This window comes from Spinacia oleracea, chromosome 6, assembly GCF_020520425.1.
Source record: "Spinacia oleracea cultivar Varoflay chromosome 6, BTI_SOV_V1, whole genome shotgun sequence".
Taxonomy (NCBI): Eukaryota; Viridiplantae; Streptophyta; class Magnoliopsida; order Caryophyllales; family Amaranthaceae; genus Spinacia; species Spinacia oleracea.
Genome location: NC_079492.1, coordinates 114,556,045 through 114,700,223, shown reverse-complemented (window position 1 = coordinate 114,700,223; position 144,179 = coordinate 114,556,045). Strand labels below are relative to the sequence as shown.

General features: G+C 36.4%; 7 protein-coding genes and 1 non-coding gene across 8 annotated transcripts; all 8 read right to left on the bottom strand.

Moving 5' to 3' along the window:
- Positions 1–6,231: 6,231 nt before the first annotated feature.
- On the bottom strand, positions 6,232–12,737 carry LOC110791068 (eukaryotic translation initiation factor 2 subunit alpha homolog). Its single transcript, XM_021995829.2, has 7 exons — positions 12,233–12,737; positions 9,400–9,456; positions 9,220–9,306; positions 8,999–9,145; positions 7,750–7,854; positions 6,760–6,858; positions 6,232–6,614 (listed from the first exon to the last, which is right to left on the bottom strand). The coding sequence occupies exons 1-7, from the start codon at positions 12,614–12,616 to the stop codon at positions 6,465–6,467; spliced, it is 1,029 nt and encodes a 342-aa protein (XP_021851521.1). The 5' UTR covers positions 12,617–12,737; the 3' UTR covers positions 6,232–6,464.
- Positions 12,738–12,832: 95 nt separating this feature from the next.
- TRNAS-CGA (transfer RNA serine (anticodon CGA)) lies at positions 12,833–12,914 on the bottom strand. Its single transcript has one exon. It is a non-coding gene; the product is annotated as a tRNA-Ser (tRNA).
- A 22,576-nt stretch (positions 12,915–35,490) lies between these two features.
- LOC110791067 (gamma-interferon-responsive lysosomal thiol protein) lies at positions 35,491–54,283 on the bottom strand. The gene is made up of 5 exons (XM_021995828.2): positions 53,948–54,283; positions 53,765–53,830; positions 37,223–37,363; positions 36,027–36,119; positions 35,491–35,946 (listed from the first exon to the last, which is right to left on the bottom strand). Exons 1-5 carry the CDS (start codon positions 54,203–54,205, stop codon positions 35,743–35,745), a joined length of 762 nt encoding a protein of 253 aa, XP_021851520.1. The 5' UTR covers positions 54,206–54,283; the 3' UTR covers positions 35,491–35,742.
- Positions 54,284–56,519: 2,236 nt separating this feature from the next.
- LOC110780140 (gamma-interferon-responsive lysosomal thiol protein) lies at positions 56,520–58,567 on the bottom strand. The gene is made up of 5 exons (XM_021984564.2): positions 58,118–58,567; positions 57,902–57,967; positions 57,644–57,784; positions 57,056–57,148; positions 56,520–56,928 (listed from the first exon to the last, which is right to left on the bottom strand). The coding sequence occupies exons 1-5, from the start codon at positions 58,430–58,432 to the stop codon at positions 56,794–56,796; spliced, it is 750 nt and encodes a 249-aa protein (XP_021840256.1). The 5' UTR covers positions 58,433–58,567; the 3' UTR covers positions 56,520–56,793.
- Positions 58,568–80,721: 22,154 nt separating this feature from the next.
- On the bottom strand, positions 80,722–82,584 carry LOC110778023 (gamma-interferon-responsive lysosomal thiol protein-like). The gene is made up of 5 exons (XM_021982581.2): positions 82,228–82,584; positions 81,906–81,971; positions 81,600–81,740; positions 81,401–81,493; positions 80,722–81,276 (listed from the first exon to the last, which is right to left on the bottom strand). The coding sequence occupies exons 1-5, from the start codon at positions 82,480–82,482 to the stop codon at positions 81,073–81,075; spliced, it is 759 nt and encodes a 252-aa protein (XP_021838273.1). The 5' UTR covers positions 82,483–82,584; the 3' UTR covers positions 80,722–81,072.
- An 821-nt stretch (positions 82,585–83,405) lies between these two features.
- On the bottom strand, positions 83,406–85,529 carry LOC110778025 (gamma-interferon-responsive lysosomal thiol protein-like). The gene is made up of 5 exons (XM_021982584.2): positions 85,225–85,529; positions 85,076–85,141; positions 84,442–84,582; positions 83,857–83,949; positions 83,406–83,757 (listed from the first exon to the last, which is right to left on the bottom strand). Exons 1-5 carry the CDS (start codon positions 85,477–85,479, stop codon positions 83,578–83,580), a joined length of 735 nt encoding a protein of 244 aa, XP_021838276.1. The 5' UTR covers positions 85,480–85,529; the 3' UTR covers positions 83,406–83,577.
- A 1,053-nt stretch (positions 85,530–86,582) lies between these two features.
- LOC110778026 (cinnamoyl-CoA reductase 2) lies at positions 86,583–91,009 on the bottom strand. Its single transcript, XM_021982585.2, has 6 exons — positions 90,662–91,009; positions 90,382–90,554; positions 90,102–90,287; positions 87,382–87,544; positions 87,017–87,203; positions 86,583–86,908 (listed from the first exon to the last, which is right to left on the bottom strand). Exons 1-6 carry the CDS (start codon positions 90,783–90,785, stop codon positions 86,767–86,769), a joined length of 975 nt encoding a protein of 324 aa, XP_021838277.1. The 5' UTR covers positions 90,786–91,009; the 3' UTR covers positions 86,583–86,766.
- Positions 91,010–102,379: 11,370 nt separating this feature from the next.
- Positions 102,380–107,120, bottom strand: LOC130463717 (cinnamoyl-CoA reductase CAD2). The gene is made up of 6 exons (XM_056832943.1): positions 106,933–107,120; positions 106,670–106,842; positions 106,384–106,569; positions 105,415–105,577; positions 103,039–103,225; positions 102,380–102,757 (listed from the first exon to the last, which is right to left on the bottom strand). The coding sequence occupies exons 1-6, from the start codon at positions 107,054–107,056 to the stop codon at positions 102,613–102,615; spliced, it is 978 nt and encodes a 325-aa protein (XP_056688921.1). The 5' UTR covers positions 107,057–107,120; the 3' UTR covers positions 102,380–102,612.
- Positions 107,121–144,179: the final 37,059 nt, after the last annotated feature.

Sequence of the window (144,179 nt, the reverse complement as noted above, 5' to 3'; positions counted from 1 at the left end):
GTTTGGACTAAATAAAAATGCAGAATATTAGTATACCATTTCAATGGTATACCCAGTATAGATTAAGACTTTCTCAATTTGTTGGTCGTTTTAGAGTACTTCATTTTAAACCAATTAATGGAGTTGGGTAATCAAAATCTACTCGATTATGAGTACAAAACTATATTAAATCAAACATCCATAACACCTACTCCCTCCGTATTTATTTAAGAGATACTCTTGGCCGGGCACGGGTATTAAGAATAAGAATTGAATGAATTAAACTAATAAAACAAGTGGGGTTGGGTAAATATTTTAATAAGTAAAAACAAGTGGGGACCATATCATTTTAGGGGGTGGGGGGTTGGGGTGGGGTATAGATAGATTATTTAATTAGATGGTGGGGTTGATAAGTTACTAAAAATGGCAAGTGTATATCTTAAATAAATACGGCCGGAAAAGACAAGTGTATTTCTTAAATAAATACAGAGGGAGTATTATACTTTTTGTTGTTCAGTCTTTAAAAATTTCTCCATTTTTCGTTTTAATTTTTCCCTGACTCTCTTTCCTAGGCTTTCAAAAAGAAGGAACAAAACTATACGAAGTACTTCAACTCTTAGATAATGACGTACTTAAGAAGTGACTCGAAAGTTGAGCATATTTTAAGTAGTACCGGATTTATTTATTTTTTAGATTTTTTTTAATGTTGACGTAGGATGAAATTTGCATTAACAATAAAATATTATAATAAAAAGAATTTTTTGTCATTTAACACCTTAAAAAAAACTAGTTTTTGTAATTTAACACCTTACTTATTTTTTATTGTTTTTAAACACCTTAAAAAACAAAAAAATTTAGAAATCAACACCACTTGACGATTTTTGTTAGAAAAAACATTAGTTTTTAACTATGCTAAAGTTCCCAAGGCATGATATGGTGGTAAACAACTCCTTCTACCATCAAATTATGCTTTGGAAGCTATAGCATGGTTAAAAATCAACGTTTTTTTCTTATGGAAATCGTTAAGCGGTGTTGATTTATAATTTTTTAGATTATTAAGGTGTTTAAGTATAATAAAGAATAAATAAGGTGTTTAATTACAAAAATAATTTTTTTAAGGTGTTAAATGACAAAAAATCCTAACAAAAACTACACACCACATTCTAAAACAATACCAAGGTCCTTACATACTACTCCCTCCGTCCCTTAATACTTGACTTTTTTTGACTTTTTGCACTATGCACATAATTCACTTTGACCCTATTTTATTTCTAGTATATGAAAATAAATGTTAGTATATAATATATTGTTGGCTTCATCTTAATATGTATTTTCAAAATATTAATATTTTTATAAGTTTTTATAATATGTAGTTAAATAAATTGATGGTCAAAGTTGTGCATCGGCAAGCGTATCCGGTCAAAACAGGTCGAGTATTAAGGGACAGAGGGAGTATTACAGATACAAAATACACATGATTAGACGGGAAAAGGCAAAATGCCTTCTCATTTTTTCCCCTGACTATTGATAACGCCTTATTTACGACACCTACACGGAGATATCGTCCAAAAACCACTTGTATAATTTAAGAGAAACTTTTGTGTAAGACCGCCTTACGGGTAAGACCGCCTTGTTGGCAGCTATGTTGGCAGCCCTGTTGGCACATGTGATGACGTCATGCTGACGTCATCATGTAATATTTTTGGATTTTTTTTTAAAAAAAAAAATTAATTTTTTTTTTTATTTGAATTTTTTTTCCGGATTTTTTTTTTTCAGGCTTAACTAATTGGACTTCATACTTAACTAATTGGATTTCAAACTTAACTAATTGGATTTCAAACTTAACTAATTGGATTTCAGGCTTAAATTTATTTTTTCTGATTATTTTTTTCTTTTTTCGAAAATTAAAATTTTAAAAATATTTTTTTCTGAAAATTAAAATTTTAAATTTTTTTTTTTCAGGCTTAACTAATTGGACTTCATACTTAACTAATTGGATTTCAGGCTTAACTAATTGGATTTCAGGCTTAACTAATTGGATTTCAGGCTTAAATTTTTTTTCCTGAACAAAATATTTTCAATTTTATTTTTTTCGAAAAATAAATATTTTAAATATTTTTTTTCAGGCTTAACTAATTGGACTTCATACTTAACTAATTGGATTTCAAACTTAACTAATTGGAGTTCAGGCTTAATTTTTTTTTCCCTGAAATCAACTAGTGTAAAACATAACTAAAAGTAAGAAAATTATAACTAATTGAATAACAAAAATAGTTAAGGTATAAAAACAAGTAGTTAAACTTATGAGTCGAATAGCTATTATTTTTAAACAAACTTATTTTTAACTAAAACTCAAAACATCTTAACTAATTAGTTGCAATGCTTAACTAATTGATTTCATTACTTAACTAATTGGTTTCGTTGTTTAACTAATTGGTTCAGTGCTTAACTAATTTGTTCTGTTGCATAACTAATTGGTTTCGTTTCTTAACTAATTGAATTCCAAACTTAACTAATTGATTTCAGTGGTTAACTTGATTAGTTCCGGTGCATAACTAATTGCTTCCAATGCTTCACTAATTGGCTTCAGTGCTTCACTAATTGGTTCCATTACATAACTAATTGGTTCTGGTGCTTAACTGATTAGTTTCATTTCTTAACTAATTGGTTCAAATGCTTAACTAATTAGTGTCATTGCTTGACTAATTGGTTCTATTACTTAACTAATTGGTTCCATTACTTAAAATTTTGTACCTTAACTAAAGCACTAGAAATTCGTTGTCTGGAACTCAAAACTACATGACTAATTAAAACTCAAAAAATGTTAACTAAAACCAAGAAAATCGTAACTAAAACTAAAAAATCTTAACCAAAACTCAAACATTAAACAAATTTAGTCTTAACTATATCAAGTTTATTCTTAACTAAAACAAAATTAATCCGAACTAAAACAAATGTAACCATGACTAAAAGGGAATTATTCTTAACTAATATGAAAATTAGTTTAACTAAAAGGAAATTATTCATAACTAAAACAAAATTAACCAAAAAATTTAGTCATTAACTACTAAATATCAAAGAATACACCAGATTACCAAAATTTTAAATGGTTCACTAAATTACAACATGATCGACAAATCAATTCATAAAAACATAGAAAAATAGGAACATGTGCTACTACACCAACTCCAACAAATGCGTCATCTGCTATTGCGTGCACCAACTCCAAGGAAAATGATGTTACAGAGTATCGCAAACTACAGCTGTTTCCCTTCGTCAAATCTCTGCCATTTCCTTCGTCATTAACTCCGGCAAATCTCTGCCATTTTCTTCGTCTTTAACTCCGGCTAACCACTGCCTCCAACTCCGGCGGAAAATAGAAAAATGCAGATCAAAATAATTTTGCACAAACCTTTTTGCGAATAACATTATTGAACAACGCAGGCAACAAACAACCTACCTGATCACCGACTAATCAACCAACCATCGAAAACATTGCGAGAATCGAATCGAGTCCTGTGAGATCTACAAAAGTAATAAAGGAATTCGAAAAATTCAAAAGCCTAATTTCTAAAATCAACAACATTAATCAAAAAGATGAAAATTAAAAAACCTAAAACTAGAAGACGAAGGACAATGTAGGAGAGAGATGAAAGAATTACCTCGTTGTCGATTCATTCTCGATCTCGTCGTCATCGCAGGCAGTTTTAGGCGAGGGAGAGACGGAGAGTATGAAGAGGAGAGAGAAAGAGAACACATAAACCTTAAGCTCCATCTCTCTCCCCCTCAGCCGCCACCACCGTTGATTCCTTTGTTCCATTCTTCTCTCATCTGCGGCGGCTGTTGCGACGAGGCAAATCTCCGGCACCACCTCCATCACGACCACCTCCTCCTAAAACCTAAAACCATTAAAGTAGATCTAATGGAGGCGACAGAGATGAAAGAGCAACCTCTATTATTGCGACGACAACGACGAGGCATGGCGGCGGCGGGGAGGACCGACTGCGGCGAACCAAACTCGCCGCCTCTAATCCCCGCAGCTCTCCTCCTTCCTTTTCTTCCTTCACCGCTATTCTCCTTCATCTCGTGCTACTCGTCTGCCACCGTAATATCTCCGGTGGAAAGTGGAGGAGCTCCGCTTCCTGCTTCGTCATCTCCGTCATCAATTCTGATGAGAGGGTGGCGGTTCAAGGAGAGAGAGAAAGAGAGCTGTGGAGGAGAGAGAAAGGAATCAGGGTTTTGAAAAGAAAATGGGAAGAAAATATGTATTTATATGTTATTTTAAAAATGAAAAAGTTGATGTATCATGCCACATCAGATTTTATGTGGCATATTGTTTGCCATCAAGGCGGTCTTTTTCGTAAGACCGTCTTATTGAAAAGTTTGTAATAATTTAAACGAATAATGCTACAATTATTAAAGTCTAAATATATGGGGTTGTGCATACGAGACCTCGCCATGGAAGATCATCTATTCATCTCAACGATACCATAAGGTGGCTTGTTTGGATATTGAGTTGAGAAGTGGCAACTAATTACGGTAACCTGTAGAGGGAACAAAGAGTAGGGTCTCTTCTTAAGATTAAAGCCTAAAAGAACGGAAGATGGGCCAATCAAATAAGGACTACTCATCAAGTATCATTTTATTGTATTTCATGTGGCCCCTAATGTTTTCCACAATAAGTATATGAATATAGCCGTTCACTATTTATGTGTGGTAAATTTCCATCTCATAGTCGGATACACCATGCCCTAGCCCATAAATTTAAATTTATTCATAATTGTTGTATGAATGTCAGAATGTATGATACAAGTTCAAAATGCATTTTTGTGTTTTTTGTCATGATATAAATTTAAAATGCACAAGACTATAATATGATACAAGTCTAAATGAATAAATCTTTACTTTTTGGTGTTGGCCGGATTTTATGGTGGCCGAAATTTGGTAGTGGTCGGAGTTTATGGTAGGGGCCAAAAATATAGTTGGAAGGTTATAGTGGAAGAAGGCAAACCAATGGAGCGGTGTTAGTAAGCCTAATATAATCAACCATACTAAATTACAAACTCGCATTTCATGACGACATGTAACATGCCACCGGTATTGGACTAAGGGGATTTTAGCTATAAAAGTTTTTTAAGGTGAATTAGAGGTTTATGTTAACAAGTAACAACTCTTTTACCAAATACTTTACCCAAACAACTAATTTAACCAGTTAGTCAAACCAGCTAACAACTGATTGTCAAACAAAACCAAAATGTCTAATACAGGTAGACCTGATCAAATGGCGGGTTGGGTTCGGGTCGGGCTTGGGCATAAAAAATCAGCCCGCTATGTCGGGCCGGTCCGGTCCGGGCCAAGATTCAAGCCAAAATTTTGTGCCCAAACCCGCTATTTTCAGGCCTAAAATACCGGCTTTTCGGACCATTTTCGGGTCAGGGCAAATTTATAACTAAAAAGTGTATTTTTGTGTTTCCCAAACCCGTCCAAAAGAATAAAATTTTCGGGCCGGAAAATTCTACAAAACCCTAAAAAATTCAGGCATGTCGGGCCGGGCCGACGGGTCGGGCTCGTCTTGATCATGTCTAAATACGGGTTAATCTTATTACGGTTACCCCGCATTCCCGAAGCCATCCGTAAGACATAAGGTATTCCGTACAAAACAAAGGACAAGAGTATGCTTTGAATTCTAGTAGCTCGTGAACTTCATGCAAAATCTAACTACTGACATTATGTTTCTCACAAACACCACGTAAAAGTTCAATTCTGAAAATCTTATAAGATCTTGCAGATCATTTCAGGGCCCCTACTCACAGATGATTTCCTATCGACGTTGAAAACTTTATAATGCAAAACAACCGACAAACTCTGTTTTAGCCCTGTTGATATGATAAATGCATTACGGACAAATAAAAGTTTTAAGAGGCAGGCAAATCAAAGCACAGAGAATCGCATACTCTTTTATCATTTGATTTCATCAAGGGACGCCTGCTTTTCTGTAAAACCAAAAAGAATATGCAATCATCCAAAAATATAATGATCCCGGCAACACAAACTACTTGAAATCATCATCATATTCATGGTGAAATACCAATTGACTGTTGGTTCATTGGTGATTGAGGCTGAACTTGGTAAGGAAGACCCGTGTTCGATCCCCCGCAACAACAATTGGGAGGGGAATGGGCTATCCACTCAGAACTCGCCCCGAATCCGGATTAGCCCTAAGGGTGAACCGGATGGTAAACCAAAAAAATATTCATGGTGAAATGCTATCATATACTATAAGTCTGACTATTTTGTAGCATAACAAATAAAGACATTCCAGGGATCTCAAACTACTCGTTGCAAAAAAAAAAAAGCCTTTTTTCTCCGGGCATGTACATTTCTCGACCAATCCAACAATAAATTGCATGCAAAAATTATCAGCAAGAAAAGAGGGAGAAAATATTCTGCCATCAACTTTTTCCCCTCTTCTAGATTCAACCAACCTACTCTTTTATCCCGGCATTATCAATATCGACATCACCCATTCCAGTATCATCGTCCTCTTCACTGTCCTCGTCTGCACCCTTCTCTTCATTTTGTAGACGCATTTTTTCCATGTAATCTCGGAGTACTTTATCATCCCTTTCACTCACCTGCATCCCAAAGCCAATAGTAGCCAATGAAAATATTAACTCTCAAGAGTCTCAACCCTCAGAACAGAGAGTAAGAAGAAACAGGAAAACCCAAAAAACCAAAATGAAAATGAAAAGGAAGGAAGAAGAAATTTTGATTATTTACAGTTCTTGGCTTATCCTTCACCACCAGTTTTCCCTTATGACGTTCGATTTCTTCAATACAAGCATCAATTGCCTTGTGTAGGGTTGAAAGACCTTGTTCCTGCAAGATCACCAAACCATAATTTAGCAGTGTAACTAAAGATTTACAACAAAGAAACACAACACACACTCCATTAACGAGAACTGGTTAATAATTTAAAGTAAATTATAAGAATAATTTCAGAAAAAGGGGTTTTCTACATAGTACCCCTGTAGTTACTTGATTTCTAGGTTGTACCCCTTATAGTTGCAAAAGTTGATCATTTTTATCCTTGCCACCATCCCAATGTCAGTTCCGTTATATTTTTAAAAAATCAAGATTGTTCTATATTAACGTTAGGTTAAAAATAAACATAAGGTTGGTTATAATATAGAAAAATCTTAGTTTGTTTTTGTAAAGCAATGAAAATTTTAAACGTTAGGATTAATAACAAGGATAAGATTGACTATATTTTACAAATACAGGGTACAACGTGGAAGATTTTAAATGCATTGATACAACGTAAAAATCAAAGAAATACAGTGGTAAAATGTAGAAAACCCCAAAAAAGACAAAAGAATCTAAGATCATCAGTTTGCAATGAACTACAAAGGACTGCAAATGTAAGGGTTTGTATGAGAGGTTGCGGAATATGGGAGGGAATGCTAAAGAGGAATAAAGAGGTGACGGTATTTCATATACTCCCTCCTCGTTTTTTTATGTATCCACTTTCCAAAAAGAGGTTTTTTTATGTATCCACAGAAGCATGGACAAGATTTCAGTTAAATTACAACGCGAAACCTATTTGCAGGATAGAATCGGCACAGTAAATGTTAAGAATAACAAGATAAAACAGCATTTGTTAGATGCTCTAACAAAAAGCATCCATAGCTAAGTGTCCACAAGGACATAAAGTCTTCAGAACACAAAACTACAAGATCCAACATATTCTCCCCAAAATGATGAACTAACCTTATCAAGAGTCTGAGTGGTCAGGACATAAAGCGGTGGTGCAACTAGTTTAATTTTCACAGGGCAGTCATCTGTTCCAGCAGCTTCAGCTTTACGCATGGCATCCTGCATGTCATAATATCATCCAAGGAATCTGGGTTAAAGACAAGAACCCCCAAAAAAAATACACGACAACATTAAAAGCCATGAAAGATAACAGAAAGCAGTATGGTCATATAATATTTTGTAATCACTGCCCTCAAAAGCTAAGAAAAAGAAGATTCAATTTATCGAATCCTGGTACCCCCTCCAGCTTCTCAAGTTTTTTTAAAAAAAACCTAATTCCACAGCTCATCAGGCTCCAAATAACAAATAGATTCATTCATTCATTATCATTACCCCATTGCCTCAAAATAACAAATAGATTTATCATAAAATAAAAACGACTTCAAAAGTCTGAGCAGTATACTGTAACAAGTTTCATAAAAAGAAAGGACAACATATGCTTTTTCTAAAACATAAGGGCACATCAACACAAGCTGTTCAACTAGTAATTTTGTACCCTGAAACCAGTGAAACTTAAGTATAAGACTTTGCCAAAAAACAAATTGGCAACAACACGAATACAACATCTAAATACTAATCCGTACTCCATAGTAGCTTTTGAAGTCGCTTGGATCTTCTCTAGTCTTTCTAATAAGTGGTTGGTCACGCCCATTAGTTCTTATATATGCCCTCAAGCAAGTTGACGGAAAGAGTTGACATGAAGACCATAGCAGCTTTCTTTAAAGGATTAATCCTCCTCAATTCTATAGAAGTGGAAGATCTTTAGGTTAGTTCTACTCTTATCTTTTCGGATATAACAAAGTACTTACTTTATTAGACTGAAGTGGAATGTAATTCTCTATTTGAATTTATTTAGAAATTTTTAGTTCTATTTTTTTGTTCTTAATTTCTTCTTTAATCAAGTTAAAAGAGGTAGCCAGGTAGTAACTCTATATACTAAGAAGGGTAGAGGAAGTAGTGAAATAATAACAAAAGCTGAAGATCCTATGAGCTAAGAGATTAAAGCACTGAAAATTCTTCTATATAAAGAAATACGAATATAATATGACATCAAAACTCGTGTAGCTCTATCAAGAGAAACAAGCGAAGTGCAATCTTGAGAGCCTAATACATCTAATACTCCAAGACCTGCATCAAAGTGGTTTTTCACAAACTTGAATATTGTGCCTAAACATCACAAGTTCAATAAAAACCAACAACTCACCTTGATATGAAGCACTCCATCATACTGGAAACATTTCATTTCAATATCAGCACGAATTTTAAGAGGCTGAGGAGTCATCCTTCGTCTAATATTGTTAATCAGAGATTCCTTAATCTCTGGGGTCACAGCAGGGATCACTTTAGTTACCTGCAGTACGTGCATATGAGAGATGAACCAGAAATAGCATCAATGAAAACTGAAACGTGAGTAAATTTGCATACCTCTTGACCATCAGGACCGGTTTCTTTGACTTCATAGGTAAGTGGATCCAAAATTGTGTCAGGGTCATTCACTATTGACTTGAATGCCTATTATCATGAAACACATTTTTGAGTAATTTACCTCAGTACGAAGTAGTAGCAAAGGTGATCATGCAAAAAAGGAGGAACCAAGATACTTACCTCAAAAGCATGTCCAAATTTCCGATACAGAGGCCACCCAATACGTATGTATAGATCCTGCATAGTGAAAATAGGTTTTAGTAAGTCAGCAGGCCCAACATGAAGATATGACCATCATGCCAAAGGCAGAAATTAAAATTTTGTTTTCTGCTCAGTAGAAAGGGACAAAATCACTAGAAACAATACAAGAAAAGAGGTTATGTTAGATCAAGCATAACAACAGAAATATAATCCCAAGACAGATCCCCAATGAATTTGGAAACAAGATGACTCTTGAGCAGGTCAGATATTGAGCACGGACAACATTAAAGGCCCTAGTAAAAGAGACATATCCAGCAATCAGAATTGAAATACTTGTCCAATACATGTAATTCAAGGTTAAGCAGAAAAGATAACCCACATAAACTAAACCCAAGTTTGGGTCCCACTATAAACAACATTATCCTAAAATGTGACAAAATATTCATCTGCAAAAGTATAAGCAACAAATAATCTAATATCACAGTGGTTATGAGTCAGAAGGACATGCCTCCAGCAATCCAAGTGACTAGGGGTGCAAACGAGCCGAGCCGAGCTTTACCCTGTTCATGTTCATGTTCATTTAACTTATGCGAGCTCGAGTCCGAGCCCGAGCTTTTAACCGAGCTCAAAAATATGTTCAAGCTCGGTTCGTTTAAAAGATGTTGTGTTCGCGAACTGTTTGTGAATGGCTCATTTATTAATCGAGCCGAGTTTATAAACGAGCTTTTTTCATGAACAAGCTTTCTTAAACGAGCTTTAGGGTATAACCACTTGAAAATCTAATAAATTATAATCATATCTAATAATAAAGATTTAAGTACATTACTTTATTTGATAAACAAACTAATAATTTAGAAAGAGTCAAAGAGCACTAATTTAGCAATTAAAATTTTGTTTCAAAATATTTTTATTCTATTATAGATTTCAAAATTCAAAAACATGATTTTTATTTATATTTGAAAAACGTATATATGGTAAAATATGATACATAACATAAATAGACGAACTTGTTCACGAACATAAATGAACGAGTTGTTCATGAACATAAATGAACGAGTTATTCATGAACTTAAATGAACGGGCATACCTATTTTCATGTTCAAGCTCGTTTATTAAGCGAGCTTCAAAAGTTGTTCAAGCTCGGCTCGTTTAATAAATGAACGAGCTTTAAACGAGCCTGAGCCCGAGTAGTTTATTGACCGGCTCGGCTCATTTGCACCCCTTCAAGTGACATATGAGCCCAGATATACAAGGTAGGACTTCCCACATTTTCTGATCATCATTATCATTACCCCATTGCCTCAAAGAGGCTCCCGCAAGAAGCGAGGTAAGGGGGGGTCGGACGTACGCAACCTTACCCCTGCAATTGCAGAGAGGTTGTTTCCAATTGACCCAAAAGCGATAGCGGGACAACAACGGGACGACCATCTTCTACTCCATGGAAAGGAAGCGAAGAGGTATTAAGAGCAATTTTGATTTAGTCCATTACATCCTACAGCCAAAAGAACAAATGAATCTTTGGCTCCATCAGAAATGGACACTAATAAAGTCTGATATTGGACTTTAATGAAGTCTAAAAAGATGCCCATTTCTCACTGCTAGGTTCAAAGATAAAACACAAAGTATTACTCTTTGGGCCTAATGAAGTGTAAAAGGCGACATCGCAGTTTGGAACAGATTCTAACACTACGACATGTCAACTACAACTTTCCAGTAGCCCCACAGCCCGTTCAACACCATAAGTAGCACATCGAAATTGATAACAAAACAAAATTTATCCAAAATATTCCGTTTCTCCGAGGTCGATCTGTTTGGATAGGGTTAAGTATGTGATTCCACCTGAACCACCCAAGGCCTCCACTAACTGCTTCTCTAATTGCTGTTTGTATTTAAGAAACCATCTTTTATTTTGAGGGTGTATTTAAAAAGCCATCTAGAGATGAGGTTATGCATAGTAAAGAAATGATAATAAGAAGTTGATTCTTAGTTATATAAATGCAATGATGCATTAGCTTAATACCCTATGGGGCTATGGGACATTACACCGTAGACATATAAACAAACTTCATTATCAACCCCCTATAATTCCCGACTTTTTCCCAACAAAGCATTAGAATAATTTCTTTAAGAATCCACCGGATGAGACAATCATGATTAATTGATTACAAAATCTAATAGGTAGTATAGCAAGAGAATTTCCCAAGACACAAAACTACAGTAATAGAGTAAAAAACCACAGCAAATTTCCAAAACACAAATTGAATACTTAACTCCGGTTACAAAATAAAATGAATCCTCAAACAGCACCGAATCAAGAACAATTAACTATGATAAATGATAAGTATACTGAACCAATGTTTTTTTTTTGACATAGTACTGAACAAATGTTATTGGTGATTGAAGACTCGTTTTTGACACCAATACCTGTCTTAGTATCTGACTCACAAATTTTTGAAAGAAAGGCATCGTTTTGGACCAAATTGAAGGGTCAAGTATCCACACCAACATCCGAGTGTCGGATTACTTCATGCAAATTAAAAGCTATAAGTACGTAAGATTGAACATATGAAATATCAAACATTGACCAAAATTCATCTAACTGGCACAATAATAATTTTCCAATTACCTCAGAATAAAAACAAAAAAACCACCAATCAAAACAAAAAACACAGTAAATTTCTGAATACGCGAATAACAAACTCAAGTTCTTCCACAATTACCTAATTAATATAAATTGACAATAAATCTTCAAATTAAAGCCACAACATAATCAAATTCAATAATAAAAATAACTGAAAAGAGTAAAAATTACCTCCAAATCCATGTTCATAGTCTCAGCAACATGACGCATAATAGAGTGAACAAGCTTACTCTTATTATAACGTTCCTCACACTGTTCAATATCTTCCTCAGAAACCCTACGCTTGCTAAGATCGATGTAACCCTTTTCCTTATCAACCCTAAGAACCATCACGGGTTCCGTTCGGCCCACCCGGATAAGACTGTTGACACTCCGAATCCGACGACGAGAAAGCTCCGAGAAAAGGATCATACCTTCAATGTTGTTGTACTCTAAGAGTGACACATATGCGCCCATGTCTGCGATGTTCTTCACTTGAATCATCACAGCCACGTCTACCTCTGGGTACCTTGATTCGTACATTCTGCATTCTAAATTTGGTCCTCCGGCCGCCATTGATGAGTCCTTGACGTTCGATTTGGAGGAGAGAGAAAGTGCAAAATTTGGGGATTAGGGTTTTTGGATGATTCTTCCGTATAGCAAAAGTGGTGTTTCTGGTTTTATTTTTTTCGGCTGGGTTTTATTTAGATGCCGCGTTCCGCTATCGTGAAGTACTGAAGTTCTGGTCGAACGTCGCCGTTTCATTGTGACCAATTGGTGGTCAAAACAAAACGTCGACAGCAGGATTCGAACCTGCGCAGGCAAAGCCCAACAGATTTCGAGTCTGTCTCCTTAACCACTCGGACATATCGACGCCTTGTTAGAGATTTGTCTTTAAAATTTATATACAAAAAGTCATTTGGTTGGAGAAGGGAAAAGGGAAAGAGAATGAGAAAGTGAATCAAAAATAATGGAATAAAAACTCTTTATTTAAGAATAGTGTTTGGTTTTCCCATTCTTCTTCCCTCTTACTCCCAAGTCCCAACTAGCTGAATAATAATAAATAAACAAATAATAAATTATTACGGAGTATTTATTAGGAAGTATTTATTATTTGTTATTTACTCCCTCCGTTTCTTTTTGTTGTATCCGTTTCCATTTTAAGCGTTTCATATTGTTGTATCCATTTAGAATCTATTCTATTTTTGGACATACATTTTATCCTAAAATACCCTTACATTTCTATCTAATTACCAAAATACCTAAAGATTCTACCCATATTCCCACCTAATTTTCCCCACCCATAATATTTAATTCTTTTCCCTTCCCCATATACCCACTCTCTCACCTCCTTTATCACCCATCATTATCACTCCTCTCTCTTACCTTATTTCTTTATTATTTTCTCACTTCTTTATTTATTATAATCTCTTACACCCAATCATTTCTCTTACACCCAATCATTACACTTATACCCATACAAACTAATATTCCAATTTTCTTAAAAACCACACCAGATTCCAAATGGATACATCAAAAAGAAATGGAGGGAGTATTAAATAGGGGGTCAAGGGAAAGGGAATGGAAATCCCTTGGGTGGTAGGGTATCATTGTAGAGGGATTTGATGGTAAGTGAAAAAGAAAAAAGGGTAAAGTGAATGATAAAAACCACCAAACAAACAATAACAAATGGAATCAAAACCCATCATTCCTTTTCCCGAAGACCCCCAACCAAACACCCCCTAAAAACAATTAAAGCACATCTTATAGGGTTTTGTTTTAAGGAATTCCTAAAGTGTGCAAAAGAGAAAATCTTATCACAGTTCTAATCTGTTTATTCTTTAAGGGTAAAGAAATTTCATTAAAATAAAGTGATTACTCAGCTCCCTCTGTTCTGGAATACTCGAAACGCTTTCCTTATAAGGTCGTCCCAGATTACTTGCAACGTTTCTAAAAATGACAACTTTTATTAATATTATATCAATTTCTCACTTTCCCAATAACCCATCTACATCCCTACTCCCTAAAAAAAAACCTTAAAAAGTTCCACTACCCCCACAACCACCTCCATACCCCTTTAAATGTCGACACACATCTCACTTCCTATATTAAAAAAATATCTCACTATCAACTACTATCTAATTAAATAATAAGTCAATTACAATGCATTAAACTATGTGTCGGTCAAACCGTTTCGAGTATTCCGGGACGGAGGGAGTATATAACATCTATATTTAAAACTTTCACTAAACAAGAACAAGTCTAATATAGAAAAATTTGCCAATTACTACATAGGTATTTAGTGACTTTGCAAATTACTACCTAGCTTGTTTTTTTTTTTTTTTTGACATGACTACCTAGCTTGTTAAAAGTTGTCAATTACTACCTAGGTCTTTAGTTATTGTTGTCGATTACTATCTTGGTTCATATCTCAGCCAATTAGTCACTAATCATATCTTAATCAACCATTTATCATATTTTAATTATTTAATTAATTACAATATCAAAAAAATAAATCATAAACGAATTAAATGAAAATACCAACAATTAAAAAAAACCAAAAAACTAATAATCATCAAACTCCCTAAAATTCGATGCCCTTCCATGGTTAGAGCTTCCCTTCTATTTTTTTCTATTGTTCTTCATCCGAAAACACCAAACTTGCTGCTCTTTTTACATTGATGCTACTCGTCTCTCTCTCCTCTCTTTGTTGGTGTCTATGCTCATCTCTCCTCTCTTCTCTTTAATCTTTGTTGCTTTTCATTTTCGTTTCCAACTCACGAGCACTATAAAATTGGTCGAAGATGATGAAATCAGTCACATTCTCCAAGGAAATTGTTCGACGAAAATAAAGTTGGTTGATTTGATCCCCAAGTTGGGGGTTATCATCTTTCTGGGAGTCTTTTCGTTGAAATAATTTGTTCCTTCCATAGGTGGTTCACTATTTATCATTGATGGCCAACATACCATAGATGCAAACCAGGTGTTCGACAAAATGCTTGAACGATGGTCTCATTGATTGCACCTTCTTTTATAGTTTGTCGTCAATCCGTCTCATATTTGAACTCACTCCGTTGTTTCCCCGTCGTTTTTTTCATTAACCCATCAAAATTGGAACACCCGTTTCGCTCAAAAAGTAAGCATTTGAAGCAGAAAAAGCAGTTGAATCAGTTTTTGTTTGATTTTTCTGGGTTTTGTAGGGTTGTGAAGAAGTGTAGGAATTGGGAAGGTGAAGAAATTTCTTTGTAGCCTGAAGTTTTGGAATTCATGAAAAATTAGAAAGGAAGGTGAAGAAAGTGACCCTGCTTTGGAGCTTGAAGTTTTGGAATTCATGAAAAAAAACCCACCCGTATGCATTCTTTTTTGTTTTTTTTGGTATTTTTGAATTTCTTATTAAATTTCATTTTGGAATTTAATTTTAATTTTTGTATATTTATGTTTTCTGAACTATTTTTCCGAAAATTTATTAAATGAATTTCTGATTCATTTAATCCGATGATCTGTTACATGCCAATGGTGTGACCTTATAGGTTCAGTCAAGAGTAAGCTAGTTGTGAGCCTAATTAGGATTAGAACTCACTGATCGGAAGCATTGCTCCAGTCAGCTGTTCCGGTCACTTGATCTCACTGAATTAATTGTTCGTAATTAATCTGAACCTTGGTATTGGACTAATGCACCTTGGTGAAGGACATATTTCCTTCAGTCATATTATCACACGTAATAGATTATCCATTTAAGATAATAGAAATCTCCTAAAGCTTACCACAAAAATTTTAAAACAAAAAAGGACTTGCTTACTTCAAAATACAAGTTCTCAAACTTATAATTTATACTCCCTCCATTCCTTTTTGTTGTACCCATAAGGAATGTTGAGGGTATTTTAAGAAAACTGAATCTTGGGTTGTATTGGGATATGGGTAATGATTGGGTGTAAGAATAATGATTGTGTGTAAGAAAAAGAATAAAGTAAAGAGAGAGAAAGTATTAAATTAATTGTGGAAAAAGTAGATATTTATTAAAGTATTGAAATAAATCAGCAAATAAATTCAGTCACATGGGGCCATGGGACCCATCTGAGATTACATGGACCAATAAGAAAGCAGCAAACAATGAATCACGTTTTTTTGGCTGGAAATTTTGGCCAAACTGTTGACTTTCACTTTTCCCTCCAAAATTTTCCCAAAATAAAAAAACAGGGGATTACATTTTTCCCTCCAAATTTTTGAGGGGTTGTAAAAGTGAATTCCCTTTATAAATAGGGTCACTTTCTCCCACAAAAGAACAAAATCTGACTAAAACCAAGTTCAATAAATACACCAAAAATTCTTCCTCAATTCAGCATTAAAGAGCAAAAAAACAGGGGACTTAATGGCTTCAGATCAAGAGGATGACGATTTCCTCGGTTTTTCTGATGATGAAGGCGACGGCATTAACTCCGATTCTGACTCGGAGGAAGGTGATGATGCTGCTGACTTGGTACAAGCTTCTCAAAATACTGCTGCTGAATTTGGGGACATTGGGATTAATGAAGATGTACCAAACAGCACTGAATATGTACAGCAAGTACCAGAAGTAGAAGGGGAAGGGCAGCAGCAAACTACCAACTTTCAAGAGGTACCCTTTCTTTTTGATTTGAACTTTCCACCACCATCAGAAAATGCATCACCTCATCATCATCAAACAGCAACACACACAACAGATCATCACAAGCCAAGGACTCCAAGAATAAATAATGAATTGAGGCTAGAAATATTGGTGTTCCTGCTCAATAGAAAGATTCCAGATTCAGAAACTTTGTTGTATGGGGCAATAAGGGATGCAGTCATAGAATATGATTACACCAGAAAAACCATAGGCAAAATATGGGACAAAGCAAAGAAACAGAAGGCAGCAATGAATTCATATATTGTGCAAAGCCAATATCACAGATGTGGAAGGAAAAAGGTTCAAGTCTCCTATGACTCAATTGCAAAAATAGGCATGGGGGACAGAACATGCATCGTAGATCTTGCAAAAATGCTGAATTTGGGACCAACAACAGTATGGAGGCTCATCAAGAGGAAAATTATAAAGCCACACTCAAATCCCTTGCATCCAGGCATTTCAGAAGCATGCAAAATGGCAAGGATAAGGTGGGCAATCAGACTGATAATGGACTACACTATACCACAAGAACCAACATATTACAGCATGTATGACTTCATTCATATTGATGAGAAGTGGTTTTATTTGACTCAAAAAAACCAGAGAGTTTATCTTGCAAACAATGAACCCTATCCACACAGAAGTGCAAGTTCAAGAACCAAGATACCAAAATTCATGTTCATGGCAGCAGTAGCCAGACCAAGGTGGGGTGAAAATGGGGAATGTGAATTTGATGGTAAAATAGGCATATTTCCATTCACAAATGCAATTGCAGCCAAGAGGACATCAAAAAACAGACTCAAGGGGACCATTGAAACAAAGCCAGTGAAGTCTGTAAATCAAATAGAGACAAGGGCAATGATGATCAACAACCTACTTCCAGCAATCAAGGCCAAGTGGCCACCACATGAAGGGGAAAATGTCATCTATATCATTCAAGATAATGCAAAGGCACATATATTGCAAAGTGATCCTGAATGGCAACTACACTACAAACAAGATGGGTTCACTTTTGTGTTGACTCAACAGCCAGCAAACAGTCCAGATTGCAACATCTTGGACTTGGGATTTTTCAGGTCAATACAATCACTTATGCACAAGAAAATGCCTAAAACTGTGGAGGACTTAAGTGGAGCAGTGTATGATTATTTTAATGAGTTGCATCCTAAGACATTGTCTAATGTGTGGATGACATTACAGTTTGTTTCTAATGAGATTCTAAAACACAAAGGCAACAATGATTACCAACTTCCACACAACAAGAAGAAGATTTTAGAAGATGAAGGCAGACTGCCAGAGCAAGTCAAAGCACCTATATGGGCAGTTAATGAATGCATGCAACTCTATGATGAATGGAAAGCAAACCAGTGAAGCAAAGTGAAAACAATTAGATAACTTTTTGTGTTTTGGGGACATGTTTTTAAATTGACAAGTAAAACCAATGTGTCACTTTTGTAAGCTTAAATGCAAGCATAACATGTAGGCAAAACATTTTGTAAGCATATCTTTTGGAAGCATCAATGAATGAATCTCATGTTTAAGTTTAGTAAAGTTTTTTTTCTTCATTCTTATTCACATCAATATAGAGTAATCAAGGCAAGGCAATAAACAAGGCAGCATTGGCAGAAAAAGTACAAGGCACAAGAGGTAAGGCAGCATTGGCAACACTATAAACAAGGCAGCATTGGGTTCTTAAGAACAAGGCAGCATTTGCAATATCACAACTCTAAACACATCGGCTTCAAAATGGAAATAAATAATAATATCACATCATTTTCATATGGAAATTATTCCCATTCTGAAACCGATGCGTCAAAAGATGTAATTTTGACAAAAACAATCAATTCATCATTGATAACACATGGAATATGCCTCACATAAACAAAGAATCATAAATATCTCAGAATGTCCCCAAAAATCATTGAATCAAACCCTTTCCAATTAAACTTAGCTCCTGAAAAACATCATGGATGCTAATGGTGCATGAGTTTGATTGAAAAACAAAGGGTTTGACACTCATAAAATGAAGACTCATCACAGATCACAAGGCATAAGTACAAAAACTTTATCACATCACATCTCTAAACACATCGGCATCCAAATGGAAAGAATGCATATCACATCATTTTCAGATGGAAATTCTTCCCAATTGGATGCCGATGTGCCAAAAGATGTAATGGACAAGGAAACAAGAACAAAGCAGCAAAAACAAGGAAGCAATGAACAAGGCAACATCATTGACTCTCAGTTAAGTTGTTTTACATCATTGACAGATTTGTTTCTAAATGATTTACAACCTCACCACCAATTCACCAAAGGGGATACTAGATCAATCAATGATGTGACATGATCTGTATTCCCTTTGGTGATTGGTGGTGAGGGACATGTTTAGAATCAAATATCTCAGGTTATCAACACATACATCACAGAATATCAACACTAACATCATTGAATATCAGAAACACATTATACATGTTTTGCAATACATGAATTGCCTCTCCTGTCTAACCTGACATAAGATCTCAGAATGTCCCCAAGCATCATTGACACAAACCCTATCCCCTAACACTTAGCTCCGGAAGAGCATCAATGATGCTAATGGTGCACAAGTGTTATTGGAACATTGGGTTTGAGTCTCAGCAAATGAAAGACTCATCACAGATCAAGCATAACAATAACAATCAACAATGCATCAGATCACCATGAACTGATCAAAACATAGGGTTTGAACCTCATCAAATGAAAGACTCATCACAGACCTCCACTGATTCATGGGACATGAAGCATTAAACAGATCATTAACATGTAGGGTTTCATTTCTCAGACATATTGACACACATCATTGATCAAGTAGTTTCAATACTATCATATCTTTAACATTCTTCTGCCGAACGGAATGATTGATATTCACATTCCATTGTGTGAAATGACATTCACTCCGTTCGACAAAAGAAGTTAAAGGACAATTATCAAAACAAAGATCTCAGAATATCAACAATCACATCATTGAAGATCACAAACCTCCTAATATTGATCTCAGAATGTCCCCAAGCATCATTAAAACAACTCCAAACCACAAACACTTAGCGCCCGAGAAATATCATTACTGATACTAATGGCAGCACGAGCATTTGTGGTTAGTTGGACTTGTTCCTCAGCAAAAAAAAGACTCATCATCGATCACAACAAATAAAGGGACATTATTGTATCCTAAAGGGACATGCTTGGACATTAAGCATTCAACACCAGGCCACACTGAGAGGACTGAAATAACCCAAACCCTATCCCCAAATTATGATCATTTCATGCCCTTACTAATCCAAAACATAGTTATACTGATCAAATCTCATACTCACCAAAGCATCATATTTATCATACACAAAACATACCATAAAACAGGGGACATTAAGCCATCAAATTATGTTCATCACACAGACAACATTCCACAAAATTTCATAACCATATGGAAACACCATCATCCAATCATCATTATCAATATCAATTTCATAACATCATTATCTAACATCAACATCCATACAACTAATCACAACATCATCATCCAAACAACAACACCCCTGGCCAACAACAGATCACAGTTGTTGGCATCCACCTTACGACTCCACAGCTAGCCAGCATTCAATAAAATGAAAAAAGGGAGAAAGGAGACAGACTTATCTAAGCATCATCAGACGCTGAAGCCGATTTTTTTCCCTTCCCTCCTTTCTTTGAGGAGGGATAACCAGATGAAAGTTGTCCTGGAGACCCAACAGCATCACCATTCTCATTTTCACACTCTCCAACATACACCAGATCAAATGAATCAGACCCACTTGGTTCCTTGCAATCAACAGGGGACAAACAACATGATTAGTGCCCTCATAAAATAACAGGGGACCATGAATTAAAATCAGATTTAATCAAACAACTCAAAATAAAGTTCCAAATAATTTCAGATCACCATGGTTACCACATGCAATGAGATAAATGAGAGCAAATCACACAATAATTCCATTAAAATCCAACTAATTATCCGAATACATCCAGATCCCATTTTTACCCAAAAAATGTGAAATAATATCCCAAATACATCCAGATCCCATTTTTAACCACATGCAATGGGAAATCAGATCAACAAAACACAGGAATATTCCGATTTTCTTCAAATAATTTCCAAATACCTCCAAATAAAATCAGAACTCAATTTTAACAACATGCAATGAAAAAACAGAGCACAAAATACCCATAGAACTCAATTTTAACAACATGCAATGAGAAAACAGAGCAAAGAATAACATAAAAAGCCCGAATGAATCCAACAGATCTCCAAAAAATTCCCAATCATTTCGAAATAATACCAGATCTGCATTTTTAACACATGCAATGGGAAATCAGACCAACTTATCCAAAAAATAATCCGAGTTTAATGAACAATACTCCAAATAAATCCAACATTTATCAAATCCCACTTTTTTACACATGCAAACAATCATCAAACCATTTTATTAAAACCGACATCAATAACCCTTAAAAAATCGCAAAAAATCAAAAGTAATACCTCATCGGAATCTCCTTCACCGAAAAAACGCAGATCTGAGGGAGTGGGTTTCCGATCGTCATATTTTGACTCAACCTCCTCTCCTGGCTCCACTTCCCTCTTCCGAAACCATTCTTCCAAATAGTTTCGAGTACTCGTATTTTCTTTTTGGGCCAAATACAGATTGTTTTTATATTCGGCGGAGTAGGAATGCTCGTTATTGGGACAGTTGCACTTGGATCCCCAATCACAGTTGGAATCGGGGATTCTTTGACCAGTAGTTCCCACCCCAGAATCACCTCGAGTTCTAGAAAAAGAAGAACCCATAACGTACCAGAAAAACAAAGATCAGCGACGATTAGGGACCAAAAAGGGGACAAAAATAGAGGGGATCTGATCGGAAAATCAATCCGAGTAATTTGTATGAAAGTTTTTCGGCAAAAACGTTTCAGATTTGTGAGATTTGGAGAGGAAAACCCAGATCAGAGGCGGAAAACCTAGGGTTTTCTCAAGAACAGGGGAGGGATTTTAAGAGAGAGAGAGAGTGAAATAAGAGAGAGAGAGAGAGATCCGAAGAGGTGAGAGAGAGAAATCAGAATGAGAGAGAGAGAGATCAGAATGAGAGAGTGAAATCAGAGGGATGAAAGGGATGGGTAATAAAGGGAGGGGGGGTAGGGTTAGGTTAAATAATTAAATAAGGTGGGTGGGGTAAAAGTGGGTGGGAAAGGGTAGAATCTTAGGGTATTTTTTGTAAATATTGGGGAATCTTAGGGTAAATTGGTAAAAAAACTATGGCCAAAAATAGTAAAGATTCAGTAGGGGAACAACAAAAAGAAACGCCAAAAAAGGAAATGGGAACAACAAAAAGGAATGGAGGGAGTACATCATTGTTCTTGAAAAAGCGTACATTACAATATTCATATTCCAAAATAGTTATCCTCGACAAAAAGATAAAGATGCACAAATGTACAATAAAACTTACCGGCATCCCTATGTAAATAATTCTTCCATGGAGCAGCAAAGAAGGCAAATCTGGTGGAGGCCTCCTTGGCCTGTGCTCATTGTAAGAAACTTGAAGGAAATAGTGCCCTTGGTCCAAGTATGCATATAATATTAAGTCTAATAAATGCGGTTCAGTATTAATTAACAAGTTAATAATTCAGTAAGATCAAGTGAGCTGAATGCCTAGCTAGAGGCCGCTTCAGTTCAAGTGGAATTAATTATATTAATCCACAACTTACTCTTGACTGAACCCGTAGGGTCACACAAATAGTACGTAAACGGATCAAGTATTTAATGGCATTAATACTCCATCTATGGATATTCGGAATCGACGGATCTTGGTTTCAGTGGGAGCTGAGATCGTCACAAGCAAGAAATGAATACTCCGGAAACGATGATATTACCGGAAACGGAAATATGGATCGTATCGTAAATATAAATATTATCCAAGTCGTAAATGTTGCCGGAAACGGAAACATGGTACGTATCGGAAAATATTAATGGAAATGGAAATATTGCCGGAATCGGAAATATTGCCGGAAACGGAAATATTGTCAGAATCGGAAATATTATCGGAATCGGAAAATAATTCCGGAAACGGAAATATTAAATATTTGTTCGAAACAGAAATTAATTCCGGAATCGGAAATATTAAATATTGTTCGTATCGGAAATGATTTCCGGAATTGGAAATTTAATCGGAAGCGTATCATACGAATTAGCATCGGACGAGGCTCGCTAGACGAAGGCCCAACACGAAGCCAGGCCATCGCCCAGCAAGCCACACGCATCACCAACACACGCCAAGCCTCGACCAGGCCCAGCGCAAGGCCAGGCCCAGCCAAGGCCTTGGGCGCGCGCGGACACATGCAGCAGCATGGGCCGAGCGCTGTGCGCTCAGCGTGGGCCGCAAGGCCTGCGCGAGTGTGCGGTGCTCGTGCGATGCTCGTGTACGTGCTATACGAATCCTAAAGCTATCAGGATTCGATATATGATTAAATTCCTAATCCTAAAAGGATAAATTAATTAAATAAGAGTTCTACTAGGATTCTAGTTTAATTAATTCGTATCCTAGTAGGATTCCAGTTCCTTTTCCATACCTCTATAAATAGGTGCCTAGGGTCATAATTTATAGATAAAATTGAAGTATTCTAAAGGTAAGATTTTGAAGAAAAATCAGCCATACACTTGCACCTAAATAACCGAAATTCCTAAGCAACCTTAAGGGCGGTTCTAGTTGGTCAAGCTTAAGGCGGATCCGGACGTGCTGTGGACTATCTACGGAGGGACGACACTTGGAGTCCTAAAGAATTGTTCTTGTTCGGTTCGGGCGCAGCTAGGGAGGGCACGCAACAAAGTGTATGCATCTAAACTATGCTAAATGATTATGTGTAAATAATATGCTTTCCTGGCTTTATGGTTTTTCCGCATGATTTATGTTTTGTCATATGAATCATAACCTAACAATGGTATCACGAGCCTCTTATTATTTTCATAATCTAAATTGCATAAACATGGTTAAATTTTACAAATTTGCAAAGAATTAAAAGGGGTGATTAATTTTCGTAATTGTTAATTAATTGCAAATTGCGTTTATTTAATTATATGTACGCAGTTTTTCGGCAGTATCTTCGTTACTCATCCAAATCGAGTGATTTTTGCGTCAATTCCGCATGTAAAAGGCATTCTAAATTTTTGACAAAAATAGCGTTTTTCGGCCGAACCCAGAATTCCCAAATTCGAAGCCTAACTATGACTTTTCGGAGGTTTTAGTTTTTCGAACGCAAAAGTTTGTAAATTTAAGATGTTAAATTAAATATTTGCGATTCTTGTTGATAAATCTTGAATTTTTGATTGACCTACAGTATATGTGTAACAAGTTTGAATGCCTAGCCTTGTTAATTATACAACCTAATTTGTAATTATGATTAATTTGTTGAAATTCGAATAATTTAGAATTAATTTGATTTTCATAATTAATTAATAATTTAATTAGTTATCCATGATTAAAATCCACCATAAAAATTGTTAATTTATGTTAAATTTTTAATTTTTATGACCTAGATTTGAATCCATGTTAATCGGAAATTAATTGATTAATAAATTTTCGATTTTTCGCCCTAAAATTATGAAATTAATATGTTTTTATTAATTTTGAATTAAAAATTTTAAATTTTTATGAAAACGCTCATTAATGTTGCACGCACAAAGCAATGGAAGCTACGTGTTACCCTTAAGGGGTGTTGTATAGTGCGGGCACGCGACGACGAGCAAGGGAGCTCGTCGCCAGTGCGGTACGAATGCAGCGAGCAACATAGCGCATGGCGCGCGCACGAGGCAAGGGAGCCTGTGCGTGTGTGCTGTGTGTTGTGGCGATGGGAGAAGGGCGAAGGCATGGCACGAGGAGAGGCGCGCGCGCGCGCGAGGGCGAGAGCTGGTCGCACAGCGATCGCTGCTCCGCGCACCAACACGCGTGGCCTCGAGGGCTTGCTTGCGCGCGAGCGAGCGAGCACTCCCATCGTGGCTGCTGCGATGCATGCGGGCAAGCAGGCTGCGCGCAAGCGTGGCTTGGCATGCTGCGTTTGCGCGTGGCTGCTGCTGCGATTAGCCATGGGCCAACGATAGGTCGTGCACTCGACGGGGCTTGGGCGCAAGCCCAAGTGCTCGTCATGTTACGATTATCGAGTTTTAAATTTTAATTTGAGATTTTCAGTTCATATAATTTTAATTAATTTTAAAATTAATAATTTAAATTGTTTTTTTGGATTTTAATTTTGAATATTATAATTATTATATATTTTAATTTATTCTAATTATTTTACTAAAATTAAAAACCTTGAATTAATTTAAATTCGACTGAAAATAAATTAAATAAGTGGATTCAATTATAAATTTATATGAGCTTTAAATTTTAATTAAATTTGTATGTTTCCGGTTAGACTAGAAATACATTTTTATGTTTAAAATTAGTAAAGCATATGAATTTATTAGTTTAAGTGGGAGCAATTTTAGTCATAAACTCTTGATTAGGTCTACAAATCCTTTAAGGTTAAACAACTTGATTAGAATTAATAAGGACTGAATAATTGGTAGATTATTGGTGCCCTTAATTAATTGCTGCAAATATTTATGTGATGCATAACGTGTTTTACTAATAATCAGCTATGTGGGCCATTCATGATAGTGAATGGGTGAATGGTATATATTGTATATGTACTGTTTTGCAGGTTATGAAGTGACTAGTATGACCCAAATAGGATAGAAAATATGGTCTGCGTACCATTAATTTGAATGTAATTGGTCTAAAGTACCAAAAAATTTTTTCAATTCAAATATGGTCTGCGTACCATCAAATAGTTGTAATTAGTTTAATTATAGCTTATCCTATTTGAAGAAAATGGCGCCTCCCACGGAGATTTTCAAGACGGACTTTGAAGTTGAAGCTTCAAGATGAAGTCGGGCCATACTAGATCACATTTATCTTATGCATGTTTTAATGTCTTAAATATGCATGAGATCAAAGCTTGATTATGTTGCATGATTAAGGATTTTAGTTCACTTAAAATCTAACCAACATAGTAAGAGCCTTAAGTTCCAAACTTAAAAATTGAGTTAAAAGGTGCCATGCCAAAATATACACTTACTTGGATATCCTTTTCCATCGATCTTAGTAATAGTTTTCCGCCATAGCGAGGTGTTACTTATCGATACTAAAGGGGTAAGGTACACAAATAATTGTGAGTACATGTTAGTTTTGGTGAAACTCAACGATATAAGTAAGGAGTCCTTTTATGTCGTGGCAAAATCGATAGGTTTACCTAATAAGTTCTTAGACGTACCTATCAACCAAGAGTAGTTTCTAGACTATTAGCAAAAGGCTTTTGCTTACCTAAAAGATTTTAGAATTGAGTCTAAATACATAATGTGCTTAATTCTTCAATGGATTTTAGGGTCTTGGAATCATTTTATTCACACCTGCCGTAACACATAACTTGAATAAAATGCTTAATGAACATTGAATTATGCATGTATGCTAGAATTTAAGTTTATTAAGAGAAACTATGAATGGTTATTTATTTGTTTATTCTTTTCAATTGTAGTTTTAATTATGGCAAACAACAATTCATTCAACATTCGATCAATTCTCGAAAAGGAGAAGTTGAGCGGGAAAAACTTCCTTGACTGGCAAAGGAACTTGCAAATAGTTCTTATGCAGGAAGAAAAGGAGTATGTCCTGGAAGAGGCGATGCCCGAAGCCGCAGGCGAAGGGGTCACTCAGGCATCCCTCAATCGTTGGATTGATGTCAACAAGGATGTGAAATGTCTAATGCTTGCAACCATGAGTGCAGATCTACAGAAAACGTTGATCAACTCAGATGCTTTCACGATCATCAGTGAGTTAAAGAACATGTTCCAAGATCTGGCTCGGGTCGAAAGATTCGAGACTCATAGGAAAATTCTAGAGACCAAGCTCAAGAAAGGCGAGCCCGTAAGTCCACATGTTCTCAAAATGATTGGACTCATTGAGAATATGAGTCGGCTGGATCAACAATTCTCTCAGGAAATGGCTGTAGACACCATCCTCCATTCTCTTCATAACGGGTATGATCAGTTCAAACTGAACTACAGTATGAATAGTCTGGACAAAACGCTCACTGAGCTTCACGGTATGATGAAGACCGCTGAAAAGACGCTCAAAAGTGATAAGCAAGATGTGCTTATGGTGCGTGGGGGCAAGTTCAAGAAATCTGGAAAGAAGAGGAATGCTAAGAAAGGTGGCAACAAGGCCAGCCCAACTAAGCAAACTGGCGCCAAATCTGAAAAGAGGAAGGTCAGTCAACCCACTTCTGAATCCCAATGCTTCTACTGCAAAAAGAAGGGGCATTGGAAGAGAGATTGCTTGAAGCTAAAGGAAGATCAGAAGAACGGAACAGTCGTTCCATCTTCAGGTATTTTTGTTATAGACTGTACACTTGTTAATTCAACTTCTTGGGTATTAGATACAGGTTGTGGCTCACACTTATGTTCCAATTCTCAGGGACTAAGAAGAAGTAGAAAGTTAAGCAAGGGTGAAGTCGACCTACGAGTGGGAAATGGAGCACGGATTGCTGCATTAGCTGTAGGAATTTATTATTTGTCGTTGCCCTCTGGGCTAGTTTTGGAACTGGAAGAGTGTTTCCATGTTCCAAGCCTTACTAAAAACATCATTTCTGTTTCTTGCTTAGATGCTAAGGGATTTTCCTTTTTAATAAAAGACAATAGTTGTTCGTTTTATTTTAAAGAGATGTTTTATGGATCTGCTAGATTAGTCAATGGACTTTATTTATTAGATCACGACAAACAAGTTTATAACATAAATACCAAAAAGGCCAAAAAGGATGATTCGGATCTCACCTATCTGTGGCATTGTTGATTAGGCCATATTAACTTGAAACGCATGGAAAGACTTCAAAAGGAAGGAATTCTAGAACCATTTGACTTAGAGGATTATGGTAAGTGCGAATCATGTTTACTTGGCAAAATGACGAAGCAACCTTTCTCTAAAGTTGGAGAAAGAGCAACTGAACTATTGGGTTTAATCCATACAGATGTATGTGGACCAATGAGTACAAATGCTAGTGGTGGTTTCAGCTACTTTATCACTTTCACTGATGACTTCAGTAGATATGGTTATGTCTACCTAATGAAGCATAAGTCTGAATCCGTTGATAAATTCAAGGAATTTCAGAGTGAAGTAGAGAATCAATTAGGCAAGAAGATTAAGGCACTGCGGTCTGATAGAGGCGGTGAATATCTGAGCTATGAATTTGATGACCATCTGAAAGAATGTGGAATTCTATTAGAATTGACTACTCCTGGAACACCACAATGGAACGGTGTGTCGGAATGGAGGAACAAAACCTTGCTAGACATGGTTAGGTCAATGATGGGTCAGGCCGAACTTCCAATAGAATTTTGGGGACATGCACTAAATACAGCTGCACTCACTATAAATAGAGCTCCGTCTAAAGCTGTTGAAAAGACTCCATATGAGTTATGGTTTGGAACGCCTCCAAAAGTATCTTTTCTTAAGATTTGGGGATGTGAAGTATACGTCAAACGATTAATTTCAGACAAACTTCATCCAAAATCTGACAAATGTATCCTTGTGGGCTATCCAAAGGAAACAAAGGGGTATTACTTCTACAATACATCTGAGAACAAGGTGTTTTTTGCTCGAGATAGTATCTTTTTGGAAAAGGATCACATTTCCAAAATGACAAGTGGGAGAAAAGTAGACCTCGAAGAAATTCGAGTTGAACAACAAACTCTAGAGAATGATCAAGATGACATTCAAGATGAAACTCAGAGATCTTTAGAAGTATCTGGTGAAAATCATGGTCAATCTAGAGATGTAACCCCGTGTAGATCGCAGAGATATAGATCTCAACCGGAAAGGTACTTAGGTATTTTGACGAACGAGAGCTATGACGTTCTATTACTTGAAAGTGATGAACTTGCGACTTACAAACAAGCTATGACGAGACCTAGCTCCAAGCAATGGCATGAAGCCATGCAATCTGAATTAGACTCCATGTTTGAAAACCAAGTATGGGATTTGGTCGATTTGCCAGATGGCTACCAAGCCATTGGAAGCAAATGGGTTTTCAAACTGAAAAAGGACAAGGATGGGAAACTTAAAGTTTTCAAAGCTAGATTGGTTGCAAAAGGTTACAGGCAAGTCCACGGTGTGGATTACGATAAAACCTTTTCACCAGTTGCAATGCTAAAGTCTATTCGGATAATGTTAGCAATCGCTGCATATTACGATTACGAAATATGGCAGATGGATGTCAAAACCGCTTTCTTAAACGGCATTTTAACAGAAACTGTGTTTATGACACAGCCTGAGGGTTTTGAGGATCCAAAGAATGCTAAAAGGTATGCAAGCTAAAGAAATAATCTACGGATTGAAGCAGGCATCCAGGAGCTGGAATATACGTTTTGATGAAGCAGTCAGTGACTTTGGTTTCATCAAGAACGCAGACGAATCTTGTGTATACAAGAAGGTCAGTGGGAGAAAAATTGCTTTCCTAGTATTATATGTCGATGACATATTACTTATCGGAAATGACATTCCTATGTTGAACTCTGTCAAGATTTGGCTTGGGAAATGTTTTTCGATGAAGGATCTAGGAGAAGCACAGTACATATTGGGCATCAAGATTTACAGAGATAGATCTAAAAGGATGATTGGACTTAGTCAAAGCACTTATATCAATAAGGTGCTTGATAGGTTCAAGATGGCAGACTCCAAGCGAGGCTACCTACCCATGTCTCATGGAATAACTCTAAGCAAGACTTAGTTCCCAAAAACACTTGATGAGCGTAGACGAATGAATGGGATTCCATATGCATCATTGATTGGTTCAATAATGTATGCTATGATATGTACACGCCCGGATGTTGCGTACGCACTCAGTGATACGAGCAGATACCAGTCAGACCCAGGAGAGGCACATTGGACTGCTGCCAAGAATATTCTGAAGTACCTGAAAAGGCACAAAGATGACTTCCTGGTCTATGGTGGAGATGATGAATTAATTGTTAAAGGCTATACGGATGCAAGTTTCCAAACCGACAAAGATGATTTCAGATCACAGTCTGGGTTTGTCTTCTGCCTCAACGGAGGTGCAGTAAGCTGGAAAAGTGCTAAGCAAAGCACCATTGCGGATTCTACAACTGAAGCGGAGTACATTGCTGCACATGAAGCAGCAAAGGAAGCTATATGGCTAAGGAAGTTCATAGGTGAACTTGGTGTATTCCCCTCCATTAAAGGACCAATAGCCCTGTATTGTGATAATAACGGAGCTATTGCACAGGCAAAGGAGCCTAGACACCACCAAAGAGTCAAGCATGTACTTCGTAGATTTCACCTTCTACGAGAGTTCGTTGAAAGAAAAGAAGTCGAGATAAGCAAGATTGGAACTGATGACAACATATCAGATCCATTGACTAAACCTCTTCCGCAGGCGAAGCACAACTCGCACACTGCAGCTATGGGAATCAAGCATATTGGAGAATGGCTTTGATGTCCTTATTTAATGTTTTAAAGTTTTAGAGTATAATTCTTTGTAAAACATTATTGGTTAATTATTCACAATAAATGAATAGAATTCATTTTTCCATTTAATTTGTGGTTTATTAAATGATGAGTCCCTTCAATTTGACAATATATTCAAGATAGACTGTCAGGACCAGTCCTGTGACTAAGAAATGTCTATCAAGTGAACTTGAATGTCAAAAGTTGAAAATGGTCCCTGGTCGGAGTTTTCTATAAAAATTGGACGCATAGAAAACGTTAGACGACTAGAATGCAAGATGACTAGTAGTTCTGTTTCTTGAACTATGTGGACATGACAATGTCATAATCATTTGCATAGATACTTACTTTGGAAAGACTAGTATCGGACAGACCTATGAAACTTTACTGTAAGAGATGAAAATCTGTCATAAGTAAATTTCATTAATTAGACACTAAATCCTCAATACCTGAGTGATTTGAGATTACTTGTTTGAGAACTGGTTGCTTTGACGTTGACCAACCGTCGCACCGTAAAAGGAGGCTATAAAGGAAACGCTCAGGTAATCACCTATCAAACCAAGTCTAATCTCAAGATCGCAAGATTGGGATTGTCCTCCCATAAATCGGGATGAGATGCTTAAAAGTTGTACAAGGCCACTCGGAGAGCTAGAAACTGTAAAATGCATGGCCGTGCTCGGATGAATCATAGGCTATGATTATCTGTTTATTTGATCAGTTGAACTCTGAAACCGAGAAACACCTCTGGACATAATAAGGATGACAACTCTTACCTTATGTTCAAGAGCAAGCATCGAGCGACAAAGGAATTAGGTAAACTTGTCCCTAAGGACAAGTGGGAGACTGAAGGAAATAGTGCCCTTGGTCCAAGTATGCATATAATATTAAGTCTAATAAATGCGGTTCAGTATTAATTAACAAGTTAATAATTCAGTAAGATCAAGTGAGCTGAATGCCTAGCTAGAGGCCGCTTCAGTTCAAGTGGAATTAATTATATTAATCCACAACTTACACTTGACTGAACCCGTTGGGTCACACAAATAGTACGTAAACGGATCAAGTATTTAATGGCATTAAATACTCCATCTATGGATATTCGGAATCGACGGATCATGGTTTCAGTGGGAGCTGAGATCGTCACAAGCAAGAAATGAATACTCCGGAAACGATGATATTACCGGAAACGGAAATATGGATCGTATCGGAAATATAAATATTATCCAAGTCGTAAATGTTGTCGGAAACGGAAACATGGTACGTATCGGAAAATATTAATGGAAATGGAAATATTGCCGGAATCGGAAATATTGCCGGAAACGGAAATATTGTCAGAATCGGAAATATTATCGGAATCGGAAAATAATTCCGGAAACGGAAATATTAAATATTTGTTCGAAACAGAAATTAATTCCGGAATCGGAAATATTAAATATTGTTCGTATCGGAAATGATTTCCGGAATCGGAAATTTAATCGGAAGCGTATCATACGAATTTGCATCGGACGAGGCTCGCTAGACGAAGGCCCAGCACGAAGCCAGGCCATCGCCCAGCAAGCCACACGCATCACCAACACACGCCAAGCCTCGACCAGGCCCAGCGCAAGGCCAGGCCCAGCCAAGGCCTTGGGCGCGCGCGGACACATGCAGCAGCATGGGCCGAGCGCTGTGCGCTCAGCGTGGGCCGCAAGGCCTGCGCGAGTGTGCGGTGCTCGTGCGATGCTCGTGTACGTGCTATACGAATCCTAAAGCTATCAGGATTCAATATATGATTAAATTCCTAATCCTAAAAGGATAAATTAATTAAATAAGAGTTCTACTAGGATTCTAGTTTAATTAATTCGTATCCTAGTAGGATTCCAGTTCCTTTTCCATACCTCTATAAATAGGTGCCTAGGGTCATAATTTATAGATAAAATTGAAGTATTCTAAAGGTAAGATTTTGAAGAAAAATCAGCCATACACTTGCACCTAAATAACCGAAATTCCTAAGCAACCTTAAGGGCGGTTCTAGTTGGTCAAGCTTAAGGCGGATCCGGACGTGCTGTGGACTATCTACGGAGGGACGACACTTGGAGTCCTAAAGACTTGTTCTTGTTCGGTTCGGGCGCAGCTAGGGAGGGAATTTTTAACATTAAAGATGAGGCCTTTTTAACATTAAAAGGTCTAATATTTGAGATTCAAGACTCCTAATTTCAATATTCAAAGTTCAATATTCAAGTTCTATTTCAAGTTCAATATTCAAGTTCTATTTCAATAACCAAAATCAAAGATGCTTTATGATGAGCAACTCATCTTAAAGTTGAGATTTTTAGAATTGAATTCGTGTCGGGCGCACTTATTATTAAGTAGTCGTTTGGCGTTCAGATCTCAAATGCAATAATACAATTTCAATTCCACGATTTCAATAACGCATTTCAATATCGCACATTTCAATATCGCACCTTTGTTCTCGAAATTTCAATTCCGCACTCTTTACTCACCTTATTTTAAGGTGATGTGGTTTTGTACGCACTTTCAATAATTCCTTTACTTATTGTGATGATGCTTTACTTGTTTATTGCTTTCATCACCTCACATGCTAAATTCAACAACATACAAAATGTCACATCACGCTTAACGAAGATAATTCTTAGACAAACTGGCCTTAGGTTCCTTTAATTAACTTTAAAGCAAAGTGATCACATACAAGTAGAAATTTCCATGTCCTAAATGCATGTTCAAACCAACCTAGTGTCATGATTAGGGTTATCCGAAAACAATCATTGTCTTGCACTCGAATGTATTTCTAAAGCTCGCAAAATAAGCATCTCGTTCCCTTGCCCGGATCTCACCCATCCGTTTCTAAGATTCAATGCCTTATCCACAAAGAATCAACTTTGGTCTTTCCAAACCGGACCCTTAAAAATTGTTTGGTGGCGACTCCTTCGAAATTCAAAATCTTTCAAAACCCCGTAGGGAAAAAAGGTACAAAAAAAACCCCCTACAATAACATTGATATATTAATGGAAGAAGCAACACAACTCAAAATTCCCAGCAGACTAATGTAGATCAACCTTCACTAATCCTTTCTTAAATACAGACAAAAACATATATTGGAATCAGACTATAACGCTTACAATTACATGTCTTAGTTGCAACAGCTGATATTGAGTGTAGCGGACACGTTCATGACTCTCAAGTCAAGTTTCTCCAAACTACACCAAAGGAGAAATACAAATATTAGAAATTAAAATAATGAGATTAAAAAAAACTCATTTTTCAAAAATCAATCATCACATATTTTCACAAGAAAGCCCCAGCATAGCACACTAGTGTAATGATAAAAACTTACTCATTAGGCATATCAACACAACTCCAATTATTCTCTTTTCGCCAATTTGTCATACATAACATCATTAATGTTCATAGCCTTATAGGTTTCTTTAAGAGTGAGACGTGACTCATTTACGCCTCACCTAAATCCTACATATAACTTCATGTCCATATTTACAACAGAACATGCATCTTTACTACCATGCTAATAATTAGGAAGTTTGCTTCGCTTATAACCATAAATACAACTCAATCCACTAAATCAACCTCAAATCTACATTATTAATTCCACAAAACCACAAACACAAACACTATGACATTAACATCAAAGCATAAAGTTCCACAATTCAAAACATAAAAAAACTCAAACTTTACCTAACAAAAAACACAATATAACAAAACCTATATCCAAACAATCAATGCCCACTAAACAAAAAAAATAAAAAACCAAATCCCAGATCGCAAAAACAACCAACTCAATCAAAATCAACAAATATAGAAGTATAGAACCATAAAAATTAAAGACCACGAGTGAAACAGAGCCATGAGGACGAAGATTATCATCATCATCATCAACAACAACATAGGACGATGAAGAAGACAAAGAATCCAATCGGGGTCCGAGAAATCGAGGAGAGAGACTTTACCGTCGAATCTAATTATGTCTCTACTTCTACAAATAAAAAACAATCATTTAATTGGGCATAAATCAATAAAATGCGGGGAATAAAATCAAGTTCATTAGCATTACAAACCAAAATTGAGGATAATAACACACCTTTTTTGAGACAATCGCTTCAACTTCGGCACCTCCGCGTAACTTATCCTCAATAGACTGAACTTGGAGCTTTGTTGGTTTCACTGCCTCATCAACCAATCAAAGTCTAGAAGTAGAAACCCTAGAAAACGTAATTCAGATCAAATTCAAGCTCAACAGATCCACAATCAGATTACATAACACAACCATTTAACCTTAAAATATCAAGAAACTTCGGTAATTTTGATAAAAAAAAAAACTACAATTCACGAAGAACAAATGGAGGAGGGAGAAAGAGAGACCTTGAGAGGAAGACAAACCATAATTCAGATTAACACTTTAATCAAAACCAAATTAAACAAATATATTGAAGAAAAACCGGAAAATCCGCTAAAATAATTGTAAGTGATAACAATTTTTTCGGATCTGAAGAGCTTACCATTCTAAGGCGGAGAATCTTGGCGATATTTGAATTAAACCCTAATTTCTCAATCTAATAGATCCAAGTATCCAACCTCCCTTCATTCGTGAAATGTGTGGTCGAAAAAATTACCATTGGATATGGCGGATGAGATTATACTAAGAAGAGAAGCAAGAGGAAAGAGAAAAGGGAAGCTCGACATTGCAAAAGGAGGAGGATCGGAAGAAAGACTTAGGGCGGGGCTGAACATAGAAAGAGGGTCAAGGCTGAAGCAACGTGGAGGAATCTGGGAAGAGGGCGAAAATGATAAACGGGAAAAAAGTTAAGGGTTTTTTAGGTACTTCACTATTGGATGAATAGTGAAATATCACTCCTTGCTTTTAAAAGGGTGTAAGATAAGAAGAGAAGCAAGAGGAAAGAGAAAAGGGAAGCTCGACATTGCAAAAGGAGGAGGATCGGAAGAAAGACTTAGGGCGGGGCTGAACATAGAAAGAGGGTCAAGGCTGAAGCAACGTGGAGGAATCTGGGAAGAGGGCGAAAATGATAAACGGGAAAAAAGTTAAGGGTTTAGGTACTTCACTATTGGATGAATAGTGAAATATCACTCCTTGCTTTTAAAAGGGTGTAAGATACCATTGTGCAGAATGAAATGTATTTCCTGTTTTGTGTTTACGTAGAGACGGTGTACAATTGTCATCTGCTAATTTATGTTGAAGTCATCCTTCCATTAAAAAAAGAACCATGCAGAGTTCAACTTGGTACACACAGACAACATTCATTAGACAAACATGGTGGAATATCGGTGCAATTGGAATTTTGGAAGCTAAGAGTGAATATGATTGAATTCCTGTAACAGAAGGCTCGTTATTTACACTACAACTACTTCGTACATGCCTCTACGGCATCTTGATACAGTGAAAAACAAGCATTTTTACATAATAGCAGGACTTATATCATCTGATCCATCCATGATGTTATGAAAGATCGGATTTTCATTAGGAACGTCGCCTTTGCGGTCTGTTCTGTGAAGCAAACAGGGTGTATATGATTAGTCTTCTCTCTCAGAACACTTGCAAAGGATACTTCATTGCAAGCGCTAGGTTGAGGTCCTTTGTAAGCTTTGCAGACGTAACTTATAAAGTTCTCATAATCCTACAACATAAAAAATTATAACAAGAATTAGTTATAAAGCGTCCCGAAGGATAAGAAGATCAATAATTGAATGTTCTCACCTCAAGAAGGGGTTGTCCTTCCACAACTACCCAGGGCACATATTCATGTGGAGGTTCGAGGGCAGCAGTTAGAGCTGCGTACTTTAGATCAAGCTGCATGGAACTCAATAACTTAAAATCGATAGGACAAAAAAAAAAAACAGAGGATGATAAAAAGATAAACTGAAGGGGGGAATGGGCGGGTCTGAGGGGAAACAACGACTGTGTAAAGGAATGAATTACAGCAATATTACACCACATTTTAGTGACCATAATAAGAAGCTTAAGCACAGAAAACAGGTGTGCTTATATGAGAGACTGAATAGTGATAGCTTATGCCAAGGAAACCGAAACAGAAGAGTCAAGACTCTCCAACATATGTTAACATCCAGCAGTGTCCTGTTACGTATTACCATATCAGAACAGAAGCAAGGCATAAGCTATCACCTTCCTAACATGATAGACCTATGAGTATTTTAGCTGAATCACAAAATATTTAATGTCTGAAGTACAAGACTTTGTTCTTGAACCCATGTCAAAAGTTGGCAGACTAGAAGAAGCTGAAGAAAATAAGTAAAGTTTCATAAAAGCCCACCTTAAACTTCATAAAAAATATTCCTTTATAGAACTCTTAATTCGAATATGATCACTTCAGAAAACAAATATCAAAGTATAGAGTGGATACAGAAAGCTGCTCCCATTCACTCCACCGATTAATCAACTTGTACAAAATCAATATTAAGGAAAAATACCTTAACAGTTGATCATGTTGGGTAATGTCAGCAATTAATCAGAGTCCATGGATGTTTCAGATCAGAGGGTTTAGGTGTTAAATAATAATGTAATAACATATAGACCATGATAGGTAACTTATATGAACCAAACTACATTATAGAACCATCCAAACATATGGCGGAGTAAGGGCGGGGTAAGGTAACTGATATGAGTATTGCCATCACCTAATCCAAGGCTCCCACCTATGGTGGAGTCGCGGAGTAAGGACAGTTTTACTATACAGACTTAACCCCATGACGAGGAGAATTACCCTGATTAGTTGGAAGGCAATCGACTAATTAAGCTACTACTCAGAAATATATTCCTATGCTAAAGACAAAAACTGAGAACTAACAGATGGTGCAAAGATAAGGTTTATTTTGGATTGAATTAACAAGACAAGCTAGAAAAAACAATGCAACTTAGCACCACTAAAGACTGACCTTTTTTCCTTCTTCACCCTTGTAACAAACATTGACAGGTTCTGGATCCAAACCCAACTCCTTGAAACAAGTTTCCCACTTGTAGTACTTGCCCTCGTAAGCCCGACTTTCAACACAATTAATAAACGGAAAGTGATCATCCTGTTAAAGAGTTTGATTCACATCATACATTAGATATTGAATTACAGAAAGCACATTCATTCATCCACACAAGAAGACACAATTCAGACAGTTTACAAATGGAATGCAAACTCTCCAAACAAAAAGATTAAGATACTCGGCAAACCACACTCAATTATGTACACATAAGACACATTTCCAAACAGAAATTTCAGTTCAGTAGCATTCAATTCACTCCAATTCAGTAAAATTCAATTTAAGTTAATTTAATTTAATTTAATTCATTTATTATTATTTACTACGTATTTGTTTATAAATTTATTATTAATATTTTTTTTATTAGTTATTTATTATCATGATAATCATCATATAATTTATTGTTATTGTTATTATTATTTATAATTAACTATTCATGATCATTTATTATTTTATTATTGTTATTATTACTCCCTCCGTTCTTAAATGTTAGTCATATTTTGATTTTTCCGTTCACTCAATATTTAAACGTAAATATCTCCAAATACGTATGTTAAAATAATATAAAGATTTGATATCGTTAAATTACACATTGAGGCAAACAAAATAAGATCTCACATAAATATGTTTTGATGTACGTATTGGAAAGAAATTAGAAGATTCTCTTCAGTTATAAGATTAATATTCAAGAACGAAGGGAGTATTATTTTCTATTTAATATTTTTTATTTTGTATTTATTTATTATTTATTTTAGTTCAATAATATGCAATTAGTTTAGTTCGGTTTGATTCAGTTCGACTCAAAAGAACAATGCCTTATTTGAGTGCATGCAGAAATTTGAACAAAATTATTTCAGACCATGTATTCAGGAAGCGTACTAGTCAATTTAACTATCTGAACTTATCTTAAAGTATTATTAAGTTGTTTTTTTGAACTTATCGTAGTTGTCAATTGAGCTCATTGAAACTTGTTAGAACTTTTTGTTTTTTTGTGAAATAAGTTGAGCTAACATATTACACACCCTTAGGCCCTGTTCTGTTCACCTTATTTTCACTTTTTTCAGGAAAAATAAGTTCAGATAAGTTCAGTTAAGTTCAGATAAGTTCAGATAAGATAAGTTCAGGAAAAATAAGTGGAAATCAGGTGAATAGAACGCAACCTTAGATGGAATCCAAAAAACCAGAACTCAAAGAAATACAAAATCACAAAAGACAAACTTTTAAACACAATACACAACCTAGTGGTATTATTTATAATTTATGTACGTACACATTTGTCTATACGAGTAAAATTGTGTTAGGTGGTTAGCATGGTCTTAGGCCTTTGTAAGTTGTATACATATACACTTATGTGATTATCATTACTCGTCTTGTTGTATTTGGTAACCAAGTTGAAGGGATAGATTACAATAAGACTTTTTTTCCCGTTGTCAAAATGGTTACGGTTGTGCATATCTTGCTATAGCGATCGCTTAAAATTGGGAACTACACAAGATGAATGTTCATAATAAATTTCTTCACGATGATTTAGATGAGAAAGTTTATATGAAGCTTCCTCCTTGTTTTGCTGCTATGTTCTACGTCTGGCCCAAGGTGTTGATTAACTAAATTAACTACTTCCTTGAAGAAGTATGGTTTCCTTCGATCATACTCTGATTAATCACTTTTCACCATTTGCTAAGGGAATATACAAATTAATGTTATTGTATGTCAATGACTTGATTATTTCGGTAACAACTCTTCCGCTATTGCATCTTTTAAGAGTATTTGGGTGATTGTTTTCATATGAAGGATTTAGGTCATTTGAATTTTTTTTCGGCATTGAGGTATCTCGTAGACTTGAGGGCTATGTTACTCAGACACAGGTGTCGGTGTCGTGTCTGACAAGGTGTCGGAGTATCTGACACTCCGATCCAAAATTTTGTAGACACTCCGACACGGTCAAAGGTCAAAGGAGTGTCTTGACTAGGTTTTTAGACACGACTACCATATAAAAGTCGGACAAAAATCGACACTTTTTATAAATAAAATAAATTAAAAAATTTATGAAAGTAAACATTAAAAACAAAAATAATAATAATATGGTATTATGATTTTAATGGGATAAGGTGAAAGTCTTTGTATAGGAAATGTAAAAGTCTTATCTAGGTAAGGTGAACGGTGTGAAAAAAATAAAAAAAAATAAAAAAAAATAAAAAAAAATAAAGATTAGTTGTTAAAAACTAACAAAAAAACCCTCAAAAAGATAAAAGATTCCCTCAAAACAGTGTAGCTGTACAACTACACAACTTTAATAAATAAAAGAAAAATAAAAAAGATTAAAAAGATTAATAAAACATGAAGGGTCTATGAACCAACAACTCTAACTCCTCATAAAGAAATACGTTAATAAAGCTTTTAGTCTTTTACTGTACAATATAATACACGAAAGAAGGACCACAAGTCCACAACCCACTTTCTGTCTTTCTTTCTTCTTTCTCTCTCCTCAACCCTTCTTTCTGTTTTCTCTTTTCTTTCTCGAGTAAATAGGTCTGGAGGTCCCTAAACTTTGTCAAAAGGAGCAGTTAGGTCCCTCAGGTTTCAAAAGGAGCATTTAGGTCCCTCAAAATGGATGGAAACCGCTGCTTTTTGACTTCTGTTACTAACGTCTGTTAAATGAATTAAAAATAAAGGCAAATTAATATAAAGGGCAGAAAAGGACAAAATAATAGTTACTTTTACATATTAACAATAATTAAATAAAGGGAAACCCTTTTAAGTTAGCTTTTTACAAAAAACTAGCAGTTCAAAGTATTTAACAAGGCCATTTGTACCCAAATTGTTCAACACTTAATAAAATAAAATAAAGGATCAACGCTTCCTACTAATCAAATCCCCCAAATTAACACACCCAACAAGCATAGGTTAATCAACAACATTTCTCAGAGACAATTTATCAAACACCTTGTGTGCACACCCAAGTAACTTACATTTCCGGTAAAATTCATCCGAGCTCAAACCCATAAACTCCATGCATCATCATCATCTTCAATCTCATGTTTAATCAGCAAGTCAGCAACTCATACATGAAATCTAACGAGCCTACGACTAATGAGGCAATATTAGGTACTTCCGTTTTTCTACAGTCTAATGAGTGTCAATTTGTCTTAGAGTTGGTGTAAAATGTGATACTTTACAACTAAGGTGTGTTTTGGGAGCTTTGTAAGGCCGTAAGGATTTGCATCTCCACCATGTCAATATGTCGTACTTTAATTAATTTTAGGATAATGCAACACCCTTATGGGCTGTATATAAGGAGCTAATACTTGCTATCACATTTGGTATCATAGATTGGTAGGAGAAAAAGATAATGAGCCTCTGAGTGTTGGCATCACACCCATCAATATAATCTGTTTAATTTTGCAAATTAATTCTATTGTGGGTTTGCCTTGTCTCCGTTTTTTAGGCTTAAGCATTGAGGGCAATGACAAATGTGAAATTACAATGGAATTGTTGGAGAAATCCAGGAATTAAGAAAGAGAAGCAGATTGAAGAGAATCCATAATAAAAGAGGAGAGAGAAAAAGAGAGAGAAAAAAGGTAGAAGAAGAACTAGTGGTAGTAGCAGACATCTGGGAGAAGAGAATTTGAAACTTTAGAGTAAAGGAAGAACAACAATTAGCTGAAGTTTATGGAATTGCTGAAAATTTGGAGTAAATTTGCTTGGGTTACTCACTAAATTCGATTTGATTAGGAAGAGTTGTGGAAAAACCTAGTAAAGGGGAATATAAAGGGTGAAACGTGTAAATGGAGAAAAAGCCATATGAAAAAGCTAAGTAAGTTGAAAAAGCTAAGTCATAAATAAAATCAGCTGTTTTCATTTATTTATACACGTGTAAATTAATTTTCCTTTTCTTTAAAGCGGTTTTATTATTATTTTATTGAACTTAACAGAAAATGAAACGGTGTTAACAAAAGTAGCTGATTCCATCCATTTTGAGGGACTAAAATGCTCCTTTTGAAACTTGAGGGACTTAACTGCTCCTTTTGCCAAAGTTTAGGGACCTCCAGTATAGTTTACTCCTTCTTTCTCTCCTCAGCCCTTATTTCTTCCATTTTTTCCGGCCAAGGAGACCAAAAGCCCATTATTTTTCGGTGAAATTCAGATCTACAGTAAAGAGAAAGGGTCCTGACACCTGAGTTTTTTATTCTTTTCCGATACCAGTGTCGACACCTCCCCGGACACGTGTCGAGTGTCGTGTTGCGGGCCGGGTCGTGTCGACACCGGTACCCACCGCTTGAGGGCAATTTTTTATGTCAAACATAAGAATACGCTTGACACTATTGCCGAGACAGGATTATTAGGCTTGCCGGTTTTTCTGTTGAGCAGAATCACAAATTGAGCTTAGCTAAGGGCACATTACTCGACGACTCGGACCGAAATAAGCGACTAAGCGACTGGCTGGTCGTCCCATCTACTTAACATTCACTCATCCAGATTTGGCTTGTACGATCACATTTTAGCTCAGTTTCATACGGGGATATACTGGTATACATTACTTGAAAGGGTGCCCGGGTCAACGCATTCTGCTTGGTACCGACTATGACTTATTGTTGTCCGGTTGGTGTGACTTGGACCAGGCCAGTTTTCCTTTTTGACGGTCCCTAACGGGCTAAGCAACACATTGTCTCTCGTTCATCCGCAAAGGCAAAATATAGCTATATGGCAACATGCAACTCAAAATTAAAATGAAAGGCATACTTGGGAGTACTGGGGTTGAACATCCTCGAGCTATGAGTTTATTTCGTGACAATAAATCTGCTTTGCATGTCACACAAACTCGATCTTCCATGAACGTAAGAAGCATATAGAGGTTGATTGTCATTGCGTACATGATGCTAATCAGAAGGGTATAATTGCAACTAGTCATGTGTTTTCGTATGATCAGCTTGCCGATATTTACAAAGGTATTAGGCAAGCTTAAAATTTTATACTTACTTCGCAAGTTGGTCATTTATCAATTGCATGCTCCAACATGGGGGATAAGGAGATTATTTATGTACGTACAAGTCTTATAAGAAACACATTTGTGTTATTACATTTAAACCTGAAATAACATGCAAAAATATAATATAAATGCGATGCGTGCAAATATAAGAAACAGATAAGTTAGATAGAGCCGAACGCATATAAACAAATTGATTAAAATGGTAAGAATTTATTTAAGGGGCTAGATTGACTAAAATGCTTCTTTGGACTTTTCCTACTGGGTAACTTGTCATTATATTCTCTATTCTATAAGTGTAAAGGATATTTTAGTAATTCAAGGGGGACACCGAAATTGGATTTGCTAAAATAACATCAACTCTTCACTTATATAATAGAGATATAGTTGCGTATACGGGTTACATTGTCTAGGTGGTTAGTATGGGCGTAGACCTTAGTTTAAAAAAGCGCGCCCAAGGTGCGATTAGGCACAAGGCTCACCTAGGCTCAGCCTTCGGCGCCTTGAGCTCTCCAGTCTCACTGATGTCAACCAACGCGCGCCTTCATGCGCCTTTGTGCGCCTTAGGTAAGGCGCAAGACACAACGCCTTTTGCGCCTTAGGTAAGGCGCAAGGTGCATCCAGGCACGGTAGCATGACGTGGATCTTTTATTTACATTTTTTTTTTCTTTTTTAATGATATAAACACACCCCACGTGACCTATTAACGGTCATATCTCTACAATCATTGTTTTTTGGGTAGTGGAATTAGCATAATATGAGTTAATTTTCATATTTCCATCTTGTAATTACCATGGAAGGTTCTAATTCTGGCACTCCATCGACGGGATCACGCAATGCTTATGAACCGGCAAGAAAATATGGCACTCCATGTTGTATTGAGTATAAATTGTGTTAATTTTTTTCTATACCGAATTTTAAGGTTTATTAGAAAATTATGTGCGCCTTGTATCCAAAAGGTGCGCGCCTGAGCCTTGCGCCTTGCGCCTAGGCTCCATGACCCTTGTGCGCCTTAGTGCGCCTTTTTAAACTAAGGCGTAGGCCTTTATAAGGTGTATATGTTAAGAGTAATAACCCGTATGTGAGTAAGGACTCATTCTTCCATGTAAAAAAAGAAGAGGGAGGATGACTAACATATAAGATCGGTGGACTATTCCACTTATAACCAATTGGTTTGGAATCCTATCATGCTTATATGTGGTCAAACTCTACTTCGATGTTGGGATCGACTTGGCCCATTGATATTTATCTTGGTACATAGACACAAACAGTGATCTCGTGAGGCTTAATTTTTTTTTAATTTTTTTAGTGTTCCATCTTTTTCAATCAATGACATCAAATACTATTTCTCTTTCTATACCCACATTCAAAGGAGATAATTACAGTATAATTTATGGGTTATCAAAATGAAATCATATTTAAAAGCTATGAGTTTGTGATAAGCAATTGAAAGTGATGCTAACCTAACCCCTCTTCCACAAAATCCAATAGCAACCCAAATAAAAAAACACGATGAAGAAGCGACAAGGAAAACAACGACATTTTCGTGTATTCATTTGGTCGTGTCTGATGGAATCTTTAAAAGTATCATGACTTGTAAGCAAAGGAGGCATGAGGCACGTTAAAGGAAGAGTTTGAGGGCAATTCTCAAACAACGTTGATGCAAGTTTTGGACCTTAAACGAGAATTTGAGATGCAAAGGAGGAAGAAGAGCGAAACCATTAAAGAATGTGATTAAGCTTATGACCATTGACCATTGTTAATCAAATTAGATTGCTTGATAAAACATTTTCCAACGAGAGAGTCGTTGATAAGGTTTTAGTGAGCGTTCCCAAAAAGTATGATTCTAAAATGTCCGCAATCGAATATTCCAAAGACCTATCCAAAATAACCTTAGGAGAGTTGGTTAATGCTCTTAGTGTCGTAGACCAAAGGAGATCAACGAGGGAGGCAGAAAATGGAGAAAAAAATGAGGGATTAAGGGAGCCTTACTAGCTAAAGCCTCATTCTAAAAGAGGAAAGGAAACACCGTAAATCGTACCATTGTCATCAGATTGATTATGGAAAAAAAATTGTTGGTATAAAGAAAAGCCAAAATGTTTCAAGTGTCAAAAACTTGGGAATATGGCAAGGAATTGCAGGCTTCAAAATGCCGAGGAAGCATCTATTGCACAACACAAATGGGCATAGAAGAAAATTTGTTATGGATTTGCGGGTGATAATGTGCACCGAGGGAGAAGAGTGCTCCAAAGATTAGAGGTTGATGATAAGGTGCATCGACAAACATTTGAATGAGATGAGATGTGCATCGTAGATGAAGAGACATGCTTCATTTATTTTATCAAACTTTGAAGTAAGGGAGTGTGATAAAGTTACCATTTCAAAGTTGCTTCAAAGTAGTGAGTTGTTACTTGTTAGTTCCTGTTTCCTTGGAATCATGTGTTAGCATATGTTTGAATTTCCTATTCTTTAGCATTAGTAAGTTAGTGGAAGTAAGTTAGTGGGAGTATGCAAGCTATCGGTTTGTGTTAGGAAATTATGCAACTTTGCTTATGAAACTTTGCTTATGAATCAGATTAATAGGAATAACAATTATAATTGAAATAACATACACAAATAAATTAATTATCTGACAAGTGTTAATATCTCTGAATAGGCTGCAAATTTTTTACTGAACACATTAAAATATACAAGTGTTACTCACAACTCATACGCACCGCAATTACACCCAAGACATTTTTCTTTAAATATTCTCTTAAAGCTTCTCTCTCTCGGCATTTATGTTTTTCTTTTTGTTTTTAGGATGTTATGAATGGAAAACAAAAACATAATATATAGTTTTTCTAAAACAATATTACCCACCCAGTTTTTAACAAATGATACAAACCATTAACGCCCCTTAATCCTAAACCTTCGCTTTTATTTAGGATTCTAAATGTAGATTATTATTCCCTTACTATTCCATCCTGATTTCATGCTCATAACACAATTGCTTGAACGTGGTATCTTCACATTCACGGATTCACCACCATTGTCGGTTATGAACTTTTTAAGTTTGAGACATGTCTCATTTTCAACCAGAGTTACCTGATTCGTGGTTCGCTTCGGTACGGGGTACTGGTTCGGGTTCGCAGTTCGCGGGTGGCTGATTTTGGGTTCGCGACAGGGGTTTAGAATTATTTTGTGTTTAAAAAAAAGTGTCATTGATTGAGGCCTAAATTGTAAAATACGAGTATGATTTTGAGAAATAAAAGCACGATGAACTGCCATATCATTGTATGCACATTAATTCACAAAGTAAGGACAAAGATCAAATCTTAAAAACCATGATTAATGTAGCAATAGTGCAGACAAAAAGTAAATAATAAAACAAATAAAATAAAAAGTACAACAAAAAGTAAAAAAATAAAACGTAGCCATGTGCAGCCAAATAAAAGTAAACAAGAAAACAAAAAGTACAAAACAAAGTAAAAAAATAAAAATTAAACACACCCATGAGTCCATGACCCATGTGCAGCAGCAGTACAGAGTAAAAGTACATAAATAAAAGTAAAAAAAAAAAAGTACAAGATAAAGTAAAAAACTAAAAACAAAAATTACAACCCATCTTCATCTTCACCATCGAGCTCACAACTCAGCCACGGTGTTTTTAGATTCAACAATATGAAAAAACGACAAAAACAACAATTGACAATCGCAACCAACGCGTATATCCTTCGCAAACAAAAGCCCCAATATATTGTATGTTCTCTCGCCTCCCTTGACCTTCAATCGGTAAAACTAGGGTTTTGGTTTGGTTCGCGAAACATAGCGAATTGGATCCCCGGCGAACCGCGAATCGGTACGGGCGAACCGGTTCGCGGAGGTTAGGAGCGAACCAGGTAACTCTGTTTTCAACCATAACCTTCCATCTCTTGAAAGCCTCAAACACTTCAGACTTATATTTTAGAAAGTAAACCATACCTTTCGGAAGTGATCATCAATGAAAGTGACAAAGTAATGCTTTCCACCAACGGATGAAGTAGTTGTTGGTGGAGTGGACAAGCTCTAAATTTTCCTTTTTTGTGATTCTACCACTTGTTTGAAAGCTTGCCCTTTTTTGCTTTCCAAGTATGCATTCCTCGCGCATGTCAATCTCAACTGATTGTAGACCCATGAGGCCATGAGTTTCCCCTTTGAATGCATAAGTTTCATCCCTTTTTCACTCATGTGACCAAGTCTTTGGTGAGCCACATATTGGAATTTTCATTACCTATTGCAACTGCAATTGAATAACCTAACCATGCTGTCATATAAAGAGTACCACTCTTTAATGTCACCTTTTGAAATCTTCCAAGTACCTTAGAAGTTTGTAGTGTAGCCTTTGTTGGCCTTTCCTTACTGAGATCAAGTTCTTTCTGAGGTCGGGAATATGTTTGACATCCTTCGACTCCCAAACTGACCCGTTCAACTTAATCTTCACTACACCTTTACCATCAATATCACAGGGTTGATCATCACTGAGGTATACTTTTCGAAGGATTCTAGGGACATACCTCTCAAAGAATTCTTTCTTCAATATAGCATGGAATGATGCTCTAGAGTCTAACACCCAAGAATATTCCTTGCTCTCTAAATAACATATCAACGCATCATCTCCTTCTAAGGTAGATGTAACATTTGCCTCTGGCCTCTGCCTTCGCCTTTTGGTTTTCCGGCCTTCCCACAATTCCAACACTCAATACTTTTTGAATTTAGGGAGTTATTCGGATTCCTTGATTTTGACCTTCTATCTTTGGATTTACCTCGATAGTTTGATCTTCCACGATCATTCTTTCTGGTTGAATTTCTTCGTCTTCACTCCGTATGCAAAACTAAAGAGGTTGATGATTCCCCCGTCTACCTACGTCGGATCTCTTCACTCTCTACGTCGGATCTCTTCAATGAGAACCAGGTCAATAACATCATCAAACTTTAACTTATTGCTTCACGATGAGCAACTCACAAATGTAAAAGTATCATTCCAACTATGTGGTAGAGAAGATAAAAGTATTAATACATGTACTCCATCATGAACTTCAATTTTGGCCAAACTTAATTGAGTTGTGACTGAATTAAGTTCGTTGAGATACGCCTTCCGTCATCTGGAAATTGAATAACGGCCTCATTAAATGAATTTTATTAGAGACTCGTTACTTCTCATACATATTAGACAGAGCTTTCATAAGACATGCCGTGGTCTTTTCCTTTGCTATATTAAAAGCAAAATTGCACGATAACGTCTATCGAATAACTCTGATGGCTTGCTATCGAGAAGATTCCAATCTTCGTCTTTCATCCCCTCTGGCTTAGTTTAGTTTCTGATAGAGGTTCATAAAGCTTTTTCTGGTATAGGTAATATTCGATATGCATCTTCCAAAACACGAAATTTGCACCATCGAATTTCTCGAGTTACACCTTTCCTCTGTCTACCGCCATTGCTCCCCCTCAAATTCGGCTTCTTTTAATTTAGATCGTAACTGATGACTCCTCTATGAATACAAACAAAATTTAACAACTTGGCTCTGATAACAATTGTTAGAAAATTATGCAACTTTTCTTAAGAATCAAATTAGTAGGAATAACAATAATATTAGAGTAACACACAAATAAATTAATTTTTTAATAACTATTAGTATCTCTAAATACGCTACAAAACTTTTACTGAACACATAAAATATATAAGTGTTCAGAACACTTATTTTAACTCACAACCCAAACGCACCCCAATTACACCCAATAATTTTTCTCTAAAAATCTCTTAAAGTTTCTCTCTCAACTTTATGTTCTTCTTTTTGGTTTTCGATGTTATGAAATGAAAACAAATACTTAATTTATAGTTTTTCTAAAACAATATTAACCACCTAGTTTTTAACAAATGATACAAACCATTATTTTAGTTTAGTAAACTAAATTAATGTCCCTTAACCCTAAACCTTCCCTTTTACTTAGGATTTTAAATTTAGATTATTATTTCCTTATTATTTGCTTAACAGTTAGGTAACGTGGACCATGTTCCACTTAGTTGTTAATATTTCTTAGTTAAGTCAGTTTATTGTAAAGCCTATATAAAAGGCTCCTTTCATTTGTTGTTAGTTGAATGAGAATGCACTAGCATAATTCCAATTCCAATTCCAATTCCAATTCCAATTCCAAATCCAATTCCAACGTTTATTCTTTCATTTTTTTTTGCGTTCTTATTTCCAACAAATTGTTATCGGAAAAAGGTTCCTGGCCCATTATCAACACTCATGAAGCGAGGGGCCAATGAATCGAAAAATTCATGAAGGAGAGGATTTGAAGATAAACCCAACAAAATTGATTGACCCATTAGGGGTCATTTAACCTCATGTTATAAATGTTAAAAATCTAGAGAAGGTCAAGTGAGGAAGAAGTGATTTTTCCAAATCGCAAAAAGTTCAAGATGGAGAGGATTTGTAGATAAGCCCAATAGAAATGATTGTCCCAAGTAAAGGTCATTTAACCTTATCTTAAATATATAAGAAATCTAGAGAAGGGCAAGGGATAAAAAAGTGACCTTTTCGAATTGTATGGGAATTGTATATAAATGTAATTAGTTTGTAATTAGTTTGTTTGTACAGCTGTCATTTAATGCTTTGTATAAGTACAGCTTATTCCTATTTTATTAATCTAATGCAACAATTATAATTACACTATTTCTCTCTCCTCTGTTTCTATCTTAGAATCAGTTAATTTCTTGATTCTCTTCATGGTATCAGAGCTTAGTATGATCCGACCTCGCTCGTTCTTTTCTATTCTTAAACGTTGATTTGTTGCATTCAAACTATTAAACACATTGAATTTGGTTTTTCTTTGGATTAATTTCCAATTTCTCCTCAAATTTTTTTTTGAGGTCTCAATCAATTTCTGGAAAATTGTTTGCGATTTGCTATTGATACAATATCTAACAACTATCATTGATTGATTAGTCAGTATTGTTGTGAATGCTGAGCTTTGGATTCGAAATTGCTATTCAATCAGAGGGGTTCAAATTTTGAGGGTTTCAAAATATTTTTGGGGTTAATTTTTCTTTTTCAAGATTACTGAAGAAGTCTGGGTCATTTTCTGGGAGATGCTCGCAATGACTGATTAATTGCGTTTGTTTTGAGATCGATTGTACAATTTCATTCTCAACCGAAGTTCTTTCTCTCGAATTTCTGGGTTTCTGAAGAATTATTTGAAGAAATTTTGTCAATTTTGAAATGGCTATTACGGAGCACTCTATACATTCTGGTGAATATCGTCAGCGACATTTGACTTCTACAAGCTTTAATGGAGGTAATTGTTTCTCCAATTTGATATATAGTGATGCTTGGATAGTGGACTCAGGCGCTACTGATCATATGACCTATAATGTTGCATTGTTTAACACTAGAAAAACTATCAAAAACCCTATACCTGTTTGTCTACCTGATGGAACACATAAGTACGTTAAAGAACTTGGGAATATTGTTCTGGATTCTGGTTTAGAATTAAGGGATGTTATGTTGATTGAGGATTTTAAATACAGTTTACTATCAGTTGGAAAGTTTATTGCTCAAAATTGGTTATGGATTACTTTCAGTGACACCGAATGTATTTTCCAGTGTCTTTCGACTAAGAAAGTTTTGGCTGGTGGAAAAAAAATGGGTCAACTGTATTACTTGAAGATGTCAGGTAATACCGAAGCTGTACATAGCGAAATAATTGACTATCCTAGATCAACAAATACTGTTATTGTTGATCATGTGGTCAATAATTCGGCTAAAGTGGTAGCTAAGAAACATGTTGATGTGCGTATTGTTCATGCTAGAATAGGGCATGCCTCATTGTCTAGAATGAAACATATTCATGATTGTGATTACACTGGAATGGATGTTTTTGGATGTGATATTTGTTATCAATCAAAATTTCACAAATTACCTTTCCCAAGAAGTGATAGTAGAGCAGCTCAATTGTTTGATCTAGTCCATGTAGATCTATGGGGACCATTTAAAGTTCCTGCTACAAATGGAGCTTCCTATTTCTTGACTATTTTAGACGATCACAGTAGGACAACTTGGACATTCTTGCTGCACAATAAGGGTCAAGTGTTCAAGACCATTTCTGATTTCTTGAATTTGGTTGGAAATCAGTTTGGGAAAAATGTGAAGTCTATAAGGTCAGATAACGGGACAGAGATAATTAGAGCAGAATGTAGTGATTTGTTTGCTGCAAAGGGAATCATTCATCAGAGGAGCATTGTCAGTACACCTCAACAAAACGGTAGAGTAGAAAGAAAACATAGACATCTTGCTGAAGTTGCTAGAGCTCTAAGAATTCATGCAAACTTGCCTAAGAAATTTTGGGGTGACTGTATTCTCGCTGCTACTTATCTGATTAACAAGATTCCAACTCCTGTATTGGATTGGAAATCCCCTTTTGAGGTTTTAGTGGGGAAGAAACCCACTTATGATCATCTTAGGGTTATCGGATGTGAATGTTTTGCCTATAATGTGGATAGAAACAAAGATAAGTTTGATCCTAGAGGTATTAAATGCGTCTTCATTGGATACCCTTATGGTCAAAAGGGCTATAAGGTGTATGATTTTTCATCTCACAAGATTTTTGTATCTAGAGATGTTGTCTTTCATGAAACAAGTTTTCCCTTTCATGATCATAAAACACAGAGTTCTATACCTAATGTTCCTATAATTTCTGATTCTGACACAGAATATTTTACACAGCCCTTCACTTCTTTTTCTACTCCTATTTCTACACCTGAAGATCCTTTCATTTCAACTCATACTCTCTCGCCTATTTCAACTGAAAATACCTCTCCCGTTTCTTCTTCTCCTCATCTCTCTTCTCCTCCTACTTTTTCTATTCCTTTCACTGAAACTAATGATGTACATGATACAGGTAACACTGAATCTGCTGATGCTATTCTTGATCCTAGTGGTATTGTGCCTAGAAAGTCTTCAAGGCCTATCAAACCTCCCACAAAATTCAAGGACTATGAATGTGCTATTCCTCTTCCTTCGAGACACTTCTCTTCCTCTGTTATATCTCTAACAGATTCTACCTTTCTTTCTTTCATAGCCAATGTTATGAATGCAATTGAACCATCATCATACAATATAGCAAAGAATCATCCTGGCTGGGTGGAAGCAATAGATAAGGAATTAGCTGCTTTAGAGGCTAATGACACGTGGGAAATTACTACTCTTCCAAAGGGAAAGAAAGCTATAGGCTCTAAATGGGTGTATAAGACTAAGTTTGACAAAGATGGGATTATTGAAAGGTTGAAGGGAAGAGTGGTAGCTATTGGTTATCAACAAGTTCCCGGGAAAGATTTCAAGGATACATTCTCTCCGGTAGCTAAACTGGCTACTGTGAGGATTCTTATAGCTCTTGCTACAACAAAACAGTGGCCATTGTGTCAATTGGACATAAACAATGCTTTTCTCCATGGGTTTATTGAAGAAGAATTGTATATGAAGCCTCCTGCTGGGTACACCAAGTGCAAACCTGGTCAAGTTTGCAAACTGAAACGGTCAATCTATGGCCTAAAACAGGCATCTAGGCAATGGAATAAGGAACTGTGCAAGTTCTTATCTTCTCTTGGTTTCAAGCAGTCCACACAAGACTATTCCTTGTTCACCAGAGATTTGGATGGAGAATTTATTGTAATTCTCATCTATGTAGGTGACATTCTTCTTACTAGAACTAGTTAACAACAAATTGATATTGTAAAGCAACTTCTTGATAATGCTTTCACAATAAAAGATCTCGGCTCTCTTAAGAATTTTCTTGGAATAGAGGTACTTAGAACTTCTGAAGGTACCTTTATCTCACAGAAAAAATATACTAAAGATATCATCCGCTCCTCTAGCCTTCATGACAGCAAAGGTGCATCTACACCTCTTCCTACTGGCTTGAAGTTGTCTACAGATGTTGGTGTGCCTATAGCTGAACCAGAAGTCTACAGAAGGTTACTTGGGAGGCTACTTTACTTGGGAATAACACGACCAGATCTTTCCTATTCGGTTCAACATTTGTCTCAGTTTCTTAGTTGTCCAAGAGAACCTCACCTACAAGCTGCATTACATGTTGTCAGTTATCTCAAAACAACTACTGATGTTGGTCTTTTCTATGCTACGAATTCTCCACTTGTCCTTAATGCCTATTCAGATGCAGATTGGAGTCATTGTCAATTTTCTAGCAGATCCTTGAGTACTTATTGTGTATACCTTGGAGATAATCTTATTTCTTGGAAGACCAAAAAGCAAAAGACTGTGAGCAAGTCTTCCGCCGAGGCGGAGTATAGAAGCATGTCAAGCACAGCTAGTGAGTTGGTTTGGGTAGCAGGCCTTCTCGAGGATCTTAAGGTTGAGTTTCCTAAGCCTGTTACTATGTTTTGTGACAATAAGTCTGCTGAGTACATAGCTCACAATCCTGCGTTTCATGAAAAAACAAAACATATCAAGAGGGACTATCACTATGTACGGGAGCAAGTTGATGCGGGTTTTATTCAAACTGTGCATGTTCCTAGTTCCTCCCAGCATGCCGATCTCCTCACAAAGGCTCTTCCGATCTCTCAGCATTATACTCTGATGTCCAAGCTTGGACTTCTTCTACAGTCCAGCTTGAGGGGGGAATATGGGAATTGTAAATAAATGTAATTAGTTTGTAATTAGTTTGTTTGTACAGCTGTCATTTAATGCTTTGTATAAGTACAACTTATTCCTATTTTATTAATCTAATGCAACAATTATAATTACACTATTTCTCTCTCCTCTGTTAATATCTTAGAATCAATTAATTTCTTGATTCTCTTCAAATTGCAAGAGAAATAGATGGGACATGTGAGGGAGTGTGTTAAGAGTAATAACCTACACGTGAGTTGGGATTCATTGTCTCATGTGGAAAAAGAAAAGGGAGGATGATTAACCTATAAGATTGGTGAGCTACTCCACTTACAACCAATTGGTTTTAGCATAAAACTCTCTCAGGCTTTATGATAAAGCTGGTTAGACTCTCCTCCGATGTTGGGGCTCGACTTGGCCCAGTGAGATTTATCAATATATATATACGAAGTATATATTTATATAAGGCAAAGAAACATATTTCTTATAAAAGTTGACACAACACATTGCAGCCGGTCATATCAAAAAAATTACCAATTAGAGCCTAGAACTGGTTTGATCTTCAATTTAAGTAGTTAAATTGAATTACTTCAATTGCAGAAAAATAATTGTACAAAATTACATTCAGTATATAAAATCGAACAAAAACTTTAAGATAAATTGATGAGAATTAGAAGAATTTAGATGAATCAACACCAAATATGTAAAAGTTCAATAAAAATAAAATTCAACAACATTCAGCTCGAGCGACTATATGTATTCCAAATAATTTCAAACTCAACGATTATGATTTGAGGATCAAAAGTAAGAAATTACCAGATTAGGCCAAGCATGAATTGCACAAGCTTCAACAGTATTCAGTAAGCATTCATGAGGACCATGCTGAAATCAGATATCAAATTCAAAGAAATAATTAATCTTGATTAATTTCAATTTCAATTCAAATTTCAGTTTAGTGAGAATTGGTCAAAGGAGGGAGAAATGTAGATGAGATTAGACCTGGCAAGTAAAGGAGTTCTTGGAAGTGAGTTTGGCGTTTCCCCATGGAAATAGACGGAGGTCAACGATGTCAATTATCCCGTTCTCAAATATTGCGGCGAGTTTGTTGATGATGAAGTCGGCACTGTACGGACACAAGCTCTCGTAGTACAAATCTAGAGACACTTTTTCCGCGGAATTTGAGGTTCCGAAGCAGATTTGAATTATTGTTAGGTATGTCAGGAGAGAGAAAATTTGACGCAGAATTAAGGACGCCATTTTTGCAGAGGAACAAAGGTTTTGTAATTTCTAAAGAATTTGAATCAGTTACTATTTGGTTTTTGCTATTTGATCGAGCAAAGGGGGAAATTGACTTAGGCCTGTTCGGCAAAATTAGCGGTAGCGGATAGCGGTTGAGTAGCGGGTAGCGATTAAAGTAGCCAGTAGCGGTGAATAGTAGCGGGTAACGGTTAGCTGTCAAAGTAGCGGTAACTAATATGAATGTTCGGTAAAAGTAGCGGTTGATATTATAAAAATAAAAATAAAAACAAGAATATTATTTAAAACTTTATTATAAATTTGTCAAACGCTACCCACTACCTTAAACGCTACTAATTTTAACGTTTGACAAAAGCTACCCACCGCTACCTCAACTGCTAACCGCTACCTAAATCGCTACTTTACCAAACACTTCCAAATTTTACAAGTAGCTTCTTGACCAGGTCAAAACGCTACCCGCTACCTCAAACGCTACTGCCGAACACGCCCTTATTGGGGTTTCATTTGATATGTTAGGAATTTAGGATGAACCTGGGCCAAAAAATGGGCTGTGTTACCTGTGTATGTCATTTTGCTAAATTGATACGGAGTAGTTGGTTTGTTCACTCTTGTTGTATCGCATGCATGCCAAAACGTGTAACCTTTACTAGCCATGAACTCACGACCCTACAAAACCATGGCCCATGACTCCATGAGCGGTAAAATCCATTGTATACGTGAGTGTACCTAAACGCTAAAAAAAGTTACATAAAAAGTACTTCCTCCGTTCCTATTTACATGACGCAATTGAGTTTTTGGCACTATTCACACAAGCTCATTTGACTTCATTTTGTGGTTTATACTTAAGAAAAAACATAGTCGTGTAGGGTCTTATTAGATTCGTCTAAATAAATATTTTTTAAATATCAACTTTTTATAATTTTTTCTTATCCATGATTGGAGATATGAACGTTTGAAATTGACATTGGCAAACGTGCAAATAATTGTGTCATTTAAAAAGAACAGAGGAAGTATATCTTTAAGATTTTTTCCCCCTTTGATTTTGAAGGTAAAATAAAGTGTCATATCAGGTCGGAATCCCGTACGTACGAGTCAACCCGCTCAAGTTAGCAGGTTTGACACTTTGAGAGCGGATGAATGGTATAAGGAACCCTTACTCAAAGGTCTCTAGTGGGAAATGAAGTGTGGAATGCATAGTGTTACAATTCCTTAACGAAAGACACCATTAGCGGGGGGGTAAACAATCAAATGATCACCTTCTTTGGGGGTGCGTACTACTGTAACGGTAACGTCTTGTTGACAAAAGAATTGAATCATCATTTTGAAGGCTTTAACCTTAGCCCTAGCTTATTATAGATGTCAAATGACATAAAGATATGAAGGTGCACATGTGCTCTATTATTGAAATTGTTGTGTTCATGCACATATATGAGTGAAAGTTCAGTCTTCGATTTGATATTGGCTCAAATAAAAAATGAACCTATTTTACAATTTCAGGTCCAATTTAAGTCACGTTTAACCGAAAATTTCTACTTAAAAAATCAATTTTATTTTTGCATAGTGGTCCATACACTTTTTTTTTTAATTTTATGATCACACTAGGACATTCATTCGTAAATAAATAAATAATTTTTACATGTACGTCATTCTTTGAGTTATAAGTCTTAGAGCAATATTAAAGGGATTTTATCGTATGTCATGTCAGTTTTTCACTAGTATATAATTAATTAAATTTATTAAGACTTCTTCAGACTCATCCAAATGTAGCTCTTCACCCCTTAAACTCATTTAAAACATCTCAAATAATATATTATCTTTTTAAAAAAAAAATTTAACTCACACATTGAGTCTTGGTTTTTTCAAGACTCGATTTAAGTACTTTGTTGAGACTAGCCCATTTCAATGCTACAAACTGATATGTCTGATGTTTTAGGCTCTGTTCTGTTCAATAAGTCAAAATAAGTTCAGATAAGTTCAGATAATATAAGTTCAGCAAAAATAAGTTTTTTCAGTCATTTGTACACACAACTAAGTTTATTTCAGACAAAATAAGTTCAAATAAGTTCAAATAAGTTCAGATAATATAAGTTCAGCAAAAATAAGTTTTTGCAGTCATTTGTACACACAAAAAAGTTTATTTCAGACAAAATAAGTTCAAATAAGTTCAGTTAAGTTCAGATAATTTCAGATAAGTTCAGATAATATAAGTTCAGCCAAAATAAGTCCAATAGAACGGAGCCTAAGACTAGGTGGTCATATGTCATGTCAGCAAAATTCAAGTCTTAATACTTGACGGTGATGTTGCTCTTATAAATCAACGTAACCATCTCAGTCGTCTTATAATATAAAATCAACAAATTACAACTTTCAAAGAGTATTAATTATCCATAAATGTTGTTTGGCTGAATAGAAGCCAAACACCCTTAATCCAATTTGATCAGATTTTTTTTTTTTTAAAAAAAATTGATCAAAAAAATCCGAAATTGTAAAGTATTAAGTCCGTTTAATCCAAATTTTATTAAAAATTCGAATTCGAATTCGAATTAGTAATATTGTTTGGATTGTGTTGGATATTGTTCGAATAAGTTTCATCCCCTAGACACAGGACAAAAGACATGAGCAATCTTCTCTTTGAAAATACTTGCAAGGGATGCTTCCTGGCAAGCACTAGGTGGATCTCCTTCGTAAGCTTTGCAGATATAACTTATAAAGTTATTATTGTCCTATAACACAGAAAATATGTAATTAATTAGAAGTTTAGAACTAGTGTTGTTATTAATCATCCTGAAGAACAACATAAATAACAATAGTTAAGTTGTTAATGAGAAGAAAAAGATGGATAGTTGTCACCTGACGAAGGGGTTCTCCTGCCACAACTACCCAAGGCACATATTCATGATGAGGTTGGAGTGCATCAGTTAGGGCTGCGTAGTTTTTCTGAAGCTGCATGGAATTCACGGCCCGTTAGGTTGCCGATCATAAATGGTGTCAATGGGAATGAATTTGTATGTAAATTTGTAAGGAAAATCAATATCCATTCCAATGGTAATGCTAATTCACTCAAAATTATCTCTTTTTCTTTATAAATTTCCATTACCATCCATTACCATTTGGGGAGTGGTATTAAGTGGGAATGCAAATTTATAAAGAAAAACACCAAGCTTGAGATAACATTTCATTAACATGGACATCGTGATTTTAATTTCTTGCCAAATAACATTGAGATTTATTCCCATTCCCACCGTTTATTATCGACTACCAAACGGACCATCAATGATTTAATTTTGGAATACATTAAACAAGAACGACCTTACTTGAACATGATCTATTCTATTGAATCGTACCTCTGTATTCTTGAGTTCTAGAGGCAAACTAACAAGAAACGTACAGTGAAAATAGAGCACAAATTAAAACAAGAGTACGTAGAAGAAGACTGACCTTTTTGCCAGATTGACTTTTGTAACAACTAGTAACAGGATTTGGATCCAAACCCAACTTCTTGAAACAAGTTTCCCATTGGTTGTACTCGCCTTTGGAAACTTGATTCTCAACACAAGTAATAAATGGGAAGTGGTCTTTCTGTCAAAGAGTTAGATTCTAACTCGGGGTTAATGTGAAATACTCCCATGTCATCTTAACATAATAATTTAAGTATATTTATGATTAACGGCATAAATCAAAAGAGTTTTAATTTACCGGATTAGGCCAAGCAGCAATTGCACAAGCTTCAACAGAATTAAATAAGCATTCAGTAGAACCATGCTGCAATGAATCATCAACCAAAAACAGATAATAAATCATCAGTCTAAATATATGAATTTATATAAGCTTGGACTAAAGAGCCCGAACATGAAAACGTAACACTTAACTCGATTGATCATGGAAAATAAAGGAGTTGATAAAGATGTATACCTGGCAATCAAAGGAGTTGCTTGTACTGATCCTAGCGTTTCCCCAAGGAATAAGGCGAAGATTAACAATATCAATCAACCCATTGTCAAAGATGATGGGAAGTTCTTTGGTGATAAAGTCAGCACAGTAAGGACACAAGCTTTCATAGTAAAAATCTAACTGCACTTTTTCCACCGAGTTTGGACTTCCCAAGCATACTTGAGTCATGGCCAAGTATATTGCTAAAAGAGAGAAACATCGCCCCAGAATTGAACTCATTTTTGCAGAAGAATTTGCCAAGGATGGAGGTCTACTTGCTAAAAATGGAAAGTACATTTATATTGAGTTATGTGGATGTTAGGGGTGTAGGGGTGGCAGTGTGAAAATAAACCTTCAGATTTATTCGGCCCACCATTATACATTTAGTTCGATAAATCATCGTGGTTTTGTACGCAACATTCAGATATTTTCTTGTGTTGTTAGATGCCAATAATTTGAGCACAAAATTTCCAAGTTCCAACTGTTATTGGCCTTATTAGTAAATGGAGAACTGGAGACGTCGCAAATCATTTTGGACTCTTTGATGGCTACATATATGGCACGACGTATGTCGGTATATGTGTTTAATTGATGCAAGGTTAGGGGAGTCTGATAGGTTTTGGAACCTATAGGAGTTGGACTGGGTCTATACCTCTTATACACTCGGGTGTATCTAAAGGCCAAAGAAATGTGTACATCTATCTAAGGCTTTTATAGTGACGTGTCATGTGTGTATCTAAGGAACTCGAAGCCAATAGCACCAGTGCTACCATTCCTTCGCAGAAGACAACCTTAGCTGGGGCAAACAGCTAAGCGGTCAAGGAAATTTAAGGTTCATAACCAAAATTATCAGTTACTCACTATAGGAGAGTTAATTATTTATAATATTATTTTAATTAAAAGTTTGTTAGAGGTTGTTACAAGTTTGTTAGAAGGTAGTTTTGTCTTGTATATAAGCACGATTGGGCTTTCTTTTTTAGCAAGAAATCTGATTACACATTTCTGATTTCCTAAACTTTCTTCCTCAACTACTTTCGATTTCTTCTTTCCTATATGGTATCAGAGCCAAATCTCCTCTGAGATTTAGGTTCTAAGGTTGTTCACAATTGTTTCTGCACAATTGTGTGATTTCTGAAGTAATTGCTGCGAAATTTCTGGCGATTTCTATTGCGAAATTTCTTGCGCATAAATTCTTGATTCTTCATCAGGATAGTGATATTCTGTTGATTTCTGATTGAAATGGAGACTAATAATTCTGAAAACTCAGCTTCTCAGTCAAACAATGGAGGTAACTTTGATGCTTACTTTGTTGCTAATTCAGATAATCCAACATCTGCTTTAGTTGCTGTAGCATTCGATGGAATGAATTTCATTCGTTGGAGTAGAAATATTAGGAGAGCCTTAGTAGCTAAGAACAAAGAAGGTTTCATTAATGGTGATATACCGAAGCCAGCAGTTAATCACAAGGATTATCCTAAATGGAAACGAGCAGATTTTATGGTAGTAAGCTGGATTTTAAGTTCTATGAATAGTGAGCTTGCTGATGATTTTGGTTACATAGATAATGCTGTAGAACTGTGGAAAGAATTGACTGAAAGGTTTGGTCAATCTAATGGACCTCTGATTTATCAGTTGAAAAAGGAAATAGATAATCTCAATCAAGAAAATTTGACCATAGTGACATACTATGGAAAATTGAAGAAACTTTGGGATGAGATGCAGAACCTGAGAGCTTTTCCTACTTGCACTTGTGGAGCTCTAAGTTCATGCAGCTGTATGTTCTTGAAAAAGGTTGCTGAATTTGAGGAAGAAGATAAAATGATGAAGTTTCTGCTAGGTTTGAATGGAGGTTATGAAGGTACTGTCACTAATGTTTTGGCTATGGATCCTTTGCCAACAATTAATCGTGTGTTTGCTATAACTCAGCAAATAGAGAAGCAGAAAGAAATGAGCAATATAACATCTGACACAGCTGTTCTAAGTAGCAGTGCTATGGCTGCACAAACTCATAAGAGTGGACAGTTTCAGAGGTTTGGTGGAAAGAGAGACTGGAAAGATTTGAAGAAGGAAAAGATGTATAGAGTTTGTACACATTGCAAAGGGAAGGGACACACAGCAGATCAGTGTTTCAAACTCATTGGCTATCCTGAGTGGTACAACACCATCAAGGCTTCCAAGAATTCTCAGTCATATGGAGATAGACTTGCTGCTAATGTTCAAACCAATGCAACTACAGACACTCCTCTGGAAGATATAATTGAGGATACTGGAGGTATGAGTAGTGATATGCTGAGTATGATATGTCAAGAAGTAATGAAAGCAATGAAAGGCAAGCAAATGCAGCATACTGATGTTGCTGGAGCTAATTGTTCATCTGCAAACTATGCAGGTATATTATCTCATTCTCTCACTTGTACTGTGAATAATCTGCATGATAGATGTTTCTGGATTGTTGATTCTGGTGCATGTGATCACATGACATATGATGAAAACATTTTGGTAAACAAAAGAGTCATTGCTGCACCTATTAAGGTAGGATTACCAGATGGAACTCAATTGAGTGTTGATATCATGGGTGATGCATATCTGACTGACAAGTTATTGTTGACAAATGTTCTGTTAGTCAAGGGCTTCAAACATAATTTATTATCAATTGGCAAATTGATTGAACAAACTGGTATGAATGTTACATTTAATGGTAATGGATATTGTTTCCAGGACCCCTCTAATTCCATGGTGCTTGGTGCTGGAAAAAGGGTACAAGGACTATATTACTTTGTTACACATACAGAGAACAGACAATCTGATGTTACTTGTCAAGAATCAGACTACAATACAGTTGCTAATGTAGTTGAGGAAACTATTGCTGATGTACATAAGATTAGTCTACCAAATAAGACTGCTACTAGTATTTCTAAGAATAAGGTTGGTCACAGAGACAATCTTGACTTGTTACATGCTAGACTAGGTCATGCATCTTTGTCAAAAATGAAACATGTTAATGCTGAATATTGCAGAAATGTTACAGAATATAATTGTGGTGTATGTTGTAGTTCAAAGCAGCACAAATTTCCTTTCACTGAAAGTAACAGTAGAGCTTCTGAGTGTTTTGATTTGATCCATCTAGATTTGTGGGGACCATACAAGGTCAGGAGTTTAGATGGGGCTTCCTTTTTCTTAACTGTGCTAGATGATCATAGCAGAGTTACTTGGACCTATTTGCTGAATAACAAAATGCAGGTTGCAAAGATCATTTCTGAGTTTGTATTTATGGTTGAAACTCAGTTTAATAAGAAAATCAAAAGAGTTAGGTCAGACAATGGCACTGAAATTGTTAAACAGTCTTGTTTAACTTTCTTTGCTAACAAAGGTATTTTGCATGAGAAGAGTGTACCTTATGTTCCACAACAGAATGGAAGGGTTGAAAGGAAACACAGAAGTCTTCTTGAGATTGCTAGGGCATTAAGGTTTCATGCTGGTCTTCCAAAGAAATTTTGGGGAGAGTGTGTTCTCACAGCCACACATTTGTTAAACAAAATACCCTCAAAGGTCTTACACTGGAAAACACCTTTTGAGGTCATGTTTCACACCCCTGCAGCTTATGATAAGCTAAGAGTGTTTGGTTCTCTCTGCTTTGCCTATAATTCAACTGTTAAGAAAGATAAATTTGATTCAAGAACAAAAAGATGCATCTTTCTTGGGTATCCTGTTGGATTCAAAGCTTTTAAACTGTATGATTTAGATAATCATACTGTGTTTGTTTCCAGAGATGTGATCTTTTTTGAAAATGTGTTTCCCTACAAGACTGGAAAATCTACTTCTACATCAATCCCTTTTTCTGCTTCTATAATAAATTTTGGCACTGAATTTGCAACTCCTGCTGACAATTCTGTCACACATAATCTTTCTTCAGATGCTCAATCTCCTTCTCATATTCTTTCTTCTGATTCTACTTCTCCTTTTTCTTATTCTACTCCTAACACCAATCCACATCTGGATTCAGACAATTTGTTATCTCCCAATCATATATCTTCACCTCATATATCTTCCAATCATTCACAATCTGCTTCTCCTATTCATTCTTTTCAATCTGAACCAATTATTTCTTCATCTACTTCTTTACCTCATGTATCTTCTTCAATTCTTGTTCCTGATACAATTGTCAAACCACCATCAAGACAAATTAAACCTTCTACTGTTTTAAAGGATTTTGTTGGTGGTTATGTTCCTCATAGGCATACTGATATGTCTTCTAGTAGTGAATCTCTCACTTTTTCTGTGAGTTCTTGTTCTCCTGATATTGACAATGATGATTGGTTGTTAGCTATGGCTCTTGACAGTTTTGACATTTGGGAATCTTTGGCTTTTTCTGTCTTGCCTTTTGTTAATGATCCCAAGTTCTATAGCCAAGCCAAAGATGACACCAATTGGGTACAGGCTATGAGCAAAGAAATAGATGCTCTTGAAAGCAATGACACATGGGAGCTTACTCAATTACCTGAAGGAAAAAAGGCAATTGGTTCAAAATGGGTTTACAGGACTAAACTCAATCCTGATTATACTATTGATAAATATAAAGCAAGGTTGGTGGCAATTGGTTACCAGCAGGTTGAAGGGAGAGATTTTACACAAACCTTTTCACCAGTTGCTAAGTTAGCCACAATAAGGATTGTTATTGCCCTAGCTGCTGTAAAAGGTTGGGATTTGTTTCAGTTAGATGTGAACAATGCTTTTCTGCATGGGTTCATTGATGAGGAAGTATACATGAAACCCCCACCTGGCTACACCAAAGCTCATTCAGGGGAAGTTTGTAAGCTAAAAAGGTCCATTTATGGCCTAAGACAGGCTTCTAGACAATGGAATAAGGAGCTATGCAAATTCTTGAAAACTTTACATTTTGAGCAATCCAAGCAAGACTATTCTTTGTTCACCAGAACACTTGATGGGGAGTTTCTGATAATTCTGGTTTATGTTGATGATATTCTGGTTACTGGAACTTCTATTTCTCAAATACAACATGTGAAAACTTTACTTGATCAGGCATTCACAATTAAAGACCTTGGTCTTCTCTCTTATTTTCTGGGCATAGAGGTGCATAGAAATTCTAATGGCATTTTTCTGTCCCAGAAGAAATATATCAATGACATTCTTAAGGATTCTGATATGGAAGGTTGTAAGGCAGCTTCTGCTCCTTTACCTTGTGGAAGAAGTTCTTAAACTTCTGATTACTAAAATGTAGGAGAGAAAGAGAGAGAGAGAGAATTTTATTGATTGAAGAATTGTTACAATCAATTGAATTAAGAGAAGAGATCAACAGCCTTATTTATATGGCTGATGCTGTTGCTATACAATCTGTTGAGCTAACAACTAACAACTTGTAACAACTAACTGACTAACTGCAGCTTGTAACAAACAACTAACTAACTGCAGCTTGTAACAAACTTATTGTTGTGGGGTTTTTCCGGTGAGATACCTTGGAGGTTTCTTGGTAACTTTTTAAAGATTAAACAAGATTGTATTTTTATAGAGAGAGAAAGTAGAGAGAAGGCAGAGCAGCAATTGCTCTAGAATGTATTGATTGTGACCCCCTTTTTCTAGGGAAGTGGGAATATTTATAGTACTAGGTTTTTGTGGGAATGACCTAATATTCCCCTTACATGATTGGCTGGGGAATGGGAGAAGGACACGTGTCCTTTCTCCTTACAATTCTCTGATCCCTTGTAGCAATAGTGGGCTATTTGGGCCTATTGTGCTTAGTAATTCACTTGGGATACATACTAATTAAGCCCTTTTCCAGGTATAGGTTTTATACGTACATTTATACATACTTAAATACATACATTGTAGATACCTAGATTAATACTCATGCCCCGGAGTAGACTTTGCATGATTTCTGCTTAGGGGGCGCAATACGTGCCAGGTGTCACATCTTCATTGGTGCACGAAGGCATGGTAATTTTGCCCACAACATTTGCCCCTCAAGAAGGGCATTTCTGGAAACACTTTCCGGGTATCGCTTCTTGATCTTTGATTTGCATCTTCATCTTTGGGTCAGGTGTTGAGGGGGTGACACGTGTCACCTTTCTCTATTTTGCCCCTCCCTATATATAGAGGGGGGGGGGGGTAAATTTCATTTTTTTACATTTCGATTTCACAGAGCTCTCATAGGCGATTTCCGGCGTGTTCCTACCACCATCAGGCGATTTCCGGCCACCACGAGACTCATCCTTTTCCTCGTCAAACTCATCCTGTTCTTCGCGAAATTCATCCCGTTCTTCGCAAAACTCATCCTGTTCTTCACCAAGTACTTCGCAGATCTTTCAAGGTTAGTTTTCGCCTTTCTTGTTTTTGTTATCCTCTCGTCATTTTTCTCTTTGTTAGCGGCCGACCTCTTAGTACTAGGTAAGGGTTTAAAGGTTTTATTTAAGATTTTTCCGCCGTTCATCTTTTGTCGGGGCGCACGTCCAATCGCGTCTTTTTCTTCATTGTTGGTCACCCCTAAGCCGTGCTTCGTTCACTATGCAGAAGGCATGGCTAGAACCAAGCAAACGGCAGATCCTACGCGCCTGCGCTTGCGGGAAGGAGCATCGACACCTCCTAGGGAGAGATATTCTTCCACCGCCTCGGCAGTCGACGAAGAATTTGCCGAACTCTTTCAAGAGATCGACGAGTACGTCGAGGCGGGGGAGCAGGCGGCAAGCTCGTCGGAGGGTACAGCGAGCCAGGCAGTGGGGGAGCCAAGCGTCACTCCATTGTCATCGGCCGCCGAGGAGCAAGAAGCTGCTCCCCAGCTTATTAGGCCCAGAGGACGGGAGGAGGCCCAATTGCTTCCGTCAGAAATTCACCCAGACGTGGGCTGGATGCGGTGGCTAGACAGGCATGGAGCCAAGATGAGGGATGACCTCTGCGTGGGGGAAGGGTACCAAATGCGCGTGCCGGCCGGTCTGGACTCGACCGTCAGCCTGCTTGCCGAGGGAGAATTCCCTGTGTATGCCGCGTCAATCAAACTCGGCATGAGATTCCCTCCACACCCCTTCGTTGTGGAGGTGTTAGATGGTTTTAATATTGGGGTGGCCCAGCTGACCCCCAACTCATGGGCGGATATCTTTGGCTACATTGCCAAATGTGCGCTGAACGACGTGGAGCCGTCCTTCAACGCCTTTCTGCATCTGGTCTCCCTCTCTCGTTCCCCCAGTGCCGCCAAAGGGTGGTTTAATCTGAGCAGCCGTGGTACCTACCAGACAGTGGTCGGCAAGCTCAGCAAGTGGCATATATGGAGGAAGAGGTGGGTCGTGTTTTACACGGACGACCAGGAGATGTATGAGCGAATGAGCCGTTGGAACTGCAACGCCAACTTCATGGATCGTGACGAGCCCCTTCCACCCCTTACTGCCGAAGAGTGGGATCAAATAATAGTCCTGTTCAGGGCCAACACTTACCATTTAACAGTGGATAAGAGTTTCCATGTGCCGGCCGAGTGGTTGCCGCACATTAGCCAGTTTCGGAACGAGGCTTTTCTAGCGGCCGTAGGCTTAGGATATTCCATGACTCGAGGTTGTATGCCAATTTATGTGCCGCTCTGCCTTGGCCTTATTCATTTTTCTAACTTTGGATTTCTTTTGTTCTCAGAGGAAGGAATGAGCAAGTTGTCGGCGGCAGATACCGGGAAAGGCGATATGACCGATTGGATGGCGGACATCTATGAGGCCAAGATGCAAAAAGCCAAGGCCGAGTTGGAGGAGAAGGTGAGTATTCTCTTAGGTTGTTTTTTGCAAGTTAAGCTTCCTCCGTCCATAGTCTATAGTGGACGTCTATTTAGTGATGAGCCGATATCCTGACATGTGACCCATGTTTGCTAATGTTGGCCTCGTCACTTTTTAATGACGGGCCCCTTTGTGAGTGTTTTTCCTGTGGTTGCCAAGGTGCGCCTCGTCACCTTTTAAGACGGGCCACCCCCACCCCTTTTTTACAAGTGACTCGTGGTTGATATGGTACGCTTCGTCATTTTCGAGACGGGCGTCCTTTTTTATGACGAGCCACTGTTCTGTGAGTGACTTGTGATTGATGAGGTACGCCTCGTCATTTTTGAGACGGGCGTCCTTTTTAATGACGAGCCACTGTTCTGTGAGTGACTTGTGATTGATGAGGTACGCCTCGTCATTTTTGAGATGGGCGTCCTTTTTAATGACGAGCCACTACATGGTGAGTGACTTGTGATTGATGAGGTACGCCTCATCATTTTTGAGACGGGCGTCCTTTTTAATGACGAGCCACTGTTCTGTGAGTGACTTGTGATTGATGAGGTACGCCTCGTCATTTTTGAGATGGGCGTCCTTTTTAATGACGAGCCACTACATGGTGAGTGACTTGTGATTGATCAGGTACGCCGTCATTTTTAAGATGGGCGTCCTTTTTAATGACGAGCCACTATATGGTGAGTGACTTGCGATAGATGACGAGGCCTAATATTTTTGACTGTCCTTTCTTTTTTAGCAAGCTAAGGACGCGGCTAGGGCGTCAGGGAAGAAGAAGGGGACGACTCTGTCCCAGCTGAAGAAGAGAGCTGTGCCGGCTGGCTCGGAGACTCCGAGTACCTTCAAGAAGCCAAAACCCCTACCTCGCCGTCTCGTGAAGAAAGACGAGTCGAAGGTTGCTGAGGGGGGATGCCCTGATGACGAAGAGATGGGCGTGGACAAGCCGTCTCTGGTGGTGGACTTGGTGTCCAAATCGAGGTCCGGTGGGCATCCGGACGAGCTAGAGGACCCTCTTTCGGGAATCCCGACCGACGTCCGCTCTCAGATACCGGTGGAGGTGGCCCGCCGAGCTAGGTCTTTGGGCGGTAAGTATTATTCGAACGTCGTTCAGACGTATCGAGCCTCCTCTGGCAGTTCTTCTTACTCTCCGCGTCATCCTAAGGCCGTTGTTTTTCCTATAGCCAAAGACAAAGGGAAGGATGCAGCTGCTGCCGAGGACGAGAACGTACCTGCTACTCCCCACTATTCGTCAAAGGATAGGGTGGCTATATGCCGCAAGGTTTTTAAGGCCGTCCCCGCAGAGTATGTTGCTTCTCTTCCTGGCCGCAAGACTGACGCCCAGTTTGGTGCGATCCAGGCCACTCTTCTCGACGTAAGTCTATTTCCAACTTGCTTGTACTTGTCTTCCCTTTTAGAGTCATTTACTAATATGTAGCTTCTTTTGCAATTGTTCTGCCGCATGGAATTCTGCAAGAGTTGGAAGACCCGCACTGCTGAGGAGCTCAAAGCTCAGGTGGCTGAGTCCACCCACCATGGCGACTATGCGTTCAAGTCCATTGAAGAGGTCCGCCTGCAGATGCAGACGACCATAGACCTTCAAGCGAAGGAGGTAGCTGCGTTGAGATCTGACAAGGCCGAGCTGCTTAAGAAGATCTTGGCGCAGGACAAGGACATGGTGGCAATGGTCGAGGAGGCCAAGACAGCGGCGGCGGAAATACGGGCGCTTCAGGACCAGTTGCGGGAGTACCCTCAGGTCAAAGAGGCGGCTGAGGAAGCCGAGCATCTTCGTGGGGAGCTGGAGACGGCCAGATCGCAAGTTCGCACCTTGCGTGAGCGTCTTCTGGAATCCTATGATCAGGGGGAACAAGCGACCAAGGACGCTGTTAAGCACGCCTGGGAGAGCCACATGTCAGAGTATGATCTTGGGTGGTTCCAGCGGCGAATGGAGCACAGTGCCGCTGTGTTGGCTGCTGAACGTCTTGGTCAGCCGCCCCCTGAGTTTGTATCATCTGATGACGAGGACGATGCGGCCGCTCCCTGATTTGCTTCCTTTCCTGCTTTTTTTAAAATCTTATTCAAGCGTTCCCGTGCCTAAGGGCAAAAACAATTATGTTGTAAAGTTTTGGCGCTGATGGCGTCTGTATCATTGTGCCTGCTGAGCACACAACAATTTTCTTTCTTTTTTCTGGTCAAGAATTCTGAGCTACTTTTACACGCCTTTCTACGGGCGTTGTTTTATAAGTAAATAGGTTTTTTTGATGCTTCCCTTATCTCGCATTTACTTGCTCTTCATAATTTGATTATTCCTTAATCAATAGGCTTAATCAATAGGTATGATTGCCAAGGTGCAACCGAGTGTACACTAAGCACGTTGATGCCGCAGGCAACTGAGTATGCGCTAGGCCCTACTTTGGTCGTCACTTTCTTTGGCGAGCGTGTCTATAACGATATTGATTGACGCAAGTCAATCAATAGATATGATTGCCGCTAGACATGCTCGTCAAATGGACTGTACGGCCAAACGTTCGTGCCGCCTAACTTTGAGCAAACAACCTTTGTTTCGAAGTTAATCGCGCCGCTGAACTTTTGAGCGGACAACCTTTGTTTCCAAGTGGTTGGTGCCGCTGGCAACTGAGCATGTGCTAGGCCCCACTGTGGTCGTCGCCTTCTTTGGCGAGCATGTCTATAACGATATTGATTGGCGCAAGTCAATCAATAGGTATGATTGCCGCTAGACATGCTCGTCAAATAGACTGGCCGACCAAACATACGTGCCGCCGCGCTTTTTAGCAAACAACCTTAGTCTCTTTGATATTGGTGCCGCAGGCAACTGAGCATCCGCTAGGCACTACTGTGATAGTCGCTTTCTTTGGCGAGCGTGTCTATAACGATATTGATTGACGTAAGTCAATCAATAGGTATGATTGCCGCTAGACATGCTCGTCAAATGGGCTGGACGGCCATATTTTCGTGCCGCCGCACTTTTGAGCAAACAACCTATGTTTCAAAGTTGTTCATGCCGCTGGGCTTTTGAGCGAACAACCTATGTTTCCAAGTGGTTGGTGCCGCTGGCAACTGAGCATGTGCTAGGCCCCACTGTGGTAGTCGCTTTCTTTGGCGAGCGTGTCTATAACGATATTGATTGACGTAAGTCAATCAATAGGTATGATTGCCGCTAGACATGCTCGTCAAATGGGCTGGACGGCCATATTTTCGTGCCGCCGCACTTTTGAGCAAACAACCTATGTTTCAAAGTTGTTCATGCCGCTGGGCTTTTGAGCGAACAACCTATGTTTCAAAGTTGTTCATGCCGCTGGGCTTTTGAACAAATAACTTACGATTTAAGTTTATTTGTGCCGCTGGCACTTATTATTCTGTACTGGTCGGCCAGCGGCTTGCTTATATTGGGAGGGGAGTTGGATAGGTGATCAGCCTACAACTTGGTGCTAATCTGGGCCACTTCTTAGGCTTCAAACAATTAGTCTTGCTGAGTTTTTGCTAATCTGGGCCACTTCTCAGGCCGTCATACAATTAGGCTTTGGTTATGCATTGGAGTGTATATTTTTATATTCATTGTGCGAGCAATAAATATTACGAGACAAATAGAGTAGTATTATTTATAACTTTGTAAGGCGAATTTAGCCGGTTACAAAAGTAATTACTACCCTACTATGACCATTAGAGGCCGCCCCTTGGGCAATGGATCGTGGTAAGTAAGACAAGGCTTAGCACATATCTAGAAGAAATATTTCTTGAGATTGTCGGCATTCCAAGTGCGCGAAATAGGGCGGCCTTGCATGTCTTGAATGCGGTAGGTTCCATCTCTAAATTCATCATAGATCTCGTAAGGTCCCTCCCAAGTGGGCGTCAGCTTACCTTGTTCATTTGCTCGTCCTGTGGACTCCATTTTTCTGAGGACAAAATCTCCCACTTTGAGCACTCTATTAGAGACTCTCTTGTTGTATTCTCTTGCCATCCTTATCTTGTACAGCTGTTGTCTGAGCGCTGCATTTCCTCTAACCTCGGGCAGAAAGTCCAAGGCTGCTTTCATTGTCTCCCAATTAGCATTTTCGTCATACAGCATGACTCTCAACGTTGGCTCACACATTTCTATGGGTAGGACAGCCTCGGCGCCATAGGCTAGCAAGAAGGGTGTTTCACCGGTTGAATTCTTAGCCGTGGTGCGGATGGACCATAAGACATTTGGCAGCTCATCAGCCCATAGACCTTTGGCTTCGTCAAGCTTCTTTTTCATTCCTTCAGAGATAATTTTGTTGAACGCCTCAACCTGACCATTGGCTTGGGGTCGTCCGACTGATGCAAAACAGGTGTGTATACCGTGATCTGCCAGCCACTCTTTCAGCTTAGGCGTCTCAAACTGGGGCCCATTATCGAAGACGATAGCCTGTGGAATCCCAAAGCGAGTCATGATGTTCTTCCAAATGAATGCTCTCACATCAGCAGTTTTTATGTTTTTGAGCGCTTCTGCCTCCACCCATTTGGTGAAGTAATCTACAGCAACGATGACATAACGCCTTCCTCCTGGTGCGGTCGTGAATGGGCCTAGGAGATCCATCCCCCATTTAGCAAATGGAATTGGGCTTGTAATGGGCGTCAGAACTCGTGCCGGTTGATGTATTAGGTGAGAAAAGCGCTGACATTTGTCACACTTCTTGACCAGTGAGATTGCGTCCTCCTTAAGGGTCGGCCAGTAATAGCCGGTTCGAAGTGCCTTTTCAGCCAAAGCCCTTCCACCGATATGCGAGCTGCACAACCCCTGATGAAGGTCTTCTAGAATTTCCTGCCCCTTCTCAGGTGTTACACATCTTAACAAAGGACGGGAGTAGGCCTTTTTGTAGAGGGTGCCGTTCCACATTTCAAACCAAGAACATTTCTTTTGAAGTTTTGCCGCTTCCCTTGAGTCTTCGGGCAAGACTCCATTCATTTTGAAGTTTACTATGTCATCCATCCATGTGGACGTTCTGTCAAGAGTTTCCACCTCCATTTGCTCAACACTTTTGTGCTCTTTTACCTCCCAAAACACGTGCCGAGGGGTATCACAAGACGCGGAACTTGCCAACTTTGACAGGGCATCAGCTTGGTTATTTTCCGAGCGAGGGACTTGCTTTACTTCAAAACTTTTCAGTGGCTCTATTTCCTGATGGACGGCCTGCATGTATTTGACCATAGTCGGATCCCTAGCTTCGTAGGTCCCATTAACTTGGCTCACAATCAGTTGGGAGTCAGATAGTGCTACAATCTCCTCGGCGCCTGCCGCCTTACACATTTTAATGCCACAAAGCAGGGCTTCATATTCGGCTTCATTATTTGACGCCTGGAAGTTAAATCGCATAGCATATTCAAAAGTATCTCCTTCTGGGGAGTGACAGATTATCCCTGCTCCACATCCATTCTGTGTGGATGAGCCGTCTACATACACTGTCCACACTGTGCTTGTATTCTTGGCAAAGTCTGGCCTCGTCATTTCAACAATGAAGTCGGCACATGCCTGCCCCTTGACAGCTTTCCTCGGCTCATAGGTGATATCAAAGGCGTTCAGCGCTATTGCCCAATTCAGCATTCGTCCTGACGCCTCCAGCTTTGTGAAGGGCAGTTTGAGCGGCTGATCGGTGCAGATCACTATTTTGTGAGCTAAGAAATAAGGACGGAGCTTTTTGCTGGCCATGAACAGAGCTAAGCCAAACTTTTCCACTGTAGGATATCTAACTTCAGCATTTTGAAGAACATGACTGACAAAGTATACCGGCATCTGTATTCCCTCCCTCTCTGTCAGTAGAACGGCACTCAACGAGTGCTCGGACACGGCGAGATACATGTACAAAGTCTCTCCTAGCAAGGGACTAACAAGACGAGGCAAGGTGTATTAGTGCTCCTTTAATCTGACCAATGCCGCCTCGGCCTCGTCCGACCATTCAAACTTGGCCTTCTTTCTGACAGACCTAAAAAAGTAGTGGCACTTGTCTCCAGCCCTGGAAAGGAATTTGCCCAGGGCGGCCAAGCAACCTGTGAGCCGCTGGACCTCCTTCACTGTCTTTGGTGAGCTCATATCAATTACTGCCTGGATTTTGTCTGGGTTGGCTTCAATTCCTCTTTCATCAATCAAGAAACCTAAGAATTTGCCTGCCGTCACCCCGAACACACACTTCTTAGGATTCAACCTCATGTTGTAAGCTCGAATAGTCTCAAATGTCTCCCTGAGATCAGTTATGTGCGCCGCCCTCAGCTTACTTTTTACGATCATATCGTCAATGTAAGCTTCAATATTCCTGCCGAGCTGCTTAATGAACACAGTGTTAATAAGACGCTGAAAGGTGGCCGGTGCATTTTTTAACCCAAACGGCATCACCTTGTAGCAGTAAAGGCCTTGTTCAGTAACAAATGACGTTTTTTCCTGGTCGTCAGGCCACAACGGAATCTGGTGAAACCCTGAGTAGGCATCCATAAAGCTCATCATGGCATGCCCCGCTGTAGAGTCGACGAGCCGGTCAATCTTGGGAAATGGGAAACTGTCCTTTGGACATGCCTTATTGAGGTTGGTGTAATCAACACACATTCTCCAGGTACCATTAGGTTTTTTGACGAGAACCACGTTAGCAACCCAGTCGGGGTACTGACTAGGCCTGACGAACCCAGCCTCCATCAACTTCTGTATTTCCGCGGCTGCCGCCTGATTTCTATCTTCCCCATGGTTCCTTTTCTTCTGACGAACCGGTTTAAAGTTTGGGTCCACATTCAGCTTATGGACGGCCACAGCAGGGTCAATACCCGGCATTTCGTCCACCGTGAAAGCAAAGATATCTTCAAATTCTCTCAAAAGGTGGACCAACTCTGCCGCCAGCGGGTCGTCAGGAGAAATCCCGATGGGCACTACTCTGTCAGGTTTGTCTGTGTTTAAAACCACATTGAAATGGGCCCCAACAGGCTCTGGGCGTCTCTCTTCCATGTGCCCTGCTGAGATAGTTAATGTTTCTTTGACGACCTTGGGTTGCGTGTCACCACATTTTCGTTTGTTGCTCGACGTCCCTTTCTCTTCACCCGTCCCCCATGCTTCTGGACTCAAGGTGGTTAGGTAGCAATCTCTAGCTTGTTGTTGGTCACCATGTATAGTGCTGACGCTCCCATCGTCACAAATGAACTTAAGAAGCATCAGATGAGTCACAATGACAGCCTTTGCCCTGTTCAACGTGGGACGCCCCAAGATGATGTTATATGCCGTCAGATCTTTCACTATGAGAAAACGGACATCCATTTGCCGAGATTCCTTTTTATTTCCCATCCTCAGAGGAAGGGTAATTATGCCGACTGGGTGGATGACACTACCTCCGAAGCCTATAATGGGATAGTGGATTTTCTCAATTTTTGAGGGATCATGTTGCAGCCGATTCAAGCACTCTAGACTAATTATGTCCGACGAACTTCCTGTATCAACCAAAATACGCCTAACCCTTAGGTTAGCAACTTTTAACTCAATTACCAAAGGATCATCATGCGGGGTGGAGATTTTCCCACGGTCGGCCTCGCCGATTTCAACTTTTGGAAACGGGTCAACTGTGGCCTTGCCGGACAGCATCACTTGCCCCAATCGCTTGGCATAATCCTTCTGGCCCCTCATGGTCGGCCCGCCGGCGGCCAATCCTCCTGAGATGACTGCCACGCACTCTGGGTCGGTACGATTCCCATCTTCCTCCGAGGGAGGGGATTTGTTTTTCTTGTAGAAGGGTTTGCCAGAACCTCCCGTGTTCCTGCTGATATAACTTTTTAAGAACCCCTTGGTGGCTAGGCCGTCCAATGCCCTTTTCAAGCTCTTACATTCATTGGTGTCATGCCCAATGTCACTGTGAAAGTGACAGTACAGTTTGGGGTCCCTACTTTCTGGTGGTGACTTCATGGGAAATGGACGATCAATGTCATATTTGGACCCGACGTCCATCAGGATTGTGTACATGTCTGTGTTATACTCGAATCGCTCCCGATCATAAGTTCTGGGCCGTTTCTGACCTGCCGCTCCGGGAGCCCTGTCTGATTCTTTTGCAATAGCCCACGTCCCGTTAGGCCGGTTCTTCTTTTCAAATTTCTCCTTTTTTGCCGCTAGCTCGGCGGTATCACTTCCTCTGGGGTCTTTCGGGACGCTGCAAATCTCTGTTGCATGAATGAAGGCCTCCGCCTCATCCAGCACTTCTGCCATTGTTCGGACGCTTTTCTTTACCAGATCAAACTTGAAAGAGCCCTTTTTAAGCCCTCGAATGAAGTTATCGAATGCAACACCATCTGGCAAATCCGGAATTTGCCCTGCCTCTAGATTGAATCTCTTCACATAACTCCTCAGGGACTCGTCCTTCCCTTGCTGAATCCTACTCAGATGCATGCTCGTCTTCTTCTATTCCTTGTGAGCCATGAACCGAGTAGAGAACAATAGCTCGAGCTCCGAAAAAGAGCGAATAGTTCCGGCCGGAAGTCTCTCGAACCACTTAGAGGCTACTCCTTTGAGTGTGCCCGGAAAATACTTACACCAGGTTGAGTCAGTTGTTCCTTGGACATACATGTGATGCCGGTAAACCAAGAGGTGCATGTCCGGATCTGTGGTACCATCGTAAGCATCAATGTTGGGCGGCTTGACTTTGGGTTCCCTCGGGGCTCTCATGATGGAGTCTGCAAAAGGGGTGGTGTGCCCTAGGGCCATGTTGGACACCCCCTCCTGAATGTGATATACAGGGTCTTGACGCCTGGAGTAGGGTAGCCGCTGGGAGGACTCGCGTCCGCGAGTTTGACGGGTTGGACGGGTGGCCCCTGGACGCGCCTGGCTCAGATGCGTATAAGTTGGATGAGGGAGAGGTCTATCCGGCATGACGGGGGTTGACCTAGTGTCAGAAAGTTCAGACTCAGAGTCAGGCAACTGCTCTGCGCGTGGCTGCTCACGTCCTCGGGTTGACCTAGGGGTTGACCTAGTGGTTATGTTCCTCATAGGCATACTGATATGTCTTCTAGTAGTGAATCTCTCACTTTTTCTGTGAGTTCTTGTTCTCCTGATATTGACAATGATGATTGGTTGTTAGCTATGGCTCTTGACAGTTTTGACATTTGGGAATCTTTGGCTTTTTCTGTCTTGCCTTTTGTTAATGATCCCAAGTTCTATAGCCAAGCCAAAGATGACACCAATTGGGTACAGGCTATGAGCAAAGAAATAGATGCTCTTGAAAGCAATGACACATGGGAGCTTACTCAATTACCTGAAGGAAAAAAGGCAATTGGTTCAAAATGGGTTTACAGGACTAAACTCAATCCTGATTATACTATTGATAAATATAAAGCAAGGTTGGTGGCAATTGGTTACCAGCAGGTTGAAGGGAGAGATTTTACACAAACCTTTTCACCAGTTGCTAAGTTAGCCACAATAAGGATTGTTATTGCCCTAGCTGCTGTAAAAGGTTGGGATTTGTTTCAGTTAGATGTGAACAATGCTTTTCTGCATGGGTTCATTGATGAGGAAGTATACATGAAACCCCCACCTGGCTACACCAAAGCTCATTCAGGGGAAGTTTGTAAGCTAAAAAGGTCCATTTATGGCCTAAGACAGGCTTCTAGACAATGGAATAAGGAGCTATGCAAATTCTTGAAAACTTTACATTTTGAGCAATCCAAGCAAGACTATTCTTTGTTCACCAGAACACTTGATGGGGAGTTTCTGATAATTCTGGTTTATGTTGATGATATTCTGGTTACTGGAACTTCTATTTCTCAAATACAACATGTGAAAACTTTACTTGATCAGGCATTCACAATTAAAGACCTTGGTCTTCTCTCTTATTTTCTGGGCATAGAGGTGCATAGAAATTCTAATGGCATTTTTCTGTCCCAGAAGAAATATATCAATGACATTCTTAAGGATTCTGATATGGAAGGTTGTAAGGCAGCTTCTGCTCCTTTACCTTGTGGAAGAAGTTCTTAAACTTCTGATTACTAAAATGTAGGAGAGAAAGAGAGAGAGAGAGAATTTTATTGATTGAAGAATTGTTACAATCAATTGAATTAAGAGAAGAGATCAGCAGCCTTATTTATATGGCTGATGCTGTTGCTATACAATCTGTTGAGCTAACAACTAACAACTTGTAACAACTAACTGACTAACTGCAGCTTGTAACAAACAACTAACTAACTGCAGCTTGTAACAAACTTATTACATGTCATCAATCTGTGTTTGCTGCCATGTCACTGATCTTTGTTTCCTGATCTTCCAAGCTGAACAACTTGGTTAGCAATGCAGTCAGCAGTTGTTGATTGTGCTCGTTGTTGTGTTTGTTGTGATCAGTTTGATCATTAGTAACAGCCTGATCATGTGCTCCAATACCCCCCCTCAAGCTAGGGGCTGAATCATGAGAAAGCATACCTAGCTTGGACAGTAAATGAGAGTGTTGAGGAGAGGACAAGACCTTGGTGAGCACATCAGCTAATTGATCAGCAGTAGGAACATAAAGTTAACTCAATTAGGCCTTCAAGGACCTTGTCTCTAGTAAAATGACAATCTAATTCAATATGTTTGGTACGTTCATGATGAACTGGATTCTTAGCTATATGAATGGCAGATTGATTGTCACACTTCAATTGAATAGGAGTTAGATTAGATAATCCCATTTCCTGTAGCAACCTAACCAACCAAGTTATCTCAGAAGCAGCAGCTGCCATAGCTCTGTACTCAGCTTCAGATGAGGATCTGGAAATAGTAGTCTGCTTCTTTGATTTCCAAGAAATGGGGCTATTTCCCAAAAGCATCACATAACCAGTTACTGACCTTCTTGTATCAGGGCAAGCTGCCCAATCAGAATCACAGTAAGCCTGTAAAGTGAGACTAGAAGAAGGTTGAATAGAGATGCCTTGACCAGCTGTATGTGCAACATATCTGAGCAGGTGATGCAATGCCTTTTGATGAGACAACTTGGGAGACTGCATGAACTGACTCAATGTTTGGACAGCAAATGATAAGTCAGGTCTAGTGTGAGTGAGAAAATTTAATTTTCCAACTAAACATCTGAACTGGTTAGGATCAGTAAAGGGTTCATCCTCCAAAGATGTAAGTTTAAGTTTAGCTGGTAAAGGGGTCTTAGCTGGTTTAGACACATCCATTGCACAATCTGCTAGGAGTTCTCTAGTGAACTTGGATTGAGTAAGAACAACCCCATTGTGTGTTCTGGAAATTTCTATTCCCAGAAAGTAATTGAGCTCACCCAAATCCTTAATGCTGAACTTATTGTGTAAGTGTGTCTTCAAAGCAAGAATTTCTGAGAAATTTGGACCAGTTAGCAAAATGTCATCTACATATACTGCTACTAGGGTCTGTGAACCATTCAGAGTCTTGATAAACAATGAATAATCGTTTTTGGACTGAATGAAACCCAGTAGAATGAGTTCAGAAGTGAGCTTGGCAAACCATTGCCTACTAGCTTGTTTTAGACCATACAGAGACTTTTTAAGCCTGCAAACTTTGTGATCAGGATTGGGAATACCATCTGGAACCTTCATATAAACCTCTTCTGTGAGATCACCATGCAAAAAAGCATTATTGATATCTAGTTGATGAACAACCCAAGAATTGGTGACAGCCAAAGCAATTAAGCACCTAACTGTAGCCATTTTAACCACAGGTGAGAAAGTTTCCCCATAGTCTATTCCATACTTCTGTGTGAAACCTTTGGCTACAAGTCTAGCCTTGTATCTTTCAATAGTGCCATCTTTCTTCAGTTTTATCCTATACACCCATTTGCAACCTATGGCCTTTTTTCCCTTAGGAAGAATACAAATCTCCCATGTATCATTAGCTGTGAGAGCTGCAAGTTCTTTGTCCATTGCTGAAATCCACTCTTTGGACTGAGAAGCTTCAAGAAAATTGACAGGTTCTGTTTCTTTGATGATCTGGTTTACTAAAACTTTGTGACCATCAGGGAGATCATCAAAACAAACAATGTTGCACCAACTGTTGTTAGTGGCAATACAGACAAAATCACTCATCCAAGTTGGTGGTTTGTGAGTTCTGTTTGATTGTCTAATTGGAACATTATTAGGTGGAGTAGGTATAATAGGTGGTTCAGTGTTTGGTTCAGTGTTTTGTTCAGTGTTTAAATCTGGCGAAGGTTCAGTATTTGGTTCAGTGTTTGGTTCAGTGTTTGGTTCAGTGTTTGGTGCAGTGTTTGGTGTTGGTGGAGGTTCTGAGATATCAAAAACATCTGGAATATCAAAATCAGTTTGGAGATCAAAAGGTGTATGAACTGGAAGAAAGATTGGGTTTGTGTTTGTGTGTTGGTTAGCTGAAATATGAAAAGGTAAGTGCTTCTCATGAAATTGAACATCCCTGGAAACAATGATCTGTTTGGTTTCCAGATTCAACATCTTGTAAGCCTTTTGATCAGGTGGATAGCCAAGTAAAACACAGGGAACAGATCTTGAATCGAATTTGGACCTGTTAGCCTTGATTGTTGATACATAGCCAAGACAACCATATACCTTCAGATGATCTAGAACCACTGCAGTCTTATTCAGTCTCTCACAGGGGATATCAAAATCAATACTACTTAAAGGCATTCTGTTGATTAAATGAGTGGCTGTAAGGAGACATTCACCCCAAAACCTAATTGGCAATCTTGATTGGAAAAACAATGCCCTGGCAGTTTCTAAAAGATGCCTGTGTTTTCTTTCTACAACCCCATTCTGCTGAGGTGTTTCAGCACAACTTCTTTGGTGTTTAATGCCATTCCCTTGGTATAAAACCAATATTCTGCCCTCACATAACTCCTTGGTATTATCAGTTCTAATACATTTGATCTTCATGTCATACTGAGTGTGAACAAAATTCAAGAAATTGGACAAAATAGGAACACAATCAGATTTATTCTTCATCAAAAAAGTCCAAGTGTTTCTTGAAAAATCATCTACAATGGTGAGGAAAAAAGTACAATTGTCATGAGTCTTGACTTTATATGGACCCCATACATCAATATGTAGTAACTCAAAACATTGATTAGTCTTTGTATGACTAATTGAAAAAGGTTGCCTACATTGTTTTGCTCTTGGACAGATCTGACAGAAACTATCACAATGCCTACCTACAGATGGTAAAGCTTTATTGACTAGGTGCAACTTATCAAAAGGTAGATGCCCCATCCTTAAGTGCCACAGTTTAATATCCTCACTAATTGTGGCTAACACTTCTGAACTTGTAATGACATTATCCTTCGATGTCTTATTCTGCAAACCACCTTCAACCACAACATACAATCCTGACTCTAGTTTACCAAGAACCACTGATTTCTGGGAATGCTCCTGAATCAAGCATTTATTATGAGTAAAAATTATATGGCAAGACAAATCTTTACATAACTTGTGAGTTGAGATCAAATTAAATTGACAAGTAGGAACATGAAGAACATTTTGGAGAACGATGTCATTACTAATCCTAACATCACCCACATGTGTAACCTGAACTTGTTTGCCATCAGCTACTGTTATTGTTTTAGCATCTTTATCAACTTTAGAATAGGTGTGAAAAAGATCCAGATTAGAACATATGTGGTCTGTTGCTCCACTATCTATAATCCACCTTGAATTAAAAGAGGTGAGTAAGCAAGTACCTGCTACATTTGCTTTGTGATCAAATTGTTTTTCTCCATCATTGATGAGACTCTAGAAATGTTGGTACTGTTCTTGTGAGATATGAGTGACATTCTCATCATTCTGCACATCATCATCCCCCTTTACCATTCCTGCAAACCTCTTATTTCTATAATTGGCTGGATAGCCATGGAGCTTCCAACACTTGTCCATAGTATGACCTGGCATGTTGCAGTGATTACCAAACAGAAAATTTCAAGTTTCTTTGAACTTTGATTTATGAAAGATAATGTGTTTGCTGCAATCTTAGCAGTAAATGAATTTGCGGAAAACTTGCAGGAACTATGCTAGCTCTGATACCATGAAGAAGTTCTTAAACTTCTGATTACTAAAATGTAGGAGAGAAAGAGAGAGAGAGAGAATTTTATTGATTGAAGAATTGTTACAATCAATTGAATTAAGAGAAGAGATCAGCAGCCTTATTTATATGGCTGATGCTGTTGCTATACAATCTGTTGAGCTAACAACTAACTGACTAACTGCAGCTTGTAACAAACAACTAACTAACTGCAGCTTGTAACAAACTTATTACATGTCATCAATCTGTGTTTGCTGCCATGTCACTGATCTTTGTTTCCTGATCTTCCAAGCTGAACAACTTGGTTAGCAATGCAGTCAGCAGTTGTTGATTGTGCTCGTTGTTGTGTTTGTTGTGATCAGTTTGATCATTAGTAACAGCCTGTCCCTTTTTTTATTGCTCTATGGAAGAAAATTCACTTTATTAAGAATTGAGAGCAAAGTGCATGGTCCCGCATGAAGAGATAGAGAGAGAGCAAATGAGAAAACTTACCTTTTAAGGGTATAGTGCAATCTCAAAAAGGAAAATGGGGCAAATAAAAAGGGACGGATGTAATAGTTATTATCTTTCTTAGTGAAGTCATTAATTACGCCATAACTTGATCACTAAGATTTGAACAACCTTCTTCCATTAGACCATTATCAACATCCTTACAGAATTACAGAGTTGATCTTGATATACATAATTAAACAACACTCGATCATAAGGCAAATGTTCATGCCATAGGATACTAAGAGGACTTTCCTAAACAAACAAGCTAGCTTGGTCGTTGCTTACGCTACAAGTCTACAACTAATTCTATACTTGTATGCCTAACGCTTTTATGGCTACTCTCTTTTACATAAAACAGGATTGAGTTTACGAAAATGATAAAGGTCGCAACATGCGACCTTTAAGCCGTGTCACAATGATGATATGACATGCTTATGTGTCATGATTTAAATTAGAAATTAAAATATTTAACTTATATAACCTATTATACATGTTTAATAAAAAGGTAGTAAAATCTGAATATTCTAATTTGTTTCTTTCTTTATATCGACTACCTTATTTATATATTTTCATAGTAAAATATTACATTGATAGTAAAATTATTCTGATGACACATAGCCTACGTGACGCATATATGTACTAGTTAAACTCCGACACGTAAGATTGCGGCAACTAAATGTTGTCGCAACTTGCGACCTTTATCATCATCCGTGAGTTTATATCATATGATCCAGCCATGATGTTATGGAAGACCAAAGGTTCACTAGGAATTGCGCCTTTGCAGTCTGTTCTGTGTAGCAGACACGGGCCACATGAGCAGTCCTCTTTCTCGAAACACTTTCAAAGGATTCTTTCTTGCACGCACTAGGTGGAGTTCCTTGGTATGCTTTACATATGTAACTTACAAAGTTTTCATAATCCTATAACATAAAAGATAAATTAAGTATTAGTTACTAATCTTCCAAAAGAACAACAAAAGATTATTAGATTACACAGAATGATGGCATATGTAATTACGAGGACAATAAAAATGACAGTTCTGACCTCAAGAAGAGGTTCTCCATCCACAACTACCCAGGGAACATATTGATGAGGAGGTTCGAGTGCTGCAGTTAGTGCTCCATATTTTAGCTGAAGCTGCAAGGAAATCGATCCAACACTTAAATTAATTTCAGAACATATTAACAAGACATCAAACGTACTAACAAGAAAAGGTGAAAATAGATCACAAAAGAAGACTGACCTTTTTGCCATATTCACCTTTGTAACAACTTGTAACAGCTTTTGGATTCAAACCCAATTCCTTGAAACAAGTTTTCCACTGGGTGTAATTGCCTTCAGAAACTTGGTTCTCAACACAGCTAATAAACGGGAAGTGTTTATCCTGTCAAAGATTTAGATATGGCCATATGGGTGATCAGGCCTCTAAAATGTTTAAGACGACTATGATTACATCAAATTCATGAAAAAAATACAGTGGCTTACTTGAAACAAATAAACTACTAAAGTATATGATAATCTGCAAATATCAAAAGAGTTTTTTTTTTACCAGATTAGGCCAGGTATCAATTGCACAAGCTTCAATAGAATTGAATAAGCATTCAGTTGGGCCATGCTGCAATGAAAGCATCAAGCAAAAACAGATAATCAGTTTATAAAAAGTTTAACAATGATAACAAAAACAAAACCTCAATTACATATAATTGTAAGTTTTCAGTTTTCAGTTTTTGATTTTATGATTTTTGAATTCATGTGATTTAGGTTGATTCATCAACTTAAAATTAATCCTATCAATAATAATTTTGTTCATTTTGAAAACTGACAATAAGAAAATGAAAACTACTTAGCTCATCAACCTGGGTAGATTATACCTGGCAAGTAAAGGAGTTGTTGGAAGTGAGCCTAGCGTTTCCCCAAGGAAAAAGGCGAAGATCAACGATGTCAATCAACCCGTTCTGGAAGATGATAGGAAGCTCGTTGATGATAAATTTGGCACAGTAAGGACACAAGCTCTCATAGTAAAAATCTAACTGCACTTTCCCTGCTGAATTCAAACTTCCGAAGCATACTTGGATCATGGCTAAGTATGCTAGAAGAGTTAAACATCGCCTCAGAATTAAACCCATTTTTGCAGCCAAAACAAGAAACAGAGGATTTTGTAAAGTTTGGAGGTCTACTTGCTAAAAATGGTACATTTATATATTGATATGTGGATGTTGTAGGAGTAGAGGTGGCAGTGTGAGAATCTTTCAGTTTGAGGATTCTTATGTAATACGCAAGATTCAGATATTTACTTATGACGCATGTACAACTTCTGTACGACAGGTCATAGGTTCGAACCCCACACCAATTTGTAACTAACTTGTATTACCGTTGTGTTTATTTTCATAATCATTATCATTACCCATTGTTTTAAAAGACTCCCACAAGAAGCGGGGTAAGGGGGGTCGGGTGTACGCATACAGAGAGGTGGTTTTCAATTACCATTAGTGCTTATTTTAAGAATTTAAGGAAAAAAAATAGATATTAATTTATGTTGTTTGATTTGATCAACGATTTTTTGTTTGTTTAGATAAGCTTAGTAGTTATCATCATTTCCACATGTAATTAGTAGTGGATGAAGACGTGTAAGAGAGAGGGGGGAATTTAACATGTATGACCAGGTTGTTGGGTGAACTGGTCAAAGATCGAATTGGGCTTTATCGCCTTTGTGAGATACACGACATCGTTTGGTGCATTGCAGGGAAAAACAACGTTGTTGTGGTGCATCTCAACCAAAAATGTGAAAGGACATTGGAAACACCTCTACGTGTGTCAGATCAATGACGACTGTAGAGGGTATTACACGGCCTGCTAAATAGAAACTGTTCTCACACAGGTTTTTGTTGTTGCACATTTGCATAGGCATTATGTAACAAGACTTGTAGCAAGAAAGCATACCCTCTGAACTCTCTAAGTTTTAATACCAGTGTAGGCATCGTATCCTGCAGCGTTAAACTAGTTTATGCGCCAGCATTCATTAGACAAACATTATGTGCCAAGAGAAAAGTATGAGAAAATTTAATGGGTTTTTCTATAGCAGATAAGGCTAGCTCTTTGTTTACATAGCAGCTATACGCCTTAATTAATGGCTAATTGACACAATGCAAACAACCACAATGTGTTTTACATGACAGCGGGATTCATATCATCTAATGATTCATCCATGATGTTATCAAGGACTAAAAAGGCACTGCGGGTTCACTGGCAGGGAGAACATGATTAGTCTTCTTTCTCGAAACACTTGCAAAGGATGCTTTAGTCTTGTTTCTTGGAATACTTGCAAAGGATGCTTTCTTGCAAGCACTAGGTAGAGGTCCTTTGTAAGCTTTGCAAATGTAACTTATAAAGTTCTCATAATCCTACAACATTGGGGAAAAAAGGGGTTAGTAATTAATCATTCTGAAGAACAAAATCGATAATGAGGATATCCATCAGAATTGGTTGTTCTCAGTTCTCACATCAAAAAGGGGTTTTCCAGCCACAACTACCCATGGCACGAAGTCATGAGGAGGTTTCAGTGCAGAAGTCAGATTTGCATACTTCAGCTCAAGCTGCACAGTGCACACAACTCAATAAGTTAAAATCCACCAACGTGTACTGTCAACTCAAAATGTACATGGCTATTCGTTGACAGAAACACAAGGAGCTGAACTAACAGATAAATTTTATAGCCTGCCTTAAATATTTCAGAATATTCCTTGATAAAAGTTCTTGATAAGAATCAAGAAAACAGATCACAATTCTGCTTACAAAGCTTTGATCACTGCGCGCAAGCTTGTATTACTATCAGTATACAGATGATATCTTAGGGGTGTTTGGTTCGCGTATTTTGGGTTGATAATGTAGGGTATCATAAGCAATTAATAGAAGCTGCTCTAGTACTCTTCAATGGATTGTGTAAGTGTAAATGTAAAGGTATGTAAACAAGCCAAGCTGGTCAAAACTAAGAAAATATTGCAAAGAGAGGTTAATTCTCGATTACAGGAACTAGACAATCTAACATGAAACAATGAAGATACATCACTAAGTTAAACAAAGCTGACCTTCTTGCCATCTTCACCCTTGTAACAACTAGTTACATGTTTTGGATCCAAACCAAACTCCTTGAAACAAGCGCCCCACTCCTTGTACTTTCCCTTAAAAACCTGACTCTCAACACAACCTATAAATAGGAAGTGGTCTTCCTGTCAAATCCGCGTTGTATGTTAGTCGTTGAATTACAGATATCAGATTAATTTATCCACACCAAAAGACAGTTTAAAGCTGCTGACAAAACAAATGCAAGTTTTTAACAAAATGAAAAAAATTGTCTGCACAAAAACAAATATACTTTGTAAACAATAAACAAAGTGAACAGCAGAAGAAGCTGAAGTATTTAGATAAATATGCAGCTAATGTGAGAAAAAAAGAGTCACAAAACATGCAACCCTAGAACAGAACAAATCACAGGTCTATCAAACTGCACTTGATTATATAGCTTTACAAAGTTACAAGTGTATGACTTGGATCAAAATAAATACAACCTGAAACTCTAAAACAGTAGAAATCACAGGTATCAAAATCTACAACAACTATTATGACTTGGATCAAAAGTATTAATGTATTATGATCAATAAAATTGCAGTAGTTCACTTGAAAGAAATAAAATAAAGAAGGAGAAAAAACGAGAGAGTTTACCAGATCGGGCCACATATCAATGGCACAAGCTTCAACAGTGTTAAGTAAGCATTCATGAGGACCATGCTGAAATGATATTAGCAATGTTAAGAAAAAAATATGCCTTTTAAAGAAGTCATTTAAAAAAAGAAATGTAGATGAAAATAGACCTGGCAAGTAAAGGAGGTGTGGGAAGAAAGCTCAGCGTTCCCCCAAGGAAAAAGTCGAAGATCAACAATGTCAATGATCCCATTCTGGAAGATGAGTGGGAGTTCAGTGATGATGAACTTAATACTGAAAGGACACAAGCTCTCGTAGTACAAATCTAATGTTACTTTCTCTGCGGGGTTTGAACTTCCTAAGCAGACTTGAATCATTGTTAAGAATGCGAAAAGAAAGAAACACTGTCGCAAAGTTGAAGCCATTTGTGCAGCCAAAAAGAACAGAGGATTTTGAAAAAAAGGATGGAGATTTGAGATTTACAAGTACTGGTATTTATAAGGGGTGCCATCATTTTCAAATTCAGGAGGTTATATTTTTGGATAAAGGTTACATCATAAAACACTAATTTGCTGACATTTAGAGCACAAGTCTCCCAATTGCAGTTTTGTTTACTGAATGTGGGGGGATGGCAAGACGTCTAGGACTCTTCGGTTCCTACTTTTGTTCTCCTAGTATATTTACTGTCAGTGAATCTGTGATGTAGGAATGAAAAATTAACAGTGACTGAGATGATGCGCAGTGCTTGTATGGTGCACTCGGATGCAGACATTATTGTGCGTCAAAAGAGGTGCACTCGGTAGTCACGCAGAGTATTATTCAGGCCTGTAGGAAGGAAAATATGAACAAAAATGTACTCCTAATGGTGAAAAATGAGAATAACTTTACTCTCTGATCTCAGTTCATTACTTCGGAGTAGGAGTTATATTTCATTATTGGCAGTAAAAACATAGCTCTGGTAAAATATGCCTTCGTCTTAAAGATACTAAAACTGAAATAAGTGGAAAATGATGAAACACAAATATGGTAAGAATTCTCTTATATTCTTCAATCTTCATTACTATTTTCTATAAGAAAATGACTGATAACAACGCCATTCGCCAAACAATATCATGCTTGTATTAAGTAAGAGCATTATCAAATTCATCCTAATTAAACCCACTTTCACAAAAGGGTTACTCTCATTAGTTCTAAAATAACAATTGTTGAGGTAATGAGAAGTTACATTCTTGGAAAATCCATTTCCAAGAGTGAAAGCACTATCTCTTGTTTGTTTTATTAGCTAAATGAGTTGCAAAAAACAGTCTGTAAAAAATAGGAGTATGAATATGAACCTGAAATTAACAACACTTGAGATAGTGTAGTAAGTTTGTCGTCTGTTCCAAAAAGATTGAGGGTTAGTATTCTGCACGAGAGCAGACTTATCATGCTACTATAATGCTCATGTTTACCATCAGCAAACACAGATGATAAAGCAGAGAAAACAGCGTAAAGACAGGTTAAACAGGAGAACAACTTGATGTATCTGTGCTATTAAAATAGTCATTTATTGCTCTTAGAGTTGAAGTGATCTCAAAGTTGCTAGTACAAGCTTATAAGGTTGCTAGAACAACTAAAATACAACATTATTCGCAGTCTACTAACACTGCACTAGTAAGTGCAGGGTTTATAAAGACACATAGCTTCTGATCTTAGAGCTTGAACAAGGAAGGTTATAAAAGACCTTTGCTCTTTAAGCTTTCAACAGACTCTTTGATTATTTGCTCTATTGGTATGAACTGCAGACCTAAATCCATCAACTTCTTTGCTGCATCCTTGGCTCTCAACAGCCCTGGCTGTGTATCTCTTGGCAACCTGTACAGCCCAAACTTTAAGAAACTTCTAGGTACTAATAATAGCTAACCTCCAGATAGTTGTGGTTCAACAGACAAATTGAAAAGATGCAATTAACAAGTAAGTTACCTTGGTACGTTATACTCCGGTAATAGTTGTGCAACTTTGGCAGCAAAGTCGCCGTAATGTGATACAGCTTCCACACACAAGTGTCTTCCAGTAGCAGACTTATCTTCATATACTAAAATGTGTGCCAGAGCTACATCCTTAACATGGACAGATCCCATATAGAAATCTTCATAAGTTTCAGTGCAGCCTACAATTTTTGAAAAACTATCAACTGGTATCCTAAATCATGTCAAGACTCGAGATAAATATTCCTCGATTAATAGGGATTGGCAAGTTGGCCATATATATGAAGAAGAAATTACAAGATATCAAGTACCTAAATCACATGTCAGACATGGTAAGCATCTAGGTATCTTTATTCTTACCCTGAATAAGGCGAAGTAACATAATCATGCTTGCATTTAGCGTGGGTGGAATAGCTGGCCCCAACACAAGGCCAGGATTTACCACTACCAGCTCCAAACCATTCTCTTTAGCTAACTCCCAAGCTGTTTTTTCAGCCAGTGTCTTGGAAAGTGGATGCCACAACTACAACAACAAGTACATGTTTGTTAACCCAACAAACATCAAGAATCAATAAAGATATATTCTTTTGGAGTCAAAATAAATATACATACAAATACTAAGAGAAATTACAACTGAAACAGAATAACCAGATGACCGGAGTAGAAGAAGAATCACCGTTAACAGCCTAGATTATAAAATACTAGGTTAGGCCCGTCAAACTAAACCAACGTATCAACGTCAACACTAACAAGATCGAGTATAAACGTGCTATTTTAAAATTAATCTTATACCAAGTACAAAATATGTGACTTTTTCTTTTTCTTTTTAGTTTCCTATACAAAATATGTGACATTTTCTTTTTCTTTTTCTTTTTGATTTCCTATACAAAATATACCTATTTTTCAAAAACGAAATCAACCTGTTACAAATTAAGTCCCCCTTTAGTTCACCTTATTTATCCTAATCTGCTCTGATCTGAACTTATTTTTTCTGATCTGAAAAATGATCTGATCTGATTTTTTAAAATTTAAATTTAAATAAAAATATACAACTATTAATATTAAATGACTTTGAAGTAAAATATTGTTACTAAAATTACACATTTATCTATTTGACTTTGCTCATTATTTAACTATTCATTATATTTTCTCTATATTTAATTAAAGTTACACTTTGACCGGCACCTACCTTTAGAAAAGTGAGTTGAATTTATTAAAATAATTAAGATGAAAGTGGCATGATGGGTGAATTATATATTATAATAAAAAGATGGTGTGAGTAAGTGGGGGACCACAAAAAGGAGAGGATATTAATATAATGGAAAGTGGAGACCATGGCATGCCAAAAAGGAAAGTGTGTCTTTATTCAATAAAATACGGTTGATTATACAAAGTGTATCTTTTAATTAAAGATGGAAGGAATATTAAATAGACTTGGACATAATCTAGATAGACCAGTTATGATCTGGACATATCAATTCTAATCTAGACATATGAATTCTGATCTAGACATTAGCTAAAAATATCGGTTCTGGTCTGGACATATTCTACACATATCGGTTATGATCTGGACATATGGGTCTGATCTAAAAGTGATTGTTTCTAATCTGGACAGTCAGTTTTGATCATAATATATGGTTCTGATGTGGACATTATCTGGACATATGAGTTATGATCTAGGCACATGAGTTCTAATCTAGACATGATCTGGATACATGTGTTCATGTATCTAATCTGGATATGATCTGTACATATCGATTTCTTTTTTGGACATATTCTAGACAGATCAGTTCTAATCTTAACATGATTGGTTATGATCTGGGACTTGATCTGGATAGGTCAATTATCATTTAGACATATGAGTTATGGCCTGGACACGATCTGAACATATCGGTTATAAACTGAAAATGATTTGGACATATCAGTTTTAAATTGGACATGATCTAAACAGACCGGTTCTGATCTGGACATGGTCGATTCTGAGCTGGACATGACTTTGACATATCAATTTTGATTTGGGCATATGGGTTCTTACCTGGACGTGATATGGACATGATTGAATAGATCGATTCTGATATGATTTCGACAGATCGATTTTGATTTGGACATAAGGGTACTGATTTGGACAAATTGATTTTGATCTGGACATGATCTGGAGACCTGGACAGATCAGTTATAATATGGATAGGTCGCCTCTGATTTGGACATGACCTAGACAGACCGGTTCTGATCTGGACAAGATCTAGACAAATCGGTTTTGATCTTAATATATGAGTTCTGATTTGGCCATCTGGAAAAATCGATTAGACATATCGGTTCTAATCTGGACATGACATAGATAGATCAGTTATGATCTGGACATACTACTACTGATCAGGTTTTGATCTAGATAGACCGGTACGTTCTGATCTGGACATGATTTGGACCGGGCCTAAGATATTGAAGATTTCCTACCTTTTTTTAATTATGATAATGTTGTATTTATGTTAGAAAGTACTTCCTCCGATTTTTAATATTTGCAACGTTTGAGATTTTTACACTATTCACATATTTTATTTTGACAATTGTTGGTGATTTATACGTACGGTAAAACATAGTAATGTGGGATCTTGTTAGATTCGTCTTAATGTGTATTTTCAAAATATTAACTTTTTATATTATTTTGCTTAAAAAAAAATTAAATATAATAATGATCAAAGTTGTACATTAGCATGCGTAAAAGTGATTAATGTTGCAAGTAAAAATGAACGGATGAAGTATATGATTTTCAACTTTAATGAGTGACCCATAATACTTGTCAATTGTCATACAATAATAAGTAGCAAGTTGCAACATTTATCACTTTATTTTGTACAAATTATCATGCATTTTTATCCCTACATTATAATATAATTCTATGCCTTTCTATACAATTATTTTTGTTTTGTTTCATGTTCCAATTACAATTACAATTTCATCTCACTCTAAATACATCATCGTCCATTGTTTAAATTTTTTGTTATTATTCTATATTACATACCCAACATAACCAAAATTAAAATTAAGATACCTTAGCAAGATATAAAAAGTAGAAGTATTACCTCGTTTTTCTTGCAATACTCGACGTCAGTCCAACAATCCTCAGCCTTGACAACATCAGCAGGCCAATTAGGACTAGGCATAATTGCAGATGTTGAGGAAGTCACCACCACGCGCTTCACTCCGGCTTCTTTTGCAGCTCTCATTACATTATTCATCCCTTTTATCGCTGGATTAAGCATCTGCCTCTGTTTATCACTCGATTTTTGCAATTCCATGAGCTTTCAATTGATTATCAACAAAATCAATAACAAAAAGTAAAAATAAAAATAAAAATAAAACCTCAGGGTCTTGAACTTGATCGACAAAGCAAGGGAAAGCGAGGTGGAAAACGCCATAGGTGGTGGATACCGCGGCAAAAATGGAATCGTAATCAAGAAGATCGATTTGGAACAATCGGAGGCGAGTAGTTGCGCCTTCTAAGGCTTCTAGATGTTTCGTTTCCTTCTCATCGTCTGTAACGTAACAACAATTGGAATGTTAGTATTAATTGAACAAATTAAGAGTTCACAAAATGCATGCATGCAGCAGGAAAGGAGAGGAGAGAGAAGATGGATCGAACTGAGGTCTTTGACGGTGGCGTGTACGGTGTAGTTGCGAGAGAGGAGGAGAGAGACTAAGCAAGAACCAATGTAGCCGCTGCCGCCGGTGACACACACCACTTTCTCGTCGTTTGTTATCGACATTTTCGCCGGAAAATGTTTGGTGGGAAATGTGATTGTTTTGAACTCTTTTTATTTTTGTTAATGTGTGAAGAAGTAATATGCAGGGTCCGTTCGCAGTCGTAGCATTGAAGATGATGTTTTTGCATGTAGAGCGTGAGGAACATGAAACTCGAAGAAGTCTCAACCAATAGCTACGCGATTTTTTTTTTTTTACGGAAAATACACGAGTCAAAAGACTTTATGCGACCTTTTGGGTAACTGAGTTCTCAACGATTTTTAGAGGTCTGATTAGTCAAAAGTGTTAGACAAATGTGAAAGAAGGAAAGAGGATTTACATAAAACCTTTAATTTTCAAAACTACTCTCTTTGTTTCTTGTTAATCTTTCTATTTTGAATATGTGTATTTATTCATTTGTCTGGCATCAAAAAGATTTTCTCTCTCTAGAAAGTACTCCCAACGACTTTTCCCAAAGTTCTTCTTCACCCGTTTTTGTCAAATCCTCTCCTTTGGGAGCAGGATTCTTTGATCCAACATGGTCCTCCCCCAGATCAAGCCTCTTTTCAGGAGCAAGCCTCATTACAAGGAAGACCTACTGATACAATGATGGTGGACGAAAATGTTCAGGTTGTAAATATAGGAAAAAGCGTAGGCGAGGACCAAATTGGGAAAAAGGTTCAAACATTTCGTCAAGCGGTTGAATCTTTCTCTCAATGGTTTGATGAAGCTAGGAAAATTGTCATCACATCCATGGAATGGAATGATGAGGAACCTATTGTCCAAGATGATGGTAAATCAGTTCACTTCTCTAAGGATACGCTTATACGGCTGCGAAATCCTTGGAATCTCACACTAATGGGAAAGTGTTTAGGATTGAGTGTTAGACCCTCGTTCATGACACAGAGAGCTAGAGTTATGTGGAGACCAAAAGGTTCGTTAGAAACAATCGATCTTGGTCATAATATCTATCTATTTCGCTTCTCTCTTCAAGATGATTACGAAAGAGCTTTGTTTGGAGGACCATGGTTCATTCTTGATCACTACCTAATGTTGGCAAAATGGCAACCCAATTTCAGACCTTCGCTGAATCCTTTTGAAAAAATGATTGTTTGGATTCGTTTCCCAGAACTTCCGGTGGAATACTATGATAAAGAAGCGCTGTTTGAACTAGCAAGAATGGCCGGCACACCAGTTAGGGTGGACTATGCGACGGACCACCTCACAAGAGCACGATATGCACGTGTCTGCGTCGAAATTGATCTTCTCCAGCCACTTGTGACATGTGTATGGGTGGGTGGCAGTAAACAAATCATCCAATATGAAAACCTAAAGGCATTATGTTTTACATGTGGCATGGTTGAGCATGAAAAGGTGGATTGCAAAAGTCAACCACCAAAGACAAGTGGCAATGCAGTTGAAACACAAGTGTCACCCCATGCAAGTGACGAACATCAGATTCAAGACAAAGAAAACACTCCAAGAATAGAAAAAATAATCCCCCAAGGTATGTCTTCCCCCTTGAATTATATTACTAATGATGTAGGTGACATAGGTTTAGCTAACGCTGGAAAAAACACGGGTTCCCCTGTCCAGGTTCGTAATAACTCTTCAGAAATCCCTATTTTAGTAAATAATAATATCAATGCTGATGGGCTGGGCCCATGGACTCTGGTAACCAAAAAAAGAAATACCAAAGACAAAACTACTCAATCCAAAGGAAAGTCAACTAGGTTCAATGCAACTTCGGGTATAAACAACAGCAACATAAATTCTTATAAAAAGGACAACACTAAACACCATTCAAGTTCATCAAATCCTACTAGGCCAATGGGGGATGCGAATAAAAACCAACATAGTGTTATTAATGCAGAATCACTCCAGAGAAATAATACCCCAACTACTATTCATAAGTCCCGAAAAAATAATAATCATGCGGAAATTTTTTTGGAAGAACAAACAAGCAATGTTGATTCAGCTACCCCCTCTTCATCGCACCACGTGTCCTTACAAATAAGCCCATTGGTATCAGCACTAGCTGCTGCCGCAATTCCAACCAATGAGAGCCATGAGCTTCCTTTAAATACAACCTTCTCTACTACCCATTCAGTTCACTCCCAAACTTCCCCTTCTCCTCTCTCGCCTTCTCTCTCCTCTCCCTCCTATGGAGAACAAGAGAAAACCAGTGCCATCCCCATCACCATCGACCCAGCCGAAACCACCAATGTCGTCCAACCAACGATCGGAGAACATGCAAACAAACTCACCGGTGATTTATCGCCGGCGTCTAAACCCAGCTGCGAGACCTTACCACAGAATCTCTCCTCCAAGGATGGCGATGGAGACTCGTTCCTCTCCTGCGCCGCCGACAGCCCTGAACCTGTTTCCCACAGAAACGGTGGAACCTCTGGGAGTCAGGCGATTCTCATCCCCGGGTTCTCCAACGGAACTCAAGGGAGCACTCCTTCTTTTGGACTCGCTTCGACGAAGGGAGGAGGAAGCCCGCAATTGCCCTCCAGCTCGACGTGCTATGATAGATCAGCGGGTGGCTCAAACACCAATAATTATCCCAAAAGAAGTTCCAACCTTTCACTTGCTCTTAGAAAGCCACGGAATAGACATGGGTCGTCCAGATCGCCTTATAGCCATGTTCATCACGAGAAGCCAAGTGGTGGGAATGCAGGTCCAAGCACGGTACAGTCAAATACCGATGAGGCCGAAGGAGGTTCACTCTCTGGTAACACCAATCAGGATGGAGGACATTGGACCGATGGGAGTCATGGAATTTTGGAGGGACTGGGAGGAATATTACATGCCGCCATTTCCAAACCCTAATTCAACTCCCCAGGTTAATCTGGCTCGTCTTTTACCTTGTTTAAACATGAAAATTATCTTATGGAATGTGCGTGGTGCCTCTGAGGATGAATTTTTACCTTATGCTAAAACTATGATTTCTAATCAACACCCCTCTGCTTTTATTTTTCTGGAAACAAAGGCCGATGACTTACGTGCAGGCCAAGTTAAATGTCAACTAGGTTTTGATGAGTTTAGAGCTGTTCCCTCTAATTCGAAACGAGGAGGACTCTGGTTATTTTGGAAAAATGATATTGACCTAGTTAACTATGCAACTGGGGATTACTTTTTTCATGCTCTGTTTCACTTTAAGAATGTGAAAAAAGAAGCCCTGATTACTGGAATCCATGCTCCTAGTTCTCCAGCTAAGCGTCATGAAGTTTGGAAGACCTTACAGTCTGACCTTCCTCCATCGTCCACTTCTTGGATGATGTTGGGAGACTTAAATGAAGTTACCTCCCAATCTGAGAAAAGTGGGGGTCGTGCTTTTAGACCCTTACAGTGTAGAGATTTCAATAGCTTTAGGGATGAGGCCGGTTTAGTTGATCTGGGCTTTTCTGGAAATCCCTATACTTGGGAAAACATGCGAGAGGGTGCTGCATGCATTAAGGAAAGACTGGATAGGGCTTTGGCTAACCCTACTTGGCTTCACAATTACCCACAAACTCAGGTATTGCATCTTCCTAGAATTCATTCGGATCACTCTCCTATTGTTGTTTCTATTTTTAACACTTATGCTGCAGGTAATTATCCTTTTCGTTGTAAAGAGGTTTGGCTCGAACACCCAGGTTTTAAACCTTTTTTTGTTTCCAATTGGGATCCCCCTAATCAAGATTATTTAAATGGTAGAAACAGTTTTCTTAATAATATAAAATGTTGGAATCACAATTGTTTTGGAAATCTTGCCAAAGCCAAAAAAAGGCTTTTGGCAAGAATTGATGGCATTCAAATCTCTCTGGCTAATCACTACTCTAGTTATTTAGTTAATTTGGAACAAGATCTTCAAAAACAACTAAATGACATTTTCAAAAAGGAGAGAATTATCTGGGCCCAAAAAGCAGGAATAAACTGGCGTAAATTCGGTGATTACAACACTAAGTATTTCCATCTGATTGCAAAAATCAAAAAGTCCAAAGGAAAAATCCTGACCTTAAAGTGCTTACTTACTAATAACTGGATTACTGACGCCAATCAATTAAAGGTTATGGCTTCCCCTCATTTTCAAAATCTTTTCACTACTACGCATCTCATTAGTACGGGAGCGGTTTCTTTCCATCCTATAGCTCACTTAGATATTAGTTCGATTTCTCAAATGAACATGACTCCCTCTAAGGATGAAATAAAGGCTAGCCTCCGTAATATGGATTCCATGAAATGTCCTGGTCCTGATGGAATTCAAACTATATTCTATAAACGTTTCTGGAACGAGTTGGTGACATGATTACTGAGTTCATCACCAACTGTTTTAAAACCAGAAAGGTGCCTCAGGATGTTAATAAGTCTTATATTGCTTTAGTACCCAAAACTAACTCTCCTGCTTATATTTCTGACTTTCGTCCCATTGGTCTTTGCAATACTATGTATAAGATCATTACAAAAACTTTGGTTAATAGAATTACCCCTTTTCTAGGTTCCTTGATAAGTCCCCTCCAATCTAGTTTTGTTCCTAATAGAGGAATAGAAGAGAATATTATCATTGTTAAAGAGGTGGCTCATTTTTTCAACAAATCCAAGAAAGATAAGAAGATTATGGCCCTCAAGATAGATATCAGTAAAGCCTATGACAGCCTGGAATGGGACTTCATTCGAGAAACTCTTCTGGGTTTTAGGTTCCCTCCTGACATTGTTGGTCTAATTATGGACTGTGTTTCAAACCCTATTATTTCAGTGCTTTGGAATGGCGAAATCACTAATGAATTTAGACCTTCCAGAGGCATTCGTCAAGGAGACCCTCTTTCTTCATATCTCTTTGTTTTGTGTCTAGAAAGGCTTTCTATAGTGATTAACGACCAAGTTCAAACTAATCGCTGGAAGCCTCTTCGTCTCTCAAAAAGTATCTCTTTATCTCATATTTTTTACGCTGATGATGTGTTCCTTTTTGGAACTGCAAGTCATGAGAATTTAGACGTTGTAATGGATGTTCTATCAAAATTTGGTGATGCTTCTGGCCTTAGAATCAGCTTAAACAAATCAACTCTCATTTTCCCTCCTAAAATGAATCACACCTTAAGGAGTGATCTAGCCACTAAGTACAATCTTAATTCTTCTTCTTCCTTTGGTAAATATCTTGGAGTCCATATAAGTTCAAACAGATTAAAGTTAAGCAACTATTCTGATCTATTACAGAAAACCACGGATAGGATTAGAGGCTGGCAAGCTAAGTTACTTAATATGGCTGGTAGATGCACTATGATTAAGTCGGTTATAAATTCTTATCCTGTTTATGCTATGCAAACCTCTATCCTTCCCTCAAGTGTTTTGGATTTAATAGAAAAAAGTTGCAAAAGATTTTTGTGGAATAAGGTTGACAGGTCCAGATATGTCCCTAGAACTGGTTGGCATAATATAGTTAAACCAATGCAAGCAGGAGGTTTGGGAATTAGGAACTTGAGGAATTGGAATATGGCGTTCATGGCAAAATTAGGCTGGACTATGCTTACACAACCTGATAAATTATGGGTTAAGATTATGAGTGATAGATACTTAAAGAAAACTAACTTCCTGGATGCAAATGTTAAGCCATATCATTCTCCGATGTGGAGGGACATTCTAAAAGGGCAAAGTCTCTTACAAAAAGGAATCATTATTGGAATAGGGGATGGGAAATCAACTTCTTTATGGTACCATCATTGGGTAGGTACGGAACCAATTTATAAGGTTCTAGACAGGGACGTTCCAGAGTGTAAAGCTCATTGGTTTGTGAGTCATATTATTAAGAATGGGAAATGGAATTTAGAGGATATAGATCACTTGCTCCCTGTGGAATTGAAAAAGCAGATTCTAGCCACCCCCCTCTCTCAATCCTCTTCCATTGAGGATTTTATTAGATGGACCCCCACTAAAGAAGGGACCTTTACTATCAAATCAGCCTACAATCTGCTTCTTGATCCCACTGAGTCAGTTGGCACAACTCATAATAACAAGACCATCACTTCTTTTAACTGGAAAAATCTTTGGAAAATGAAAATCCCTTTCAAATACAAAATGCTAATGTGGAACGTTATTAATGAAATTCTGCCATGTGCCCAGAAGCTGAATTCTGTTATTCCCCAAATTGCTCCCACTTGTACTAGATGCCATGCCAATAGTGAAACTCACCTTCACATTTTTAGAGATTGTCACTCTTCTTCAATTCTTTGGAATTTTATTTTCAAAAGATTGGGGATCCCTGATGATTTTAATTTCTCCAGATTCCAAAACTCAACTTGGATACATTGGATTCAATATAATTTTAGCATGAGTCAATCATGGAGGAATGTCTTTACAATTGCGTGTTGGCACATTTGGAAGCACAGAAACACGGCTGTTTTTGAACAAAAAATGAAGAGTGCTTTTTCCCTTTATTCAGCCTTTTTTGTTGACTATAAATTAACTTCTTTTATCTTACAGGGAAAAGGTAAGGAGAAGGTTGATGATTCAGTGGTTAAGTCTCTCACCTGGTTACCTCCAGCTCCTGGATTTCTGAAGTTAAATACTGATGGTGCTTGGAAAGGGATTGATAAAGCTGGTGGGGGTGGTGTGCTGAGAAAAGAAAATGGCGATTGGTTCCTAGGTTACTCAAGCAAATACAATGCTAAAACCCCTCTAGCTGCTGAACTGTTGGCTTTAAGGGAAGGACTCTCGGTGGCAAAAACCTTCGACATTGACAAACTTGAAGTGGAGACAGATGCTGATTCGTTGATCTTTATGCTGGATACTTCAACTGTAAATCCTTACCCTCACCATGAACTGGTTGCAGTTATTGAAGAAGTGCGTGGGATGCTGAAAGGAAATTGGGAACTTGAGTTTCGACACATCCCCCGTTTCAAGAACTTAGTGGCGCATGGTTTGGCTGCTATTGCGATGGACATGGCTATGGGTCATAAATCTCATTTTGATCCACCTTCAGCAGTCATGGGTGACTATGAGAATGACAAAGCTTCGGTGGTGACAGTAAGGGGTATGATTCGTGAAGGTAATGATAACTAGTAGTTTAAGTTTAGATCTTATGGGCTGGGATATTTCTAAATCTGATCTTCAAGAGATCCTCTTTAATTTAGGTACTAACTTTTGTAAGTATGGTAGAATGAGCTCAAATGTTGAGGAACTTTGTTGGTTTTTGGTGGGCCAAGTTCCGTCCTACTTCAGCTGTAGCTATTAGCAGAAGTAGTATTTTATTTTCACTATGTAAGAACAATCTGGTTTTATAAGTTATTATAATCGCCGTAGTTTGTTTTAAAAAAAGAATATGTGTATTTATTGATGTATGTCTTTGACTATTAATTTTTTTTAATATTACATTAGTAAATATTTTTAAAAATGTGATATTCTTAAAACATTCAAACGAAATAAAAATATTTCATATGACTATTTTTATCCTTATTTCATATGACTATTTTTATCCTTATTTCATATGACTATTTTTATCCTTATTTCATATGACTATTTTTGAGAATAAATTAATACGAAGTAGGTTTTTTCAAATTCTAAATAGTTACAAGATTCTAAACAAACAGATCATTAAGAAATGGAAGTAGGAGCATCTTTTTCTTCCAATTAAAAGATTGAAAATGTAATTAAACTTGTAAATACCGAATACATTTTTGCCCATAATTATTATCCTTGCCTAAACATACTCCAATTCTCAATCTCGCAAACAAGCTCGGTCAAATCTCGTTTACTATGTAATGAACGAGCTTGACCAAAACCGTAAGCTCAATAAGTAAACAAGTCAAGCTCGAACATCACGTTCAACTCGTTAATGTTCACGAGCATCGTTTATAACTCGTTCAAACTCGAAAATATAATTTTATTATGGAATAAAATATAAGTTTTTAAAAGAAAATATGATCATTAAATGTCAACAAATATATAAAAAAGAAGTGAATCAATCATGCAGTAAGATATAGCATAAAATATTTCATTCATATATTTGTTAAGTTTCTCCTTGATTATATAACTTTGCGTCAATTTAACGATTTCATTGATAGATTGAATCTCAATTCTCATGGTCAGAACTTTTAGCTTTCCTTGTTTCCCAAATCATTCATTTGTTGTTGCTTCCCTTAAGATTTTAATGACTAGTATAAAATGCCTTTACAAAGTTATTAACCTCCGTCAAGCAGAACTAAGGAATAAAATCAAAAGCATGCTCTATAAAAATAAAAATATCAAGTTAGATTTTTCAGGCCCGTTTATCAAGCTCAAATAAAGCTCGATTAGCTCGAACTCGACCTCGAGCTAAACGAGCGAGCTCGAGCCGAACTCGAGAAAGTCATATCCTTAACGAACAAAGCTCGAACAAAAAATTGCAAATCTCGGTCAAGCTAAAGCTAAGCTCGAACAGTCAAAGTCCTTATCAAGCTTATTTCGAACAAGGTAAAACTCGACTCGTTTTTTGTTTTGGGGAAATAGAGAGCGGGCATAATGACCTGAAATACAACCAAGTGCTAGTACCTCAAATATATAAAATGGCGACAATTACTTTCAAATATCCTAACTTCGATAAAATGCTTCAAAAAGAGGCCAATTATGTGTTTTTAGTGGGTGAGTTTGACATAGAGTATTAGGTGAATATAATATATTAACATATCAAATTAGTCTATTAATTAATTAAGAATGATTTTGCAATGGCTACAATAATAATGGAAGCCATTATAATCATTAAATATAAACCGTTGATATTGAGCATTAAATCAAGACCATTCATTTAATTGACTATAATAAAAAATTAAAAACTAAACATCAAAAATTAGTTTTAAATTAAATTGAAAGAAAAATAGGAATGTCAATTAATAATCAGTTACGAGTTAATTAAATTATACATTTCCTAGCTCCTTCAACCTACTATACAAAAGGAAAAACAAAACTTCTTCAACCTTTCCCGACCCAATATTTTGTTTGATTTTAATATTACGATTTTCTTCGTGTTTGCTCTTATCGTTTTATTTTTGAAGTTTCAAGAAACTCAAGTGGAAGGACGATGATGATATTATTATACGGAGTAATTGTTATTGTTGTCATTAATGGGATGATGTTAAAGGTCAATTAGTAGCAGTGTTGACTTTTACTACGTACATATTAATCAATTCAGTTGTGGAGGAAAATTGTGTAACTAACTTTCAAAACAGAATATGCATTATGTTACAAGTAGTTAGTTGCAAAGGTAAGCAATTCTGCAATTTCAGTCAGTTTTATCATCAAGGAATTGAATCTTGGATTTCTTGGAAATCTTTTCTTCCAGACTCGATTCTCTCTTCTTAAGGGTGTTGTAATCTGCAACTCTGGCTCCAACAATTATAAAGAAGGCAACAACTGTGGAGGAATTGAATAACTAAGGATGCAAGAAGAAAAGTGGGAAGAATAATAGATTCAGAACAAGCTTCTACAAGAATCTATGAATAAAATGATGCAGACCTTTATTGAAATGAATTAAAGGCTGAAGGCAGCAAAGGATAAGAGGAGTTCATCAACTTCTTCTAGCTCTTCATCTTCTTCAAAATCTTCTGAAAATGAGCATGGATTTAGAATCCAAGGGAATAATCTTAAACTCGTCTTTCCCAAATTTAATGGTATGAACCCTAGAATATGGATTAAAAGTGTGACAAATATTTCATTTTATGTAAAACTCCTGATGATCAGAAAGTAGATTTGGCATGCTTGAACATGATAGAAAAAGTTGAAATTGGATGTCTAGCTATTTGGCAGTTAGAAGGAATGTTGATTGGTTATAATTCATAGTAGACTTGTCTGCTAGGTTCAAGGATGAACTAGGAGTTAATGTGGTTTAGAATTTTAATAAATTGCAACAAACTGGTTCGATTGAGGAATATTATTGATGATTTTGGGAACATGAGATCCTTAATGCAACAACATAACCATATTATGCCTGATTCCTATTTTCTAGATACTTTTTATCATTGTAGATGCCGTATGGCTTATTATTAATGGATATTGTTCTTCCCCGTCAAAAAAAATAGATAGTTTTATTGGGGGTCTAAAACTAACAATTAAACCAGATGTAAGGGCTTTCGAGCCAACATGTGTAGCTGAGGCAGTGGAGCATGCTAGGCTTCAAGAAGAATCCCTAAGTTCTAACCAAGTTAAATTCTACAAAAGTACCTTCTCAAATTAATCCATAAACAAACTTGCATTTGTGAATTCTAAACCCCCGGTTTTGCCTACCCCATCAAATACAGATACAAAAAGACCCTTTAAGTATATTCCTACAGATGTAAGGCAAGAGAAGATTGTAAAAGGCCTATGTTACTACTGTGACAAACCTTATGATAGGAATCATAAGTGTAATTTTAGAGAATCACAATTGTTCACTGTTGAGATTGCAGGGACTAGTCTGGTGGATGATTTCCAAGATTGCATTCCCAAAGTGAATGATTACAAGGAATTGAAATACAAGGTTGTTTAAGTGATTTCAGAAGATAGGGAACCTTGTATTTCAGTTTATACTTTTACAGGGAACCAGAGTTTTCATACAATGAGGGTGAAAGGATTAGTGAATAGCATTCCCAAAGTGAATGATTACAAGGTGTAATATCACAAATTGATAAGAATGCTACTTTGTTAACATAATTATAAATTACTAATGAAAGCTTTATTAATAATATATTTTGTTTAGCATCACCGATGGGAATATTTCTTGAATGTTTCTTGCTCGGTGTGTGTATAACTCATTTGTCAAGCCAGAATATGTTATTATAGTTGGGTGTAAAATGTTTTTTGTTTGACTTGTAGGTTATTTGTGGTTAAATGTGACTACATATAAACTTGTATACTTCTTCCGTTTCTTAAACATTGCATAATGAGGAAATTTATTATATACTACATCGTACAAAATAACAAATACTCTCTCCGTTTCTTTTTGTATTTTTACGTTTTTCTTTTTGGTATCTCAAAATGTTATTTACATTTCCTTTTATATTATCACATAAATGATTTAATATTCTATCAAAATTTGCGTCCAAAGATTATTTTAACCAATTAAATTCATTGGGTCATTTTGTCTTTCACACTTTTTGATTGGGATATTAAATTTTTCTCATTTTCCCAATATTAGAATTTGATAAAAGTGAAAACATTATAAATATACATAATTTGCCTTATTTAAATAAAAAAAGGTAGAGGAATCTCAATGCACATTAATTAGTCGTTAATAAACGTGTAAAAAGACAAACGTAAAGAACAAAAAGAAATGGAGAGAATATCATACGTCCTGCGTTCAACTTGTGGTCTGTGAGGAAGAGGTGGCTGCATGTACTGATGTACATACAATAAGATGCACACTGTCATAGCATCTACAAATTGGTGGCCATTTGGGTGTTCACAAAAACCCGAGGCAACCCGCTTTGGTAGTATAAGCAATGTATGTAGGATTGGTATAATCTAGTAAGTTCCAAATTTGTTCTAGAAAGAGTAAGGGGCTAGAGAACTTTCATACTACCATTCTGCACAGGATAGAATTAAAAAATACATTCTTCATGCTTGCCATCAAAAAAACACAGATGACAAAGCAGAGAACAAAGCGTAAAGACATGTTAGACATGAGAACTACTTGATGAAACTGAATCTTTGCAGCTTACAATAGTCATAAACTCATAAATTGCTTAGAGTTGAACTCAAATGTCATGGCGTAGTACAGTTATGGTTCAAGTTTAGGTTGCTAGAATACTAATACAACATCGTCTGCAGTTTACACACACTTAGCTAGTAACTTCACGGTCTATGAAGACATAGCTTCTGAATTCTGATCTTAGGGCTTCAACAAGGAAGTCCACAAAATTATATTCAAGATAAAAATCCTTTGCTCTTTAAGCTCTCAACAGACTCCTTGATTATTTGGTCCATTGGTATGAACTGTAGACCTAAATCCATCAACTTCTTTGCTACGTCCTTGCCCCTCAACATTCCTGGCTGAGTATCTCTTGGCAACCTATACAAATGGAAGAGGGATTGACTATGATGCCCAAATTTGATTTTTGCTCAAGAAATAAGCGGGGTTCATGAGGTGCTGGATGCTAAAACGTAAACTTCATGATAGTTGTGGTAAAGATATGAACTTGTAAAATATAAGAGGGTCGCACTCCCACAATGCCATGACCTAGTTTGTTTTCTCTTTATTGGAACTAGTTTAACCAATTTGGTACCGTGCTTGCCAGACCAGTTGAAAAGATACAGTAAACAAGTTACTTCGGTGAGAGTATAGCAAATTACCTTGGCACATTATACTCTGGAAATAGTTCTGCGGCTTTGGCAGCCAAGTCACCATAATGTGATACAGCTTCCACGCACAAGTGTCTTCCAGTAGCAGACTTGTTTTCATAGACTAAAATGTGCGCCAGGGCTACATCCTTAACGTGGACAGATCCCATAAAGAAATCTTCATAAGTTTCAGTGCAGCCTGCAAATTTGGGAAAAACTATGAATACGTCTTGAATTGTAATGGATAAGTAACATGGCATGGACTTGAAATGCTAGTAGATCTGAGTTTTGCTCCTCATTACTTTCTTATAGTTTGTTTGAAAAAGACCATCAATGTGGACCAAAACTTCAGATCTTTTAATGCCTGTTTCATTGATGAGCAAACAAGGAAAAATGACAAAGTTCAACATTTGAAAGTTTTTACACTAGAAAGAGAAAGGCAGACGCAACGTCACCCTGATGGGAATCCTGCCAAAGCACAGTCCAATGACTTAAACATGTACCAGAAAAAATTAGGGCTATTGAATTTGATCATCATTTGGAGAAGGTTCCATGCATTGAAGAGGAAGGATTTTCCTTAGAGTTATTGAATATGCTACCATACCTCTTAAGTGCAAACCATTTGGTTTAGTTGAGATATTGTCTTTCGCAATCGAACTTCCCTATGACAGAGACTGACAAGGCTTGACCATGCCACACCAAGGTTTCGCCAGCAACTACAGGGCTAAGCTGTGTCATATGACATGACTGTGAAACCCGTACATCTTTTGTAGCTCTTCTTAGAATAATGTTAGCCTTTCAGTTTGTAACTAATGGTCTAGATTCAATATTAATCAGGGTACCTTAGCTTATGGGATGCCTCATATACGAAGTATTTGTTATGTCTTTATTACTTTGTTGCATTAATCATATGCTTGATATTGGATTATTGAAGTCGGTCTCTGATCATTTCTTAAAAACAACCTTTAAAATTTACATTTTAATTTTGAGCTCAATGGGAGAAGTACTTCTGAAATCACTTAAAAGTTAAAACCACACTTAAAAGTTAAAACCATTCAAGGGGACTAACATCGATCACAGACCAATTAGTTTCAACACATTCTTTTTCTTCTTAAGATTTTTTTTTTTTTTTTGTTAAGCTCTTAAAGAGGAATTAATTTAAACACGATTAACGAGCTCCTGTATAAAAATAAAAAGGTAAATGACAGCAGTACCAACCCAAGCTAAAATGTAAGAACATAAACACTTGAAAATTGAAATAACCAAAATTCAAGCTGTGTATGATTGGTAAACTTCTCTTAAACCTAGAGCAATCCTAACGACATCTGGCATGTAATTGCAAGTGTATCTATATCATCATACAAAAGATAAAGTGTGGCATAAATGCGGGGAAAATAAGCCATTTTTAAAACAATGCCACACCAAAAACCCTGTTGTCTATCATGAACCTCCGTACTAAAAAAGGAGATGGACGGTGGGACCTATTAGATGTCAGCAACTTCGTCCACACTTGTTCCAATTATCTTAATTAGAACGGTATGGAAGAGTAAGCCAGTACGTCTACTACTTCAAACCAAGTAAGAAACAAAGTATGACTTATTGACACACTTACTGATCCATTGTTTTGAAGGAACGAAAAAATTACCGAACAGTGACTATCAAATACTGAAATGTGAAGAAAAAGCTAGAAGGTAGCATGTGGCTAAACTAAATGTGACATCTAGAAAAATTCTAGCAATCACCCTGAAAAAGATGAAGAAGCAGTACAATGCTTGAATGCAAGGGTGAAAGAACAGGCCCCCTGAAAATCCCACACTTCCAGGGTTTACCAAGGCGGCAAGGCCACGTCCAAACCATTCTATTCAGCAAACTCCCACTTCATTTTTTCAGACAGTGGCTCGGAGGTGGATACAATAACTAGAACAAGGAGTTTATGTTAGAAAGGAAACTTTAGTCAATTGACCTTCTCTTTTTATAAACTTAGGGGTCCTAAATCTGTGAGGAGTAAATGAAGTACATATAACTGCAACGACTTGAATTGCAAACAGATTTAGAAGCTTTCTTCCTTATTATTGTTTCAAGGTTTGTTTTGCATAGGAACAATAAATACCCCGGCAACACAGGGTCTATCAATGTATATGCAACCTTAACTCTTCAGGATACAGAAAGGGTTTCAATACAAGATCCTCAACATCACATTCACACTCGGTATAACCAAATCAACCTAAATCATGACAATGACATGGTTTGTGAAGGTCAAGACTCGAGATAAACATTACTCGGTAGGGATTGACATTTACCAAATTGGTCATTACTGAAGAAAAAAAAAGGAAAATACCAAGGTTTTCAATTACATGTAAGATTTGGTAAGCATCTAGCTATCATTACCCTGAAGAAGGCGAAGTAGCATTAACATGCTTGCATTTAGCGTGGGTGGAATAACTGGCCCCATCACAGTGCCAGGATTTACCACGACCACGTCCAAACCATTCTCTTTAGCAAACTCCCAAGCAGCTTTTTCAGCCAATGTCTTGGAAAGCGGATACCACAACTAGAACAAGAAGTGCATGTTTATTAGCACAACACCATCAAGAACCAATAAAAATGTGATCTTTTGGAATCAAAGATAAAGATACATAAGAAACTAAGCGAAATTACAGCCTAAACAGAATAACTAGTTGACTTTAGTAGAAGAATCACCTCAACAGCCTAGATTCTAATAATGTTAACTGAAGGTAAAACTGAAATCTTAGCATCAAACCCACAATTTCCATGGAAGCATTGCTCAATGTTTCTACAATCTTACTCATTTCTAGAGTATTCACATGTAGCTACTTTAACACATACTTGGATAAAAATTGCATTGATTTACTCGTATGAATTAACATTTAACGACGCATTAACACCAACCAAATTACCTATAATCTTACAGCATTTTGCTCAAGATGAAAGTAGCTGAAACAACCTATATTCAAATCGAAGGGTGCATACTTTAAAAGATTATAGTAATCAAATGGTATGTAATGCGTAAAAGCAAAGTATTTCATAGTTCTTATGCACCAAGTGAAGTGAAAATCAATGCTGATTCACTAAACCGTTTCACATCCATACGCAAAAGTAACGGATAACATTAGTGTTAACACTCGAACTATCTTCAAATTCTAATTATAAACTTCAAACATCAAAGCAATGCTGGGCCCACATTGCCGGAAACGCACCATCAGAAAAATTCACAGTTGCAATAAAAAAGTATTAAACAATTAATATCAGAACAAACTATAACATTAACACACCACAAGAACACCAAATCATTAAAACTTGAACCAAATTCAAAAATGTTAAATCAAAGTTTTTTACCCCTTTTTTCTGGCAATACTCGACATCAGTCCAGCAATCCTCATTCTTAACAACATCAGCAGGCCAATTAGGACTAGGCGTAATCGCAGATATAGAAGAAGTCACCACCACACGCTTCACACCTGCCTCTTTCGCAGCTCTCAGTACATTATTCGTCCCTTTTATTGCTGGATCAAGCAATTGCCTCTGTTTATCACACAATTTTTGTAGTTCTATGAGTAATCAATCAATCAGAAACAACATATATATACGAAGTACGGAGTATAATAAAAGAGGGAAATAAAACCTCAGGGTCGTGAACTTGATCGACGATACAAGGGGAAGCGATGTGGAAAACGCCGGAGGTGGTGGCGACAGCGGCGGCAATGGAATCGTAATCAAGTAGATCAATTTGGAACAATCGGAGGCGAGTGTCTGCACCTTCTAGGGATTCTAGATGCTTCGTTTCCTTGTCATCTTCTGTGACAACAAACGAAATGTTAGGATTGATTGAAGAAATTGAATGTTAACGTGAAATGCAGTGGGGGAGAGGAGAGAGAAAAACGGAACTGAGGTCTTTGACGGTGGCGTGAACGGTGTAATTGCGGGAAAGGAGGAGAGAGACAAGATAAGAACCAATGTAGCCGCTTCCGCCGGTGACACACACCACTTTCTCGTCGTTGGAAGTCGACATATTCACCGTACAGAGTTTTGGGGGAAGTGGGGTTGTTTCGACCTTTGTCAGCTTCTTTTTCTTTTTTTGAATTGTTACTATTGTAGCCTTGTAGGGAGTAGCAGAGTAAGGCCCTGTTTAGTTCACCTTATTTTTCCTGATCTGATCTGATTTAAATTTATTTTTTCTGATTTGATCTGATATGAATTTATTTTTCTGATCTGATCTGGTTTGATCTGATCTGATTTGATTCTTCATAATTAAGTTTAAACAAAAACCTACATTTATTAATATTAAACGACTTACGTCTAAAATAAATGTTACACAAATTCATAATATTGTTATTATTTACTTGACTTTGCTCATGATTTAACTATTCCTTATATTAGATAGACCTATACATGATCTAGATAGATCGGTTATGATCTAGACATATAAGTTCTGATCTGGATATGATATGTACAGATCGGTTCTGATCTAGACATGATTTGTACAGATAAATTATGATCTGGACATGATAAGTTCTAATCTGGACATGATCTGTACAGATTAGTTCTGATCATGACATGATATGTACAGTTCAGTTATGATCTAGACATGATCTGTACAGATCAGTTCTGATCTGGACATGATCTGTACAGATCAGTTCTGATCTGGACATGATCTGTACAGAGCAGTTCTGATCTGGACATGATCTGTACAGATCAGTTCTGATCTGGACATGATATGTATAGTTCAGTTTTGATCTAGACATGATCTGTATAGAGTTTTGATCTGAACATGATCTGTACAAATCAGTTCTGATCTGGTCATGATCTGTACAGACTAGTTCTGATCTGGACATGATCTTTGCAGATCAATTCTGATCTGAACATAATCTTTACAGAGTCGATATCTAGACCAGTTATAATTTGGACATATCGATTCTGATATGTACATGATCTGTACAAATCAGTTTTGATCTAAACATATTGGTTCTGTAAGGATCGGTTCTGATGTAGACAAGATCTTTGCAGATTTGAACATGATCTGGACATGATCTCTATAGATCAGTTATGATATGGATATTATCTGATCCTATCAGTTCTATTCTGGATATATAATGGTTCTGATCTATAAAAATCAGTTCTGATATGGACATGACCTGATCATATCGTTTATGATCTGGACTTAATGGTTTTAATTTGGACATGATCAATTTGAATGTTTTGTTAATGTCTTTTATGCCTTTAATAATAGATTTTAATTGCACCGACAACAACATTATTTTTTTATTAAAGCAATAATAGTAATAAAATATTAAATATAATAACAATGATATAAACATATACCAATAATAATAATAATAATAATAATAATAATAATAATAATAATAATAATAATAATAATAATAATAATCTGGTCTGATCTGATCTGAACTTATTTTTTCTGATCTGAACTTATTTTTTTCTGATCTGATCTGATCTGATCTGGTTTGATCTGATCTTATTTGATTAGATCTGAAATAAGTAATAAGGTCCTGAAACAAGGTGAACTAAACAGGGCCTAAGACTATATCACTAGTAGAGTAGTAATGTAGTAGGAGCAATATGTTTCATTGCTTCATCACAATTTCACAATTCAATTCAAAAGTACGGAAGTAAGAATCGTCTGTAGGTTCATCGGCGATTGGAGCTGAAATTGGTAGGACGGACCGCGTGTTCGATCCCCTGTACTAACAATTGGAAAGATATTGGAACATATCCACTATGAACTCGCCCCGAATCCGGATTAACTCTAAGAGTAAACCCGGTAGTAACACCATAAAAAAACAATTCGATCCACAAATGTAACGAGCTGACGGGTGTCGGTCTATATGTAACACGTGATAATGTGACTAGTTGTTCATAACAAAACCCACAAAAAGACCTTACAAATGAGAAAAAAAATATTTGAATATACGCTTATGACGTCATCTTATGCTCTTCAACTATGGAGATTTGGTGCACGTTAAGGTCTAATATCTATCGTGCGCTTCTTCCCTGTAATGGGGAGAAACAGACTCAATTCATGGCTAGGAGTTCAGAAATACCCATTTCACTGTATTAAGGACACGACTATCATTTTCCTAGCTATTGTTGTACTAGGTAATAGGTGACTAATGATGACTGTTGTGATAAGATCAACCTAGGACTAAGAGCTGAGTTGTTATTCTCCTTTTATGTCCTTTATTTCCGTTATTTTGGCAGTAGTGTAATAATGAGAGTTTGTCTCATTCTATCTGACAGTTGTATAAGGGATGCACATTGTGTGTTGAAAAAAGACAATGAGAATGCTGCAAATTACTCTCTCTTACTCTTTCTTCTCTCTCTGCATTTAACCTAAACTTCCTTGCATCATCTTTTTATATCAGTCTTTATGAATCAGAGTCGTCAATGAAAAATCGAGGTTGATTGCATAATTTTTCTCAAAAATACAAACAACATTTCTCACAAAAAAATACAACAACAGTTTTTCTAATTTTTTGTTCTTCTGTGAACATATAAAAATACCATCTTTACTCCTGAAAATAGGTATTTCTGAAATCACTATACTCTTATTAACCTGGAAAAACCCATACTTTTATACCCAATTTGTTCAGTCTAGAAATTCAATACAAACATGGCAGTTGATACAACAAGCCCTCTTTACCTTCATCCTTCTGATGGATCTTATTCCATCACAGTAAACAAGCTAACTAGAGCTACAAACTATAGATCTTGGAGAAGATCTATGGAGATAGCTCTTACATCCAAGAGAAAACTTGGTTTTGTGCTAGGAACAATATTGAGAAGTGCATACTCTGAAGATGAAACCAAAACAGAACAATGGGATACCTACAACTCTATGGTAATCTCTTGGATTCATGCTTTCTTGTCTGATACTATTAAAAAGTATGTCTTATATATTAATACAGCAAGAGAAACATGGGTGCAATTGGAAAAACGGTTTGCTATGTCTAATGGTTCTAGGAAGTATAAGCTTAATAGGGATTTGTACAACCTTAAACAGAACAATACTCTTATTAATGTGTATTATACTACAATGAGAAGTATGTGGGAAGAATTAGATGTTATGAATGTGTTGCCTAATGTAACTGAAGCTAATGTTGAAATTAGGAGTTTTTTTAACACGATTATCACAAGAGGAAAATCGATTATTTCAGTTTCTTAGTGGCCTAGATGATTGCTTTGGTCCAAAGGAGCCAACTTCTTATGTTGACACCTCTGCCAACAGTTGAGTCAGCTTGCTCAATGTTGCAGCAAGAGGAAAGTCGGGGAGAGGTGTTACTCTCACCCAAATCAGATCATGATTTGAATGCTATGTATAGCAAAAGTACAAGCAACTAGGATAGAAACAACATGTTATGCTCAGCTTGTGGTATGAAAGGTCACACTCAGAGTAGATGTTGGACTGTGGTGGGTTATCCAAAATGGCACTCGAAACACAAACCTGTAGCTATGACATCTGCTAAACCTTCTGACCTGAAATGGAACATCAGTAGACCACCTTTCAACAACACACCGAGAATGGCTGCTGTAGCATAACCTTCCCAGTCAAATGGGAGTTCATCTCTCACTACTCAACAACTGTTTGAACAGTTTATGAAAACTTTGCCTGCATCTTCCTCACAAAGAGCTTTTGATACTGATGATGAAATATACCAGAGCTTCTCTGGCATGGTTACATGTTGTAATGCTGCAAGTGTGACAGATGAGTAGATTTTTGACTCATGAGCTTCTGATCACATGACATCATACATTCAGAATCTTTTAGAAGCAACTCTTGCTCCCCCAACCTTATAATCAACCTTCCTACAGGAGCTACTAATGTCATTTCTCATGTTGGATCTGTGCATCTTCATAACTCTTTAACTGTTTCTGAAGTCCTTTACGTGCCAAATTTCAGGCACAATCTATTTTCGGTTAACAAGCTTGTTAAGGATACCAAATGTGAAGTGGTTTTCCATGCTAACCATTGTCTCATCAGAAATTATGTGACTAGAAAAATCAAGGGAGTAGGAAAAGCCAAGAATGGGCTCTACTACTTGATTAACATACCATTTGAAAACATGGCTTCTATTTCCTTCCCAACTGCAACCAATCCTCTGTTTCCTATTCTCCTTTTGTCACTTGTCTTGCAGCGGACAACAACTCTAAAACCTCAAAATTTGTTCCCTTTGCCATTTGGCATCATCGAATGGGACATGCTTACCTAGGGAAAAACAAACTAAGCTCCCTTATTCTACAAGTGAATCTCATGCTTCTTCTCTTTTTGAGCTCATACATATGGACATTTGTTGACCATAAAGAGAATGCACCAGAGGCAAGTATAGGTATTTTCTTACAATTGTTGATGACTATTCAAGAAATACATGGATTTATTTGTTGCAATAAAAGTAAGAATCCTTGACAATGTTAGAGGCTTTCTACAACTATGCTCAGACTCATTTTGGTAGCAAAATAAAGTTCTTAAGGTCAGATAATGCCTTGGAATTTCACGATGGTTATTGTCAACAATTCTTTGTAAAAATGAGCATCATACATCAGAGTTCTTGTGTTGACATGCCACAACAAAATGCAAGAGTAGAAAGAAAACACAGACACATCTTTGAGATTGCAAGGGCTTTAAGATTCCAAGCTGGCTTGGCTTTGAAATATTGGGGTGAGTGTTCTATGAATGTTTTACACATTATTAACAGACTTCCCTCTCCTATCATAAACAATAAAACTACTTTTGAAATGCTATTTAAATCAGTTCCTGAATATATGCATTTGAAGGTTTTCGGTTGCCTTGCTTTTGCTACTAGTCCTGTCTTACACCATGATAAATTCAAACCTAGAGGAGTACCCTGTGTTTTCATAGGTTATCCTGCAACTCAAAAAGGGTATAGACTTCTCAACCTAACTGATATGACAATGTTTGTCTCACGAGATGTTGTGTTCTATGAAACAATATTCCCGTTTCAAATGTAGGGGAGTACAGTTAAATACATATAACATGTGCAGAACAATCCCCAAAGCCAGAAAACATGTATAAAGTACAGATTAAGCAAACTTACATTCGAAGCGTGATTTCCCGAGTTTATAATTCACGAACACGAACAAAGAACTCCAATCGTTGTTCCTCTATTTGGTTCACCGACACGTTCAGATCCATCTTGAGATTCGTAGCTTGGACAATTCTCAAGAGTGTTTTCTTTTTAGGAAGAACATTTTAATGTGGGGAGCAAAACTGAACGTACGTAATTTTCAGAATTAGGTTTTTTTTGGTTGGAAAAACTTAGTTGGGAGTGTGGAATATAACCTTAGGTTATATTGTGTAACCGGCCAAGGCACAAAGCCTTAACCGGCCACACTTGCCTACAATCACCGAAGCCACACACACGGCAGCCAAGCATCGTAGCAGTGGGCCACGGGCCTTGCTACTTTGCTTGCTGTGCTGCTGCCTAACTGCGCGCACAAGCTGTGCTGCGGGCTGGCTGCTTGCTGCACGCGAGCTTGCTGGCTCATTGCCTCGTTGGGCCTTGCGCGCATGCGCGCTTGGTATTATTTATCGTATCGTACGCGACGAATCACCGTCGTACGATACGATTATTCATTTCGCCCAGCTTACGAATATTCGCGATATGATATACGATTCTAATCCAGGGTTACATCGTATATTATGTTTTTCCGAACTAATTCCCGAAAAGCTATTAAATGAATTTTCGATTCATTTAATCCGGTGATCTGTTACATGCCATTGGTGTGACCTTATAGGTTCAGTCAAGAGTAAGCTGTGAGCCTAATATAGATTAGAACTTACTGATCAGAAGCATTTCTCCAGCTAGCTGTTCCGATCACTTGATCTCACTGAATTAATTGTTCGTAATTAACCTGAACCTTGGTATTAGACTTAATGCACCTTGGGTGAAGGACACATTTCCTTCAGTCTTCCACTTGTCATTCAGACAAGTGTGCATTCGCATTCCTTTGTCTCTTAGTGTTACTTGCTGAACATAGGGTAAGATCCAAGCCATCCTTATTAGGTCTAGAAGTGTTTCTCGGATTACTGATTTCAACTGTTAAACTTTTACAGAAGGTTAAGCCTTAACCATTCTGAGCACGACCATGCATTTTCACAAGTATCTAAATCTCCGAGAGGCCTTGTTACACAACAACACCATATCCTATCAAAGATATGAGGAAAATTAATTCTTGCAATCTATGAACTCTCACTTTGATTCATAGTACGCCCAATAACTGCTTTTTATAGCCACCTTTTACGGTGCGACGTTTTGCTAGCATTAGAGCGAACTAATTCTCAAATGAGCAATCATAATTACTCATGTTCTGAGGAATGGTTCTAATCACCATTAATGAGAACTGCTTATGACATGACTTTAATCTCTTAAAGTGTTCTCATGATCAATCCGATACAATATCCAATAAGTATTTATGCAAAAGATTCTGACATCCAGTCAATCTAGTTCAAGAAACCGAACTACAAATCTACTTGCAATCTAATCTTCATTAGTCATTGGTCGTCCACCTTTCAATGACCTGGATTAGGGATCCTCTGTGACTTCAATATTCAAGTTCACTTATGGGTGTTTCTTTGTCGAAGAATCCATCTTGACATCCCATTTGATTGTTTTAAATCACTTGGACTCATTTAATACTAAACCAAATTAAATGAATATGAAATAAAGAATTTCATAAATATGAAATGGTTAAACCAATTGTTTTAAACATGGATCTAGCATATCTTCTAAAACAAAACTTAGAAAATCAAATCCATTCTCCAATATGCTTGATTCCCATGGTTGCTAGCTACATGAGCGTTGTGCTTCACTTGTGGCAACGGTTTAGTCAATGGATCCGCGACATTGTCGTCAGTTCCAACCTTGCAAATCTCGATTTCTTTCCTTTCAACGATTTCTCGAAGTATGTGAAATCGTCGCAGTACATGCTTGGACTTCTGGTGGCTCCTAGGCTCCTTTGCCTGGGCAATGGCTCTGCTATTGTTGCAATACAAAGCCATTGGTCCTTTAATGAAGGGGACAACCACAAGTTCTTCGATGAACTTCCAAATCCAAACAGCTTCCTTTGCTGCTTTTGAGGCAGCAATGTACTCGACTTCAGTTGTAGAATTCGCAATAGTGCTTTGCTTAGCACTTTTCCAGCTTACTGGTCCGCCATTGAGGTAGAACACAAAACCAGACTGTGATCTGAAATCATCTCTGTCGGTTTGAAAGCTTGCGTCCGTATAGCCTTTAACAATCAACTCATTTGTACCACCATAGACCAGAAACTGATCCTTAGTCCTTTTCAGGTTAGGATATTCTTGGCAGCAGTCCAATGCGCCTCACCTGGTTCTGACTGGTACCTGCTCGTTGCACTGAGTGCGAACGAAACATCCGGCCTTGTACAAATCATAGCATACATGATGGATCCAATAGCCGAAGCGTATAGAATTCCACTCATCTTTCTATGCTCATCAGATGTCTTGGGACACTGAGTCTTGCTTAGATATGTGCCATGTGTCATGGGTAGATGACCTCTCTTGGCTTCCATCATATTGAACCTAGCTAGCACTTTGTCAATGTAAGTGCTCTGGATTAGTCCAATCATCCTCTTAGATCTATCCCTATAAATCTTGATCGATGCCCAATATGTATTGTGCCTCTCCTAAGTCCTTCATTGAGAAACACTTTCCAAGCCAAGTCTTTACAGACTCCATCATAGGAATGTCGTTTCCAATAAGTAGTATGTCATCTACATACAAGACTAGGAATGCAATTTTACTCCTATTGGCCTTCTTGTATACACAAGATTCGTCCTCATTTTTGATGAAGCCAAACTTATTGACTTCTTCATCAAATCGTTTATTCCAGCTCCTTGATGCCTGCTTTAATCCATAAATGGATTTCTTAAGCTTGCATACCTTTCCTTGATTCTTTTAATCGACAAACCCTCCGGTTGTGTCATAAACACAGTCTCTTCAAGAACACCATTCAAGAAGGCAGTTTTGACATCCATTTGCCATATTTCATAGTCATGAAACGCGACAATCGTAAGGATTATCCGAATAGACTTAAGCATAGCGACTGGATAAAAGGTTTCATCGTAGTCAACGCCGTGAACTTGCCTGTAACATTTTGCTACCAATCTAGCCTTGTATATGTATACAATTCCATCTTTGCTTTTCTTCAATTTGAAGACCCATTTGCATCCGATAGGTGTAAACCCATCCGGCAAATCTACCAAATCCCAGACTCGATTTTCAGACATGGAGTCTATCTCGAATTTCATGGCCTATAACCATTTAGTGGAGCTTGGGCTCGTCATAGCTTGCTTGTAGGTCATAGGTTCATCACTATCTAATATGAGAACATCTAAGTTTTCAGTCAATAGGACGTCTGTCCATCTGTCCGGCTGAACCTTAGTTCTATGTGACCTACGAGGGGCAACAACGTCTTGAGGAACTACTCCCACTGGCTCTTCTAAAGGCCTTGGAGGTTCTTCACCTTGAACTGCTTCTAAAGAGTTCTTGGTTCTTTTTTCGTCTCGAATCTCTTCGAGGTCTATTATTCTCCCACTTGTCAATTTGGAAATATGATTTCTTTCGAAAAAGACATTGTCACGAGCAACGAATACTTTGTTCTCTGACTTGTTGTAGAAGTAATGCCCCTTTGTTTCTTTTGGATACCCAACGAAGAAACATTTGTTAGATTTTGGTTCGAGCTTATCCGAAATTAATTGCTTGACATATGCTTCGCAACCCCAAATCTTTATAAAATATAACTTTGGAAGTTTCCCAGTCCATAATTCGTATGGAGTCTTTTCAACATCTTTTGACGGAGCACGATTCAGTGTGAGTGTTGCTCTTTGCAATGCATGTCCCCAGAATTGTAAAGGAAGTTCGGCTTGACCCATCATTGACCTGACCATATCGAGTAAGGTCCTGTTTCTCCGTTCCGACACTCCATTCCATTGAGGTGTCCGCGGAGCAGTCAATTCAGAAAGAATACCGCATTCTTTTAGATGATCATCAAAATCGTGGCTAAGATATTCACCTCCTCGATCTGATCTTAGAGATTTGATTTTCTTGCCATGTTGATTCTCTACTTCATTTTGAAATTCTCAGAATTTCTCAAACGATTCAGACTTGTGTTTCATTAAGTAAATATAGCCATATCTACTGAAATCGTCCGTAAACGTTATGAAATAGCTGAAATCACCTCTAGCTTTTGTAATCATAGGCCCACATACGTCCGTATGTATTAGCCCTAGTAGTTCTCTTGCTCATTCTCCTACCTTTGAGAAATGTCGCTTTGTCATTTTGCCAAGTACACAAGATTTGCATTGATTAATCTTCTCTAAGTCGAATGATTCTAGAATGCCCTTCCTTTGAAGTCTTTCCATGTGTTTTGTGTTTATATGGCCTAATCGACAATGCCACAGATATGTGAGATCGGAATCACCAGTTTTAGCATTTTTGGTATTTATGTTATAAATGTGTTTGCTCGTATCTAGCACATATAGACCATTTTCTTGTTGTGCTGAACCATAAAACATTCCACTCAAAGAAAAAGAGCAACTATTGTCTTTAAATTGAAAACTAAAACCTTTATAATCCAAACTTGAAACGGAAATGATGTTTCTGGTGATATTAGAAACATAGCAACAGTTTTCTAGTTCCAAAACAAAACCACTAGGCAAAGAAATAAAATAAGATCCTACGGCTAATGCAGCAATCCGTGCTCCATTTCCCACGCGTAGATCCATCTCGCCTTTATCGAGCTTTCTACTTCTCCTTAGTCCCTGCGAATTGGAACATAAGTGTAAGCCACAACCAGTATCTAATACCCAAGAAGTAGAATTAGCAAGATCACAATGTATAACATACATACCTGAAGTAGAAGGAACGTTCCCGTTCTTCTCATCTTCCTTTCTCTTCAAGCAATCCCTCTTCCAATGCCCCTTCTTCTTGCAGTAGAAGCATTCAGAGTAGGCAGGAGAAGGAGTCACCCTCTTTTGTTTACCAGAACTGGTGCCGTTGGACTTAGGTGTTCTCGAACAATCCAATCATCTTAAGAACATGCTGGCTCACTAGTTCTCCTTTCTTGAGCTTAGTCTCAAGGATCAACCTCTGAGTCTCGAATCTTTCGATTCTGTCTTGGTCCTGAAACATGTTCTTCAACTCCGAGATGATTTGGTAAGCATTTGAGTTAATGAACGTTTTTTGAAGTTCAGGATTCATGGATGCAAGCATCACACATTTGACATCCCTGTTGGCCTGGATCCAACGGTTAAGGGCAGCTTGAGTTACCTCCGGCCCGGCGGCCTCTGGTAACTCTTCCTCAAGGACATATTCCTTTTCTTCATGCATTAAAACTATTTGCAAGTTCCTTTGCCAGTCGAGGAATTGTTTCCGTTCAACTTCTCTTTGTCGAGAATTGAACGCAGGGTGAACGAGTTGTTATTGTTTGTGGCCATTTGATTATTACATTTGAAAAGAATTTGCAATAAATAACCATTCATAACTTTAATAACTTTGAATTAAGTACGAACATGCAATCATTAAAGCTATTAAACATTTCATTCATGCAAAAGCAAAACATGGTCCAAAATGAATGAAACGATTCCAAGACCCTAAAAGTCCTAAATCCTTAAGCAGCTTTGGCATGTCTTAAGTCTTTTAAGATTCTAGGTAAGCAAAACCTATTGCTAGTAATCTCCAAATTACTCTTGGTTAATAAATTAATACCATAATTTATCCCATTGCCGCAACATATGCCATTTTTTGTTTGAGTTAAAACCACAATCAACGTGTTCCTTTGGGATACCTTACCATCTAAGCCAACTAAAATAGCACCTCGCTTTGGCGGAAACCTACTACGTTAGATCCTTTGATTTTTGTAAGTGCTTGATTTGGAAGGCAATTTTGAACTCAATATTACTTTGGACCTAGTTGTTTCTATGTTGGTTCGATTATTTAGTGAACTAAATCTAATCGAGCATATAAACAACATTCATGCATAATATATTCATTCAATCACAATATATAGTGCATAAATAAACTTGGTGAACTAGTATGGCCCAAAACTTTTGTCTTGAAGCATCCAGTCTTCTTCACCACCTTGTTAGCTTGGCATCGTCTTGAACTTCATCCAATGCTAACTTAAAGTTCTAAACTAGAAATACTTGAAATAATAAAAATTACATCAAAATTTCAATGGTATGCAGACCATATTTAAAACTTTACATTAAAAGATAAAACGGTTCACAGACCGTATTTAACTATCCTAGATTAGCTATACTAGTCACTTTGAGTACCTGCATTACATAAAATATATATTCTATGCATTCATCCATTCGTATCCTAAAACGAATGGCCCAATTAAATATGCAAGTATTTACGTGATTTATTTAAAAATCACATTCATATAAACGCGTCCTAAAAGATTAATCAATTCCAAATTAAAAATCCTTAGAATTTATTCTAATCAAAATTTAATTTAATTAAAATATAGCGCCCTACGAAAATAATTAAAATAATTACTCATTTTAATTTCATTAAGCGGCTCCCACTCAAACCAATATTTTATTTCGGATAATTTAATATTAAATATTTAATTAAACTCACGGCCCAGCCCAAGTTAAATAAAATAATTAATAATTATCCTCTTTAGCCATTTTAATGCAAATATTAATTTTAAAGCCCAACGAACAAAAATTGCCAAGTATTGTGCAATGCGGGCTAGGCTTGCTCCCAGCCCAGCACTGCTATGTACATTGTGGCCTACGAGGCCTCGAGGCCCATCACCCCTGCCCGCAAGCCCCATCGCACACCACGTAGCCATCGCTGCTCGGGGCCTTGCTGCTGCCCGCAAGGCAACGCAACGCTGTGCTGCTTGCTTGCTGTCGCAAGCCAAGGCCTGCCTTGCTCGCTCCATCGGCCAGCGCATGCTGGAACGCCAGCTCGCTTGTTGGCTGCCGCGTCGCTGCGCCTGTGCTGCGGGAAGGCAGTGCGCATGGGATACGACGAGCCACACGCACCGCACACCCCTTGTCTCGTGCCTTTGGTTCGTGCCATACGAACCAACTAATTAAAAATAATAATTTTTCAATTTCACGAAACCATATTTGCATTAGTTATTTTTCACAAAATTAACAAATTAATCGTTTTTATTTTCGAAAAATAATAAGTTTACGATATAATTCATTTTTACAACAATCCAATTTTGCAAAATTTATTAAACCTAGGCTAATAATATTCAAATTTAACGAACGAACCATGTAAACAAAAATTTGAACATTTTTTATAATCGAATCTAAAACTTTAAATCGTTCTAAACATTTAAATTTCAGATTTTTACCAATTTGGTTTAAGTGTTGATTAAAATTAACGAATATAATCAAAATTTTAATCCAATCATTTTTAAAAACTGCCACTCTATATGAAATTATATTCCCTTTCCCAATTAACCAAATTTCCAGATCTAAATTATTTAAAAAATCAATTAGCGATCTAAAAATTACAAATTTGGGGAGAGTGATATTAGGCTTTATACTTAAAATTTATGGCCGGAAATTTTACCATTATTTTAAAATATTCCCAAAATAGTAGGGCAAAATTTCAATCAATTACGAGAAGTTTAGGTCGACTAATTAATTGAAATACTTTCCAAAATTGTTAATTTTAATTCGTTAATTAACAAAAACGCCCAAAAACTCATACTTCGAGGTCTGTTTTTGCAATTTTATTCTCATGAATTTATCTTAGAAAATCTTTTTCAATCAGATTAGGGTAAGAAAAATCGAAATTTCGACATTTTTTGAATTCAGAACATATTACGCAATTCATCCAATAATCCAAATATTTCGTAAATTCAAAAACAAAATCGAAAAAATTCGAAAGCATACAAAAACATATAATTCATGCTAAAAAGTACTTTCATGCATAAGGCTCATGATACCACTGTAGGGGAATACAGTAAAATATATATAACATGTGCGGAACAATCCCCAAAGCCAGGAAACATGTATAAAGTACAGATTAAGTAAACTTACATTCGAAGCGTGTTTTCCCGAGTTTATGATTCACGAACATGAACAAAGAACTCCAATCGTCTTTCCTCTATTTGGTTCACCAACACGTTCAGACCCGTCTTGAGATTCGTAGCTTAGACAATGCTCAAGAGTGTTTGCTTTTTGGGAAGAACAGTTTAATGCGGAGAGCAAAACTGAACGTACATAATTTTCAGAATTAGGTTTTTTTTGGTTGGAAAAACTTAGTTGGGAGTGTGGAATATAACCTTAGGTTATATTGTGTAACTGGCCAAGGCACAAGGCCTTAACCGGCCACACTTGCACACACTCACCGAAGCCCACACACACGGCAGCCAAGCATCGCAGCAGTGGGCCGCGGGCCTAGCTGCTTTGCTGGCTGCACTGCTGCCCAACTGCGCGCACACGCTGTGCCGCGGGCTGGTTGCTTGCTGCACGCGAGCTTGCTAGCTCGTTGGGCCTTGCGCACATGCGCGCTTGGCTCGATGGGCCGGCAGCTCCGTTGCGGCTCCTATTCGCGACGAACGCCTTACGACTATTATTTATCGTATCGTACACGACGAATCACCGTCGTACGATACGATTATTCGTTTCTCCAAGCTTACGAATATTCGCGATACGATATACGATTCCGATCCATGGTTACATCGTATATTATGTTTTTCCGAACTAATTTCCGAAAAGCTATTAAATGATATTAAATGAATTTTCGATTTATTTGATCCGGTGATCTGTTACATGCCATTGGTGTGACCTTATAGGTTCAGTCAAGAGTAAGCTGTGAGCCTAATATAGATTAGAACTCACTGTTCGGAAGCATTGCTCCAGCTAGCTGTTCCGATCACTTGATCTCACTGAATTAATTGTTCGTAATTAATCTGAACCTTGGTATTAGACTTAATGCACCTTGGGTGAAGGACACATTTCCTTCATCAAATTTAGTCCATCAAACACTATATGCACCCTTTACCAGTTTGCCTCCCTAAGCACAATCAACCGTCTCCCTTCTGTTTTGATGGCCTAACTGATTCTACTCAAATAACACAAGTTAAATTTCACCAGATCCCATTTCTTTACCTGATCCTATTTCTCAAATACATGAACAACCAGTAAGACAAAGTACTAGACTGTCTAAACCACCTAGTTGGATGAAAGATTATGTTCTTCCTCAACAAAAGAAAGCCAAGCAGATTGCAAACTATTCAACTCACTTTATTCATAAAGTTTTTCATTGTTTCCTTGCTACTCTTGTAGAGATTACAGACCCCACCATCTTTAAACATGTTGTCAAAGAGAAACGTTGGGTTGATGTTATGAACATTGAAATTGATGCCTTGGAAAGCACTGGCACTTGGGAAGTCACTACACTACCTCCTGATAAAAAAAAAAGCAATAGGTAGTAAGTGGATTTACATGACAAAGCAGACAAAGGAGGGTGATATTGAGAGACACAAAGCGAGGGTAGTGATACTAGGGTGTAATCAACAACATGGCATAGACTATGGAGAAACCTTTGCTCCATTTGCAAAAATGACAACTGTGAGAGCCTTATTAGCAGTGGCAGCTATGAATGACTAGCACATCACTCAGATAGATGTAACAAATCCATTCTTGCATGGGGATTTAGATGAGGATGTCTATATGACTTTGCTGCAAGGATATACGAACTATGGCAGCAGAATTACAGTCTCTCAAGATGGTGCCACCCCTCACAGAAGTCCAAATATTGTGTGCAAATTGAAAAAGGCACTATATGGCCTGAAACAAAGCCCCGAGATAGTGGTTCTCTAAGTTGTCATCAACCCTTATCTCTTTTGGCTATTGTCAATCTAAGGATGGTTACAGTCTGTTCACTAGACAATATAAAGATGCCTTCACAGCTATCTTGATATATGTTGGCGATCTGCTGATTACAGGAACATGTGCAATTGAAATCAGCAACCTAAAGTCATTGTTGTCTTCTCAGTTCAAGATGAAGGATATGGGTCCTCTACGGTACTTCCTAGGTCTTGAAATAGACAAACCTGTTGTTGGGATATTTGTCTCACAGAGAAAATATACTACTAATTTGCTAAAAGATTATGGCATGCTTGATGTGAAACCACTGAAGTTGCCTATGGACACTCACATCAAGCTTGCACCTGACAAAGGTGATCTCTTGCCAAATCCTGTTGTCTATCAGCAACTTCTAGGCAAGCTCATTTATCTAACGATCACAAGACTAGATATTGCATTCTCGGTTCAATTCCTTAGCCAGTTCATGCATTGTCCTACAACGGCTCATATGTAAGCAGCTATTACTACTAAGATACCTAGCTGGGACTACTACTCATGGCATTCTCTTCGCTTCCTCCTCTGTAGATAGGTTAACTGCCTATTGTGACAGTGACTGGGCTAGCTGTCCCACAACTAGGAGGTCAACTATGGGGTATTTCATTCTCTTGGGTGACTCTCCTATTTCCTGGAAGGCCAAAAAACAGCCAGTTGTTGCAAGAAGCTCTGTTGAGGCAGAATACAGGGCCATGGCCTTAACTGCTTGTGAAGTAACTTGGTTGCACTCTCTACTAAAAGACATGGGGATCTCTCACCTTGCTCCAACTATACTGAAATGTGACAATGCGGCAGCCTTAGCCATTGCAGCAAATCTTGTTCTTCATGAAAGAACAAAGCATGTGGGGGTAGATTGTCATTATGTCAGGGACATGGTGAAACCTGGTGCCCTAATTCCTCAACATGTTCCATCTAAGGATCAACTAGATGATGTGCTCACTAAAATCCTAATTGTCCAACAACAAAATGATCTCCTACTCAAGCTGGCCTGGAGTTCAGTCCCCTCACTCTCAGCTTGAGGGGAGGTATTAAGGTTACTACTATCATTTTCCTAGATATTGTTGTACTAGGTAATAGGTGACTAATGATGATTGTTGTAATAAGATCAACCTAGGACTAAGAGGTGAGCCGTTATTCTCCTTTATGTCCTTTATTTCCGCTATTTTGGCAGTAGTGTAATAATGAGAGTTTGTCTCATTCTATCTGACAGTTGTATAAGGGTTGCACACTGTGTGTTGAAAAAAGACAATGAGAATGCTGCAAATTACTCTCTCTTACTCTTTCTTCTCTCTCTGCATTTAACCTAAACCTCCTTGCATCATCTTTTTATATCAGTCTTTACACCGGTTTAAGAAACCTCGGGATTACGAGTCGGCAGAACAATTTCTCCTCATTCAAGCATTGGACCAGTATCCCCAAAGGGTTTAAAACGCCATTAAAGTAATACATGATGCGCTGCTAGACCTGATGGATTTCTCATCAATGGAACAACAACTCCTTCTTCACTAGGGGTTCCTGTTTTTGTTCAACCATCTGGAACTAAGAGGAACTTGGTTAGTTTGGAGCTTCAACAACATATGCAGAGTATAATTGTAGCATATGCTATTGGGCTGGGCAATTCTGATAGTGGTGGTGAAGGCAGAGCACCATGTGTTATTTTAAGGAGACTACATCTGGAATCAAATACTCAATCTAATGAGATAACTTGGAACTCCTACTTTACTTATAATTCTTTGCCATCTAAAGGTGTTACTCTTAAATTTGTTGCTCCAAGTATTAAGGTTGTGAACCTGTTGCAATGTTAGAGAAACGTGAAGTAGATAAACTCTCTCAAACCTAAGCATCTTCCATGATTATTTATGTGATGGGTCAAACCCTAACTATTGGGGTATGCTTAGATACATTACCACGTAATGGAACCTAGTCAGTAAACCGCAAATATTTTTACATGACGAGGGTTATTTTGTGGTTAAGTTTGCTTCCATGGAAGATAGAAATAAAATGCTCTATTCTGGCACTCATATGTTTAATAAACGACCTGTTATTGTATCAGAATTTAAGTAGTTAACATTGAACTAGCATAATTTAAGAGCTTTAAACATTTTTCTTCTCTTGGAGTAACAAAAGTGAAGGTAGTCAAAGTGTCGTTAGCGGAATGGACAAGGCTTTTGGAACCAAAATTGGTTACTCATGTTCAATAATGTTGTCACAAAATATTTGAATTTCTCTGTTTTTTATCACACTCTATTTCTCGTGAACCGTCTCTTAGCAGATATAGGGGTGGAAGGCCTTTTTGTTTTTTGAACTATATGATTGACCATGCTGAATTTTTTTCTACTATTTCTTCTTCCTAAAATAAAACTTATGGGGGTTTGTTGTGTTTCAATTTGTTGGTAGGCTTAAAGCTATTAAATTAGGCTTGAAAGACATCTACAAGACATAGTTTGGAAGTATTGAAAAGAAAAGTGAGTTTTATAGACTTCTTTTGGATGAAGCTAGTGCTTTATAAGATCAAATATGATCCTTTAAATCATGACTTTCATGCCCAAGAACAACAATGTATTACCAATCTCAAGAAATGGAGTAACTATGAAGAGATGGTTTCAAGAAAAAATCCAGAATGCAATGGATCAAATGAGGAATGTCACTCATTATTTCTTTACACAATGAAGGAAAGGAGGGGAGCTAACTGTATTAATTTGCTTCAAGATGCCTCTGGCGCTACCCTGACTTCAGCTTCTGGCATTCAGAATGAAGTTGTTCAGTTTTACAAGAGTCCTATGGGTTCCAAAGCAATGGATCAAATGAGGAATGTCACTCATTGATTGGCCTCTCTTTTAATTTTTTTTAAAAAATTATTAGTCTAAATTTGTTTTGTCTTATTAAGAAAGAATCAGAGAAGATATTATTGATTGTCATTATAAAAGTTAAAGATTACGTTGATAATAGATATCCGAAAATATTACGTACGTAGTAAAATTGCAAACTTCCAAGAATTTCATTCTTAAAGATTCATATATTATGCTAAATATTCTCTCATAAACAAAAAAGGTTGATTATATGGTATTCAATTAAAAAAATATCCATGTCATTATATTATTTTGACTTAGCTAAGAATATTATGCAAAATATATGGACATGAAAAATATATGGACATATATTTATGCACGTAATCAGAGGCTTAGCTAATTAATGCACGAATGTTTCGATTATCTACGCAATTATATAATAAAGCAAATTAACATGCAAAGATGAAAATGCTAATATGTTTCTTGATTATTTAAGGCATGAAATTGGAAATTATATAATTTATATACTCCGTGTATATATATTATCATGAATGTTACAATCAAAGAGTTTTTATATTGGCGGACAATTTTTTTATTAATGTCGTTTATCATATATTATAAGATAAAGGAATTGTCTCCATTATAATTAATATAAGTGATACGGGTGCAATATTCGAAGTATGTCATAGTTATATATACATAGTAGCTTTTCGGTGTAGTATTCTTATATGGAGAATTATGATTAAACTTAATCATCTACTATTGACCATCTAATTATGCATATTCAGAAAGGCATTTATACGCGTAAATTTGCAATAACGATATACATTTCTAATAAATAATTTTTTTTATATATAATCTAAGTGTGTAATTAATATCAAACTATATAAAAAGTAAAATACGTACTAAAATGATAATTCATATTGTCGTAAATAATCATGATCATCTTAAAGTTGAACGACTATTTTCTAAAATTTGTTTAGCTTTCCCATATAACTATCTAAAGATATTTGAATTACCAAATATTACTTAGCTTTATATGACTATCTACATCATTTAACAAAATCACCAAATATGACCTCTATTCTATAAGGGAAGATGGGATGATTTGGTGTCCATGTAAAAAGATTAAAATGTACTCATTAAGTAATACATATCACATTCAATAAAATATTCATTTCAAACAAAATCATATTGTTAAGAAAGTAATTATTTATTTAAAGAATAGACATAAATTAAGCAAAATAAATAAGCTTAGTTAAAAATTTAGAAAAATAGGAAAGTAAGAAAATTATCAATAAATACAACTTATGTTAAAAAAATTCTAAAAAAACTTAGATTAAAATTAATGTTGAGATTCCTCTGAAACTAAAAGAAAAATTAGTCAAAATTGTGCATATACTAAAAAACGTTGGTAGTATTATTATAAAATTATTATATTATTAATATGTTTGCATGCAACAACATAAATATTTTAAATATGTTAATGCAAAGGATTGCCATATAACTTGAAAATAAAATTTCGTGCAAATTTAACATTTTGGTATGTAAACTGTGCATCACACTTTGTGATTGGGCGAGTTTGGTTTTAGGTTGGGCTGACGAAGAATAGACATAGAATAATGATTGACTAATATTCACTAATAAATAGAGATTTGGTATTGATGAGCGGGTTTAAGGATATCATGTACCCACCTTGGTGATGGAGCGAGTTTAAATTTACTAGATTTGAAAACACTCACTAAATCCTAATTATGTATGTCACTTTTTAAATAATTTTTTCAACATAATCAATTTTAATAACCCGTAATAAATTTATGTCAATATATTCCAAATTTAGCTGAAAAATAAAGTAAATTATCTATCAAATATAGGGATGTTAGATTGTTAGCGAGACGGGTTTTTTGGGAGATCCCCTGCGGATCCTTCCCATGGCTGAGCGGGGATGGAATATAGTTTGGTGGGTGATGTGATTAAAAAATGTATTCCACGCGGGTGATGAGGCAGTGATGGATTTTAGATTGGACATTTCTTCCTTGATTATCCTTCAACTAATCCATTATAAATATATCAACATTATTTTACTACTCCTTTTATTCCAATTTAATCGTCACACTTTCTTTTTTCGAGCGCCCAATTTAATTTTCATACTTCTTTTATGGAGTGAACTCACTAATACATTACATCTCTCTCCTCACTATCAAAAATTAAGGTCTCACTTATTCCCTCATTCGATTAAAATACTTTTGTGTTTAAATATTACAGATAAACTAAAATCTACTTATCGTATAAAACTCCGTGAAAACTTAATGTGACCATTAAATTGGGACTGATAGAATACTATCCTACACATTATGTAGAGTAACGTTTTGTTTATTTACTCAATCACTCTCTTACCGAAAAAAAATAGGAGTCTAGGGGAGGGTTTGAGGCGGGTGTGGATACGCGGATAAGTGTTGGAGCAGGGATGGATGAGATCCGGGGAACAGGTTGGAGCCATGATTTTGTATCATCCGAAGAAACAAAATATACCAAAAAATTTGATTTTTACCCCTCGAGACCGGGATTGAGAGGGGTGACTATCGTTTCTATCACTGGTGGATCGGATGGGGATGAAAATTTTTAGGCGGGCACGATGTAAATGGCGCGCCCCGCCTCAAACTCATCTCTAGCTAAATAAAGTAAATGGTGGGGTTATGTGTTAAGTGGTCGGATAATGAGGCAGCTGAGACGAGTATTAAGTAGATATGACTATCAAAGGGAATGGTGGAAGAAAATTTTAAAAAAGAAAAATTGACACAAGTGACAAATGAGGATGAATATAATTTTGTCCACATACCCTTTTTTGTTTTATTTTTTTGATAAATAAGACACCGAATAGGGCAATAACGAAATTATCTGTCATCAATTAGGAGAATATCTATAACCTCTATTTTAATGATTATTGTCTACCACTATAGTTTATATTTGGCATAAATTTATAACCTCTTTTAGTATGTTTCTTGATTATTTAAGGCATGAAATTGGAAATTATATAATTTATATACTCCGTGTATATATATTATCATGAATGTCACAATCAAAGAGTTTTTATATTGGCGGACTATTTTTTTTTATTAATGTCGTTTATCATATATTATAAGATAAAGGAATTGTCTCCATTATAATTAATATAAGTGATACGGGTGCAATATTCGAAGTATGTCATAGTTATATATACATAGTAGCTTTTCGGTGTAGTATTCGTATATGGAGAATTATGATTAAACTTAATCATCTACTATTGACCATCTAATTATGCATATTCAGAAAGGCATTTAAACGCGTAAATTTGCAATCACGGTATACATTTCTAATAAATAATTTTTTTTATATATAATCTAAGTGTGTAATTTATATCAAACTATATAAAAAGTAAAATACGTACTAAAATGATAATTCATATTGTCGTAAATAATCATGATCATCTTAAAGTTGAACGACTATTTTCTAAAATTTGTTTAGCTTTCCCATATAACTATCTAAAGATATTTGAATTACCAAATATTACTTAGCTTTATATGACTATCTACATCATTTAACAAAATCACCAAATATGACATCTATTCTATAAGGGAAGATGGGATGATTTGGTGTCCATGTAAAAAGATTAAAATGTACTCATTAAGTAATACATATCACATTCAATAAAATATTCATTTCAAACAAAATCATATTGTTAAGAAAGTAATTATTTATTTAAAGAATAGACTTAAATTAAGAAAAAATAAATAAGCTTAGTTAAAAATTTAGAAAAATAGGAAAGTAAGAAAATTATCAATAAATACAACTTATGTTAAAAAATTTCTAAAAAAACTTAGATTAAAATTAATGTTGAGATTCCTCTGAAACTAAAAGAAAAATTAGTCAAAATTGTGCATATACTAAAAAACGTTGGTAGTATTATTATAAAATTATTATATTATTAATATGTTTGCATGCAACAACATAAATATTTTAAATATGTTAATGCAAAGGATTGCCATATAACCTGAAAATAAAATTTGGTGCAAATTTAACATTTTGGTATGTAAACTGTGCATCACACTTTGTGATTGGGCGAGTTTGGTTTTAGGTTGGGATGACGAAGGATAGACATAGATGCATGATTGACTAATATTCACTAATAAATAGAGATTTGGTATTGATGAGCGGGTTTAAGGATATCATGTACCCACCTTGGTGATGGAGCGAGTTTAAATTTACTAGATTTGAAAACACTCACTAAATCCTAATTATGTATGTCACTTTTTAAATAATTTTTTCAACATAATCAATTTTAATAACCCGTAATAAATTTATGTCAATATATTCCAAAGTTAGCTGAAAAATAAAGTAAATTATCTATCAAATATAGGGATGTTAGATTGTTAGCGAGACGGGTTTTTTGGGAGATCCCCTGCGGATCCTTCCAATGGCTGAGCGGGGATGGAAGAAAGTTTGGTGGGTGATGTGATTAAAAAATGTATTCCACGCGGGTGATGAGGCAGTGATGGATTTTAGATTGGACATTTCTTCCTTGATTATCCTTCAACTAATCCATTATAAATATATCAACATTATTTTACTACTCCTTTTATTCCAATTTAATCGTCACACTTTATTTTTTCGAGCGCCCAATTTAATTTTCATACTTTTTTTATGGAGTGAACTCACTAATACATTACATTTCTCTCCTCACTATCAAAAATTAAGGTTTCACTTATTCCCTCATTCGATTAAAATACTTTTGTGTTTAAATATTACAGATGAACTAAAATCTACTTATCGTATAAAACTCCGTGAAAACTTAATGTGACGATTAAATTGGGACTGATAGAATACTATCCTACACATTATGTAGAGTGACGTTTTGTTTATTTACTCAATCACTCTCTTACCGGAAAAAAATAGGAGTCTAGGGGAGGGTTTGAGGCGGGTGTGGATACGCGGATAAGTGGTGGAGCAGGGATGAATGAGATCCGGGGAACAGGTTGGAGCCATGATTTTGTATCATCCGAAGAAACAAAATATACCAAAAAATTTGATTTTTACCCCCCGAGACCGGGATTGAGAGGGGTGACTATCGTTTCTATCACTGGTGGCTCAGATGGGGATGAAAATTTTTAGGTGGGCACAATGTAAATGGCGCGCCCCGCCTCAAACTCATCTCTAGCTAAATAAAGTAAATGGTGGGGTTATGTGTTAAGTGGTCGGATAATGAGGCAGCTGAGACGAGTATTAAGTAGATATGACTATCAAAGGGAATGGTGGAAGAAAATTTTAAAAAAGAAATATTGACACAAGTGACAAATGAGGATGAATATAATTTTGTCCACATACCCTTTTTTGTTTTATTTTTTTGATAAATAATACACCGAATAGGGCAATAACGAAATTATCTGTCATCAATTAGGAGAATATCTATAACCTCTATTTTAATGATTATTGTCTACCACTATAGTTTATATTTGGCATAAATTTATAACCTCTTTTAGTATGTTTCTTGATTATTTAAGGCATGAAATTGGAAATTATATAATTTATATACTCCGTGTATATATATTATCATGAATGTCGCAATCAAAGAGTTTTTATATTGACGGACAATTTTTTTATTAATGTCGTTTATCATATATTATAAGATAAAGGAATTGTCTCCATTATAATTAATATAAGTGATACGGGTGCAATATTCGAAGTATGTCATAGTTATATATACATAGTAGCTTTTAGGTGTAGTATTCGTATATGGAGAATTATGATTAAACTTAATCATCTACTATTGACCATCTAATTATGCATATTCAGAAAGGCATTTATACGCGTAAATTTGCAATCACGATATACATTTCTAATAAATAATTTTTTTTTTATATAATCTAAGTGTGTAATTAATATCAAACTATATAAAAAGTAAAATACATACTAAAATGATAATTCATATTGTCGTAAATAATCATGATCATCTTAAAGTTGAACGACTATTTTCTAAAATTTGTTTAGCTTTCCCATATAACTATCTAAAGATATTTGAATTACCAAATATTACTTAGATTTATATGACTATCTACATCATTTAACAAAATGACCAAATATGACCTCTATTCTATAAGGGAAGATGGGATGATTTGGTGTCCATGTAAAAAGATTAAAATGTACTCATTAAGTAATACATATCACATTCAATAAAATATTCATTTCAAACAAAATCATATTGTTAAGAAAGTAATTATTTATTTAAAGAATAGACTTAAATAAAGCAAAATAAATAAGCTTAGTTAAAAATTTAGAAAAATAGGAAATTAAGAAAATTATCAATAAATACAACTTATGTTAAAAAATTTCTAAAAAAACTTAGATTAAAATTAATGTTGAGATTCCTCTGAAACTAAAAGAAAAATTAGTCAAAATTGTGCATATACTAAAAAACGTTGGTAGTATTATTATAAAATTATTATATTATTAATATGTGTGCATGCAACAACATAAATATTTTAAATATGTTAATGCAAAGGATTGCCATATAACTTGAAAATAAAATTTCGTGCAAATTTAACATTTTGGTATGTAAAATGTGCATCACACTTTGTGATTGGGCGAGTTTGGTTTTAGGTTGGGATGACGAAGGATAGACATAGATGCATGATTGACTAATATTCACTAATAAATAGAGATTTGGTAGTGATGAGCGGGTTTAAGGATATCATGTACCCACCTTGGTGATGGAGCGAGTTTAAATTTACTAGATTTGAAAACACTCACTAAATCCTAATTATGTAGTCACTTTTTAAATAATTGTTTCAACATAATCAATTTTAATAACCCGTGATAAATTTATGTCAATATATTCCAAAGTTAGCTGAAAAATAAAGTAAATTATATATCAAATATAGGGATGTTAGATTGTTAGCGAGACAGGTTTTTTGGGAGATCCCCTGCGGATCCTTCCCAGGGCTGAGCGGGGATGGAAGAAAGTTTGGTGGGTGATGTGATTAAAAAATGTATTCCACGCGGGTGATGAGGCAGTGATGGATTTTAGATTGGACATTTCTTCCTTGATTATCCTTCAACTAATCCATTATAAATATATCAATATTATTTTACTACTCCTTTTATTCCAATTTAATCGTTACACTTTCTTTTTTCGAGCGCCCAATTTAATTTTCATACTTCTTTTATGGAGTGAACTCACTAATACATTACATCTCTCTCCTCACTATCAAAAATTAAGGTCTCACTTATTCCCTCATTCGATTAAAATACTTTTGTGTTTAAATATTACATATAAACTAAAATCTACTTATCGTATAAAACTACGTGAAAACTTAATGTGACGATTAAATTGGGACTGATAGAATACTATCCTACACATTATGTAGAGTGACGTTTTGTTTATTTACTCAATCACTCTCTTACCGAAAAAAAATAGGAGTCTAGGGGAGGGTTTGAGGCGGGTGTGGATACGCGGATAAGTGGTGGAGCAGGGATGGATGAGATCCGGGGAACAGGTTGGAGCCATGATTTTGTATCATCCGAAGAAACAAAATATACCAAAAAATTTGATTTTTACCCCTCGAGACCGGGATTGAGAGGGGTGACTATCGTTTCTATCACTGGTGGCTCGGATGGGGATGAAATTTTTAGGCGGGCACGATGTAAATGGCGCGCCCCGCCTCAAACTCATCTCTAGCTAAATAAAGTAAATGGTGGGGTTATGTGTTAAGTGGTCGGATAATGAGGCAGCTGAGACGAGTATTAAGTAGATATGACTATCAAAGGGAATGGTGGAAGAAAATTTTAAAAAAGAAAAATTGACACAAGTGACAAATGAGGATGAATATAATTTTGTCCACATACCCTTTTTTGTTTTATTTTTTTGATAAATAAGACACCGAATAGGGCAATAACGAAATTATCTGTCATCAATTAGGAGAATATCTATAACCTCTATTTTAATGATTATTGTCTACCACTATAGTTTATATTTGGCATAAATTTATAACCTCTTTTAGTATGTTTCTTGATTATTTAAGGCATGAAATTGGAAATTATATAATTTATATACTACGTGTATATATATTATCATGAATGTCACAATCAAAGAGTTTTTATATTGGCGGACAATTTTTTTATTAATGTCGTTTATCATATATTATAAGATAAAGGAATTGTCTCCATTATAATTAATATAAGTGATACGGGTGCAATATTCGAAGTATGTCATAGTTATATATACATAGTATCTTTTCGGTGTAGTATTCGTGTATGGAGAATTATGATTAAACTTAATCATCTACTATTGACCATCTAATTATGCATATTCAGAAAGGCATTTATACGCGTAAATTTGCAATCACGATATACATTTCTAATAAATTTTTTTTTTTTATATAATCTAAGTGTGTAATTAATATCAAACTATATAAAAAGTAAAATACGTACTAAAATGATAATTCATATTGTCGTAAATAATCATGATCATCTTAAAGTTGAACGACTATTTTCTAAAATTTGTTTAGCTTTCCCATATAACTATCTAAAGATATTTGAATTACCAAATATTACTTAGCTTTATATGACTATCTACATCATTTAACAAAATCACCAAATATGACCTCTATTCTATAAGGGAAGATGGGATGATTTGGTGTCCATGTAAAAAGATTAAAATGTACTCATTAAGTAATACATATCACATTCAATAAAATATTCATTTCAAACAAAATCATATTGTTAAGAAAGTAATTATTTATTTAAAGAATAGACTTAAATTAAGCAAAATAAATAAGCTTAGTTAAAAATTTAGAAAAATAGGAAAGTAAGAAAATTATCAATAAATACAACTTATGTTAAAAAAATTCTAAAAAAACTTAGATTAAAATTAATGTTGAGATTCCTCTGAAAATCAAAGAAAAATTAGTTAAAATTGTGCATATACTAAAAAACGTTGGTAGTATTATTATAAAATTATTATATTATTAATATGTTTGCATGCAACAACATAAATATTTTAAATATGTTAATGCAAAGGATTGCCATATAACTTGAAAATAAAATTTCGTGCAAATTTAACATTTTGGTATGTAAAATGTGCATCACACTTTGTGATTGGGCGAGTTTGGTTTTAGGTTGGGATGATGAAGGATAGACATAGATGCATGATTGACTAATGTTCACTAATAAATAGAGATTTGGTATTGATGAGCGGGTTTAAGGATATCATGTACCCACCTTGGTGATGGAGCGAGTTTAAATTTACTAGATTTGAAAACGCTCACTAAATCCTAATTATGTATGTCACTTTTTAAATAATTTTTTCAACATAATCAATTTTAATAACCCGTAATAAATTTATGTCAATATATTCCAAAGTTAGCTGAAAAATAAAGTAAATTATCTATCAAATATGGGGATGTTAGATTGTTAGCGAGACGGGTTTTTTGGGAGATCCCCTGCGGATCCTTCCCATGGCTGAGCGGGGATGGAAGAAAGTTTGGTGGGTAATGTGATTAAAAAATGTATTCCACGCGGGTGATGAGGCAGTGATGGATTTTAGATTGGACATTTCTTCCTTGATTATCCTTCAACTAATCCATTATAAATATATCAACATTATTTTACTACTCCTTTTATTCCAATTTAATCGTCACACTTTCTTTTTTCGAGCGCCCAATTTAATTTTCATACTTCTTTTATGGCGTGAACTCACTAATACATTACATCTCTCTCCTCACTATCAAAAATTAAGGTCTCACTTATTCCCTCATTCGATTCAAATACTTTTGTGTTTAAATATTACAGATAAACTAAAATCTACTTATCGTATAAAACTCCGTGAAAACTTAATGTGACGATTAAATTGGGACTGATAGAATACTATCCTACCCATTATGTCGAGTAACGTTTTGTTTATTTACTCAATCACTCTCTTACCGAAAAAAAATAGGAGTCTAAGGGAGGGTTTGAGGCGGGTGTGGATACGCGGATAAGTGGTGGAGCAGGGATGGATGAGATACGGGGAACAGGTTGAAGCCATGATTTTGTATCATCCGAAGAAACAAAATATACCAAAAAATTTGATTTTTACCCCTCGAGACCGGGATTGTGAGGGGTGACTATCGTTTCTATCACTGGTGGCTCGGATGGGGATGAATATTTTTAGGCGGGCACGATGTAAATGGCGCGCCCCGCCTCAAACTCATCTCTAGCTAAATAAAGTAAATGGTGGGGTTATGTGTTAAGTGGTCGGATAATGAGACAGCTGAGACGAGTATTAAGTAGATATGACTATCAAAGGGAATGGTGGAAGAAAATTTTAAAAAAGAAAATTTGACACAAGTGACAAATGAAGATGAATATAATTTTGTCCACATACCCTTTTTTGTTTTATTTTTTTGATAAATAAGACACCGAATAGGGCAATAACGAAATTATCTGTCATCAATTAGGAGAATATCTATAACCTCTATTTTAATGATTATTGCCTACCACTATAGTTTATATTTGGCATAAATTTTTAACCTCTTTTAGTATGTTTCTTGGTTATTTAAGGCATGAAATTGGAAATTATATAATTTATATACTCCGTGTATATATATTATCATGAATGTCACAATCAAAGAGTTTTTATATTGGCGGACAATTTTTTTATTAATGTCGTTTATCATATATTATAAGATAAAGGAATTGTCTCCATTATAATTAATATAAGTGATACGGGTGCAATATTCGTAGTATGTCATAGTTATATATACATAGTAGCTTTTCGGTGTAGTATTCGTATATGGAGAATTATGATTAAACATAGTCATCTACTATTGACCATCTAATTATGCATATTCAGAAAGGCATTTATACGCGTAAATTTGCAATCACGATATACATTTCTAATAAATAATTTTTTTTTATATAATCTAAGTGTGTAATTAATATCAAACTATATAAGAAGTAAAATACGTACTAAAATGATAATTCATATTGTCGTAAATAATCATGATCATCTTAAAGTTGAACGACTATTTTCTAAAAAATTTTTAGCTTTCCCATATAACTATCTAAAGATATTTGAATTACCAAATATTACTTAGCTTTATATGACTATCTACATCATTTAACAAAATCACCAAATATGACCTCTATTCTATAAGGGAAGATGGGATGATTTGTGTCCATGTAAAAAGATTAAAATGTACTCATTAAGTAATACATATCACATTCAATAAAATATTCATTTCAAACAAAATCATATTGTTAAGAAAGTAATTATTTATTTAAAGAATAGACTTAAATTAAGCAAAATAAATAAGCTTAGTTAAAAATTTAGAAAAAAAGGAAAGTAAGAAAATTATCAATAAATAAAACTTATGTTAAAAAATTTCTAAAAAAACTTAGATTAAAATTAATGTTGAGATTCCTCTGAAACTAAAAGAAAAATTAGTCAAAATTGTGCATATACTAAAAAACGTTGGTAGTATTATTCTAAAATTATTATATTATTAATATGTTTGCATGCAACAACATAAATATTTTAAATATGTTAATGCAAAGGATTGCCATATAACTTGAAAATAAAATTTCGTGCAAATTTAACATTTTGGTATGTAAACTGTGCATCACACTTTGTGATTGGGCGAGTTTGGTTTTAGGTTGGGATGACGAAGGATAGACATAGATGCATGATTGACTAATATTCACTAATAAATAGAGATTTGGTATTGATGAGCGGGTTTAAGGATATCATGTACCCACCTTGGTGATGGAGCGAGTTTAAATTTACTAGATTCGAAAACACTCACTAAATCCTAATTATGTATGTCACTTTTTAAATAATTTTTTCAACATAATCAATTTTAATAACCCGTAATAAATTTATGTCAATATATTCCAAAGTTAGCTGAAAAATAAAGTAAATTATCTATCAAATATAGGGATGTTAGATTGTTAGCGAGACGGGTTTTTTGGGAGATCCCCTGCGGATCCTTCCCATGGCTGAGCGGGGATGGAAGAAAGTTTGGTGGGTGATGTGATTAAAAAATGTATTCCACGCGGGTGATGAGGCAGTGATGGATTTTAGATGGGACATTTCTTCCTTGATTATCCTTCAACTAATCCATTATAAATATATCAACATTATTTTACTACTCCTTTTATTCCAATTTAATCGTCACACTTTCTTTTTTCGAGCGCCCAATTTAATTTTCATACTTCTTTTATGGCGTGAACTCACTAATACATTACATCTCTCTCCTCACTATCAAAAATTAAGGTCTCACTTATTCCCTCATTCGATTCAAATACTTTTGTGTTTAAATATTACAGATAAACTAAAATCTACTTATCGTATAAAACACCGTGAAAACTTAATGTGACGATTAAATTGGGACTGATAGAATACTATCCTACACATTATGTAGAGTAACGTTTTGTTTATTTACTCAATCACTCTCTAACCGAAAAAAATAGGAGTCTAGGGGAGGGTTTGAGGCGGGTGTGGATACGCGGATAAGTGGTGGAGCAGGGATGGATGAGATCCGGGGAACAGGTTGGAGCCATGATTTTGTATCATCCGAAGAAACAAAATATACCAAAAAATTTGATTTTTACCCCTCGAGACCGGGATTGAGAGGGGTGACTATCGTTTCTATCACTGGTGGCTCGGATGGGGATGAAAATTTTTAGGCGGGCACGAAGTAAATGGCGCGCCCCGCTCAAACTCATCTCTAGCTAAATAAAGTAAATGGTGGGGTTATGTGTTAAGTGGTCAGATAATGAGGCAGCTGAGACGAGTATTAAGTAGATATGACTATCAAAGGGAATGGTGGAAGAAAATTTTAAAAAAGAAAAATTGACACAAGTGACAAATGAGGATGAATATAATTTTGTCCACATACCCTTTTTTGTTTTATTTTTTTGATAAATAAGACACCGCATAGGGCAATAACGAAATTATCTGTCATCAATTAGGAGAATATCTATAACCTCTATTTTAATGATTATTGTCTACCACTATAGTTTATATTTGGCATAAATTTATAACCTCTTTTAGTATGTTTCTTGATTATTTAAGGCATGAAATTGGAAATTATATAATTTATATACACCGTGTATATATATTATCATGAATGTCACAATCAAAGAGTTTTTATATTGGCGGACAATTTTTTTATTAATGTCGTTTATCATATATTATAAGATAAAGGAATTGTCTCCATTATAATTAATATAAGTGATACGGGTGCAATATTCGAAGTATGTCATAGTTATATATACATAGTAGCTTTTCGGTGTAGTATTCGTATATGGAGAATTATGATTAAACTTAATCATCTACTATTGACCATCTAATTATGCATATTCAGAAAGGCATTTATACGCGTAAATTTGCAATCACGATATACATTTCTAATAAATAATTTTTTTTTATATAATCTAAGTGTGTAATTAATATCAAACTATATAAAAAGTAAAATACGTCTAAAATGATAATTCATATTGTCGTAAATAATCATGATCATCTTAAAGTTGAACGACTATTTTCTAAAATTTGTTTAGCTTTCCCATATAACTATCTAAAGATATTTGAATTGCCAAATATTACTTAGCTTTATATGACTATCTACATCATTTAACAAAATCAGCAAATATGACCTCTATTCTATAAGGGAAGATGGGATGATTTGGTGTCCATGTAAAAAGATTAAAATGTACTCATTAAGTAATACATATCACATTCAATAAAATATTCATTTCAAACAAAATCATATTGTTAAGAAAGTAATTATTTATTTAAAGAATAGACTTAAATTAAGCAAAATAAATAAGCTTAGTTAAAAATTTAGAAAAATAGGAAAGTAAGAAAATTATCAATAAATACAACTTATGTTAAAAAATTTCTAAAAAAACTTAGATTAAATTTAATGTTGAGATTCCTCTGAAACTAAAAGAAAAATTAGTCAAAATTGTGCATATACTAAAAAACGTTGGTAGTATTATTATAAAATTATTATATTATTAATATGTTTGCATGCAACAACATAAATATTTTAAATATGTTAATGCAAATGATTGCCATATAACTTGAAAATAAAATTTCGTGCAAATTTAACATTTTGGTATGTAAACTGTGCATCACACTTTGTGATTGGGCGAGTTTGGTTTTAGGTTGGGATGACGAAGGATAGACATAGATGCATGATTGACTAATATTCACTAATAAATAGAGATTTGGTATTGATGAGCGGGTTTAAAGATATCATGTACCCACCTTGGTGATAGAGCGAGTTTAAATTTACTAGATTTCAAAACACTCACTAAATCCTAATTATGTATGTCACTTTTTAAATAATTTTTTCAACATAATCAATTTTAATAACCCGTAATAAATTTATGTCAATATATTCCAAAGTTAGCTGAAAAATAAAGTAAATTATCTATCAAATATAGGGATGTTAGATTGTTAGCGAGACGGGTTTTTTGGGAGATCCCCTGCGGATCCTTCCCATGGCTGAGCGGGGATGGAAGAAAGTTTGGTGGGTGATGTGATTAAAAAATGTATTCCACGCGGGTGATGAGGCAGTGATGGATTTTAGATTGGACATTTCTTCCTTGATTATCCTTCAACTAATTCATTATAAATATATCAACATTATTTTACTACTCCTTTTATTCCAATTTAATCGTCACACTTTTTTTTTTCGAGCGCCCAATTTTATTTTCATACTTCTTTTATGGCGTGAACTCACTAATACATTACATCTCTCTCCTCACTATCAAAAATTAAGGTCTCACTTATTCCCTCATTCGATTCAAATACTTTTGTGTTTAAATATTACAGATAAACTAAAATCTACTTATCGTATAAAAATCCGTGAAAACTTAATGTGACGATTAAATTGGGACTGATAGAATACTATCATACACATTATGTAGAGTAACGTTTTGTTTATTTACTCAATCACTCTCTTACCGAAAAAAAATAGGAGTCTAGGGGAGGGATTGAGGCGGGTGTGGATACGCGGATAAGTGGTGGAGCAGGGATGGATGAGATCCGAGGAACAAGTTGGAGCCATGATTTTGTATCATCCGAAGAAACAAAATATACCAAAAAAATTGATTTTTACCCCTCGAGACCGTGATTGAGAGGGGTGACTATCGTTTCTATCACTGGTGGCTCGGATGGGGATGAAAATTTTTAGGCGGGCACGATGTAAATGGCGCGCCCCGCCTCAAACTCATCTCTAGCTAAATAAAGTAAATGGTGGGGTTATGTGTTAAGTGGTCGGATAATGAGGCAGCTGAGACGAGTATTAAGTAGATATGACTATCAAAGGGAATGGTGGAAGAAAATTTTAAAAAAGAAAAATTGACAGAAGTGACAAATGAGGATGAATATAATTTTGTCCACATACCCTTTTTTGTTTTATTTTTTTGATAAATAAGACACCGAATAGGGCAATAACGAAATTATCTGTCATCAATTAGGAGAATATCTATAACCTCTATTTTAATGATTATTGTCTACCACTATAGTTTATATTTGGCATAAATTTATAACCTCTTTTAGTATGTTTCTTGATTATTTAAGGCATGAAATTGGAAATTATATAATTTATATACTCCGTGTATATATATTATCATGAATGTCACAATCAAAGAGTTTTTATATTGGCGGAAAATTTTTTTATTAATGTCGTTTATCATATATTATAAGATAAAGGAATTGTCTCCATTGTAATTAATATAAGTGATACGGGTGCAATATTTGAAGTATGTCATAGTTATATATACATAGTAGCTTTTCGGTGTAGTATTCGTATATGGAGAATTATGATTAAACTTAATCATCTACTATTGACCATCTAATTATGCATATTCAGAAAGGCATTTATACGCGTAAATTTGCAATCACGATATACATTTCTAATAAATAATTTTTTTTATATAATCTAAGTGTGTAATTAATATCAAACTATATAAAAAGTAAAATACGTACTAAAATGATAATTCATATTGTCGTAAATAATCATGATCATCTTAAAGTTGAACGACTATTTTCTAAAATTTGTTTAGCTTTCCCATATAACTATCTAAAGATATTTGAATTACCAAATATTACTTAGCTTTATATGACTATCTACATCATTTAACAAAATCACCAAATATGACCTCTATTCTATAAGGGAAGATGGGATGATTTGGTGTCCATGTAAAAAGATTAAAATGTACTCATTAAGTAATACATATCACATTCAATAAAATATTCATTTCAAACAAAATCATATTGTTAAGAAAGTAATTATTTATTTAAAGAATAGACTTAAATTAAGCAAAATAAATAAGCTTAATTAAAAATTTAGAAAAATAGGAAAGTAAGAAAATTATCAATAAATACAACTTATGTTAAAAAATTTCTAAAAAAACTTAGATTAAAATTAATGTTGAGATTCCTCTGAAACTAAAAGAAAAATTAGTCAAAATTGTGCATATACTAAAAAAACGTTGGTAGTATTATTATAAAATTATTATATTATTAATATGTTTGCATGCAAAAACATAAATATTTTAAATATGTTAATGCAAAGGAATGCCGTATAACTTGAAAATAAAATTTCGTGCAAATTTAACATTTTGGTATGTAAACTGTGCATCACACTTTGTGATTGGGCGAGTTTGGTTTTAGGTTGGGATGACGAAGGATAGACATAGATGCATGATTGACTAATATTCACTAATAAATAGAGATTTGGTATTGATGAGCGGGTTTAAGGATATCATGTACCCACCTTGGTGATGGAGCGAGTTTAAATTTACTAGATTTGAAAACACTCACTAAATCCTAATTATGTATGTCACTTTTTAAATAATTTTTTCAACATAATCAATTTTAATAACCCGTAATAAATTTATGTCAATAATTCCAAAGTTAGCTGAAAAATAAAGTAAATTATCTATCAAATATAGGGATGTTAGATTGTTAGCGAGACGGGTTTTTTGGGAGATCCCCTGCGGATCCTTCCCATGGCTGAGCGGGGATGGAAGAAAGTTTGGTGGGTGATGTGATTAAAAAATGTATTCCACGCGGGTGATGAGGCAGTGATGGATTTTAGATTGGACATTTCTTCCTTGATTATCCTTCAACTAATCCATTATAAATATATCAACATTATTTTACTACTCCTTTTATTCCAATTTAATCGTCACACTTTCTTTTTTCGAGCGCCCAATTTAATTTTCATACTTCTTTTATGGCGTGAACTCACTAATACATTACATCTCTCTCCTCACTATCAAAAATTAAGGTCTCACTTATTCCCTCATTCGATTCAAATACTTTTGTGTTTAAATATTACAGATAAACTAAAATCTACTTATCGTATAAAAAACCGTGAAAACTTAATGTGACGATTAAATTGGGACTGATAGAATACTATCCTACACATTATGTAGAGTAACGTTTTGTTTATTTACTCAATCACTCTCTAACCGAAAAAAATAGGAGTCTAGGGGAGGGTTTGAGGCGGGTGTGGATACGCGGATAAGTGGTGGAGCAGGGATGGATGAGATCCGGGGAACAGGTTGGAGCCATGATTTTGTATCATCCGAAGAAACAAAATATACCAAAAAATTTGATTTTTACCCCTCGAGACCGGGATTGAGAGGGGTGACTATCGTTTCTATCACTGGTGGCTCGGATGGGGATGAAAATTTTTAGGCGGGCACGAAGTAAATGGCGCGCCCCGCTCAAACTCATCTCTAGCTAAATAAAGTAAATGGTGGGGTTATGTGTTAAGTGGTCGGATAATGAGGCAGATGAGACGAGTATTAAGTAGATATGACTATCAAAGGGAATGGTGGAAGAAAATTTTAAAAAAGAAAAATTGACACAAGTGACAAATAAGGATGAATATAATTTTGTCCACATACCCTTTTTTGTTTTATTTTTTTGATAAATAAGACACCGCATAGGGCAATAACGAAATTATGTGTCATCAATTAGGAGAATATCTATAACCTCTATTTTAATGATTATTGTCTACCACTATAGTTTATATTTGGCATAAATTTATAACCTCTTTTAGTATGTTTCTTGATTATTTAAGGCATGAAATTGGAAATTATATAATTTATATACACCGTGTATATATATTATCATGAATGTCACAATCAAAGAGTTTTTATATTGGCGGATAATTTTTTTATTAATGTCGTTTATCATATATTATAAGATAAAGGAATTGTCTCCATTATAATTAATATAAGTGATACGGGTGCAATATTCGAAGTATGTCATAGTTATATATACATAGTAGCTTTTCGGTGTAGTATTCGTATATGGAGAATTATGATTAAACTTAATCATCTACTATTGAACATCTAATTATGCATATTCAGAAAGGCATTTATACGCGTTAATTTGCAATCACGATATACATTTCTAATAAATAATTTTTTTTTATATAATCTAAGTGTGTAATTAATATCAAACTATATAAAAAGTAAAATACGTCTAAAATGATAATTCATATTGTCGTAAATAATCATGATCATCTTAAAGTTGAACGACTATTTTCTAAAATTTGTTTAGCTTTCCCATATAACTATCTAAAGATATTTGAATTGCCAAATATTACTTAGCTTTATATGACTATCTACATCATTTAACAAAATCACCAAATATGACCTCTATTCTATAAGGGAAGATGGGATGATTTGGTGTCCATGTAAAAAGATTAAAATGTACTCATTAAGTAATACATATCACATTCAATAAAATATTCATTTCAAACAAAATCATATTGTTAAGAAAGTAATTATTTATTTAAAGAATAGACTTAAATTAAGCAAAATAAATAAGCTTAGTTAAAAATTTAGAAAAATAGGAAAGTAAGAAAATTATCAATAAATACAACTTATGTTAAAAAATTTCTAAAAAAACTTAGATTAAATTTAATGTTGAGATTCCTCTGAAACTAAAAGAAAAATTAGTCAAAATTGTGCATATACTAAAAAAACGTTGGTAGTATTATTATAAAAATTATATTATTAATATGTTTGCATGCAACAACATAAATATTTTAAATATGTTAATGCAAATGATTGCCATATAACTTGAAAATAAAATTTCGTGCAAATTTAACATTTTGGTATGTAAACTGTGCATCACACTTTGTGATTGGGCGAGTTTGGTTTTAGGTTGGGATGACGAAGGATAGACATAGATTCATGATTGACTAATATTCACTAATAAATAGAGATTTGGTATTGATGAGCGGGTTTAAGGATATCATGTACCCACCTTGGTGATGGAGCGAGTTTAAATTTACTAGATTTCAAAACACTCACTAAATCCTAATTATGTATGTCACTTTTTAAATAATTTTTTCAACATAATCAATTTTAATAACCCGTAAAAAATTTATGTCAATATAT

Bases quoted from the DNA above. Each gene is read 5' to 3' on its own strand.
- LOC110778026 (XM_021982585.2), bottom strand. From the start codon at position 90,785: ATGTCGATAACAAACGACGAGAAAGTGGTGTGTGTCACCGGCGGCAGC. The intron at 90,288-90,381 runs GTTTTATTTTTA...AGTGATAAACAG, and splicing joins ATCAAGTTCAAGACCCTGAG to AGGCAGATGCTTAATCCAGC. The intron at 87,545-90,101 runs GTAATACTTCTA...TTGTTGTTGTAG, and splicing joins AGTATTGCAAGAAAAACGAG to TTGTGGCATCCACTTTCCAA.
- LOC110791067 (XM_021995828.2), bottom strand. From the start codon at position 54,205: ATGGCGTCCTTAATTCTGCGTCAAATTTTCTCTCTCCTGACATACCTA. The intron at 53,831-53,947 runs GTCTAATCTCAT...ATCTGATTTCAG, and splicing joins AGAACTCCTTTACTTGCCAG to CATGGTCCTCATGAATGCTT. The intron at 36,120-37,222 runs GTCAGTCTTTAG...AGTTCCATGCAG, and splicing joins AGGGTGAAGAAGGAAAAAAG to CTTGATCTAAAGTACGCAGC.
- LOC110780140 (XM_021984564.2), bottom strand. From the start codon at position 58,432: ATGTACTTTCCATTTTTAGCAAGTAGACCTCCATCCTTGGCAAATTCT. The intron at 57,968-58,117 runs GTATACATCTTT...GATTCATTGCAG, and splicing joins GCAACTCCTTTGATTGCCAG to CATGGTTCTACTGAATGCTT. The intron at 57,149-57,643 runs GTCAGTCTTCTT...AATTCCATGCAG, and splicing joins AAAGTCAATCTGGCAAAAAG to CTTCAGAAAAACTACGCAGC.
- LOC110778023 (XM_021982581.2), bottom strand. From the start codon at position 82,482: ATGGGTTTAATTCTGAGGCGATGTTTAACTCTTCTAGCATACTTAGCC. The intron at 81,494-81,599 runs GTCAGTCTTCTT...ATTTCCTTGCAG, and splicing joins AAGGTGAATATGGCAAAAAG to CTTCAGCTAAAATATGGAGC. The intron at 81,277-81,400 runs GTCAGAACTGTC...TTTATGTTATAG, and splicing joins ATGGAGAACCTCTTCTTGAG to GATTATGAAAACTTTGTAAG.
- LOC110791068 (XM_021995829.2), bottom strand. From the start codon at position 12,616: ATGGCGGCCGGAGGACCAAATTTAGAATGCAGAATGTACGAATCAAGG. The intron at 9,457-12,232 runs GTAATTTTTACT...TTCACTATGCAG, and splicing joins CTATGAACATGGATTTGGAG to GATCTATACATACGTATTGG. The intron at 9,307-9,399 runs GTAAGTATCTTG...TCATGATAATAG, and splicing joins AATTTGGACATGCTTTTGAG to GCATTCAAGTCAATAGTGAA.
- LOC130463717 (XM_056832943.1), bottom strand. From the start codon at position 107,056: ATGTCGACTTCCAACGACGAGAAAGTGGTGTGTGTCACCGGCGGAAGC. The intron at 106,570-106,669 runs GTTTTATTTCCC...TGTGATAAACAG, and splicing joins ATCAAGTTCACGACCCTGAG to AGGCAATTGCTTGATCCAGC. The intron at 105,578-106,383 runs GTAAAAAACTTT...TTCTTGTTCTAG, and splicing joins AGTATTGCCAGAAAAAAGGG to TTGTGGTATCCGCTTTCCAA.
- LOC110778025 (XM_021982584.2), bottom strand. From the start codon at position 85,479: ATGGCTTCAACTTTGCGACAGTGTTTCTTTCTTTTCGCATTCTTAACA. The intron at 85,142-85,224 runs GTCTATTTTCAT...ATATCATTTCAG, and splicing joins ACACCTCCTTTACTTGCCAG to CATGGTCCTCATGAATGCTT. The intron at 83,950-84,441 runs GTCAGCTTTGTT...TGCACTGTGCAG, and splicing joins AGGGTGAAGATGGCAAGAAG to CTTGAGCTGAAGTATGCAAA.